The sequence below is a fragment of the Salvelinus fontinalis genome, chromosome 42, assembly GCF_029448725.1.
Source record: "Salvelinus fontinalis isolate EN_2023a chromosome 42, ASM2944872v1, whole genome shotgun sequence".
Lineage (NCBI taxonomy): Eukaryota > Metazoa > Chordata > Actinopteri > Salmoniformes > Salmonidae > Salvelinus > Salvelinus fontinalis.
In genome coordinates this window covers 15258705-15373018 of record NC_074706.1, presented here as the reverse complement: position 1 = coordinate 15373018, position 114314 = coordinate 15258705, and the positions used below count along the sequence as shown (strand labels likewise).

Here is a 114314-nt window from a genome sequence, read left to right as displayed (position 1 = left end):
ACGTTACAGCATTATTCTTTAATGGATGATAAAAAAAAAAATATATATATATATATCCTATTTACATTTTATTCAGACCCTATGGGACTCGAAATTGAGCTCAGGTGCATCCTGTTTCTATTGATCATCCTTGAGATGTTTCTACAAGTTGATTGGAGTCCACCTGTGGTAAATTCAATTGAATGGAAATGATTTGGAAAGGCACACGCCTGTCTATATAAGGTCCCACAGTTGACGGTGCATGTCAGAGCAAAAGGTTGAAGAAATGAGGTCAAAGGAATTGTCCGTAGAGCTGCGAGACAGGATTGTGTCGAGGCACAGATCTGGGGAAGGGTACCAAAACATTTCTGTAGTATTGAAGGTCCCCAAGAACAGAGTGGCCTCCATCATTCTTAAATGGAAGAAGTTTGGAACCACCATGACTCTTCCTAGAGCTGGCAGCCCGGCCAAACTTAGCAATCGGGGGAGAAGGCCTTGGTCAGGGAGGTAACCAAGAACCCGATGGTCGCTCTGACAGAGCTCGACAGTTCCTCTGTGGAGATGGGAGTACCTTCCAGAAGGACAACCATCTCTGCAGCACTCTACCAGATGGAAGTCAGATGGCCAGATGGAAGTCACTCCTCAGTAAAATCACATGACAGCCCACTTGGAGTTTGCCAAAAGGCATCTAAAGGACTCTCAGACCATGAGGAACAAGATTCTCTGGTCTGTTGAAACCAAGATTGAACACTTTGGCTGGATTGCCAAGCGTCACGTCTGGAGGAAACCTGGAACCATCCCTACGGTGAAGCATGTTGGTGGCAGCTTCATGCTGTGGGGATTTATTTCAGTGGCAGGGACTTGGAGACTAGTCAGGATCGACGGAAAGATGAACGGATCGAAATACAGAGAGATCCTTGATGAGAACCTGCTCCAGACCGCTCAGGACCTCCGACTGGGGGTGAAGGTTCACCTTCCAACAGGACAATGACCCTAAGCACACAGTGATAACACTGCATAGCTGTCAGAATGATTCTAACACTGTATAGCTTTCCACGGCAGTGCCTGAATGATTGTAACATTTTATAGCCGTCATCTGCAGTGGCAGAAGTATTCTAACACTGTATAGCTGTCCTCTGCAGTGCCAGAATGATTCTAGTGCTGTATAGCTGTCCTCAGCAGTGCCAGAATGATTCTAGTGCTGTATAGCTGTCCTCAGCAGTGCAAGTGCCGGTGTGACGAGGAGCGGTTGAACACGGAACTGAGCTCGGTGGACGACCGCTACCCGACGTGCAGGGAGGAGATGGGGAACATCGCCGCAGGCGACCTGCTGACCAGGGAACGCCATGCCAGCCCCTTTCTCCACCGCCTGTTTGCAAGCAGAACACTGCAAGATGACCTTGGCGAACCTCACTGACCTCCATGTCACAGCGCTGACCCCCTACACAAACGCATATGATCACATGTTTATGATCACATGGTCCGCTCCTCTCTCTATTCATTCTGCTATGCTCTGACTCCAAGTTCTCTCCTCAAAAGAGGTAATAACAGCTAGACTTGAATCTCCTCCAACCGGCAGGACAGCATCCCGCAGAGGGAGAGCATGTCAGTCAATACAGTCATATAACTTCAATATATCGTAATACCTTTTTCACGTCAACTCAAAATCACAGTTTTTTAGCACAACATGCATACTCACCCAGTTCTTCTGAAATCGTTCTTTCCAGCTCTGACATTTTCCTTCGTAACAGGTATTTCTCTTCAGCCAAGGTGTTAAAACGGGTCTGTAAACTGATCTCTGTCAATATTCAAGGCATTGAAAGAAGTCTCCAGCTAGTCTCTCCTCACGTCGGGGGTTCGTAACTAGTCTGAAGTTATTCTTTCTCTGAAGTATGGTTGGCCGTTAGAAGAGAAAGAGTTCTGGACAGTTGGTTGTAGTCATCGTCATCTGTGATGGAACAGAGAACACGTGTAATTTTACGTTTCTTTACACACACACACACTACCACCTGTGATTGTTGAATACTCAGTCTACAGAGAGACTTACGACTGTGGTCAGCAAGAGGACACAGCAGTCCCGGAGAAACTGAGGCCAGACAGTTCTGATTCACAAGTTTCAGTTCTGCAGGTGTAGAAAAACAAATGTAACATACACCTGACTTGGTACTACTGTGTGTATATCTTAGTCTTTCCAGCGGACCAGTTTCTCTCTCATAAACCAATGCTCTTCTGATACCAAGAGGAACTAATGCTGTGGTCTTCAACCACACACAGACAGTAACTCTGTCCTTCTCGACTACCATTTCCATGAAATAATTTGGTTCCAATTTAAAAGGAATTTGTTTTTAAGAAATTGAGAGAGAAAAAAAAGAGGCCTAGCCCTAAAGAAGATTTATTAACTAAAGTCAGATAATGTAATGATGAGACTTGCTCCCTCCGCTAGAACACTTCCCCTTTGTCTAAGTTACTGACTCAATATCCTGTTATTTAGCAGTAGACCAAACTAATCTGTGAGAGACGAGCAAGACAAATGGTTTAGATTCCTTTGAGAAACAGTGTTGCAACAATGAGCACTGGGAAATAGCGTGACATTGCTCAGCAAGACCTCGCCACAGGCCAATCGCAGCCTCTCAGTTCCATAGTCCTTTGGCTGTACATTTGGGTCACCAACCAATGCTTCCCCACGGCTATTGTGCTCTCTGGTTGTCACACCACCTAAAAGGGAGTTGTACTTTCTAAAAAAGCTGAGACCCAACTCAATTTCTTTGGGCTTTTAACTCTGCACCTTTTGAGTGATTGTTAACCGCTCCAGATTTACAAATCTTACAATAAAATAAGTTGCTTTGAAGAATCGGCAATCTCCTCCTTTTTGGTTAGAGTTTCCACGATAGAGCCAAAATGAATTACTAAGTAGCCTATAATTATCATCCCATCTGACAGAGAAACAAACCAATTGAAGCATGGCACTTGCCTTGTTCGCAATTTACTGCTAGATAATTAGATTAGATCCTGCATGTCACTTCACTACATTAGCTTTCAGATCAGAGTTGCACTTTCATAATACGATGGTTCTTTATAAGAAACTCTATATTATATAAATTCAATCATTACAAATTATGACTACAATCATTACTATTGAGAACTAATGTTATACACTGCTCAAAAAAATAAAGGGAACACTTAAACAACACAATGTAACTCCAAGTCAATCACACTTCTGTGAAATCAAACTGTCCACTTAGGAAGCAACACTGATTGACAATAAATTTCACATGCTGTTGTGCAAATGGAATAGACAACAGGTGGAAATTATAGGCAATTAGCAAGACACCCCCAATAAAGGAGTGGTTCTGCAGGTGTGACCACAGACCACTTCTCAGTTCCTATGCTTCCTGGCTGATGTTTTGGTCACTTTTGAATGCTGGCGGTGCTCTCACCCTAGTGGTAGCATGAAACGGAGTCTACAACCCACACAAGAGGCTCAGGTAGTGCAGCTCATCCAGGATGGCACATCAATGCGAGCTGTGGCAAAAAGGTTTGCTGTGTCTGTCAGCGTAGTGTCCAGAGCATGGAGGCGCTACCAGGAGACAGGCCAGTACATCAGGAGACGTGGAGGAGGCCGTAGGAGGGCAACAACCCAGCAGCAGGACCGCTACCTCCGCCTTTGTGCAAGGAGGAGCACTGCCAGAGCCCTGCAAAATAACCTCCAGCAGGCCACAAATGTGCATGTGTCTGCTCAAACGGTCAGAAACAGACTCCATGAGGGTGGTATGAGGGCCCGACGTCCACAGGTGGGGGTTGTGTTTACAGCCCAACACCGTGCAGGACGTTTGGCATTTGCCAGAGAACACCAAGATTGGCAAAATCGCCACTGGCGCCCTGTGCTCTTCACAGATGAAAGCAGGTTCACACTGAGCACATGTGACAGACGTGACAGAGTCTGGAGACGTTGTGGAGAACGTTCTGCTGCCTGCAACATCCTCCAGCATGACCGGTTTGGCGGTGGGTCAGTCATGGTGTGGGGTGGCATTTCTTTGGGGGGCCGCACAGCCCTCCATGTGCTCGCCAGAGGTAGCCTGACTGCCATTAGGTACCGAGATGAGATCCTCAGACCCCTTGTGAGACCATATGCTGGTGCGGTTGGCCCTGGGTTCCTCCTAATGCAAGACAATGCTAGACCTCATGTGGCTGGAGTGTGTCAGCAGTTCCTGCAAGAGGAAGGCATTGATGCTATGGACTGGCCTGCCCGTTCCCCAGACCTGAATCCAATTGAGCATCTGGGACATCATGTCTCGCTCCATCCACCAACGCCACGTTGCACCACAGACTATCCAGGAGTTGGTGAATGTTTTAGTCCAGGTCTGGGAGGAGATCCCTCAGGAGACCATCCGCCACCTCATCAGGAGCATGCCCAGGCGTTGTAGGGAGGTCATACAGGCAAGTGGAGGCCACACACACTACTGAGCCTCATTTTGACTTGTTTTAAGGACATTACATCAAAGTTGGATCAGCCTGTAGTGTGGTTTTCCACTTTAATTTTGAGTGTGACTCCAAATCCAGACCTCCATGGGTTGATAAATTTGATTTCCATTGATAATTTTTGTGTGATTTTGTTGTCAGCACATTCAACTATGTAAAGAAAAAAGTATTTAATAAGAATATTTCATTCATTCAGATCTAGGATGTGTTATTTTAGTGTTCCCTTTATTTTTTTGAGCAGTGTATATATACAGTGCTATGAAAAAAGTGTTAAACATATCAGAATATATTTTAGATTCTTCAAAATATCCACCCTTTGTCTTGATGACAGCTTTGCACAATCTTGGCATTCTCTCAACCAGCTTCATGAGGTAGTCACCTGGAAAGCATTTCAATTAACTTCTACTTCATCACAATACCGGATCCGGGAGCACCCCCATCAGTAAAAAAGCTGACTAGCATAGCCTAGCATAGCGTCACAAGTAAATACTAGCATCTAAATATCATTAAATCACAAGTCCAAGACACCAGATGAAAGATACACATCTTGTGAATCTAGCCATCATTTCTGATTTTTAAAATGTTTTACAGGGAAGACACAATATGTATTTCTATTAGCTAACCACGATAGCAAAAGACACAACTTTTTTTTCCCACCATTTCTTTCCTGCATAGGTAGCTATCACAATTTCGACCAAATAAAGATATAAATAGTCACTAACCAAGAAACAACTTCATCAGATGACAGTCTGATAACATATTTATTGTATAGCATATGTTTTGTTAGAAAAATGTGCATATTTCAGGTATAAATCATAGTTTTACATTGCAGCCACCATCACAACTCTCACCAAAGCAACTAGAATAACTACAGAGACCAACGTGAATTACCTAAATACTCATCATAAAACATTTATGAAAAATACACAGCGTACAGCAAATGAAAGACAAAGATCTTGTGAATCCAGACAATATTTGTAACGGCTGTCGACGTCGTTCTCCTCCTCAGACGAGGAGGAGCATGGATCGGACCAACACGCAGCGAGGTATGTAGACATGATGATTTTAATAATAATAACGAAGACGAAGATACACTTGAACAAACTACAAAACAACAAACGACGTTAAACAGACCTGAACATGAGAACTTACATAACACGAAGAACGCACGAACAGGACCAGACTAAACAAACGAAACAGTCCCATGTGGTGACGAACACAAACATGGAAGACAATCACCCACCAACAAACAGTGAGAACAGCCTACCTTAATATGGTTCTCAATCAGAGGAAACGTCAAACACCTGCCTCTAATTGAGAACCATATCAGGCAACACATTTAACCCAACATAGAAACACATAACAGAATGCCCACCCCAACTCACGCCCTGACCAACTAAACACATACAAAACAATGGAAAACAGGTCAGGAACGTGACAATATTTCTGATTTTTTAAGTGTTTTACAGCGAAAACACAATATAGCATTATATTAGATTACTACAATAGCCAACCACACAACAGCATTGATTCAAGCCAACATTAGCTATAACGAATAAACCAGCAAAAGATATACATTTTTTCACTAACCTTCTCAAACTTCTTCAGATGACAGTCCTATAACATCATATTACACAATACATATAGAGTTTGTTCGAAAATGTGCATATTTAGCGGCACAAATCGTGGTTATACAATGAGAATAGTAGCCAAGCTGCCAACGCCTACTTGTTCCAGCCTCTAGACTCTGGTGTAGTCTCATAACCTACAGCCAGATCACAGCCTTTCATACAGACCTACTCTACATTGGCATTGTTGCCCTCTATCTCCATATGTCAATAATGATAATAACGGGTACTGTGTGTATAGTCTGTCTCTTTCTTTGTATGCTGTCTGTCTGTGATGCTCTGACTTCAGTCCAAATGGCAATGAGGTGACAAAGGTCAGGTGTTTATGTATTGTATGTGTGTGTAACGTTCGTTGGAAGGATTGGACCAAGGCGCAGCGTGGTTTGGGTTCATCATCTTTTATTAATGTGAACCAGTAACAAAACAAACATACAGCTTTGTAGGGCTAAAGGCTACAATACAAAAACAAGATCCCACAAACAACAGGTGGGAAAAGGCTGCCTAAATATGATCCCCAATCAGAGACAACGATAGACAGCTGCCTCTGATTGGGAACCATACCAGGCCAACATAGAAAAGGAAAAACTAGACTACCCACCCTAGTCACACCCGGACCTGACCAAAATAGAGAAATAAAAAGTTCTAAGGTCAGGGCGTGACAGCGTGTATGTGTGTGCGTGTTAGAGAGGTTTCTGTTCCCTATGGTATTAAGAACAGAAATGTATCACAGAGTTTAAGTAAGGACAAATTATTAAACTTGTCTTCTTTGTATATTATTCTAAATCGTCACATAAAAGATCTGATATCTTATTGATTAAAAAAATATTTAAAAACATAACATTTCACATTTTAGTCATTTGGCCGACAAAAAATAAATAAAACTATTTCATTTACCCCTGAGAAATGATCTATGGACCTCAGGGTTGGGGTCCATTTCAATTTAGTAATTTCTCAAAGCTTTTCCGCTAAGAAAAATGTCCATTTGAATTTCAGTTTACTTCCTGGCCCCAACCCTGATGAACAAACAGCAGCATAAGGGCTACAATGACTACTATCTCTACAACTTCCCTAAAATGGCCAAAACGGTCAAAGTGATGACCAGGGAAACCACTAGGATGACGCTAAAGACTTTGCAGGATCTGGTACACCGTTTTCTCAGCGATAGTCCCGACTGGGACGTGGTCGCGTCCTGCTCCAGGTCCAAAGGGGTGCGGACCAAATTGTCCCAAGTTGTCTGGTCTGGACGAGATGGTTTTGAGGGTTCGGAGTCAAACTCCCACGAGATGACATCCGATTTTTGCTATAAATAAACAACAAGTGTCACGATCGTGTGGAGGATTGACGGACCAAAACGCAGCAGTAGGAAAGTAAGCCATCTCCTTTTATTGATGACGACGGCAAAACGAAAACAAAACACTTACAAAAACTAACAAAACAAACGACCGTGAAGCTAATAACGTAGCGCACATACAGGCTACAAACGTATAACATAGACAATTACCCATATCAAACGAAAGCCTATGGCTACCCTAAATATGGCTCCCAATCAGAGACAACAGAAATCAGCTGTCTCTAATTGGGAACCCATTCAGGCAACCATAGACTCTCCTAGACAACTACACAAACATAGACACAGCTAGACACATACACTCAACACAAACCCATACACTACACCCAACACCCCCTTTACCATATAACCACCCAAAACTGATAAAACACAAACATTCCCCATGTCACACCCTGACCTAACTAAAATAATAAAGAAAACAAAGAATACTAAGGCCAGGGCGTGACAACAAGAGAGATTACAATTTTTGTCTATAATGTAGGGAAAAGGGGATACCTAGTCAGTTGTACATCTGAATGCATTCAACTTAAATGTGTCTTCCACATTTAACCCAACCCCTCTGAATCAGAGAGGTGTGGGGGGGATGCCATAATCAACATCCATGGCATCCAGGGAACAGTGGGTTAACTGCCTGGCTCAGATTGGCAGATTTTTACCTTCTCAGCTCAGGGATTCAATCCAGCAACCTTTCCATTACTGGCCCAACGCTCTAACCACTAGGCTACCTGAAACAACGACAAGACATGTTGGCTCTTTCGTCTTCCTTTCTTCTTTCATTTGTACTCAATATAATCACAGAAAGAAAGGTGACATTCATGTAAATTCATGTTTTTAAACAGATAATATATAATCTATTACAAATAGGCCAAATATTTGTAACATAACTATTTTACTATTTGTAAAATAATACAACTATTTTATTTACTAGGCTATATGACCTAAGCATCCAAAACACTATGGCAAATTACCTATGGACTTAACCAGTCCCGCAACTTTGGTTTTAGAAGTGAGGGGGACATAATTATATATATTTTTTATCCAGTTGGATAAACACTCCTAACAGCCTACCCGACGCTCGGATGTGCCCAGTGAAAGTTGCTCCCCTGGACTTAACCTATAAACGCACAATGGCTAACATCGGACTCCTCTCTCTACAACTTCCCTAATATGCTCAAAATGATAGAAGCGATCACCAGGAAGACCACAAACAAGATGAAGACCTTGAAAGTTTTGAGGAGGCGCTCTCTCACCGTCTGGTCCAGGAATTTCGCAAGCCCCAGCTCAGGATCCTGAATCATCCGTATCAAATACGGATTTACAAGGTGGGTGCGTTCGGTGTCAAACTGCTGGAGGTCATTTTGCAGGGCTCTGGCAGTGCACCTCCTTGCACAAAGGCAGAGGTAGCGGTCCTGCTGCTGGGTTGTTGCCCTCCTACGGCCTCCTCCACGTCTCCTGATGTACTGGCCTGTCTCCTGGTAGCGCCTCCATGCTCTGGACACTACGCTGACAGACACAGCAAACCTTTTTGCCACAGCTCGCATTGATGTGCCATCCTGGATGAACTGCACTACCTGAGCCACTTGTGTGGGTTGTAGACTCCGTCTCATGCTACCACTAGAGTGAGAGCACCGCCAGCATTCAAAAGTGACCAAAACATCAGCCAGGAAGCATAGGAACTGAGAAGTGGTCTGTGGTCACCACCTGCAGAATCACTCCTTTTTTGGGGGTGTCTTGCTAATTGCCTATAATTTCCACCTTTTGTCTATTCCATTTGCACAACAGCATGTGAAATTTATTGTCAATCAGTGTTGCTTCCTAAGTGGACAGTTTGATTTCACAGAAGTGTGATTGACTTGGAGTTACATTGTGTTGTTTAAGTGTTCCCTTTATTTTTTTGAGCAGTGTATATTTATTTGGGGGGGGGGGGCAGCTTGCCTGTTTTGCATGTTATTTTGGTATTAATACATGCCACATATCAGTTTGCAAACAATGTAAAAAAATATATATGTATCATTGAGTTATTAAAGCCACATACAAACAGGCAGCTCCAAAATGCAGGGGTTTCAGCCTAGCTCAGTGCTATCTGTGGTGTTGGGGCAGGCCAGCAGAAAATAGGGGCATTGCACTATGATTAGCTCAGTGTTTTGTCAGTCATGGGACACTAGTTACCCGCCTTTAGTAAGGGGAGACATTAGGAATGTGAACCCTCCGGTGTCCTGCCATATACTTAGATTAGAAGTGCACTTCCAGGAAGGATCAAGGTCATTGGCCACAGAAATTACATTAAATCACGTTATATGTACAGTAGCTTTGATTGGACTGATGATGTCAACATCTTACTTTCACAATCTTAGCTAGCAGTCATCGTCCTGATTCATCAATCAAGTCTACTGGCAAGTCCTTTTTAATCCTTGTCATATGAAGAGAAAATATAGATAAAACTTATCGGTGCTCATCGGCCATTGGACACAAACATTACACAACAATTTGGAAATTGCAAATTCAACAATGAGTTGTTTGGAAGGAATTGGTGACAGTGGCTAACCAGAAGTCAGACTGGGAAAATATGTTTTGAAACGTCATCCAACACAGAAGTGTAAATCTTTTTCTTTGATGACAAAATTTGCCAACAAAGGACTGCTGCGCACAACAAGGTGAGTCCAAAAATGTCTTATATGCTGCTTTTGCAAAAATGATGTATTATGCCAGGGAGATATGGTCAGCCATATCAGCTATGTTTTTTGAAAAGGCAGTAAACAAGGCTGAATGAATTGTTTCGCTGCCAGACAAGGCTCCTCTGATAGCCAGGTGTAGCAGTGGTAAGGATTCCCTCCGTGGTGCTGAAAGGAAAGTTCAGCTGACGGGACAGCTTTCTGTAGGCGCTAACAGTTTGTGGGCACCGCTTGTCGCTGTTATAGTGCAATTAATGTATTGTTTAGCGTTGTGTATTGGCTTTGCAGGCATGCATCTAAAAAAAAATGTGTCTGCTCCACCAAGATTTACATGCATATAGTCATGTTCATAACACACTGTTGCATAGGTAAACCCTACGCACACACAAGCACTGCATAGACATACACAGACACACACACACACACACAGCCTGCCTCTTCACTACTTTTTGAAGATGGGGTGGCTAGTCTGCAACTGTGACAGACTGATTATTCACATAGACTTATGCAATGGACTGATTGTTGCCTAGGTAAGAGGTGAGAGGGAGGGACTACCATGGAAGGGTTCATCAGGCTGAGGAAACCACACTGAAAATTGTCATAAGAACCCTGCTCAGGACTATGTGGGTTTTCATGTCTGCATTAGCTTTACTGTAGAGTACTGTGAGTGCACAATAATGTTTCAGGTCACTTTGAAGGGTTAGGGTTAGATGTATGTCAATGTACCTTGCACCTAGTCACACATAATAATAAATTGCATGCACTTCAACGTTGTGGTAAATCGTGCGTCGCAGTCTCTCCCTGTGTGCGTACTCGTGCACATAGACTTGGCTGCGATCACGCGAACCCCAACGCTGCGTAATTTGCGCGCCGCCTTCCACCAGAGACACTTGGGAGAATTGTACCTTTCACGGACTGAAGATACATGTTCCGTTTTCAGGTGAGCAGTGTTTAGATTACCTCTGGCAATTTCTCTATACATTTTAGCTAGCGTTCCCTCAAGACGAGTTGAAATGTGGCCATTTTCTGGGGGATTTTGCCTTTTACTTATCGACTCCGTTGACAAAATTCCTCCGTGCGGCCTACCAAGCTTTCCCTGGCTAATTGTCCCCGGCACCTTGTCCCCCGCCGTCAACGGCCTGGGTGTCCAGTGAACGGAGTCTGGCTATGGCTATGGGGCTCAACATTTTAGCTTAAAAGGAAAATACTAAAGAACGGATTTTTATTAGGAAATGTTCCAAGTTTGATACTATCAACGTGGATCCCGTGTGATGTAACCTAGCGAGCTAGTTTGCGCAGCTTTCCCCTGCTAACGTTAGCTAGCTTTTCTGGGTCGCTATTTTGTCTAGGAAACATTGTCTTGATAGGTGATAAGATGGCTTGCTAAGTCGCTAGCTAGGTGGGTCATGTTTGACAGTCCATTAAAAGGTTCAGAATTATAATAGCTATGCCAATTTTCTTTGGAATGGAAATACAGTTTATTGTTGACAAGTGAGTGGATTGATAAAGCCAAGGTGACTTGGATCACTCTGCCTGTGAAATGCTGGACTGTTCTTCTCCGAATCATCTTCTCAACTAACGTAAACATTTTCATAGACGTTAATGTCTTAACAGTAACGTTACATCTTTGGGTTAGCTACTTCAAAACTAGCGGCACCAATCAATCTAGCTGCAGAGGTAACTAGCTGGCAGCATTGACCTCCCCCGTCCACGTGGGTTCACGAAATACTCACAATATAATATATACAGGGTTCTAATCATTCGCTATCAAATTGAGGGAAATCTGTCATTTCTTTCCTATTGTACCCAGAGCCTCATTCATCTGCGGATAAAGTCAATATTTTTGCCTGAGGAGCTTGCTAAGATACCTGCCTAGACTATAATTATCTGAAAACGTATTTTTGACATTTGTTGAAAAACAATATTTTGCATGAGGAAAAACAACATTCTAGACTTATTTCTTAAATCTGTACATTTCTTGACCTCATCACATCCCCTCCCTTTAACAACAATCAATATATCTCTTGTTGCTTCTCTTTCTCTCCCATAGCTCCTTTCTGTCATCCTTCCATATCTCTTTCATACCTTATTTCTCTCTCTTATCCCTCACCCGCCTTCCTCTCGCTCATCCCTCCGTCCTTACTCTCTCTCATCCCCCCTCCTTACTCCCTCTCATCTCTCTCTCTGTTCTCTCTCCCTCCAGTCCCTTGATGAAGATTGTACCCTGGAGAAGGAGGAGGGGCTGGTAGAAGAAGAAGATGAGATTGACCAGTTTAATGACGACACCTTCGGAGATGGGGCCATCGGTGAGTCACTTTCACCAACTGGCTGACAGAACACATTAAACTGAATAATATAACAAAATATTAATATTTCATACAACTAAAACAAAATAAAAACTAGCAAAACGGGTCTGAAAACTAACTGAAACTAAACTGAATAAAAAAATAAAATAGACAAATGTAAAAAAAAAAATACAAGACTATAATAACCTTGTGGCATTGGACGTCCCCTTTAGCCTTGTGAGGGAAATGCCCTCTGTATAATCGCAAATACAACTGGCACACTAAACAGTTTTGTAAACATTTGAAGCGTAACTTTCATATGAACATGGGGGAAAAATGTGAAATACAAAAGATGCACTTTCTGTACGCAGTTTAGCAAAGTTGCGCCCAGCTGTGTTTTGAGTAACACCTGCTTCCGACCGGAAATATGGAAATGCAAGCGAAAGATGAGAGGATGTTTGGTACCTCGGCGGCAGGCTGTTTTACAGCCGGATGCAACTTTGCTAAACCGCGTACAGTAAGTGTAGCTTTTGTATTTGAAAGATTATTTCTCGCTTGTACTAAAGTTAAGTTCCAACGGTTTCTAAAACCGTAAGCAAGGATTATGTTAAAACAAAGCGTCAGGATTGTAGTTCACATGGAGCATCTGAGAACCCTCCCCCTTTCAACCAATCGATAAAATCAACTATGTGTAGGCTACTGAGCTTGTCTGATGCTTTGAGCACACTGTGATTAAATAATTTAGACACGCAAATGAAGAGAACCTGTTCCCGACTCTCTCCCCCTCCCGCTGCGTCTGGCCTTCGCGGATTCTGCTGTTACGCTCCTAATAGGCTACACCAGGCATCGGCAGCCTATTCCATTTGGAGTGCCAATTTATTTTACCATTTCAACTGATCTGCATGCCAGTTATGATTTTTATACGCACATTTTCGTGGAACAGTTTAATTTATGATAGTCTTCATATCTCAAAGTCATTGTGGTTAATCAAAATTCTAAAAGTGGGCCTCCCGGGTGGCGCAGTGGTCTAGGGCACTGCATCGCAGTGCTAACTGCGCCACCAGAGTCTCTGGGTTCGCCCCCAGGCTCTGTCGCAGCCGACCGGGAGGTCTGTGGGGCGACGCACAATTGGGCTAGCGTCGTCCGGGTTAGGGAGGGTTTGGCCGGTAGGGATTCCCTTGTCTCATCGCGCTCCAGCGACTCCTGTGGCGGGCTGGGCGCAGTGCGCGCTAACCAAGGGGGCCAGGTGCACGGTGTTTCCTCCGACACATTGGTGCGGCTGGCTTCCGGGTTGGAGGCGCGCTGTGTTAAAGAAGCAGTGCGGCTTGGTTGGGTTGTGCCTCGGAGGACGCATGGCTTTCGACCTTCGTCTCTCCCGAGCCCGTACGGGAGTTGTAGCGATGAGACAAGATAGTAATTACTAGCGATTGGATACCACGAAAATTGGGGAGAAAAGGGGATAAAATTAAAAAAAAAAAAAAAAAAGTAAAATAATAAAAAATAAAAAAAATTCTAAAAGTAACTTCCATTGCCAACTATCTAAAAATAGCCATGTGACCACTCCTACAATGAGAATGGTAAAAGACTGTAATAATAATGTATTGAGTGCATTAACATAAATTACCGTAACCAAACAAACATTGTAGATTACAATTATGGGAATTAATGGAAAATCTACAACTGGTGCTACTGGTGTGCCATCCCCTTGGCATCCGCAATACGTTAGTCCACTGAGAAAGGTGTGAATCAGACAGGAGTCTCGTGCCATAAAAAATTATATGCAGTACCAGTCAAAAGTTTGGACACACCAACTCATTCAAGGGTTTTTCTTTTCTTTTTTCTTTTTTTACATTGTAGAATAATAGTGAATACATCAAAACTATGACATAACAGATGTTAAAATGGCGCCGACAGATAGGGCTGCCGTGCTTCTAGTTCTTAGGAAACTTTGCAGTATTTCGTTTTTTGTGTGTTTTTTCTTACATTATTAGCCCAGAAGTTTTTTGTGTTATTACATACAGCCGGGAAGAACTTTTGGATATCAGTGCGGCGGTAACTCACCAGCATTACGACCAGGAATATGACTTTCTAGAATCGGATCCTTTGTTCACACCCCCAAGGGCAATTGAAATGATTCCAGAGGCTGACCCAAAACACCGCCTGCGGAGGAGAGGTACTCGGAGTGGACTTCTAGTCCGGCTCAGGAGGCGTGCACACCGACCAGCTCTTCCAAATATATTACTCACTAATGTTCAGTCTCTGGATAATGAAGTTGACGAGCTCAGGGCGAGGATTTCCTTCCAGAGAGACATCAAGGATTGTAACATACTCTGTTTCACGGAAACATGGCTCTCTCGGGATATTCTGTCTGAGTCCGTACAGCCAGTTGGGTTGTCAGTTCATCGTGCAGACAGGAATAAATATTGCTCCGGGAAGAAGGCCGGGTTTGTATGTTTCATGATTAACTATACAGGAACTCAAGTCCTTTTGTTCTCTCGACCTAGAATACCTCACAATCAAATGCTGACTGCTAAGGACTATTCAACCCTGGTCTCGAATATTACTGCACAGCCCCCAAAAATAAAAAATGCCTGATTGACATAAAATTGGACCAACCCGCGGCACTATAGATGCAAAATTTGTTTTCCAAGCTGTCGCTACCATAGCATCCGTCAGCAGTTAATACATTTACATTTCCACGCTTGCGAGACCTGTAACAGAATATTCTTTGTACCAGTGGTATTTTTTTTTCTACGTTCTTTTTCTATCAAGTTATGTTTTTAATGCGTGCGGGACCAAGCAGCAAGAAACCAAAAGTCTACCACTTTCACAGTGAGTGGGAGGAAGATTATTTTTTCACCACAACAAATTCAAAATGTGTGTGTCTGATCTGCCATTCAAACGTAGCTCTTGCTAAGAGGGGAATGTCGAGGCATTTCGAAACTGTTCACAAGAAATATGAAAGTGACTTTCCGGTGTTAGGTTCTTATTTTTCAGAGTAAATAATCCACAGACACTAGAGGAGCTTTAACCAAGTTTAATTCTTCCCAAAGGTTCTGTACAGCTGTAATCAGACAGCAAAACATTTCTCACATCACAGTTATATACATCCTACTTAAGACACTACCTCGCTCCAATCTTTAGTTTATGCCCAAGAGAAAGAAGGTAACCAGATAGCAACCCTGATTACTCCCTTAAGGGGAACTGACCTCACCCCTCACCTCCTGACCTCAACCCCTACTTCACCTAATCCACAGATATCCATCTGTCTTCCCTATATCAACACATCGCTCTCCTCTCCCTCCATCAAACACATTCCAAAGCCTTCTGGCTTTTTACAGAAAACCCTTAACTTCTGACACTAAACCCATTCTCTTCCATTCTTCCTATTAAATAAATGAGAGAAGAAGCCTTGAATATCTCAATGTTCAAAGTTTAGACGATTCCAACACCAGCTTAAAGTTAACTACGTAAGAGAAGTAAAAGAGTTGAGGTCTCAACTAGCTGCCCAACAATCGATCTTTACAAGGCCCAGCTCAAAATCAAAGGCAGCCCCAATTGCATCATTCCGGGACAAGAAACTGTTCCAGGATGGAGAAATTGTAAAAGAGGCCCTTTTTAGAAGCAGCAGAATCATTGTTTGATTTTAAAAAATAAATCAGAAATCATTTCCGCTACTACGGATGTTCAGCTATCCAGAAATACTGTTACGCGGCGCTATGAAATGATGGATGAGGATTTGAGGGAGGATCTTAATAAAAAAGGCAAATGAGTGCGTGTTATTTTCCCTTCAATTTGACGAGTCGACAGACGTGACCGACACATCTCAGTTGTGCATTTTCATCAGAATGGTGTTTGACGACTGCCAAAGAGGAACTGCTCAAAATCGTATCGTTGAAAGGAAAAACTTGAGGGGGGGGGATTTTTTTATTGGCATTCAAGGACTATTAATAGCACTCAGTTACCCATTTACAAACTTGTGTCCATAACTACAGATGGAGCACAAGCCATGACTGGCCGCGTCAATGGGTTTTATTGCCCTTTGCCCTAAGGTGGTTTAGTAGAGAGAAAGTCCTGCAGAGATTAAGGGATCTGTTATTTGTGATCAAGGAGTTTCTGTCCTCAAAAGATGCCGAATATGAGCAGTTGGATGACAGTATGGCTGTTGGATTTAGCTTTTTTGACCGACGTAACTGTTTGGCAGAATGAGCTCAATTTAGGGCTGCAAGGAGAAGACAAAAAAATTGTTGAAATGATTAGTTCTGTGACGGCTTCTAAACAAAACCTGTGGCAATGTTTGTGCTTTCCGTTTGGTGTTGATGTTGACGAAATTGCAACAAATTGCATCATTGTTTCACATGGAGACATTTGCCTTCGAGTGAAATTTTGACTCTGCAAAGCGACCTCCAAATCAGGGGATCACTTTTGGAACCTTATCGTGGAGGAAAAATATCCAACATTTTTGGCATCGACCTACCTTTGCGAGTCAGACATGTTCAGACATGAAGATCATCAAGTCAAAATATCGGTCCACTCTAACAGATGATCACCTGGACACCTGCTTGAGGCTAGCAATCAGTAGCTACAGTGGTTTCTCCACTAAAAGTTTTGTGATTATGCAACGAACTTAGAGGTAATTTGTGGTTTAGTACGGTAGCCTGTGTCACCACTTCATTGCTCCAGACCACCACAAGGGGGAGTTAGAGCACTGAACATGCTTTTGGGTCCTACTGTGTCTCTGACAATGAATGGGCGACATAAACCTAAATAGAAACTGATAATTGTGCACAACTTCAGTATTACTTACTATTACTTACTGTTGTTACACTAAGGTTTTTATTTTAAGATTATTTTGCTCTTACTGTAGTACTGTATGCCACTCCCGACTGGTAACATTGTACAGTGCCTGAGTGGTGCAACAGTCAAAGGCACTGCATAGCAGTGCAAGCTGTGTTGCTACAGATGCCGGTTCAATACCCGTGCTGGCCTTGACTGGGAGACCCATGAGATGACAGTAGGTTATTGGTTTTTCCCTCTAAAAACAGAAATAATTCTAAATAATAAACTGGATTTTTTAAAATTTACAATTAGTAACAATGTCTCACCCCATGTTCAAGAATGGCCTTTTTCTCACTCACTTTACGTTATTTGAAAACTATATCTCCAAAATGTTATTTTTTTAACAAAGCTATTCTTATTTATTATTAATTTAGAATGATATAAAAGCCCCTTGGATATTCTCACAGATATATTATTAACCCTGTTATTAGCAGGACAATATACAGTTGAAGTCGGACGTTTACACTCACTTAGGTTGAAATCATTAACTAATTTTTCAACCATTCCACAAATTTCTTGTTAACAAACTATAGTTTTGACCAGTCGGTTAGGACATCTACTTTGTGCATGACACAAGTAATTTTTCAAACAATTGATTACAAACAGATTATTTAACTTATAATTCACTGTATCACAATTCCTGTGGGTCAGAAGTTTACATACACTGAGTTGACTGTGCCTTTAAACAGCTTGGCAAACTCCAGAAAAGGATGTCATGTCTTTAGAAGCTTCTGATAGGCTAATTGACATAATTTGAGTCAATTGGAGGTGTACCTGTGGATGTATTTCAAGGCCTACCTTCAAACTCAGTGCCTCTTTGCTTGACATCATGGGAAAATCTAAAGAAATCAGCCAGGACCTCAGAAAAATAATTGTAGACCTTCACAAGTCTGGTTCATTCTTGGGAGCAATTTCCAAACGCCTGAAGGTACCACATTCATCTGTACAAACAATAGTACACAAGTATTAACACCATGTGACCACGCAGCCGTCATACCGCTCAGGAAGGAGACGCGTTCTGTCTCTTAGAGATGAACGTACTTTGGTGCGAAAAGTGCAAATCAATCCCAGAACAACAGCAAAGGACCTTGTGGAGATGCTGGAGGAAACTGGTACCAAAGTATCTATATCCACAGTAAAATGAGTCCTATATCGAGATAACCTGAAAGGCCGCTCAGCAAGGAAGCAGCCACTGCTCCAAAACCACCATAAAAAAGCCAGACAATGGTTTGCAACTGCACATGGGGACAAAGATCGTACTTTTTGGAGATATGGCCTCTGGTCTGATGAAACAAAAAGAGAACTGTTTGGCCATTATGACCATTGTTATGTTTGGAGGGAAAAGGGGGAGGCTTGCAAGCTGAAGAACACCATCCCAACCGTGAAGCACGGGGGTGGCAGCATCATGTTGTGGGGGTGCTTTGCAGCATGAGGGACTGGTGCACTTTACAAAATAGATGGCATCATGAGGATGGGATATTATGTGGATATATGGAAGCAACATCTCAAGACATCCGTCAGGAAGTTAAAGCTTGGTCGCAAATGGGTCTTCCAAATGGACAATGACCACAAGCATACTTCCAAAGTTGTAGCAAAATGGCTTAAGGACAAAGTCAAAGTATTGAAGTGGCCATCTCAAAGCCCTGAGCTCAATCCTATAGAAACTTTGTGGGCAGAACTGAAAAAGCGTGTGCGAGAAAGGAGGCCTACAAACCCGACTCAGTTACACCAGCTCTGTCAGGAGGAATGGGCCAAAATTCACCCAACTTATTGTAGGAAGCTTGTGGAAGGCTACCCAAAACATTTGACCCAAGTTGAACAATTTAAAGGCAATGCTACCAAATACTAATTGAGTGTATGTAAACTTCTGACCCACTGGGAATGTGATGAAAGAAATCAAAGCTGAAATAAATCATTCTCTCTACTATTATTCTGACATTTCACATTCTTAAAATAAATTGGGGATCCTAACGGACCTAAGAGAGGGATTTTTTTTTTAAACTGAGTTTAAATGTAGTTGGCTAAGGTATATGTAAACTTCCGACTTCAACTGCAAATTGGTCATTACTCCCGAGTGGCGCACAATGGGATTGCCTTGTTGTTCTCCAGCTGTATCCTCAACGCGAGCGAGGTTCGAGGGGAGGGGGCAAAGCATTTCGCTGCACAAGACGGACCCCACCCCTCCACACTGGGTAGCACAGAGCAACACATTTTAGGGGCATTGCATGGTGCTGACGTTCCTGCTGTTCTGTTCTTAGTGCCAGTCTGCACGTTCAAACTAAAACAATGTAACTAAGAATGGCATCTTAATGCTTTCGTTAATAAAATAATGATAAAAAGTACTCTTTCAAAATGCCAATGTTTATTTAGTTATGGATCCATAATGAATTACTATGGGAATAAATCACTGTATTACAGAAATATTGGAACAAAGTTGTCTAGTGAAGGTTAACAAATTGTTGCTTACTGGAAAATACTCTTTCAAACAGTCACGTTGTACAATGCCATTATGACTATTAGCAGGTAGCTGGGCAATAGACTTGCCTAGGTGGGTGGAGGGAGAATTCTATCGTCAAATGTATTTCTTAGTTAGGTTGGCTGTATCACAACCGGCTGTGATTTGGTTGCAACTTCAGTTTAATCCTCAAGAAAAAGTAGACCGCGTTAGGAAGAGGGTCTGAACACCCCTCGTCTAACCTATTCTACTATAGTTAACATTGCTCCCCCAAATATTTATTTATTCTTAGTTCCTTTACTTTAGATTTGTGTGTGTTGTGAAATTGTTAGATATTACTTGTTAGATATTACTGCACTGTGGGAGCTAGAAACACACGCATTTCGCTACACCCACAATAACATCTGCTAAACACGTGTATTTGATTTATGGAATTATGTAGTAACCAAAAAAGTGTTCAACAAATAAAAATATATTTGAGTTTCTTCAAAGTAGCCACCCTTTGCCTTGATGACAGCTTTGCACACTCTAAGCATTCTCTCAACCAGCTTCTTGAGGTACTCACCTGGAATGCATTTCAATTAACAGGTGTGCCTTGTTAAAAGTAAATTTGTGAAATTTCTTTCCTCAATGCGTTTGAGCCAATCAGTTATGTTGTGACAAGGTAGGGGGGTATACAGAGAGAGCCCTATTTGGTAAAATACCAAGTCCATATTATGGCAAGAACAGCTCAAATAAGCAAAGAGAAAGGACAGTCCATCATTACTTTAAGATATGAAGGACAGTCAATCTGGAAAATGTCTAAAAGCATCCAGCGCTATGATGAAACTGGCGCTCATGAGGACCACCACAGGAAAGGAAGACGCAGAGTTACTTTTGCTGCAGAGCATAATGTTATTAGATTTAACAGCCTTAGACAGCCTTAGAAATTGCATAAATGATTCAGAGTTGAAGTAACAGACACATCACAACATCGTGAATCAGGCCTTCATGGCCGAATTGCTGCAAAGAAACCACTACTAAAGACATCAATAAGAAGAGGAGACTTGCTTGGGCCAAGAAACACGAGTAATGGACATTAGACCGGTGGATCCTTTGGTCTGATGTCCAAATTTGAGATTTTTGGTTCCTTCCGCCGTGTCTTTGTGAGATGCAGATCAGGTGAATGGATGATCTCTGCATGTGTGCTTCCCACTGTGAAGCATGGAGGAGGAGATGTGATGGTGCTTTGCTGGTGACACCGTCTGTGATTTATTTATAATTAAAAGGCTCATTTAACCAGCATGGCTACCACAGCATTCTGCAGTGATACGCCATCCCATCTGGTCTGTGCTTTAGTGGGACGTTCATTTGTTTTTCAACAGGACAATGACCCAACACACTTCCAGGCTGTGTAAGGGCTATTTGGCCAAGGAGGAGAGTGATGAACTGCTGCATCAGATGACCTGGCCTCCACAATCACCAGACCTCAACCCAATTGAGATGGTTTGGAATGAGTTGGACCGCAGAGTGAAGGAAAAGCAGCCAACAAGTGCTCAGCATATGTGAGAACTCCTTCAAGACTGTTGGAAAAGCATTCCAGGTGAAGCTGGTTGAGAGAATGCCGGGAGTGTGCAAAGCTGTCATCAAGGCAAAGGGTGGCTACTTTGAAGAATCTCAAATATAAACATGTTTTGTTTAACCGTTATTTTTGGTTACAACATGATTCCTTGTGTTATTTCGTAGTTTTGATGTCTTTACTATTCTACAATGTAGAAAATAGTAAAGGGGGAAACCCTTGAATGAGTAGGTGTCAACCTTTGACTGGTACTGTATATTTTAGACTGCTCGACTAAAACAAATCTTGGTTGGCCAACGGCCTATCGACCAAAAAGTAGACTAAATGGGGTCAGCCCTACTGTTTTGAGACTGTCAGAAGGCACATGGTTAGCTTCGCTATAGCATGGCGTTTGGTGGCATACTAAGAGCATGAAAGACTGAGCCAACCACAAACTCTTCTTGTTCTGAATGATAAAGGCACAGAAGGCGATACCATCGACTGAAACACCTCCGCAACGTGTTATATTCTCGCCAGCAGAAGCAAACTCCTTTGTCGGCGACTCTTTCGTCCGCGCCCATGTGTGCGCGATTGGCACTTAACGGCTGCTGGATGTTTTCATATGTTTCTGTGCGTCAGATTGGACACCTAGTCCACTGCGCAATTGTGTAGGCTATTGCGCAACACCCAACATGATTTTCCTTTCCATTATTCATGCCGTTTAGAATGACAACAAATTAGTCATCTAGTGGGCTTTAAAAAATATATATATCTGGTAATCAGGTCATGAAATGTCAGGACAAAGTTTTTGTCTTTGATTTATTGTTAGACCTAATGTGTATCTCCTTTTAATGTCAATTCATAAATGGTGGGCAATCGAATTGTGAATGTGACTTGATTCAATTTGAATAATGTGAATAACCTGATGGTGAGAGCCCAGTAACAAATTGACTGTTGTAGTCCCCTTAAACATCGGCTGTAACATTGTCTCTAAAATCACCATGTCTCCATTTCTACAGTTATGCCAGTATTTTGAAAAATTGAAACGTCCAAATGTCGGCCTTTTACCAGAATTTTTTCCCCTGCATGAACTGTTGTATTTTCATAACTGATTTTTCAAAATATGCTATGTTTTAGCCTATATATATATATATATATATATATATATATATATATATATATATATATATATATATATATATATATATATATAATATTCTGCCCATATGAACACTTATTTTAGACCATATAAAGTACAGCTATACATGATTTGAATGAAAAGTAGCAAACGGATGCATAGTTTCACATTTTCTTTCTCATCTTCTCAGGAACAGGCAATAGGCTACAGCACACGGCGTAGTACATTCCACGAAAGCATCATTTACACTATGCAAATCTGCAGTGCACACACTATATCCAACATGTATATCCAAGCCTTTTGTGCATACAATACATGCAGGGATATGCAAGTCTGTTTCTGCTTTAGCTAGCTTCAATGCTGTGGTCATGGTAAAATCTCTGTCGTGCCAAATTTGCCAACGACAAAGGAATTGCCTAAAGCAGAAACGCACCGGCACCCTAGGTTAGTTCTAAATATCGTCCTTTACTTCACCGCTAACGTTACCATTCACAGTTAAAATCACCCATTTGTCAGTCATTATTTATTACTTGGATGGATGACACCTGCGATAATGGAATGACTTATTACCTCCTACAGACGATGACTGGCAGGAGGAGCACAAGCGCCTAGCCGAGCTCGAAGAACAAAAGAACAACGGACTCGGAGGTTTAGGACTAGGGGCACTAGGGATGGGGGGAATGGGAGGAGATAACGCCTCCACTGTTCACCTTCCTCCTCCCGCCAGTCGTGTCCCCCACCCGTCTTCCCTCCCCCCACCACATCACTCCCTCTCTTCGATGCCCCCTCCGGACCTGGAGGAGAGGGGGGGAGGCGACCTAGCCGAGTCCCTAGCCATGTTGATTCTCGGGGCGGACCCGGCCATCGCCAGTGTGGGTGGTCCAGCCGGGCCTGGTGACCGGTCCACTGGTCTCCCTCCTCCCCCTTCCATTCCCCAGCAGCACCACCACCCCTCCCAGCTCCCTCCCCACCACCCGCTGACCTCGTCTGGGCTACCCCCCGGCCCACTGCACCCCTCCCTGCTTAGCTACCAGCAGCATCAGCACCTCATACGCCGAGGGGCGGCCCCCATGCCACAGGTGAGACAATCTAGTATACTCTACTGTAGTAACGCTGCAGATCATTGTATCTTGTGCAGTGGTTCTCAAACCTCTCCTGGGTACTCCCAGCCATTCCATGTATTTGATTTATGCCAGTGTTAGGCATACCTGACTCAACTTGTCAACCAAATAGCAAACTCTTGACTAGGTGAATAAGGTGAGCTGGTTCAGAGCTACAACATCATTTTGAAATGTCTGGGGGTCCCCAAGGAGAGGTTTGGGAACCACTGATCTAGTATTCTGTAGCTCTATATGCTGCAGAACTACGTTATAGGGTTTGGAGAAGGAACAGCTCGTTCAATGAGGGGCGGCTATGCATCACTAGGGGAGCGGTGCCTTCTGACACACTTTCTCTTTCTCTGCCTCTCTCTTTCAGATGAACTCACACAATATCTGGGAGAACAACTTGGGATTCGGGCCTGTGAGCATCACCCCTGGACTACTCACTCAAATGGAGGTAAGACACCTGCCTGTTTTGAAACAGGCTGTAACAGGGATGTACTTCCTGAATTTGTCAAGTAAGAACACTGTTTTTCGGTTACGAACTGTTTAGCTACGTTGTGCCTTGCTGAATGTGGCCCTGTACTTTACATGAAAAACAACATAGCTGGCACATTTGCCCTCTGAATGACTTACCAGATCTTGTTTAAACCAATTCTATTGATTGTAGACTTTGATTCAAAAGTTAAACTCGCTCTTCTTCCCCATCTTTCCAGGACAGTCCACTTATGTCTATCATCAAAGAAGTGGGGCTGCCCAATCGGCCTCCGCCAATGATGAGCGAGGATGGGCGGGACTTGTCGGAAAGGGCCCCCCCGCCTCGCTCGTCCTCTCCTGTGATTGGTAGCCCACCAGTGAGGGCTGTGCCTATCGGGACTCCGCCCAAGCAGCCGATGAGTCATGCAATGAATCATCAGCAGCAGGTCAGTGGGAGAATTATGCCCTTTCTCCCTCTTTTTAGTAATCATTATGGACTGTTACCTCATCTTCTCTCTGTATGCAAAATACTCCCAGTTATATTTGAAATAGTTATTTGTGTAATTTTGGCTATTTCTTGTGAACTGTGTATGCCCTTCTCAGTGTAGTTTTGTTTAACATGGCATTATTCTGCAGAAATAACTACTGTTCATAGTTATTAGACCAGTGGTCTCAAACTTCCAGTTCACGGGCCACATCTGGCCCCCGAGTTACACTATGGTGGCCCACGGGCCTGGAGTTTGAAACCACTGTATTAGACTATTAGTAAGTGCTTGGTGTTATCCTCCTGTTTTTGCATCTACTCTCTTCCTATCTGTTGCAAAGCTGGAGTTAACCCTCTCTCTGTGTACAGTTATAGGCTAATTAGTTGTATTGAAACGCTCTCCCTCTCTCTCCTGTGTGTGTGTTGCAGATCCACCACCCCACCGCCGTTCATGTGCGAGCCCCGGTCCAACACCAACACCGCTACCCCCCTTCCTTCCCCGAGCGCATCTCTCCCAACACCCTCTTAAACATCGCTGTGAGTCCTACCTCTCCGGCCTTCCCTTACTTTATTAGGTGGGGCATGTGAAGTTGTGGAATGTTAAGTGTTTTATTTTGGTTGTCTGTTGTGATGTTTTTGACCAATTGTTGAATGAGTGTTTCAACAATTACTCGGTTACTTCCGTGAGGGTGGAAATATAAATTAGTCCATAGCAGCTAGCTTGGTTTTGGCTCAATAGCTTGGCTCATAGATGGACTCTCTAGCTCACTGCAGATTCAGGTTCCAGGTCAGTTTTGGTTCTGAGTTGGGTTCTCTCTCTCTGTTAGAACTCTCCTCTGTGTCGTCCTCCGTTCCCGGCCGGCATGGGCCCCGTTCTGTCCCAGATCCAACGCGCCCAGATGCTCAACTCTCAGGTGAGACTTAACCAGTGGCAACCTGTCATTCAGGTCAGGTGGGGCAGAGTTTAGCATGTTATTTTGGCATTAATATGTGTCACATATCAGTTTGCAAACTATGTAAAAAAAAAAAAGTCATTGAGTTAATAAAGCAGCATACAAACATGGTCTCTTTTTTGCTTTCTTGAGTAAGGCAACTCCAAAATGGAGGTGTTTCAGCCTAGCTCAGTGCTTGCGGCGCAGCCAGTGGAAAATACGGAGCGTAGGGGTTGGTAATGTTCTCTCTAGTTGCGCTGTGATTGGCTCAGTGTTCTGTCACTCATGGGGACACATTGGCACCGCAAAATCTATGGGTAGAGCTTGAAAATTCAAGGCGCTTGGGTGCTGCCATAGAGTTACATTAGAAGTGCCGATCCAAGGTCATTGGCCACAGATAAAATTGTCAAATCACATATCTACAGTAGCTTTGATTGGACTGATCGTGTCAACAACATACTTTCAAAATCTTAGCTAGCAAGCTAGCAGTCATCATGGATCAAGTCGACAATCTACTGTCAAATCCTTTTCAAGCCTTGTCATATGAAGGGTAATTATAGATAAAACGTATCGGTGCTCAACGGCCATTGGACATAAACATTACACAACAAGTTGGAAATCGCAAATTCAACAATGAGTGGTTTGTAAGGAATCTGTGGCTAACGGCAAGCATTGCAAATCAATCATTAGCCTGCTATTCACTGGAGTGGATGTCTGGGTTTAAGGGTCTCTCTTCCAACCTTCAAAGGATAAACGTTCAACATTGGCCATGCTGTCAATTCAACATGACTTCTGCCGCTTTCAAAATAACTGGAAACTCGGAACTGGGACATCTCAGACTTCAGTGAGTTAATGACAACTGGGAACTCTGGGGAAAAAACGAGCTCTGACTGGGGAAAATACATTTTGAACGGTCATCCAACTCGGAATTCCAAGTCGGGAACTCGGGCCTCTTTCTAGAGCTCCGACCTGAAGATCACTAACGTCATGATTCAACCTTGTTTTTTCCCGAGTTCCCAGTTGTCTCGAAAGCACCATGAATCCGGAGAATGCCAGACTTTGATGACAAAATTTGCCCACCAAGGACTGCCGCGCCACCTTCCAGTTCAAGTGAGCACAGAAAAACAAGGTGAGTCCAAAAATGTATGCTGCTGCATAAATTATATAATATGCCAGGGATATATGTATACTGTAGTTAAGAATGTAATACTAAGTGTATGTTAGTAGCCCATTTGCCTCACCCTAATAATTTAGCCTCCTGTTCTGACTTGGTGCTGCACATGTAGCCCTGAGCCTGTTTCAGAGAAATTTCATTGAATATTGTAAATGCTTTTGTTGTCTGCTTCTATGCCTCCTTTATCCTGTGCTTCTGACTTGGTGTACAGGGAGAATATTGTAAGAACGGCCCATGTTCTGAATTCTGTTGCTATACGTTTCTGAACAAATGGTTGTAATCGACTATGTCCGTCCTAGCTCGCTTATTTGTATTAATCAAAATTACGGATTGCCTCTTATTCGCTCGTCGTACAAACTGTGGCATAAGGGGACATCTCAATCTTCATTAGAAACCACATTTTGTTTAAGCAATTCAGCCATCTGAGCTATGTTTTTTTTTATTTTTTAAAGGAAATAAATGAGACTGAAGGAACTGTTACGCTGCGAGACAAGGCTCCGCTGATAGCCAGGTGTAGCAGTTATAAAGCTGTCCCAACACCTTACATAGGTTCTAACAGTTTGTGAGCGCCGTCTGTCAATGTTATAGTTCATTGAATGTGTTGTGTAGTGGCTTTGCTGGTATGCATCTAACAACATTTTTGGGCGTTTGACCCACCAAGATGTACACGCTAGAAATCGTCACTGCCCTCAACACCTGGACTAAACACTCACCTGTGTTCTCATCTGTACACCTGAATGCACTCGTCTTGAGCCGTCTCACAAGTTTGGCCACCTGGGGTGTATTCATTCGTAAGTGCACACCGTACCAAAAAGTGTTGCAATGTATTGGCTAATGAAGGAAACTCTGGGTAGTGTACTATGCTTTGTGTGTATGTGGGGTGGTGGTGAGAGATATCCGATTGGCTTGTTGCGCTCTGTTTCATCTGAAATTTGGCCCAAATATGTTCTATCCCGTTAGATCAGGCCACTGTAAAATGTAATTTTGGTGGTTTTATGCTTCTGTAACACTTTTGTTTTGTCTTAATGTTTCATCATTTATTTATTTTATATTGCTGTTAACTTTTGATGTGCTTTTTGCTGTTATTTTTTTTCATGTAATATTTCTGCTTATAATATTATATTATTTCTTGTAAAAAATAAAAAAAAATAAACATATTGTTTAAAAAAATGTTATAATAAGGTAATTTAGTCCCTCCATTTCAGACCTTTTGCTTCCGATTGGTGCGTAGGGAATACACCGCATGCTCACTCCCTATGAACAAAAATGATTCACATGTACAACATATCTATGATCGTCTATACATACTGTTATGTGAAATGGGTGTTTGCATAAACACACGAGAGGAACATTTTGTCTGAAGAGATCCTTGAATTGTACATACCTCTCACTTTATCTTGGTTCGTGCAAGTGACTGTGACCACCACCTCAGACCAACGCCCAGAACGTTGCTCTGGGATCCTTTTCAGTTTCAAGGTCCTAACTTTGAGAGAAGCCTCGTCAGTCACATGCAGGAACCAACGTTAATAATGAGTCATGTAAATCATGCTTATATAACTTCTTTGTGGAGCATTGTATAAGGACTGAAAGGGAACCTGCTTTTTGGAATTTTCATCAAGCTTGGATTGAGTTTGAACTTCTCTGGATGTGATAATAAAAATTGATTCATTTACATTGAGTTTGAGTCCTTAAATTTCCACGACACACATTCAATGCCAGCCTCCCTCTAAAATATATCTATTTTTTTCTTTCCTTCTCTCTCAGGTTGCTGGCTTCCCCAGGGGCTGTCAGGGTCCCCCGTTGCTGCCTGGTGGCGGAGGCTTCAGGCCCTTCTTCGGCCAGCCCCCTCCCCACAGGATGGGTCCCCACTCCGGCGGGCCCCCTCCCAACCACGTCCCCTGTCCCATCATCCGGCACAACACCACGCACCTGCACCCCCAGCACCGCCGCATGCTCACCCAGAGGATGCAGAGTAGAGGAGGGTATGTAGACTGAAGTGTGTGTGTGTGTGTATTAAAAATTTGAGTTGTTCCAGCATCCGCATGTCACAGAGCTGTTGCCATAAACTGCCGCACGAATATCCTTGAATTGCTAATGCTTTATGTTCAGCTAACCTGCAGCTGTGAAGCCTCTTTCTCACTTTGCCTCCCCTATCGTCTTTCTCCCCAGTGAGCGTGGCGGGCGTGTGGGGGACTGGCGGAGCAGGGACCCCTACAGTAACTTGATGACCCAGAGGGAGAAGGAGTGGGTGGCCAAGATCCAGATGATGCAGCTGCAGAGCACTGATCCCTACCTGGACGACTACTACTACCAGGTCAGTACAGCCAAGTCAATGGAAAAAGCCACGGCCCTGTTCATTAGGTACCAAACGGAACAAAATGGACTGAAATAGGGAGTGAGTAGTTGGTCCTATAAGAAACGCCTTTTTTTTGTTTTCTGGTGCAAAATCTTTTAAAACGTTTTTTTTCTTCTGCGTGCCCTAATGAACATTACCTTGGGTTGTATTCACTAGGTGCAAAGGAACCAATGCCTGGTACACCAGGTAGTGTGCCAAATGCTATTTAACTGAGCAAGAAAATGGATTGAAATGGGGAATGGCTACCTGGACTTGGTCCAATTAACGCTTGTCATTTTCCGCTGCAAAATGTTTTCCTACGGTGTTCCCTAATAAACATGACCCAGGTCAGTGCCGGAGGGCGTGACGTTCTGAACAAGGCAGATAGACATGTCCGTTATAAACCTGACGCAACCTCTTGCAGAGATGCATGTCGGCTTTACAGTCTCTTTCTATCTGATCGTTCCATCACCTTCTGTCCTACTGACCAACCTAGAATGAGATTAAATAGAAATGTAATTTATTGAGCTGACACGGGTCCTTACATTGTGTTTCTATCTGATCGTTACCAGGCTAGACGGACCAATCCTGAATGGGATAAAGAGGGAAGCATGTCATAAACAAGATCATAATGTACACCAGGGAAACAACTGTTCCAGTACTGTCATTCAGATCCTTTATTAGTTCCACTTGGCGTTCTACCTCAATCTAATCCCTGTTCGCCTGCTTCTAGGGACCGATATCCTTTGACCTTTGTTGTCAGACCACCTTTTAATTGAATGTTAATAAATAGATGTACTATACTCCTGATACATTTTCATATGATTAGGAAACTTTTTTTCAGTAGTTGTCCCTGTTTATGGTGGATTAAATGCAGAAATATGTAACTAAATGGATGCCAATTTTGTGTTGCCTGGCAGAATTACTTTGAGAAGATGGAGAAGAGGCAGGAGCGAGACAGAGACGGCGTGAGGAAGGAGCACACCACCAAACTCATCACCCCCCAGGTGGCCAAGCTGGAACACACCTACAGACCAGGTAATGCATGGATGATACATGATGAAATCCAGACCTGAGTTCAAATAGTGTTGGCACACTACCTGGGTTTGCACTTTGGGGACTATTGCGTTGGTTCCTAAATAGGCCGGGTTTGCACTTTTGGTACTTTTTTTTAAACCTTTATTTAACTAGGCAAGTCAGTTAAGAACAAATTCTTATTTTCAATGACGGCCTAGTGGGTTAACTGCCTTTTGGGCAGTTAACTGCCTCTTGGGCAGTTAACTGCCTCAGGGGCAGAACCACAGATTTGTTCCTTGTCAGCTCGGTGATTTAAACTTGCAACCTTTCGGTTACTAGCCCAACGCTCTAACCACTAGGCTACCCTGCCGCCCCTATTTCGTTGGTTCCTTTGCACCAGGCAAGCTCAATCAAGTATTTAAAAGAGAACTAATACTATTTTAAACAATATCTGATTAAATAATCATCACATCACCTTTGTGTGTTTTTGAGGATGTCTCTGAGACATGCGTGTGTATCGTCCCCCCCTCCCTCCCCCTTCCCCCACAGTGCAGTTTGCAGGCTCGCTGGGTAAGCTGACTGTGTCCAGCGTCAACAACCCCAGGAAGATGATCGACACGGTGGTGACTAGTCGCACTGACGACGAGGTACGTACTACACACACACCACAATCTCTCCAGACTCCCGTGTCTCACGAGTTCTGCCATTCTATCTCCTGCTGTTTTTGTCTCTGACGTATGTTCCCCGTTCCTTATCACGCTCTGTTCTCATTATATTGCTTTTGTCTCGCTACTCCAGATGTTACTGTCAGTTGTTTGGTCTATCCTTCCTGCATTGATATGGAGACAGGACAACATTACTTATTTTCAGGAACTTGTTTGTTCCTTTTTTCTCGGCTCTGTTATTTACTTAATAAATAATCAAAATGTGCACTTATAAATCATAACAATTTTATTTGAAATACAGCTGTAGACAGAAGTCAAAGATCAAACATACAACTCATGTCTCTCCTGAGTTCTGCAAAATAGGAAAAGTCCAAGTTGCTTTTAATATGCGAGTGCTCAGACAGAAAATCACTTCGGCCCGCAGCTCAAAAAAAGCCTCCGTAGTATTCTCCCTCTGGGTAGCCAATGGATGTCGGTGTGAAGCAGTAGCTGCTGGTACTCAGTCTCACTGTCATCACAGAGTCTTTCTAAAAACGTCAACTCCGGACTCATTCTCTTGCTGGCCAATGCCTCCATGTGAAGTCCATTCAACGTCCGGGTTTACTTTATGTGGGCAATTGATCCTTTCATTCTCCCAGTCATTGATGCCGCACCATCCGTGCACACAAGAACACAGGATTTCCAATCCAGATTGTGTTCTGAGGATTGTGTTCTCCCGGTTAAGCTTCTCACAGGACCGAATGTGCTCATTCGTTTCCTAAATGTCTCAGTATCGCACAAATGCAATCAACTCTGTTTAAAAACTGACATCCGTCCGTTCGTCCAACTGCAGCTCAAATGAACAGGAATTGAACTTTCCCACCACTTGATCAATAATATCAACGCCCATGTCGCCGATTGTACAGCACAGCGTGTTATTTGACAATGGTACGGTCTTCAGTGCATCAGCGGCTGCCTTTATCAGTCATAGTTTCAGTGAGGATAACAGCAGCAGGCAAAATTAACTCCTCAGCTATAGTGAATGGCTTTTTTGACTTGGCCACAAGTAGCGACATAGCGTATGAAGCCTCCAATGCTTTGGTTGACACTAGTCACTTTCTTTAATTTCTCTTGACTTCCCTTAAATTCTGACTGCTTTTCATGGTAAACTCTGTGGTCTTAGCCACACAGGAAAGAGGCTTGGTGGTGTTGTAAATGGGTTCGTTTCATGCTATTATTTGAGAGCTCGTCGCCGCAGAGAAAACAGGAGGTGAAACTGAAGAGGACATACTGTTAATGAAATGAAACTTTGATCTTTTTCTTTTTTCCCACGGGTTCACTTGAGCTGGCGCTACTGCTGCTAGAAAAAGTGTATTTCAGCCATTGATCCATAGCTAGTTTCTACTCAAAGCTAGCTGTTAGCTGAAATGGGGAGCCACTAGTGTGGAGCAGAGGGTCACGTGCACTTGGGCGTGAGCAGAGGATAAACAGGCGGGCAGAGGCCAGGGAGACTGAGCAATGCACACCGAAACTAAAGTTTTTTTTAAAAGTAGTCCCATAAATATAAAATAAACTGGAGATTTCACCCCAGTGACCTCAGTAAATGTTTTCCTGTCTATTAAGATTGAAATATATATATATATATATATATATATTCGGCAATAATTTGTTTTGGCACATTTTGGAATAATGTCCCACGTAACCCTGGGGACTGCCCACCTTACCCCCCCGGTTGGGAAACACTGCGGTGGTACGGTATTCTGCTCCTCTAACCGCTCCCTCTGTCCCACGCAGGAGAAGAGGGAGAAACAGGTGTGGAATAAGAGACGGCAGATCCTCTACACTGTGGAGAAGGTAAAGAGGAGGAAGGGGGAGGGTTACTTGTCTCTACAGCTCTGTGGTTGCATTCATTTGGATTACCTTGATTTTTTATTTATTTTTACTTCCTCTGCCTGTTTTGAACTCTGCAGTGCTCTCACTCTTAACATGTGTTATATCTGTATAAACTCCATTATCTCTTTGTAACCATCTTGTGTTAGTTACTGCTAGCTAGCTACGCAAGAAGGTACCATGTGCCTAAACGTTGGTGATGCCTATTAAATTATTGGGAGCATATATATTGTGCAATATGTTTATTCATTTATTCTATTTTTTCGCATTTGTAACAATTTACTACTACCTACTCATTATCTATGAAGCTCTGCACTATTGCCACGCATCCCCCGAAAACACTCTTGAGAGCTTGGCCCTCAGGGAACCTTAACACGATCTCCCTCCCCCTCTCTCCATCAGATGTACAGTCTGCTGCTGGAGGTGCAGGACTTTGAGAAGCGCTTCATGCAAACGCCGGAGGAGCAGAGAGAGGCCCTGCTGGAGCAGCACAAAACCCACACGCTGCAGCTCTACGCCTCCCTGAAGGAGAAGGAGTGGGACGACAGGTGAGATGAGAGATGGATAGGGGGAGGAGGGAGAGGACAAGACCCACACTACAGCGCCCTCGAGGGGAAGGAGTGGGACGACAGGTGAGATGGAGGGATGAAGAGGAGAGGGTGGGGTACGTGAGGGAGAGGACAAGACCCACACTCTACAGCTCCCTCAAAGGGAAGGAGTGGGACGACAAGGTGCGCAAGGTCCAACAATAACTTTGTCACTGACCCAGTCGGCCAAAAATCTGTTGACCCCGGACTTGGGGTAGTTAAAATGCATTAAGATCATGCAAGGCCTATAGGTTGGTTGGCATGCTTTCTCTCTATATTCAGCTACTAATAGGCTACATATTGTAATTATGGCTTGAAAAAGCTGTGTAATATAATTTAGGCAATGTAAGTCATTACATTGTATTAGTTGCAATAATTGTTGTTTCTTTAAAGTATGTCATTTTGAGAGAATATTTTGATGTACATTTCAAAATAGGACGCTTCCCCTTTTTAAGAATGAGTCCCAGAAAATGGATATCTGGCTTCAGTAGGCCGGTCAAGATGAATGCTAGGTGTGTTTTTATAGCTTTCTTTCTGAAGCCCATCAACCGTAGCAAGCAGTAGGTTCACTATTGAAGGTTTACTTTTGTAAATCACTTCCCTTCAAATAAATAAGCGTGGTTTGACGAGCGCTTCTTTTTTGCACACAGCCCACGTGTGCTGTGTGACGGCATCGACTCCTATTCTGCTCAAGCAGTTGTGACTTGCGGGGGTGGGGTGGTCCTTGAATGAACTGGCAATCATTTTGCGTGTGGTTTTCAATGGTAGACTGCGACTGAGCATGTGAACGTTGACCTGGAACGCAGAAATGCGCAGAGGAGTTGACGGGATCCACTGGGCCGACACATGTATTTACTGGCAGCGGGCCGTCGTTAACGTCGGGTGAGGAAGGAAGGATGGAGGGAGAGGAGGGGAACATGAGTCCCTGAATTCCAAATGGACTCCGAGCTCCTCCTCCCTAGACACTTGTGTAGATCTGAAGGGTTGTGATCGGTGGAAGAAATATGGTGGAAATGACTATTGCTTATACCGATCCAATCCTTTCAGATCGACTTGAGTGCCTAGGGTGAAGGGGCTAGGGAACGATTTGGAATTAGGGGGAGGGAGGAGAGGAAGGGGTGAACATGACCTCCCCATACCCTGCAGCTTCACCGCTCCCTCAGCCAACCGGCAGTCACTAATGTTCGATGTTAAGTTTCAAGTAGTCACCCCCCCCCCCCCCAGCGCTATTTGGCGGAAACCCTAATTGTCCCGAAAAGCTTTGCTTCCCCCGTCACTAATATTCCCAACAGACTCACTCGCCTCTTCTCCTCCATCTGTCCCCACATCCTGCAGGGTGAGTGACGAGCAGTGCCTGTTGATCATGTCGGTGCGTAAGGGAAAGCGCCTCATCTCCAGGCTCATCCCTTTCCTGCCTCCGCTGCAGGCCGCCACCGTTGTCATGGGGATTGCCCGGAACCTGCCCGCCCTGGCCAAGAAAGACAAACAGGACCAGGTATAGATAGAGGCACACATACACACACAGTTGGTTAGCGTCAGGTCTTTATTGCAAAAAACAACGTTCTCTATGAGATACTCAAGCACACACACACACAGAGACGCACGCACTCACACATGCATACATACTCACCTACATAGATGTATTTAATGCTCATAAGTGGTCTATAATTGCTCTTCCCCTCTCCCCCAGGTGCTGTGCTGGTTGGTGGAGCCCATTGCCGTGGTGATCTCATCCCTATCTAGCGCCTCCCTCACAGATTTGCTGCAGGAGCTGCAAGGCAACGAGGGTCAACTGTCCAGAGTGTTACAAAATAAGGTACCTGCACTGACCCACTGTACAACCTGCCTGCTGTTAGAATGATGCAAAATAGTGCACCTTATTTTTCTCTGTCCAGCCGTGAAAATGGTTCATGTTCAATGACGATAAATAAGGCCGTTATGAAGTCAGTGCACTCACTTTTCCTGTCCCCGTCTCTCCTTTTCTACCATCTCGTTCCTTTTCTCTCCATCCTCCCAGTTTGGTGTGACACTGCTTTACCTGATCCTGAGTGAAGGCGAGAGAATGCAGAGCTCTAACCCCACCTGTCAACTCATGGATGACAATCGATGGTGAGCACAGCCCGCCCTTTTACTAGTCAGAAACCGGTGTGTGTTTTGTGATTGGCAACATTTAGAATGGCTGTTAGATTTTTACATTCATCAATATTAGCTAGTATTGTTCCATCAGAAGCTAAAAAAAATAAGGTACCAGTAATGGCTAGTGATGCATGGTCAATGTCTCCACCTAGCGGCAGGTTTGGGAAACACACACAGCAACTACAAACCTATACATCTTTTTTTGATGTTGATAAGACTGTTTGTTTATTGTGGTCTTAACTCTCCACCTTGTCTGTGTCCTTTCGCTTCTTGCTTTCCCTCCCTCTCTTTGCTCTCTCAGGACAGAGTTGGTGTTCTCTGTGACCAGGGAGCTGCTCAACGTGCCCTCCTCGTCCCTGTCCCCTCCTCTCTTCACCCCTCCCAACCTGCTCTCTCTCTTCTCGCGCTACGTAGACCGACAGAGGCTGGAGCTGCTGCAGGAGAAGTTACAGTGAGTACAGTCTCTCGCGTCCTGAAGTGTGCTGTTCCTACCTCCCCTTCAATGATTTGAAAAGCATGGATGGTAAACAAGTTCACATCCACAATGCCTTGGCGCTTTTTGAGTACTTTGTGTTAAGGTGCTGAGGGTTGTGAGTTCGCATCCCAGTCGGAGGGTGGAATTTCCAATTTGTCACACACTTCAGGGTGACTGAGGGCGGCAGTTAGCCTAGTGGTTAAGAGCGTTGGGCCAGTAACCTAAAGGTACCTGGTTCGAATCCCTGAGCCGACTAGGGGTAAAATCTGTTGACGTGCCCTCGCAAGTTAAAGCGCTTGGGATAAGAGTGTCTTCTAAATTACTCAAATGTAGAATGGGAGGAATTGGATTTAGTACACACACGTTCTTCTTTGACCATCGGACATTTACTTTGGACCATCTGTTTACTGCTTTCTCACAATAAACCCTCCTTCCTTTTCTCTGTCTTAGGATCTCCGCATTGTCGAGGTAGAAGTGACGACAGACATCAAGAGAACCCCAGTTGAAGCGTGTGTGCGCAGAAGAGTAGGATGTCTACTAGGGTTGATAATGATTTTAATCCAGCAGAATCTCTTGTCATTTTTTTTTCTTTGTGTCCTTTAGGTGTGTATGGGGATGTGCGTGAGTGAGCGATGAAACTGAGAGAAAATAACATCAGCTTTTTTTTTTTATTCTTAACGTTGATGCCTGTGATAAAACATCAAATTAAAAGTATTTCTATTGTATACAACTGTTTGTTTCACTCTTCGTCTCATTTGTTGAAGACTAGCAACCAACGCCAGGGTCGTGGGTTCGATTCCCGCAAAGGCCACACGAAAATGTATGCACTCACTCTGCTGTAAATAGCTTTAAATAGAAGGGTATGCTGAATTTCATCGTGTTAGAATCATTCATTTATCATTCAATAACCTTGCCTGTCACGTGTCAAAATTGTGTTGCAGGATTCCCATAAATAGCAATACTGTTGCATCAGAGAAGCTGGAAATGAGATTACCCATAGACCCCTTTCTGTGTTTGCAAACATTGCCGCACTAGGGTGAGGAGTTGCAAGTTGGTGGCAGAACATGGGAGTTCTCATAGAACTGCAGAAAAAAAAGCCTACATTTACATGTTACTTATGAGTGCATTTCACATGACTTTTGCATTGTAATTGGATTTTAAGGCATGTATGAACGTCCTGTTTAATATGCATTACACTTCAACCAGTAAAATGCCTGATCGCTGACCCTACCATCCGGCTGCTGAACAGGATAGGTACATTTTCCCTATATCCATGTAGTACATGAGGACACAGTGCGATGCACAGTGCTTGCTTTGTAAGTAAGCTAGGTGTGAATCTATCTTGTGATTAAACAGACTTATTGTAGGTTATTTTAAAGATCATGGACTATTTCCCTGTTTTATATTAGGATACTTTTTTATTAGATTTAAATAATGTTTTCGTATCTCAGTATCTTTAGAGTATCCTGTGAGGCAGATCAAAGTGCCCTATGGTCAGGAGAGCAGCTTGAAGGTTTTGGGGGAAACATTCCCCCAGATGAATCCAAATGTAGAATCCTTTAAGACAGACAGGAGGAGGAGGCTCGTTCCCTCCAAAAAAAGGATTGTTGTCAATGGAGGACAGATGGTTATGGTTTAATTGGTGGCTCAACAATTTGTCCAAGAGAGCATGCAGATGGCCTTGGAGCAGGAGGTCAACCCTGTCATAAATCTGTGAAGTACTTGTCATTACCTCCTCTAACACAAGTATTTTTAATCAGTCCACACCCCTAAATCAATACACGTCACTATATTGTCCGTAACACCTATTTTAAATATACATACTGTCTCGAAACCATAACAGGTTAAAAAATGGTCTCAACTCTCTTGGGCTGCTCGAAGCATTGTGGAACCACCCGGACAGCTTCCGAGCACTTTTTGTGGGGACCTGCGGGACCTGTTTTAAAGTAACCTATTCCATACCTGGCGGCAACCGGCGGTGTGTGGAGAACAACACCATCTGCCACTGGTTCAACTGGCTGGCTGAGGTGCAAGGTAAAATGGTCAATTGTTCAAGTTTATCGGTAACTGCATATTATTCCATTTTGTGATTTTTAAATGTTTTACTGTGTACTCCTCAGATGGAGAATGTCCTCTAACAGTGGCGATGGTGTTGGAGTTTGCAACTGGGGCAACGGTGGTGCCACCCCTTGGGTTTGAGGACACCCCGACCATCGAATTCCTCCACACAGCGCGAGGGCGTCTCGCTGGGGAGCAGAAGAAAAAGTACCCAGAGGCAAACACGTGTGCTGTGACACTAAGACTCCCTCTTCATAGCACCCACAATGCCTTTAGGGAATTCATGACCTCCGGTATTGTGAATTCCCCCACATTTCGGTGTTGCATAAAAACATGTTTACGATACATAATTGTATCTGGTAGCACATTTAAGCATTTATCTACTTACATCTGTGTTTGTACGGTGCATTCGGAACGTATTCAGACCCCTTGACTTTTTCCACATTTTATTACAGCCTTATTCAACAAAGGATACAAAAAAAAATTCCCCTCATCTACACACAATACCCCATAATGACAAAGCAGAAACAAGTTGACATTTTTGCAAATGGAAATAAAAAAGTAAATATTACATGTATGACCCTTTACTCAGTACTTTGCTGAAGCACCGTTGGCAGCGATTACACCATAGAGTCTTCTTGGGTATGAAGCTACATTTTATTTTATACATTTTAGTATAAGGCTCTAATGTAACAAAATGTGGAAAAAGTCAAGGGGGTCTGAATACTTTCCAAATGCACTGTATTTCCATATTGGCTGTTATTGTTCACTTAATGATCATTAATAATAAATTACACCGTCCATATTGTTTGTCTTGGTGTTTTTAAGGTTTAGTTTTTTTTAGAAACACTTTACTGACACTTCACTAATAACCAATATCCTTTGCTGATATTGACTGAAGTACTGCTGCCATATTGCAGCCAACTCATCCAAATCTGATAATTTGATGTCCTACATTAAGAACAAATGAAGTTCAACCATTATCATTTATTTAGAACTACATGAAATAAGGCTTCCCATCCACTGCATTAAGTGACATCTCCACTTCTGGGAACTGCACCTTCGTAGTGACTTATCGAATTTCAAATGCATTGATCTAAGAACTAGATCCATTAGTCCTAGGCTCTCCAGCCTTGTTCCTGGAGAGCTACCCTCCTGTAGGTTTTCAATCCAACCTCAGTTGTAACTAAACTCACAGTACCTGACTCTCTCCAAATATAACCAAACAGAATCGTACTGGAATGGGAAAGTACTTAACTTTTGTTAAGGCCACCCGTGTCTTAAACTCTGGTCCCCATCCGTTTAGAGTTGAAGATGTCTATCGTACCTTTCTAGAGACCAAATCATGCAGTGTGTGAAAGAGCGGGAATGTTAGTATTATGAAAATGAACTGATTCAAAGGAACGAGTGGCGCTGAAGATATAGTGTAAATCCCTCATCCCAGTAGGGGAGTATCAGGGGTGTAGTAAGTCAGGTTGGAGTAGGAACGAGTGGCGCTGAAGATATAGCGTCCAATCCCTCATCCCAGTAGGGGAGTATCAGGGGTGTAGTAAGTCAGGTTGGAGTAGGAACGAGTGGCGCTGAAGATATAGCGTCCAATCCCTCATCCCAGTAGGGGAGTATCAGGGGTGTAGTAAGTCAGGTTGAAGTAGGAACGAGTGGCGCTGAAGATATAGCGTCCAATCCCTCATCCCAGTAGGGGAGTATCAGGGGTGTAGTAAGTCAGGTTGAAGTAGGAACGAGTGGCGCTGAAGATATAGCGTCCAATCCCTCATCCCAGTAGGGGAGTATCAGGGGTGTATGTAGTAAGTCAGGTTGGAGTAGGAACGAGTGGCGCTGAAGATATAGTGTCCAATCCCTCATCCCAGTAGGGGAGTATCAGGGGTGTATGTAGTAAGTCAGGTTGGAGTAGGAACGAGTGGCGCTGAAGATATAGTGTCCAATCCCTCATCCCAGTAGGGGAGTATCAGGGGTGTAGTAAGTCAGGTTGAAGTAGGAACGAGTGGCGCTGAAGATATAGCGTCCAATCCTTCATCCCAGTAGGGGAGTATCAGGGGTGTATGTAGTAAGTCAGGTTGGAGTAGGAACGAGTGGCGCTGAAGATATAGTGTCCAATCCTTCATCCCAGTAGGGGAGTATCAGGGGTGTAGTAAGTCAGGTTGAAGTAGGAACGAGTGGTGCTGAAGATATAGCGTCCAATCCTTCATCCCAGTAGGGGAGTATCAGGGGTGTAGTAAGTCAGGTTGAAGTAGGAACGAGTGGCGCTGAAGATATAGCGTCCAATCCTTCATCCCAGTAGGGGAGTATCAGGGGTGTAGTAAGTCAGGTTGGAGTAGGAACGAGTGGCGCTGAAGATATAGCGTCCAATCCTTCATCCCAGTAGGGGAGTATCAGGGGTGTAGTAAGTCAGGTTGGAGTAGGAACGAGTGGCGCTGAAGATATAGCGTCCAATCCCTCATCCCAGTAGGGGAGTATCAGGGGTGTATGTAGTAAGTCAGGTTGGAGTAGGAACGAGTGGCGCTGAAGATATAGTGTCCAATCCCTCATCCCAGTAGGGGAGTATCAGGGGTGTAGTAAGTCAGGTTGAAGTAGGAACGAGTGGCGCTGAAGATATAGCGTCCAATCCCTCATCCCAGTAGGGGAGTATCAGGGGTGTATGTAGTAAGTCAGGTTGGAGTAGGAACGAGTGGCGCTGAAGATATAGTGTCCAATCCCTCATCCCAGTAGGGGAGTATCAGGGGTGTAGTAAGTCAGGTTGAAGTAGGAACGAGTGGCGCTGAAGATATAGTGTCCAATCCCTCATCCCAGTAGGGGAGTATCAGGGGTGTATGTAGTAAGTCAGGTTGGAGTAGGAACGAGTGGCGCTGAAGATATAACTGCCATAACCCTCTGTAGATTGTCAACTCCCAGGCTGCCTCTGGGGTCTTCCAATGGAATTATTGTCCGCAACAGTTCCATCTGTGTGTGATGATGGTGAACTGGATTTGTGGCACAATCACCCCTTCCGACCAATAAAGAGCTGCAGCGCCAGTGGTTGGGGGAGCTGAGGTGGTGGTTGGAGGAGCTGAGGTGGTGGTTGGAGGAGCTGATGGTGGCTGAATTTGGGGCAAACAAATCCCTTACTGCTGTCAGATTGGCCCTCTGCATTGCCAGGGAACCCGAGACGAACAACTGCAGAGGTGACTGCCGTTGTTCAGCCCACGGTGGTTCCACTGACTGGCAAACACAGCAAGATCTCTGGTCACCCGTGGCAGGAACACAAAGTGCAGTACCCACAGGTGCACCTCATTGTTGATGTCGATGATGTCTGCTCCGTCTCCAAGAAGGTGAACAGGTCATGGTAAACGTTGGAGACTCCATGCCAGACGTCCCCCCACAGCCGCTCTATCCTCTGGTTGTGAGTGCTCCTTCCTCTGAGGGCACTTCCCCTCTCACCACCCCTGAACTGCTCCATGAAGGCACAGATGCGGTTGTTTTCACCACCCGGTCACATCTCACCCAGGATGGCACTCCGTAGCTGGTGATGGCTGCTTCGAATGACATCCATGACTGTGGCGGTCCTGTTGTTGTCAGAGGCCTTCAGACACACAACAGGTCTAACCATCCACAGCACCATGGATAACAATCCTACACCTAAAAAACAAGATGCGTTTGTTTTACAAAAACTTTGTTTTCTCTTATGGTGACGCCATTCTGTTTTTATTGATATCAGCTCTTTGATCCTCTCATCCAGCTGAGCGTCTGACAACAGTGAGTAGGACCTGAAAAGCTGAAAATGACTAAATACAAAAATAACACAACAAGATACATCAATCAGGAATGTGATCAAATCTAGAGGGGATGTAGAGATCTCCCTCTTGTGTTACAATTGCTTTATTCTTGACCACAGAGTGCCACACATTGAGAGCATCTGCCATTTGTCTGATGGTCATATGAATATCTGAGGAACTCAAGCTGCTCCTTGGTGATGTGATACCGCCTTTCCTCCAAAGGCGCTTGATAGGATACTGAAATAAAAAATACAATAGATAATTAATTACAAAATGCACTCCTAAAAACTTTTTGCAGCTGTTACGCCACACACTCTCAACACCTACGTTAGATAGCTAACATTACGTTAACGTTACCTGGCTATTGATGGTTGAAGTCCATCTCTTCTGTCTGTGAGCAGCAGTCTGGTGCAAATCAGAGATGGTAGATTTACAATTTTCGAGAAATTGGGCAGCCATTGTTAACTAGCTAGCTAATTTTACCTCGGGGAGAACAGAAGTTCAGTGAACGTCTTTCATCAGTACCTGAGACTTGGGCGGAGTACAAACGACCTTTATGCAAATGTTATCATCAATGACAAAATCTATGACTCAGAGCATACGTATCGGTGAATCGTTGTGACATATGAAATAGAGTGAGAGTGTAATCAATGTGTATTAACTACGTACAAAGTGTTACATTATAATGTGACGTGGAGTGATATTCAGGTCCAGACTGGTAAAGAATCTTATTTGACGTGTCAAATAGTGTTATTTGACGCCTCAAATCGTGTTATTTGACGTGTATCTTTTTGACACTAAAGACCCAAACGGCGTTGACGACACGTCAGTGTGTCTTGTACTGAAAAGCCTATGTCAGCCCGGGAAATTGACCTCCCTAGCCTTCTCATCTGAAAGAACGAACTCTTTACAAAATCACCATGCCGTTCATTGATTTAGAAAGCAATTTACCCGAGAGTACGTTTTCTGAGGATTTCTTGAAAAAGCTGTGCTCCAAAACAGCTGCTGTTCTAGGGAAACCCGAAGAGAGAATGATGTTGGTGGTGAAACCTGGACTGCCAATGCTCATGGGTGGAACTTGGGCTCCTTGAGTGATACTGTCCGTGTCCGCCATCGGTGTCACCGACACTGCCGAGAAGAACAAGGAACACAGTGCCAATATCTTCCCTTTCCTTACAGGAGAACTTGGACTTACTGAAGACCGGGTCGTGATCAGGTTCTACCCACTGGAGCCACATCAGGTTGGAAAGAAAGGAACTGTTATGAGTTACCTGAAGGAGGAACTTTCTGCACCAGAATGACTTCACACATCTGTTCCACAACAGATACCATCGGAGAACAAACCCTGGCAGTGGATTTCTACCACTCAATTGGACATGACATATCATATGACAAAGACCTGTACTGAATTTTATCACTATGGTATTTGACCCCATGAAACTATGCCCTGGAAACTCATTCATTTATATTACATCTGCGATTAGTAAACCAGAACCACACATTTGACAAGCTAGATGATATAAGAATATGTTCCTGTTTGATTAGAGGAAATGTAAACCAATGGACCTTTATTCAAAGCTATTGCTATGTCATTTCACCTATTCATTTCATATGTGTTATGTGCTATGTGTTAGTAAGAACCACAATGACTAGCATAGATGTAGACTAGTATTAACAGTCAATCTTTAAGTACGTACTGTGCAATGGAACTCAGGTAAATGTCAATGTACGGCAGCTGTGAAACACCATCCTATGCATTTGTTGAGAGTATAGAAGTAGATAAGGACATAACATGGTGTTGCATTGGACTAACATGCACTCTGTATTTGTGAAGGACTGTGCTTAGTAAATTGACATACAATGTATTCCTTTTGAATTTCAGTCCTTTTTAATATATAATTATCAAGTAAATGTTGTGAAGGCTTTGCTGTACAATTAGTCATACTAGAAATAAAAGTACATCAATTCTAAAAATATATATTTTTTAAAAGCCTATGTCAGCCCATAAAGTACATGGGCAATGTCTCCACCTATTGGAATGTTTTGGAAATGCACAGATTAGCCCCACATCTAGAAACAGCCTTGAAAGTGATATTCCAATCAAATCCAGTCAAACTCTTGTTCTGTATTTATTATTGACTATTGCATAATTACAGCTTGGCGGTCTATAAAACTGATAAACACAAGAAACGGACCTTCTGAATACAACGAATTAGTGTAAACACAAGAACGCAATTTAGGCGTGGTCTTCAAAATTCTCGTTTAGCCACCTAGCTAGCTAATGAAACGTAGTTTATGACCAGCAATATTTAGCAGGTTAAAAAAAAAAAGCATCGCCCGAACAGGGACTTGAACCCTGGACCCTCAGATTAAAAGTCTGATGCTCTACCGACTGAGCTATCCGGGCTCTGGCTTCAGCAGGTCATGTATGGTATTTCAACAAATTTCTAAGACTCTGTTCCAACCTCATTTCCACATTTCTAGTTGCGATAACCAATCATATCGCCGTCTGCAACCAAGACGTAACCAAGAATTGTACTCGCCAACCAATCCGAGACGCCAGTGCAACCAAGAGATAACCGAGAATTGACCAATGAGAAAAGAGCTATGGCGGGACCTTTAAACTCTAGAAGAGGACCATGGAAAAATATATTTCCTGGTAATTTTGTTCGCGAATTATCTTTATTTTCTGAAGTAACGTTAGCTACAATGTTTTGTTGTCTGCTGTTTTCATTGATCACCATCATCGATCGGAATATCTAGCAGGTAAGATCAGTGCATTAGGCTACAGTAATATGCTAGCACGGTTCGGTTAACAATATTTAGTGTAGCTACAGTAACGTTATCTAACGCGTTAGTAAACTGGTGTTTTGACACTGAACAGGTTATCAAAGTGACGTTTTTGTCTTTGGGTGAGCTGACATGACAAGGGCTATGTTGAGAGGTAGCCTGCAAGTAAGCATTCCATTGCACTGTTTACACCCCGCTGTATTTTGTATACATGATTAATACAATTGGATTTGATTTTTGACAGTAAGGATGCTTGCCATTTCAGGAGAAAATAAAGGCTAAATGCAGCAGCCGTGTTGGGATTCGATACAGGGTCGGCATCGACGAGTATGTTGGTTCCTGGTAGAAATGCCCCCATTCTTTAATTCCTGGTATTCGCTTGTTTCACTAAAAAGCATGTGATTCTTGCTCTATTGACAATGCGAAAGAGCGGTCCCTTTATGTTCAATTCACTGCACAACGCGTCCGTGGCAAGAAAACGATAAACTAAAGCGGTTTCACATCTCAGCCAGCAGCCCACAGCAAATGTTTTGTTACTCAATGCATATTACCGCAATATTATTAGGGCTAATGTATATTATACGTTGTTCACTTACAATGTACACGACATCTATACTTATCTTCTTTCACATATGACGTGACCATTGTGACGTATTTAGTAACCTGTGTACACAGAAAAGCTAGATCAAATGCGTAATGACTACACAAGGTTTTACGGGACGCCGCAACGTTATATCGGCTAGTGCGAAACCTATCAACAGGTGGCTCCGTGGCGCAATGGATAGCGCATTGGACTTCTAGTCAAGCACTTGAGGAGTGATTCAAAGGTTGTGGGTTCGAGTCCCACCGGAGTCGCATCTTTTGCGCAATCCAGTAATGGGATGCAGTATAACGTCAAACATAAAACCACGCTATTTTTCGTAATAAGCAACCGGTCTTTATACTCCCCAAGGCTTATCAAACATAATTTTCATTTCTATGCGTTTCTCACGTCAAGTTGTTTACTTGATCGAACAATTTTTAATGGCAAATATCTAAATAACATTACAATAATAGTTATTTCAGTCCATTATAATCCAGATAACAAATTACTTTGAAGGGTTTAAATGTGTTTGTCACGTCAATATCCAAGGTAGGCCTATTTCAATTCATGGGAATTAATGACAAACACTACTGGGGACATTTTTCCTTTGAGTACACTGCTTTAAACCTCCGTGACAGGAGAGCACCACCCGGTAAGGTGGACTCATAATTTTAAGGAAAGGGTTAAACTAATGTAGCTAGAATGCTATAGTAGTGCGTTATCAACAGTGCAAGCTAACATAACATTATAAACAGTATAAACCCATACATAGGCAAGAATAAGTTAGAACGTTAGCATTCCTGTTAGCATGCGGCTAATTACACTAGCATGCTAATATAAACTAGGTTATGGGGGCCGCCATCTAGGAATGGTAACATGACGATATTAACCACTGGAAGCATCATTTTAGGCCTATAGGTTTAAATGGCAAGCAGTAGTCATTCAAAAAGTGTACAAAGCAGGTGATGTAACATGGCATATTACATACAGGTGAAATACTAACCAAGTTATACTGGATAACAGTTAGGTATAGTTGGCTAGTGACAATGTAATAAAGGGATTGTTACATAGTGAAAAGGAATACACAATATGTAGGCCTTTACAACATTAAATAATAGTCACTCTGGCTCCACAAAGTCCACTTACATGGGCAAACAGGTGAAAGTCCTTGGATCAAATCAAAGTTTATTTGTCACGTGCGCCGAATACAACAGGTACAACCTTACAGTGAAATGCTTACTTACAGGCTCTAACCAAGTGCAAAAAAGGTGTTCGGTGAACAATAGGTAAGTAAAGAAATAAAACAACAGTAAAAAGACAGGCTATATACAGTAGCGAGGCTATAAAAGTAGCGAGGCTACATACAAACACCGGTTAGTCAGGCTGATTGAGGTAGTATTTACATGTAGATATGGTTAAAGTGAACAGAAATCCTGAGGTGAAGGACACAGCACAGAGATACAGCATCTACTCTCTCTGTGTAGCTGGTGGAGACAGGTCAAAGTAGCCTAAACGGGTCTTAACCAGGTAATTGCCTGCAGCTGATTGGCTAAATATGTCTGGTGATTAGAATAATAGTTGCCCAGCAACATGTCAACCAATCAGAGGTCAGTTGACCAAGGTCAGGGAGATGAGAGTTCAATAGCTAGACATCTTGGCGCCAGAAACGTCTATGTTTTAGTGGAGCCCCACTCCTGTGCTGTGAGAAACTATTATGTGTATGATGCGCATGTGGAGGACTTTGTTTAGCGTCATGTCATTTTATCAGTGCTATATAGAATCCATCCTATCTTTTTAATATTTTGAGGTGGTTTGGTGCTCTATGGAACACTAGTCAGATTGATAAGGGTAATACAAATCTGTGGGAATTCGAGAAAGTCAGGTACCCCTCAATGACATCTATACAAAACAAGTGATGAAGAAGGTGGAACAAATAGCCTTGGACACACACTCCCGCATTGTGGCCCTTTGTTCCGCTTACCACAACCAAGTAATCATGTCCCGCATTTAATCAACAAATTCGAACGCATTTATTTCCACCTGTCTCTTGGAATCACGTTTCGCTTATGACAAGATATATATCATAAGGGTGTGGTAGGCCTACTGGTGATATTAAACACTTATCCAATCATTGTTGAGATCTGATATTCGGCGCAATGCAAAACTAGAGGTTGGCCAATGTCATCGGCCTATCGTCAAACAATGACATTTCTCAAATCCTTTCAGGTTAAATTCCAGCTACATTTAGAGGACAGTTGGGACCAACAAGGCCTACTTTGAAATTAGGTATGCCTAACTTCGTGTTTGAGTTTATTGAAAATGTTCTTGAGAGAATATGTGTGGGCATAGGCAGACGCTGCAATTGGTGGATGCATTTTATGCATATTACACACTGAACAAAAATATAAACGCAACATGTAAAGTGTTGGTCCCATGTTTCATGAGCTGAAATAAAAGATCCCAGAAATATTCCATACACACAAAAAGCTTATTTCTCTCAAATGTTGTGCACACATTTGTTTACATCCCTGTTAGTGAGTATTTCTGATTTTCCAAGATAACCCATCCACCTGACAGGTGTGAAAATATCAAGAAGCTGATTAAACAGCATGATCATTACACAGGTGCACCTTGTGCTGGGGACAATAAAAGGCCACTCTAAAATGTGCAGTTTTGTCACACAACACCAGAGTGCAATTGGCATGCTGACTGCAGGAATGTCCACCAGACCTGTTGCCAGAGAATTGAATGTTAATTTCTCTACCATAAGCCGCCGCCAACGTTGTTTTAGAGAATATGGCAGTAGGTCCAACCGGCCTCACAACCGCAGACCATATGTAACTATGCCAGCCCAGGACCTCCACGTCCGGCTTCTTCACTTCCGGGATGGTCTGAGACCAGCCACCCGGACAGCTGATGAAACTGTGGGTTTGCACAACCGAAGAATTTATGCACAAACTGTAAGAAACCATCTCAGGGAAGGTCATGAGCGTGCTCATCGTCCTCACCAGGGTCTTGACCTGACTGGATTTGAGCGTCGTAATCGACTTCAGTGGGCAAATACTCACCTTCGATGGCCACTGGCACGCTGGAGAAGTGTGCTCTTCAGGAATGAATCCCGGTTTCAACTGTACCAGGCAGATGGCAGACAGCGTGTTTGGCGTTGTGTGGGCGAGCAGTTTACTGATGTCAATGTTGTGAACAGAGTACCCCATGGTGGTGGTGGGGGGGGGGGGTTATGGTGTGGGCAGGCATAAGCTACGGACAATGAGCACAATTACATTTTTATCGATGGTAATTTGAGTGCACAGAGATACCGTGACGAAATCCTGTGGCCCATTACTGTGCCATTCATCCGCTGCCATCACTTCATGTTTCAGCATGATAATGCACGACCCCACGTCATAAGGATCTTTACGCAATTCCTGGAAGCTGAAAACATCTCAGTTCTTCTATGGCAGCATACTCACTAAACATGTCACCACCCATTGAGCATGTTTGGGAGTCTCTGGATTGACTTGTACGACAGCGTGTTCCAGTTCCCGCCAATATCTAGCAATTTCGCACAGCCATTGAAGAGGAGTGGGACAACATTCCACAGGCCACAATCAACAGCCTGATCAACTCTATGCGAAGGAGATGTGTTGTGCTGCATGAGGCAAATGGTGGTCACACCAGATACGGAATGGTTTTCTGATCCACGGCCCTACTTTTGTTTTTAAGGGATCTGTGACCAACAGATGCATATCTGTATTTCCAGTCATGTGAAATCCATAGATTATGGCTTAATGAATTCATTTCAATTGACTGATTTCCTTATATGATCAGTAACTCAGTAAAATCTTTGAAATTGTTGCATGTTGCATTTTATATACTTTTTTTCAGTGTTTCATGAGATTCAGTAGGCTACATCTGTCTGTGCTGCTGTCACATCTGCTCCTGCCACGCCCTCTAGTGCTCATCCGGTGTCTCCTTGACCTGCTGCCACTCCCACAGTGCTCTCTCCCTCCCTCTCTGTGTGTGTGTGTGTGATTGTGTGGGCGGAGACAGGTGTGCTGGAGTCAGAGAAGATCCCCACCAGCTGCAACCTGTTCCATAATCAAGACCTCTACAAATACTCAGTGCTGCCACTTCCACACTGCCAGATCGTAATCTCTGCCCAGTCAGTCCATGTTTCTAGCCGTTTGTTCCCGTTGTGCCTGTTCCCCCTTGCGTGATGCTGTTTTTCTCTCCGCTACAGTTCTGCCCGCTCTGACTGGTCCCTGTCTCCAGTCCGACTTCTCGTCAGTCGTGCTACGCTGTCCTGTAGGGTAAAGTACAGGGTGGTAGCCGGCTAGTGACAGTGTCTAAGGTTCAGGGCAGGGTACCGGGCGGAGGCTAGCTAGTGTTTCATGTTTAACAGTCTGATGGCCTGTAGATAGAAGCTGTTTCTCAGTCTCTTGGTCTCAGCTTTGATGCACGTGTACTGTCTCCACTTGGTCAGTGGTTCCCAACCAAGGGTACTGGGCCTATCCACAGGGGGTACTTGAAGACTCATGAGCTTAGTGGTAAAATGCACATGAGGGGGTACTTCAGGGGTACTCTGGTTAGAACAAAATTCAGTTGGTGGTACAGTAACCGGAAAAAGTTGGGGACCACCGTTCTAGATCCTAGCCGGGTGAACAGGCTGTGGTAGGTAGTAGAGAGAACATTTCCATGTAATAATTTAGCTAAAACAACTACATTAAAATAACTTCCACCGACGAGGATGGGATTCAAACCCAAGTGTACAGAGCACAATGGATTAGCAGTCCATCGCCTTAACCACTCGGCCACCTCGTCACGTCAGGTGTTCATTAGGTTGTTTTTTGTTGGTGGGGTTTTTTGCTCCAAGGGGTAAAAGATCACTTAAAATTAGGTACATGTTGAGGGTTTGATCGAGACTTTGAGAAATAATTTAGCCACACATTCACATTTTAACAGTTAAACCAATATTTTTATATATATATATATATATATTTTTTTTTTAAGTACTTTTTTATTAGGGAGTAGATCAGCTTTAATATTGCAGATAGATTGTAGCTTCCATCAATGCAGTTGTCTGCTCACTTCCAATCCCCCATATCTTTTTTTGCAAATATATATATATATATATATATATATATATATATATATATATATATATATATATATATATATATATATATACAGTGAAAGTCGGAAGTTTACACTTAGGTTGGAGTCATTAAAACTCGTTTTTCAACACCTCCACAAATTACTTGTTAACAAACTATAGTTTTGGATAAGTCGGTTAGGACATCTACTTTGTGCATGACACAAGTAATTTTTTCAACAGTTGTTAACAGACAGATTATTTCACTTATAATTCACTGTATCACAATTCCAGTGGGTCAGAAGTTTACATACACTAAATTGACTGTGCCTTTAAACAGCTTGGTAAATTCCAGAAAATTATGTCATGGCTTTAGAAGCTTCTGATAGGCTAATTGACATCTTTTGAGTCAACTGGAGGTGTACCTGTGGATGTATTTCAAAGCCTACCTTCAAACTCAGTGCCTCTTTGCTTAACATCATGGAAAAATCAAAAGAAATCAGCCAAGACCTCAGAAAAAATAATGTAGACCTCCACAAGTCTGGTTCATCCTTGGGAGCAATTTCCAAACACCTGAAGGTACCACGTTCATCTGTACAAATAATAGCATGCAAGTAAGTCGCTCTGTCTAAGAGCGTCTGCTAAATGACTTAAATGTAATGTAAATGTAAAGTATAAACACCATGGGACCACGCAGCCGTCATACCGCTCAGGAAGGAGACGCGTTCTGTCTCCTAGAGATGAACGTACTTTGGTGCGAAAAGTGCAAATCAATCCCAGAACAACAGCAAAGGACCTTGTGAAGATGCTGGAGGAAACAGGTACAAAGTATCTATATCCACAGTAAAACGAGTTCTATATTGACATAACCTGAAAGGCCGCTCAGCAAGGAAGAAGCCACTGCTCCAAAACCTCCATAAAAAAGCCAGACTATGGTTTGCAACTGCACATGGGGACAAAGATCGTACTTTTTTGAGAAATGTCCTCTGGTCGGATGAATCAACAGTATAACTGTTTGGCCATAATGACCATCATTATATTTGGAGGAAAAAGGGGGGCGCTTGCAAGCTGAAGAACACCGTGCCAACCGTGAAGCACGGGGGTGGCAGCATCATGTTGTGGGGGTGCTTTGCTGCAGGAGGGACTGGTGCACTTCACAAAATAGATGGCTTCATGAGGAACGAGAATTATGTGGATATATTGAAGCAACATCTCAAGACATCAGTCAGGAAATTGAATCTTGGTCGCAAATGGGTCTTCCAAATGGACAATGATCCCAAGCATACTTCCAAAGTTGTGGCAAAATGGCTAAAGGACAACAAAGTCAAGGTATTGGAGTGGCCATCACAAAACCCTGACCTCAATCCTATCGAAAATTTGTGGGCAGAACTGAAAAAGCGTGTGCCAGCAAGGAGGCCTACAAACCTGACTCAGTTGCACCGGCTCTGTCAGGAGGAATGGGCCAAAATTCACCCAATTTATTGTGGAAAGCTTGTAGAAGGCTACCCGAAACGTTTGACCCAAGTTAAACAATTTAAAGGCAATGCTACCAAATACTAATTGAGTGTATGTAAACTTCTGACCCACTGGGAATGTGATAAAAGAAATAAAGGCTGAAATAAATCATTCTCTACTATTATTCTGACATTTCACATTCTTAAAATAAAGTGGTGATCCTAACTTGACCTACAACAGGGAATTTTTACTAGGATTAAATGTTGGGAATTGTGAAAAACTGAGTTTAAATGTATTTGGCTAAGGTGTATGTAAACTTCCAACTTCAACTGTACCTACATACATACATATATACACATCTTAAAAAAATATATATATGTCCTTTATTACCCTCCAACCCTACCACCCCACACCCAATTGGAGCAAACTAGTGAACAACAACGCTTAGGCCTGTATTTCCCAGCTTATACATACTATATACATTAGTATGTATATAGTATGTTAAACCAGTTAAACGAAATGTTAACATTTTAACCCGGACCATTTCTGGACCACATGGGCAAAGTATAGGGGATTTCCTTATCCCTTTATATCCCCATATCCCACATTAACTGGATGTCGAGTCTCTCTCTCTCTCTCTCTCTCACTCTCACTCTCACATCAACACCATTATCCCTAGACCCACTCCAATTTGCATACCACCCAAACAAATCCACAGATGATGCAATCTCTATTGCACTCCACACTGCCCTTTCCCACCTGGACAAAAGGAACACTTACGTGAAAATGCTATTCATTGACTACAGCTCAGAGTTCAACACCATAGTGCCCTCAGCTCATCACTAAGCTAAGGATCCTTGGACTAAACACCTCCCTCTGCAACTGGATCCTGGACTTCCTGACGGGCCGCCCCCAGGTGGTGAGGGTAGGTAGCAACACATCTGCCACGCTGATCCTAAGCACTGGAGCTCCCCAGGGGTGCGTACTCAGTTCCCTCCTGTACTCCCTGTTCACCCACGACTGCATGGCCAGGCATTACTCCAACACCATCATTAAGTTTGCAGACAACACAACAGTGGTAGGCCTGATCACCGACAACGACGAGACAGCCTATAGGGAGGAAGGGTCCTGAGATCCTCAAAAGGTTCTACCGCTGCACCATCGAGAGCATCCTGACTGGTTGCATCCCTGCCTGGTACGGCAATTGCTCAGCCTCTGACCGGAAGGCACTACAGAGGGTAGTGCGTACGGCCCAGTACATCACTGGGGCTAAGCTGCCTGTCATCCAGGACCTCTACACCAGGCTGTGACAGAGGAAGGCCCTAAAAATTGTCAAAGACTCGAGCCACCCCGGTCATAGACTGCTCTCTCTACTACCGCATGGCAAGCATTAGCGGAGTGCCAAGTCTAGGACAAAAAGGCTTCTCAACAGTTTTTACCCCCAAGCCATAAGACTCCTGAACAGGTAATCAAATGGCTATCCAGACTTTCTGCGTTGTGTGCCCCCCCAACCCCTCTTTTTACGCTGCTGCTACTCTCTGTTTATCATATATGCATAGTCACTTTAACTATACATTCATGTACATACTATCTCAATTGGGCCGACCAACCACTGCTCCCGCACATTGGCTAACCGGGCTATCTGCATATGCATAGACACTTTAACCATATCCACATGTACATACTATCTCAATCAGCCTGACTAACCGATGTCTGTATGTAGCCTCGCTACTGTTATAGCCTCGGTACTGTATATAGCCTGTCTTTTAACTGTTGTTTTATTTCTTTACCTACCTATTGTTCACCTAATAGCTTTTTTGCACTATTGGTTAGAGCCTGTAAATAAGCATTTCACTGTGAGGTCTACACCTGTTGTATTCAGCGCACGTGACAAATTAACTTTGATTTGATTTGATTTGAAAAAAGCTTTCGAGTCAATTTGGCACGAGGGCCTACTATACAATTTGAAGGATAGTGGTGTTTGGGGAAAAACATACGACGTTATAAAATACATGTACACAAACAACAAGTGTGAGGTTAAAATTGGCAAAAAACACATAGATCTCTTTCCACAGGGCCAGGGGGTGAGACAGAGATGCAGCTTAAGCCCCACCCTCTTCTATATATCAACGAATTGGCGAGGGCACTAGAACAGTCTACAGCACCCGGCCTCCCCCTACTAGAATCTGAAGTCAAATGTCTACTGTTTTCTGATAATCTGGTGTTACTGTCCCTTACCAAGGAGGGCATACAGCAGCACCTAGATCTTCTGCACAGATTCTGTCAGATCTGGGCCCTGACAGTAAATCTTAATGGTGTTCCAAAAAAGGTCCAGCTCCCAGCACCATGAATACAAATTCCATCTAGACACCGTTGCCCTAGAGCATACCTCGGCCTAAACATCAGCGCCACAGGTAACTTCCACAAAGCTGTGAACGATCTGAGCGACAAGGTAAAAAGAGCCTTCTATGCCATCAAAAGGAACATAGAATTCGACATACCAATTAGGATCTGGCTAAAAATACTTAAATCAGTTATAGAACCCATTGCCCTTTATGGTTGTGAGGTCTGGGGTCTGCTCCCCAACCAAGAATTCACAAAATGGGACAAACACCAAATTGAGAATCTGCATGCAGAATTCTGCAAAAATATCCTCAGTGTACAACGAAAAACACCAAATAATAATCCAGAAAAGAGACTTCCACCTAAAAGGAAGCAATTCCCAAACCTTCCAAAAAACAGCAAACTAGAATGCTATTTGGCCCTAAACAGAGAGTACACCGTGTCAGAATACCTGACCACCACGACTGACCCAAAATTAAGAAAATCTTTGACTATGTACACAAAATGAGGTGGAAACTGATCTGCACTTCCTAACCTCCTGCCAAATGTTTGACCATATTAGAGACACATATTTCCCTCAAATTACACAGACCCACAAAGAATTCTAAAACAAATCTAATTTTGATAAACTCCCATATCTATTGGGTGAAATACCACAGTGTGCAATCACAGCAGCAAGATTCGTGACCTGGTGCCACTAGAAAAGGTCAACCAGTGCGCCACCAGAGTCTCTGGGTTCGCGCAGAGGCTCTGTCGCAGCCGGCCGCGACCGGGAGGTCCGTGGGGCGACGCACAATTGGCATAGCGTCGTCCGGGGTAGGGAGGGTTTGGCCGGTAGGGATATCCTTGTCTCATCGCGCTCCAGCGACTCCTGTGGCGGGCCGGGCGCAGTGCGCGCCAACCAAGGGGGGCCAGGTACACGGTGTTTCCTCCGACACATTGGTGCGGCTGGCTTCCGGGTTGGAGGCGCGCTGTGTTAAGAAGCAGTACGGCTGGTTGGGTTGTGCTTCGGAGGACGCATGGCTTTCGACCTTCGTCTCTCCCGTGCCCGTACGGGAGTTGTAGCGATGAGACAAGGTAGTAATTACTAGCGATTGGATACCACGAAAATTGGGGAGAAAATGGGATAAAATTTAGAAAAAGAAAAAGAAAAAAAAAAAAAGAAAAGAAAAGGTCAACCAGTGAAGAACAAACACCATTATAAATACAACCTATATTTATGTTTATTTATTTTCCCTTTTGTACTTGAACTGTTTGCACATTATTACAACCCTATATATAGACACAATATGACATCTGAAATGTCTTTATTCTTTTGGAACCTTTGTAAGTGTAAATGTTTACAGTTAATTTGTTATTGTTTATTATCTATTTCACTTGCTTTGGCAATGTAAACATATGTTTCCCATGCCAATAAATCCCTTAAATTGAAATTGAATTGATTGGTCCTTGCAATACCGGTTCCTTGGGACGTCCCTACCGCATTGAAGTTGAAATAAAAAATGGTTCTGTTTAGGTACCGTTATGATTGGGATAACGGTAGGGGTTAATTTGAGAGTTTAAGGTAGGGACGTCCCAAGGATCTCGGATAACACTAACCCCAAATGATTGGCCAGAACAGAAAAGGACTTGCCCCTGTATTAACCACGTGATATTGAGACAGACGTTCCAAAGTTAAAAACAGACTTTGTTTATTTTCTAGGTTGCTGCGGAAAGGTCCACGGATTATTTTTCTCTTTGCGCATCGGTTTTTTTCCGTGCTCTTTTTTAGATTTATTCTGAAAGTAGTAGTAGATATATATTCATTTCATTAAAAAAAAGTGTGAATTTATTTGACTTTAATTTTGCTACGGCATTTCAAATTTGTTGGATATTATAGCTGACGTTATATAGCACGAGCAAGCAAGCTGCTTGAGGGTGAGGATTAAACGTATTTACAATTTTTGCCATGCATGTGCATAACATCAATGTTTACTTTAGATGCACATTTTGTTTGTTTGTTCACGCTGTTTTGCACGTTTCTGCTATTTGTTTTCGTGACAGGCCAAACGGTGTGGATTGCTATCAAACGGTAAACAACCAGTTCAAGTGAGCGCCATGGCGACCGAAGTGGAGACATGGACCACCGTTCAAAAGCACGATGGTGAGTAATTTGAATAGCATATGCACGAATGCATGCTTATTTCAAGGCAGTAAATCGGTTTTCGATTAAACGACGAAAACATGTTTGCTCACTTCGCCTATTGTCTCAAAGGGTTGGGCTGCAGTTCCAGCCACACTCCACCATGTGCTCTAATGCTCGAGCACTTGCATTAGAGCGAACCAGTTAGCAATGTAGCTGGATAGCTAGCAAGTTAATTCGACAGCCAACTCACAAATTGCTGGACGACATATTTGACTATGCAGTGTTTTTTTTTTTTGTGGACCATTGTCTCGCTGGGCACATGTGAAGACGCACACTAATATTTAACCCATTCGAGACTTGTTTTGCATTAACGTACCTTCCTCTTTGGCGAAAGGCTAACGTATCTGGCTAGCCATTTAGATAGCAATATGTAATCAACATACTGTAGTATACCGTTGTTGCGCAGTCAACCACTAACAGTTATACACTGTCCTGTCATCTTTCAATTACGGACATTTGCCTACACATTTAGTTGTATTAAAGGGTGTTTTCTGATTTAATGTTACTGCTTTGAAGAACACATTTCCTTTACCTCTAGTCTGGAATGTCCACAAACAGTCATGCAACATTGCTTTCATTCATGGCCAATGCTATCGTGTTTTTATTCATAATCTCGGTAATTTGACTAAACGTTTTATACCCCGACAAACATCTTTGTTTGCATAAACATTGCGGTCGAACGACGAACTGAATGTATGTTGTCAAACAACACCACGCCCCCTTACCAGACGTGCAATCCGTTGCGTGCAATACCATTTTTATTGGGCTACATGAAAAATACTGCAACGAACATCAATTAACTTTTATCCATATTGGTTAAATACAACGTGTGTCATATTGCCCATCATTCATAATGCCAACGTTGAATGACACGGATTCGTAAAGGAGCTCAAATCATCCTCTCGCATTGACATTAATTTCCCCACTGAGCAAAATGGTCGCATGACGTCTTGCATTGGCTGAAGACACACTGTTACATGTGGCTATGGACTTCTACATAATAAATGTTTTTCTCCAGCAGAACTCGAGATTAGTAGACACATGCACAACCCTGTGTAACCGATGACTGACCACTCATGCGGAGTTGATAACCAGTGGGAATTTACCACCATAGAGTTCGAGGACTCTCTAGATGGATAAAACACGTTTTGTCATGGAAGCTGACATTGAGGGCTTTACCATTTTTTTTTTAAAGTAGTCAACTGGGTGGGACTTCCTATGGGTGAAGCAAGGATCACATGATTCCATCTGGGTCATCAGGAGGGATCCGCCAATATCAAATACAATGTTATGTCACATGCACCAAATAGTTGTATACCTTACAGTGAAATGCTTACTTACGAGCCCCTAACCAACAATGCAGTTTAAAAAAAAATATGAATAAGAATAGATTAAACTTGTGAGGCAAATATTCCATAACTGCAGGTGGCAGTAAATTGCCATCCTTGGCTCTATACCTGGTCAAACAACACACTCTGAATGGCAGTATGCACCCTTTCAGTTTGTTTGCCAACTCGTAGTATTAGAAAAATGTACTACTTCAAAATGGAGATGGCCTCAATCGCGCTGCCTGTGTGCTCACAGATGCCATAATGAGACATATACCAAGATGATTTCTTTATCATTCTCTATGTTTACCACATACGACTGGGAAAATATACTTGAACATCCCACCAGCTGGTAGAGACTAGTTGGGAAACTAGTCGATCATCCTTGAGCGCCAAGTGGGAGGTGGAAATGTTCCATTTTGAAGTCGAAAATACCAGTTGGATGCATTCTCGTGCTTTGAACTCATTTGAGAAACACCCAATTAGCTAATGGCCAACAAGCTGTGTCAACCATAAACTAAAAGTACAGCTATCAGGCTTGTTAACAAATTATAGTGTTCAAAACCCATATGAATAGATTGCTTTAAAAATAATGTTTTGAGTTGCTTTTATCGAGAATTTCCGTAGTGGTTTACGTCAGAAGTCACCATGTGGGAGCGGCGCTAGACGAGTTAACCACAAGGAAGTACAAGTTGAAGGGCCGTTCAAATAGTTTTTTCCCCCAGTTGTATGTGGTAAACAGTCTGATAGATATCATCTTTATATGTCCCAATATGGCGTCTGTGAGCGCAAGGGCACTGCCAGTAACGCAATCTCAATTTTGAAGTAGTATAATTTCTTATCTGCTGCTTCTGAGTTGGCAAAAAAAACTGAAAGGGTGCGTTGCCTTTATATCTGTTCAAACAAGGTTAGCAATTTACTGCCACCTAAAGTTTTTTTGGAATGTGTATAATTCATTGGCTGATGACCTGGATGGAATCATGTGATCCTTCACCCACTTTAAAATGGTGGAAGCCCTCAAGGGCAATGTCCATGTCAAATTTGGTTTTATCTGTCTAGAGTTGTATCTATGGTGGGAAATTCCCACTTGGTTACTAACGCAGCATCAAGGTCTTACAAGATTAGTGACGTGGGCATGTATAGCTCGCTATATAGACCAATTGAAATACTTGACGTAATGCATGTGCTTAATGTGAAATGGATGATAGATTTATATTTATATGGATTTATAGTATAAAGATTACTATGGTTTGGAGATCAGGTTGCAATTGTCTCATTTACAGTTTCTACTTGGAAGGATTAAAATAAAATGACTACAATTCACAGTGAAAATATTTACTAATAAACATTAACTCCAACAAGTGTTCAGCGGAATTAAACCCAGGGTTTCATCCTTGTGTCACGTGTGTGAAAATACTTACGTTATTGCCAAGTACATACATTGGAATGTCCCCCCCAAAAAAGTAGTGTTGGGAAATTAGTGCTTTAAGGCCGGTTAGATTATTTTTTTTCAATAATAAAATCATTATGAAATGTCAATTAAAAAAAATGGAATTACTGTGAAATAATACAATATTTCAGTTGTGTATATATTACTTACTTTTTTAAATACTTGTTATTTTTCTTATTCCTAAAAGTAATCTCATCTCTTCTCAGGCAGTAGCAACCAAACAGCCAGACAACGTTCTCTGTGCTCCCCATACTGTACTGTCTTTAGTCCTTCTATTTGGCTAGGACTGCTGTAGAGCTGTCTGGCAATCATTTTACTAGTTCTTCAAAGTAGATTGGGCATACTTTTAGGAGTTGTCTTTTTCCCCTCTCTTGATTGCGGTGATCTTCTCTCATGTGGTTTGTGTGTATCTAACATAGCAGATGTAAAAGTGTACCCAAATCTAACTGCCTGTAGCTCAGGACCTGAAGCAAGGATATGCATATTCTTGATACCATTTGAAAGGAAACACTTTGAAGTTTGTGGAAATGTGAAATGAATGTAAGAGAATAACACATTAGACCTGGTAAAAGATAATACAAACCAAAAAACATGTTTCCAAAATATTTTTTCCCATCTTTGAAATGCAAGAGAAAAGCCATAATATAATATTGCAGTTTAGGTGCAATTTAGATTTTGGTCACTAGATGACAGCAGTGTCACCTTTATTTAATCTTTATTTAACTAGGCAAGTCAGTTAAGAACACATTCTTATTTTCAATGACGGCCTAGGAACGGTGGGTTAACTGCCTCGTTCAGGGGCAGAACGACAGATTCTTACCTTGTCAGCTCGGGGGATTCAATCTTGCAACCTTACAGTTAACTAGTCCAACGCTCTAACCTCCTGATTACATTGCACTACTCCACGAGGAGCCTGCCTGTTACGCGAATGCAGTAGAAGCCAAGGTAAGTTGCTAACTAGCATTAAACTTATCTTATAAAAAACAATCATAATCACTAGTTATAACTACACATGGTTGATGATATTTCTAGTTTATCTAGCGTGTCCTGCGTTGCATATAATCGATGTGGTGCGTATCGTTGCTCCAATGTGTACCTAACCATAAACATCAATGCCTTTCTTAGAATCAATACACAGAAGTATATATTTTTAAACCTGCAGGCAATATTTACCAGGTGAAATTGTCACTTCTCTTGCGTTCTTTGCACGCAGAGTCAGTGTATATGCAACAGTTTGGGCTGCCTAATTTGCCAGAATTTTATGTAAGTATGACATAACATTGAAGGTTGTGCAATGTAACCGGAATATTTAGACTTATGGATGCCACCCGTTAGATAAAATACGTAACGGTTCCGTATTTCACTGAAAGAATAAACGTCTTGTTTTCGAGATGATAGTTTCCGTATTCGACCATATTAATGAAAACTACAACTCCCTTCAGCCCAGCGTCTCACATGCAGTACCAGTCAAAAGTTTGGACAAACCTACTCATTCCATAATAATAATGAAGACATCAAAACTATATTAAATAACACATTTAGAATCATGTGTTAAACAAATCAAAATATATTTGATATTCTTCAAAGTAGCCCCCCTAGATATGTAAGGCAAGGAATGTGCACTTTAATGGTTTACTCCATGCTTGAGTCATAGTTGTTTCCCACACTGGCGAATACATCTGCACATATGGGCTGTTGCTCTTTTTATATGAACTCTGTTGGCCCTAGTCTACTCGGAAGGCCTGTTGCGCTTGATTAAATAGCTCAGCTGCTGTGGTGGTGGTGGTGGTGGTGGTGGTGGTGGTGGTAACACTCCCTGTCAAAGACGCCTTTGTGTGTGGGTTGGAGGAGAAACCCTCCCACAAACAGGCCTATGTGCTTCTATTGAGTTCAACACAACTGTCAGTTTAATCATTTCACCCCTGAAATGCTGCATTGTCCACACCACTGGTGACATGTCTTGCATAGGCATACATATAGCCTAGCAGCAGCTGGAACAAATTGCATTTGAATTATTTGTTGTCTACTTGTTTGTGAGTTGACATTCTGATTTATACCTGCTTTGGCATGTCTTTTAAAAAATGTGATTATCTGATGCAAGTGTAGCATGTAACCCATCTTTTGAATGGAGCATCAACTTGCCTATAGAGTATTTACTTGATAGGCTGCAGTGTTTATTTTAGCTGCGTTGTAGGGTACTTCCTGTCCAGAACATTTTATATAGATAGTCGACCATAGGTAAATATAGGCTGATAAGTAGAGTATAATGGAGTGTGCACTACACTGAAATGTCAAGCCGGATTTGTTTATGGCCTACTGACTACACATAATGTAAGTAAAAAAAAATTTTTTTTTTTTTTAAGGTCCCCTCGGCCGATTTTAATTTCAAATAAGGACCGACAAACAAACCCAGCTGGGAACAGATATATGGCCAATACGAAATGGCACCCTATTCCCTATCACCCTATGCTATTTGGGATGTAGCTCATTGGCTCTTAGTGCAAACAATTATTTACTTAAAACAAGGACATGTCAATTAAGGGAGGCCAAAAACAACACTTTTAAAACGCCTAATTCAATAATAGACCTAATGGGAAATCGTCCAATATCTTCCCAGTTAAGCTTATTCTTCCCAGTCAGCGCTGTAGCTAAGTCGTCTTTCTGTCCGCCCCTTAGTGACAGTTAACCCCCCCCAGGATAAAACCACCAACCAACCACACCCCTCTCTCTCCCTCCTTAACCCAACTGTAACAACACACCAAAAAAGTCTGATTGTCCCGGATTAAGCCCCATAGTGCTTGTTCGTGTTCAGCAGGGCACATTGTATAAAGACATGTAGCAACAGAAAACAATTTGTCTTGTAGGTCCAGGTAGTAGCACCTCCCCTTTACACCCTGTTTGGAGACAAATTCTCCACACCGAACACAGCCTTGTCAGACAGCAGTTTGGGACTGCATTTCAACATGTGAAGGCCCCCTCCCTTGCCTTAGCTTTAGGGTTGTAAAACTTTGGTAGCTTAACCAAAATGCCCAGGTTTTCTATAAATCCTGGTTGGAGGATTCCTGGATTTCTTCCCTATTCCTTTCTGATTATGTTAATCTTCCAACCAGGATTTTGGGGAATTTCAAGAAAGTTTACAGAATTTTTAAAAACCTACTTTGCGTCCATTACCCCACTGACGCTAATCTGTTTGGCTGTGAGTGACCTTACTGAACTGCCACCTCACACCAACCAGCCATTAGAACTGTGGAACTGGGTCAATTCTCCCAGCTCTCTGAAAACTTTGCTCCACTGACCCCCAGGGCCGAACCTCTCTCCACTTCCAAGCCAGTGCCAGGCCTAAACAGTGTACACACACACTAGGGATGTGACACATGAAGAACAATTTTGCTTAACATTTAAACTGGCAATTTTATACCTTTTTTCCCCCAATTTAAAATGCTAAGAATGTAATTTTTTTTATTCCACGCCAATTCACAATGCAGAATAATGGTTCTATTACATATGCATGACCACTAAGGCCGGGAATGGAAGTTATCTACCTCAGTCAAATACCCTTGAATGCACCTCAGCTACTACGTGTTTGTTTGTCTGCAAGGGCACTCTACGGCTTTTTAAATGACGACACGAAACCTTCACTGGAGATGGTTTCGAAGCACCACTGAACGGGCATTTTACTTATCTGTAAAGGAATGTCGCTTCTGAAGCGGGACGAACACGTCCATCACTAGGCGACCAGAACTGTCAATCAAATAATCTTGAGCTGCCTGCGCACAGCTAGACTGCTGCCTGCTCGCTAAAAACACTTTCCTAAAAAAGTACTTTTAAAGTTAAATACTGTGAGTTACCAAGTAATTTAGTAGAAAGAGAACCTTTTCCGTTAGGAATCGACTCATAAAGCCCTATTTGAACAAGATAATTACATTACCTGAGCTCCCCCAGTAAAACTTATGTGCACGAGCACAAATCACCACATCTGTAATTTTAGTCCTGTCCGATTCTGCTATGTCAGTAATTTTTACTTGGCAGGAAGGTTATCCCAGTCCTAAAAACCTACTGTTTTTCGGGCAAACTCCCAGGTCCTCTGATGGTACTTATCATGTGCGAATCGTCAACCCTGTGTATCGAGGGATATTATAGTTAAACAGATGCTGCACCCAGTTTGGGTAAGAACACGGGAACAAATTGATGCTTAAAACAAATTGCTATGCACGTAGCCTACAGATAAATTATCCCTTTTGTCAAATATGGTATTTCCTAGTGCCATACTTATCTTTTAAAAGATTAAGTGGATGATATCGTACCAATAAATTGCCAAATACGCCAGGTTAAAGTTCATGGTTCTTATTGATATGCATTGTGACTTTTTCTGAACTGAAGGCCATTAGGCCAATATTAGGCTATCCCTAGAAATGTGGACATCCCTGCTGTTATTGTGAAGTGGAAACGTCTAGGAGCAACAACGGCTCAGCCGCAAAGTGGTAGGCCAAACAAGCTCACAGAACTGGAACGCATAGTGCATTAACATCGTCTGTCCTCAATTGCAACACTCACCACCGAGTTCCTAACTGCCTCTTGAAGCAAAGTTTGGACAAGAACTGTTTGTCTGGAGTGATGAATCATGCTTCACCATCTGACAGTCCGACGGCCGACTCTGGGTTTGCCGGATGCCAGGAGAATGCTACCTGCTCGAATGCATAGTGCCAACTGTAAAGTTGGGTGGAGGAGGAATAATGGTCTGCGACTGTTTTTTATTGTTTGGGCTAGGCCCCTTAGTTCCAGTGACGGGAAATCTGAACGCTACAATATACAATGGCATTCTGTGCTTCTAACTTTGTGGCAACAGTTTGGTGAAGGCCCTTTCCTGTTTCAGCATGACAATGCCCCCGTATACAAAGTGACGTTCATACAGAAATGGTTTGTCAAGATCGGTGTGGAAGAACTTGACTGGCCTGCAGAGCCCTGACCTCCACTTCATTGAACACCCGGATGAATAAGGAAACGCTGACTGGGAGCCAGGCCTAGTCGCCCAACATCAGTGCCCAACCTAACTAATGTTCGTGGCTGAATGGAAGCAAGTCTCCGCAGCAATGTGCCAACATCTCGTGGAAAGCCTTGACAGAAGCGTGGAGGCTGTATAGCAGCAAAGAGGGGACCAACTCCATCTCAATGCCCAAGATTTTGGACTGAGATGTTTGATGAACAGGGGTCCATATACTTTAGGCCATGTAGTGTATCTTCCTGCCTGAAAGAGATTCCAGGCTTCCATCATAATGGTCAATTGAATGTTTGGTAAAACTAATCCCGTCGGACCTGCTCGGTTAATAACTACATAACTGACGTTCTTAGTTCCCCTACTTCCGTGAAACAAACACGCACATCTTTCATAGCGCACTAGAGAGGGACTGAAAGAGGGGAGGGGCACAGTATAGGCAGGTCTGCCACCAGACAAACTGAATCGGAACCGTGTACTAGGCCCATCTCTCAGCCATCAAAAAGCTGTATCTCACAATGGGATGCTTTATTTTCTTGCTTGCAATGTCTCGCAACGTCAGAAAAGCAGGGCCTATCGTCAATGAAATGGCTAGGATAAATCACATTTTATGAACAGGCATAGACTTTACAGTGAAATGCTTACTTACTTACAAGCCCTTAACCAACAATGCCGTTTTAAGAGAAATGTAACAAATAAAAGTAACATAATTAAAGAGCAACAGGAAAAGAACAATAGCGACGCTAAATACAGGGGGTACTGGTACAGAGTCAATGTGCGGGGGCACTGGTTCGTCGAGATAATATATACACTACCGTTCAAAAGTTTGGGGTCACCTAGAAATGTCCTTGTTTTTTTAAATAAAAGCACTTTTTTTTTTTTTTTTTTTTTTTGGTCCATCAAATTGATCCGAAATACAATGTACACATGAATGTTGTAAATGACTATTGTAGGTGTAAACGGCAGATTTTTTTTATTTTTATAAAACATTTAATGGAATATCTACATAGGCGCGTACTGAGGCCCATGATCAGCAACCATCACTCCTGTGTTCCAATGGCACGTTGTTAGCTAATCCAAGTTTATCATTGAGTATTGGAGCATCAGCATTTGTGTGTTCGTATACAGGCTCAAAATGGCTAGAAACAAAGCACTTTCTTCTGAAACTCGTCAGTCTATTCTTGTTCTGAGAAATGAAGGTTATTCCATGCGAGAAATTGCCAAGAAACTGAAGATCTCGTACAACGCTGTGTACTACTCCCTTCACAGAACAGCGCAAACTGGCTCTAACCAGAAAGAGTAGAGGCCCCGGTGCACAACTGAGCAAGAGGACAAGTACATTAGCGTGTCTAGTTTGAGAAACGGATGCCTCACAAGTCCTCAACTGGCAGCTGCATTAAATAGTACCCGCAAAACACCAGTCTCAACGTCAACAGTGAAGAGGCGACTCCAGGATGCTGGCCTTCTAGGCGGAGTTGCAAAGAAAAGCCATATCTCTCTCCGGTGTCTGTTCTTTTGCCCATCTTAATCTTTTATTTTTATTGTCCAGTCTGAGATATGGCTTTTTCTTTTCAACTCTGCCCAGAAGGCCAGCATCCCAGAGTCGCCTCCTCACTGTTGACACTGGTGGTTTGCGGGTAGACGCCTTCTGGTAGTGTCTGAAGGTCACAACACTCGAAACCGGTTTTAAGACACACACACACACACACACACACACACACACACACGTCTCCTGAAGAGGAGACCTTACAGTTTATCATAATTGATTAACCCTTTAAAAGGTATAAGGCCTTCGTTTAACTTTCAGGTAGAATCTGTTAAGAAGCCTCTTGAACCTAGACTTCGTGCTCTGGTACCGCTTGCTGTGCAGTAGCAGAGGGAACAGTCTGACTAGGATGGCTGGAGTCTTTGACAAATTTTAGGGGCTTCCTCTGACACCACCTGGTATAGAGGTCCTGGATGGCAGGAAGCTTGGCCCCGGTGATGTACTGGACCGTACGCACGACCCTCTGTCGTGCCTTGCGCTCGGAGGCCGAGCAGTTGCCATACCAGGCAGTGATGCAACCAGGCAGTGATGCTCTCGATGGTGCAGCTGTATAACTTTTTGAGGATCTGAGTACCCATGCCAAATCTTTTCAGTCTCCCTAGGGGGAATAGGCTTTGTCGTGCCCTCTTCACGACTGTCTTAGTGGGTTTGGACTAGGGATGCACCGATATGACATTTTTGCAGGATATTTTCCTTGCCAAAAACCCAACACGATACCGATATATATTTTTAAAAATGCGGCATTTTTAGCATTCTAGTACAGTTAAATAGTTGAAACCGTGTCATTTTCAGTCAGGAACAGATTATTTAATAACTTGTAAATGACAAATCAATGAATATTCATGACACAAATATTTTAGCTGCCCGGCATTACAAAGATGGGTAAGTTGCTGGTGGCTCTTCTTACTATCCAATCTTGACTGTGTGGAGAAACTAAAAAATGCTTTGAAATAAATATTTGTTTAAACTAAAATGCAGTTAATCATTTAAACTATAACTGCTTGAAAAAAATGGCTGTCACTAGGCCATGTCATAAACTGCTGTAAATGGCACAACTTAAACTTTTCAAATTTGCTCAACTGACTTGACTAGTAAAATGCGAGCGCATTTAAAAAAATAAAATTAACAAGAATAAAACTGCTTTGTTTGAAATTAAAATCTTGACCTATACCAGCCATGAATAAACAGAAAAGCCATTGGGCTTAGTGTATTTCCCCCCCCCCCCCCCCCCCCCCCGACTCTTCATGGCTGGGTTACAGTATGACTGCCCATTTTAAACATTTGTGGAAGGTTTTCCTTCACAAAGAGGACCTGCTAGGCTTTGTCACGAGAGTATGTTTCTTTTTTTCGTCTACAATGTGTGAAGCTGCACTGAAAAGGTGTGCACTGTCCACACTAGTACAGGGATTTCCAAGATACTTGCGCGCTTTAGCTAGGATGGGGAAACGGTGTTTGTTACTTCTCCAGTATCCGAGTGCATCTTTGTTCCTGGGAATGGTAGGTTCTGTCCGGTATGCTCGTCTCTACAAATAATGGAGGGGGGTATAGTACATTTAATACAACATATTGCATTATTCTTGTATTCCAAAGGATCATTAGGCATAGATCAACATTGGCAAATGTTGGCCGATGTAGTAACAGAAAATGAAAATACTTATCTCTCTTTCTCCCACACACACCACACTGACCAAAAAGTTATTTTGTTTGCATTTATGTATGTCCCCATTACCAGTAAAACATAATCAAAACATATTTACTTCACTCACTTGCAGTTTTGTTGTTAAATTGTTCAGTTTCATTCCTAACCAGGATTTCATCATGCATATCAGCAGTAAAGTATCAGCTCTCTCTCCGTGGCCTCTTCTGTCGTGGGTCCTCTTCCTTGGTGCACACTGTCACTGTGTCCGTTCCCATATTGCCCAGCTGTGTCTAACATTTCACGTAAACCCTGTTTCTTGTCTGCATCGAAGTAGTGGTCCTTGTACCTAGCATCAAGCATGGTGGCGACACTGTAAAGAGGCCTCTTAGAGAATGCCACCGAATCGCTTGTTCACAGCCTCTAGTAGAGTATTTTTGTACGTTTTTAACCCTACGGTCTGTCTGCAGTTTTGAGCAGGTGTTTCAATGCCATGACAGAGGGTATCACGTCTGCTGCAGACGCAATTGATGAGCTTTTTTCTCGAGTCAGTTTTGACTGGAACTGGAACTGGACTGGAACTGTGTTCATGTTTTCAATGAGAGTCCACTGTTTTGTACTAATTGTTGCAGGTAATTCATAGTCGGCTGCGTACAAGCCAAGCACTCGTTTTCGTTCCATCAGGCTCTCCATGAAAAAAGTACTGTTCCATCTGTTGGAAATGTCTTGCTTAAGCCTTTTTTGTTTTCACTCCAAGCTGCTCCTGTATTGCTTGTAGGTGACTGTCTGCTAGCTGTGAGTGTTTAAAATGACCCACTATCTTCCTACTTGCTGACACTGTGTCGGATATGCTGCGTTGGGCCAAAACACCTTTGTTCACAGCCAGTTGCAGCGTGTGTGCCATGCATGGCAAACTGGCGACTCTGAATTCTTCCAAAGCCTTTGTCATGTTAGTGGTTCTTCCTTAAAGTTTTCAGCTTTTGCTGCGAACGTTAGTGGTAGATGGTGGCATTCTGTCATTGCACCACACTATCACAAGGGGAAGATCAGCGTTCTATCGGTAGTCTAAACTGTGGCACAAATTGACTATAAATTAATGGCGGTGTTTTCAGTCTGTCTTTAACTTGGTCAAAACATTTATTTATTAATCTGCTCATGTTGTTCAATTATTTTCCGTTCCTCCTGAAAGCCCTAGTATTTAAAACAGTCTGTCGCCCACACGCGCTTTAAAATTTGTACAATAAAGCATATTGAAGATAGAAGCTGCCCCGTAATGAGTTCCAAGAGCCGATCTGTTACCAACTATTATTATTGATATTGTTTTTAAACTTTATTACATATTGGATCACAAAAGATTACTTGTACATTACCATGTAGTTCTTCAACCATCAGTAAGTCGATGGCTTGAGTAGTCTCGCTGGAAATGGAATACAATGTAAAAATGTGCAGCATGCAATAAAGACCAGCTGTCAATTTTATTTAAGCATTATTTTTAGCATCATTAGGCCTACTTTACAATATTGCAGCCTACTATACCTGTTCATTTTCCTGGGCTTTCGCGTTCGGCGTAACTCAAGCGAATAGCACTGTCTGAGACCATAATCCCCAAGTCTATCAGTATTTAACCGTCATGGCTCATTTCTCTTCTCTGTGCTGGAGTTCTTTTAAAACTTCTTAAGGCTAGGCGTCCCGCAATAGCGGGACAACTTCCGGTGAAACTGGAGGGTGTGCAATTCAAATAAATAACCATTAAAAATTATGGATATTAAACATTTATGTACATACAAGTGTCTTCTATCAGTTAAAAGCTTAAATTATTGTTAATCTACCTGCACTGTCCGATTTTTACAGTAGGCTTTACAGCGAAAACATGCCATGCTATTGTTTGAGGACGGCTCCCCACATCAAAATATTTTTCCCCCGGCACAGGTTTCATAAATTTAACAAATAGCGATTAAATTTTCACTATCTTTTTGAAAATCTTCCTTTTGATTTTGTCATCCAAAGGGTCCCAGCTACAACATGTAGTGTCGTTTTGTTAGATAAAATCCTTCTTTATATCCCAAAAGTTCTGTTTAGTTGGCACCATCGATTTGAGTAATCCGCTCGTAACATGCAGAGAAAGGAATCCAAAAAGCTCCCGCTGAACTTTGTTAAAACAAGTCAAAATACATTTCTACTTAATCCTCAGATACCCTAAAATGTAATTAAACTATAATATTTCATACGGAAAGAAGTATGTTCAATAGGAAAATTATATTAGCAGGTGCTTGTCCTCTACATGACGTGCGCGTACACTGATTTCTAAGTCTGTGTCCCTGTATCAAAACTCAGTCTTCCTTGTTTGGGAAGAAACAAGCCTGAAACCTTGAACAAAGACTACTGACATCCAGTGGAAGCCATAGGAATTGCATACTGGGAGCTAGATTACATTTTTTACCTATACGTTCCATTTGGAAGAGCATGGACTCTCAAAGAAATAATTTCCGGTTGGTTTTTCTTTGGATTTTCTCCTACCATATCTATTGTGTTATAGTCTCCTATATTATTTTTAACACATTGAAGTAGAAATGTTTTCTTTCCATTGGTACCAATTATATGCATATCCTGGCTTCAGGGCCTGTGCAACAGTCAGTTTACTTTGGGAAATGGAGAAAAAAGACCCTATCCTGAAGAAGTTTTAAGAATACAAAAGAAGCTATGCACCCTTGATGGGCTATTAGGACAATAGACTCTTACTGAGTTCACCAAATGCATTGTTTTCTAACCTTATCTGGATGGCTCATAACGAATTACTACGGGAATAAATATCACTGAATGACAGAAATATTGGATCAAAGTAGGCTAATGAAGGCAACATTGTTGCTTACTGGAACACCCAAAGTCATCAAATTGTTACAATAGGATTTGAAGCAATAGCCTACCTGTGTGTGGTCAACTTTTTCAGCACCGTTTCACGCTGCTCTGAGACAAGCATGGGGACTGGTCTTGATAAATCAATGAGATTTTTATTTTCACTGAATCTCCGTTTGGGTATTGGTTAGCCTACAATTAATGTTAGGATTATTTTGCTCTTCACTTGCAGTCACTTAGTAGCCTACTCCCGACCGGTCACGTTGTACAGCGCCATATTTTCCTAACACCCTAATATTAATAAAATTAAGCCACATTTCTTAATCAATCCCATATACTATGTTCTTACAAAAAAGGTTTTAAATTCTCTATTACAGACCATATTAAAAACAGTCAAACACTTCTTAAAGATGCCCACTGGTGGTAAAACTAGCATTAATGGTAACAATGACTGACACTTAAATGACGTGCCATAGAATTCTGCGGCAGCCCGCAAGCTGTGCTGCAGTACAACACAACTTTTAAAGGAAGAAAAACTGTACGTGCATTATCATGTAACACAGCATGTACTTTGTTCTTGGGGATTTTCCATATTTCAAATGTCATTGAAATGGCAGCAGCGGTATGAGAACCAGCACATTCTTGTGCATGCAACTCACTTCGCTGTCACTCAACATACTCATGGGGCTGACATCGCTGGTCCAAATGTCAGTCGTGAAGCTAATATCAGTGACGCCCATAGCAAGTAGTTCATGGATGTGCGTTTCAACAATGCAGTGTAACTCTGGTAGGGCAACATCTGAAAAATAGCGCACTTAGTAGTGTGTACCGGTGCTCAATCACCCACGACAGAGAACGGTTGATTAGCAAGGGCATTGAATTCCATTATCTTGGCTTTAATGGATTTTGCCTTGGAGTTGTCTCGTTGAAATTTTCTTCCTCTTTCAAATGACTGCTGGACTTGAACTTGTTTAGTTGTTGGTAGTGTGTGGTTAGTTTTTCTGCTTTTGTTCTAAGTAGTCGCTGAATGTCTGGACGTGATGCACTTTCGAATGAGTAATTAGGTTTGTGGTATTGAAAGATTTCACTTTCTCCCCCCTGGAAATAATAGTAGCACAAACGTGGCGTATGGCCTCATTAGGTTAGGAATCTTTCGTGGAGTCATTACGCCATCTACCTACGTTATACAGGTATGCACGTCAGCTATGCACAGGTATGCACGGCCAGGTCTCTGACCTCCCTTACGGTCCCCTAACTTGTATAAACGTTCACACGGAATACCTTTACACATCTAGAGGGAGTTGATCTTACCCATGTAGGCCTACATGCTACTAACACAGGAATACAAAGAGTTGTTTTTGACAGCAAAGTTCCCTGCTGACCTGGATCAAGCCCAAAGCTTTTAGGAGGATCTGCTGCCTGAGTTTCAGACTGGGGGGGTAGCCTATGGCCTAGTAATCTTTTTGTCTGAGTATTGGTGTCTGTATTAAATAAAGAGCGCAGAAGGGATGTGTCACTCATCGCCATGCGGAAACTGTGCCACTTGCAATTTTTTTGAATGCGATTTGTGGATTTGAATCCACAAATCACAATAGTCGCCAGATTCAAACATTTCAAAGGACATATCTGGACACTTATGGATACAGATCGCGCTTTCCATACAACTAGGCTGCCTATGGTAGACACACACTTGTAAAGAAAACACTGAAGTAGAAAAACTAGTTTCTAGCACTTTCAGTTCCATATACAGTCCGTGACGACCTACATGGCCTCAGGCTACAGATCATTGCAATACAAATGTCAAAAGGCATGTGGCCAGTACTAGCTACTCAGAGGTATAACGTTACGTTTGCTTGTTAGGTAGCACATTTTTAGTTTTCTGTGGTTTGCAATGCTTGACTTGGCAGAACCCTAGTTTCCTCTCTCGGCTCTCCTCTCTTTTTCTTCCTGTTTCCAATTGGCCAGGCCTGTTTTTGGCTGGTTGACATTGGTCTTCCCCTAATTTACTGCTCTGGCATGTGCCTATTTTGAAGGGAGTTAGAGGACGGCGAGAGACTTGGTCAGTTGTTTACAGTTTTGCAGGCCCAGAGAGTGTTTCTGACCGACGGTAGGCCGGCCCACGCTTGTTTAGAATCCGATAGCGAGGACTCTGCTGCACAGTATGCACATACACTGGAATTCTGTTAGACCTTTTTACACCCCGTAGGAATCTTGTTCACTTGATCCATGTACAAAACGTCTCACTGACTGCTAGCTCGTTTGAATAATTAACGTACTTGTGGGGGGGCCTGGCTCATCTAGCCCTTCTAGGAGAGCAGGCACACAGGCGTTATCCCAAAGTGCACTACTTTGAAACCGGGCCCACTGAGCTTAGAACTAGTGCAACATCTAGGGAACAGGGTGCCATTTTAGATGCAGGCACACACAGCACTCATGGCCAGTAAAAGTAGTTTGGCTGATGCTAGCTCCACTCCAGTCACCAGACAATGCTGGATCTGCTCTGTGGTTGGGCCACCCTCCTCGTCCCTGTGATCTATAGGGTCGTGTCTCCTCTTAGGGCTCGGCGGTGGGTTTTGTAGGAGGGCTCTGGGGTATTCATTACACCCCGAGAAGCTCCTCTTGAGGGGTCATTTGACTGGCTGTGGGCTAGCACTGCCATATGTAGTCAGACCCACGCTGAGTGGTAGTGTCGAGATGCACACTAGAAGGATAGGGGAAAAGCGCTCACGTCAGCATTTTTATCCCCCCAATGTGCCCTTTACTTGCCCCCAACACTACTAGGGCTCTACTTCAACTCCGTTTGTTGTGGTTCCCACAAGACGCTTACTGTACACTGGGACCTGTCCTTTTTCCCTGGCTCCATACACACGAGGGAGCAGAAGGGAGTTTACAGTTTTTGCTAATCCTCTAACAGTCTTAACTAGCTATTGCACCTGTGGGCTGAATGGCTGGTGAGTGCAGGAGTGTGTGTGTGTTTGCCTGTCAATGTGTGGCTTGTGTTGTGTGATCAGTCTCCATAATACATTGGGATTAGTGTGTTGCCCTGGTGTTGTAAGGGCAGAGGCCTTTAAGTCTTCTGTGTGCACACGCTACTGTGTGCCTGCTAAACAGTTGTGCGTCAACACTTTTAACATATGGAAGTGGGCCAACTATGCTTGGGTTAGTCCTGGTAGTAAGACGATGTGACTTCAGAATGTGACCAGCATAAAGTGCATTATCTCGTTCTCCTGGTCTGTTATTGTAGCTCAAAGGTGTTTTTAGACTTAGGTGTAGACCATTAGGCACGTTATGGTTCGCATATGTTGTCGGTGTGGACTTGCCTCTGTAAATCACCTTATTAAGCTATGTAGTGTGAGCAGCCAAGAGGGCTTCTAACAGCTGCTCACATCCCACACCGCCTGAGCATGCTCTGCTGTTTGAGCTGACATGTTGATGGTAGAACTGGAGGGATTGAAGCGCTATCATTGACGAAACCATTGGGTAGTCATTATCACTAGACTGCAACCCCCCCCCCCCCCCCCCCCCCCCAAAAATGGCTTTATCGTAAAATAGGGCGGAGGCTTGACACTGTTGACAGAGAAAGGTATAGGCCTAGTCTAAAGCTGGACTATTTATTTACAACTTTTTATGATTCGGGCTTTATGGGCCTAAGCAGTTTGGTTAGTGAAACTCTTAAACTCTGTAGGGCCCTATACGATCGTAAAGTTGATGTAAACATTGCATCATTTTCTTAAAGCGGCAATCAGCAGTTTAAACAATAACAAAGATCTCCCTGCCTCTGACTAAAGGCAGAGGGATGGGTCTGGAGAAATGGAACCACTCTCAAATGTATAGACTGGGCTATCGGTGCAAGGATTCGTTTTTAATCGTGTTTTGAGGCGATGCAATGTTTGTTTATGGACATCGGAGTAAAACAAGCATATGTTTTGGATTCTGATGGGATAGGGCAGTTCAACTAAGCTCATGAGACATTTATAGGTTATATTTGTCACGAATCAATGGTTACACGTAATTAATTTAGAAGTCACAAAATTGATGGACTTCAGATGGCACCTTTTTTTTTCTTTTTTTCTCTTTTTTATAAGCTACAGTACAGGACACAAATATAGACAAGGGCACATTTTGCCATGGCAGAACAGTGTCTGATGTGAAGCACTTTGGTTGTTGGTTTTAAAGGTGCAATATGCACAAATCGCTCCGCCATTTCCATTCATGGGCAGTGTACCGGTGTATTTCGAAATGACCACGACGATACAGTTTAAACAAACTATTGTTTGAAGTTCAATAAATGATCATATTTGTCGCTACTTTTTAAACACCTGCAGTCAACTAGGAGATAAGATCGAGTTCTTCATTTCACCTGTCACATTATTTTACATGAAGCTTACTGTAGTTCCCCAGAACAGTTGAGCTAGTCACGTGTTAGTTTGCAAATAGCACAATGGGAGAAAGCGGGAGCAGATGAGTCCAGCGGTGTATTGACGGGTGGGCCAGTAATCAGTCACTTCTTTAAATCCCTGAGCCGACTAGGTGAAAAATCTGATGTGCCCTTGAGCAAGGAACTTTATTTGCTCCTGTAAGTCGCTCTGGATAAGAGCATCTGCTAAATGGCTAATATGTACATTTTACCGAGTTATGAGGAAATCAGTCAACTGAAATAAATTCATTGGGCCCTAATCTATGGATTTCACTTGACTTGGAATACAGATATGCATCTGTTGGTCACAGGTATCTTTAAAAAAAATGGGCCTAATGATCTCGTCACGGTATTTTTGAGTATTCAAATTGCCAATTGATAAAATGCTGTTGGCCGTAGCTCACGCCTGCCAATACCATAACCTCACCTCCTCGACTCCATGGGGCTCTCTGTTCACAATGCTGACATCAGGAAACCGCTCGCCCACACGACGCCATACACATGGTCTGCGGTTGTAAGGTCGTTGGAGGCGGCTTGTGATAGAGAAATTCGCTCTTACCTAAGGCGCTCTTACCTAAGTTTAGTACCATGTGAGCCTGTGTCTACAGGCCAGTTTTGGCATGATAATTGGCTAACCATTAAACTAGATGTTCATGTGACCATTAAATGAAAGAGATTAGCTTAGTTAACAGTTCGACTGCATACAAGTGATATCTGCAAATTTTTTATAGATGTTGTAGACATTATTTCAAGGATAACAGCTGTCCTGTCCATAAAAAGCCACCAGTCTCAATTTACACTAGACATTGTCCATGGTGCCAAAATAATAACAAATTCTCTCATACCTGCAAGTCAATCTTAGTTATGTTATCAGTAAGGGAAATTAGTGTCTTTGAACATCCTCCAAGCCCTTGGAAAGTTTAGCATATTTTCCTTCATTTACTGGCTCTCTGTAATCCTTTAATTATTATAATCTCATGACTGTGACTGGACACACTTCTCATACTTGGGGATTCTGATTGTGTAATTTGTAGTAGAAGTGCTGGCAGTTGACATGTTTCCACAGACCGCAAACTTTTGAATATCCATCCCCATCCCCAATATCCATATCCATCATTGAATATCCATAACTTGCAACTTAACAATGTAGGATACACAAACAAATGCATACCTCGTGTTGTCAAAGGTGCAGTCTTTGTCTCCCCTGTGGCCACTGGAAGAACTGCAAACATTGTTTAATAAAAATTTAAAACTATGCAGACATGTATTTAAGCCAACCAGGGTGCGGTCCTGCTGGTTCAATGTTATTAATATTTACATGAAATTGATTAAACTCACACTGCCTGTCCTTGTATCCAATCGCAGGGGTGTTATCCTTTGACGACGATGTGGATATGGACCATCCCTATTGCGAAGAGGACGAGGCGGCACTCGAGGCGGAGGTGAACGGCAACTGGACGCCACAGGAGAAGGCGCTCCACGAGGCGCGGCTCAAGGCCAAGGCCAAGCGGCGTGTGCGCAAATCGTCATCCCGCAGCGAGTCGCTCTCAGAGTCGCTGTCGGGTGAACTGGCCGACGGCGACTCCCACAGCCCCAAGGGCAAAGTGCCCGCCCCCAACGACCGCAAGTCCAGGACAGGCAAGGGCCGGGGCCTGCCTAAGAAAGGTCTGTGCTATGCTAATAATGGTTGAGATAGATGGAAGTCATCTACTCTGTTAGCGCTGGTGGTCTAGTACCAGTTTGTCTGGGGCCATAAGTTTTTGTTTAGGATTGAAGTCTGGTAAACTGATCATAGAGCAGTGCTTATGGCTGAGGTAATCTCCCTGGGTTCACAAAACCATCTATTCTAAACGTGTCTCTTGTGCTAACTGACTAGCTCTGATGTTGATGTGGTCTTTACACGACAGGTGGCGCAGGGGGTAAAGGTGTATGGGGAGCAGCAGGTATGGTGTACGAGGTAGAGGAACCAGATGTCAAGGACCCCAACTACGACGAGATTGCACAGGTAAGAGGGGGCACGGGCGAGGTATGCGTGTGTAAAAAAAAAAAAAAAAAAAAAAAAAACACCAGCTCTCTCCTACCCCAACCTATACAATAGAGCCTCTGCACGCACCCCTCTCTTCTCATGTACACCAGTGTCCCCACAATCCATGTCCCAAATTGTTACTACAAAGACAACAGTTGAGTAGATGAGGGGGCCAGGGCTGGGTTCTTTCTGTAGTTGTTTTGCGCTGAGCTCTGTTTTTGGACTAGCTTTGTTCAGAAGTGGCCAATCGTCACAAAGCCCGTGTTGGATCATACCACTTTATGGGTTGTGGAAAATAAACATGCTTATGGTGATTGGTGGTGAATGCAGGGGCCACATGTTCCCAGACAAGCAGATATTGTCCATACAAAGTCCACAACTGGGTCATGCTCATCAGGAGACATTTTGTAACTGAAAACTAAAACCAGCGTTTTTTTTATTGGACAGATGATACCTCCCCATTATCTCTCCGTTTCAGACTGTTTTCTTCCTTTGTGCCGACTGAACACAACCCTGTTGTCAACACCCATCGCCATAATTATGACTCACTTAATGAGTCGTACATCCTCTTGTATCTTTTTGAATGGGATCAGAATAGACCATTTATTTGTGTTCTTTTCTGGGTGAAATATCTTCCATTTAAATCATGAAGGTAGGCTTGTTCTGTCATTGGCCTTTTATGACAGTCAATTCTTATATTCCACCATACACCTTAGGAATGATTTATGATGGCGATGGTTTATTTTTATTTATATATTTTTTTACTTTAAACCACAGTATCAGTTAAACGTGGATGTCGAAGGCGTTGTTTGCTATTCTGTGTAGCGAGAAAGTGCCTCCAAGACTCTTCCTCGAGAGAGAAACCTAAAAGAAACAGTACTGGGGCAGTAGTGCCGTGGCAGCAGGTAACTAGGATAGAGTTGGCGACACTGGAGAGCAGCCCTACTGACCTCTAAAAGCATATAGCCCGATCGGCCTGGCCCTGGTCAAAAATAGTGCACTATATAGGGAATAGGGTGCCATTTGGGATGTCCCATGCTCTTGAGACACACATGCCTGTCTCCAGTATATCCCGGTAGTGGTGTGTCTGGGTTCCTTACTAGCAAGGTAGTGGTAAGGGTCACATGGGTCCTGTTTCAAAACTTGAAAGTATGCATCCATCCATCCTCCCTTCCTGGAAGTAATCACTCATCAATCATGACTGGGTCTGTGAAAGTGTAATGGTGTAATCAAGTGAGATCAATGGTTACTTTAAGGAAGGGAGTTGCTGGACAATACCAGAACAGGGCATTGGTGTCGTCTGAGAACATTTTTGGTTGTTCTTAAAGGTCAAGCATACTTCTGAAACCTGGAGGGAAAACCGGAAAGGGAGTCAAGTGCGTTGGGTAATTGCTGAAACCCCGACTGTATATGTCGGCAGCACTTGGCACAGAACTGCTATCATGCTGTTACATTTGCCATATCCCGGCCATTCAGCGTAAATATGATGGCAGTTATTGACCCCTGCTCTATACCTTAAAGGCCCAGTGCGGTCAAATGTGATTTTCCTGTGTTTTATACACATTTCCTCAATAGTTTGGAATAATACTGTGAAATTGCAAAAAAAATATTATCCCCTTTTTTAGCAAAAAAAAAATAGTTTGTAAAGACAGGCAGAAATGTCTGTCTGTTTTGGTGGTAGTTTTGGCCTTCCATGGTGATATCACTATGCTGTAAATTAGTTAATAGACCAATAAGAAAGGGTTCCAAATCTAATTTTCCATTTTCCCCCCTCCACTCAAACCACTCCGACAGACCTAGCAAAACTCTTGCTTGAGAAATTGCTCTTTGCTAAGAAGCTATTTATTTTTGACAATTAAACTCCCACAGTAAGGTACTTAATTGCTACCCATAAATTATTTGATTTTGCGATTAAAAATGGCTGCATTGGACTTTTAACAAATGCACCAGTAGCATTTCAGATTACAGCCTAATGAGCGGGCCGGCCGTGTTGATGTTATTAGATTGCTATTCCTGACCTATAATGTCTGTGGTTTCATTTTAAAGGGAGACACCGTGTATGCCACTGTTGTTCCAGAGCTGGACGAGAGGGAACTGGAGAAGACCGTCAACCCCATCGTACAGGAGTACTTTGAGCACGGGGACACAAAAGAAGTCCAGGTATGTGTTTGATGTTGCACTAAAGAGAGGAAGAGGTTGGATGGAGGATTGGTTATTTGAGAAGGTCTTTAGATGGCAGTGCATCTATTTTCTTTTACTGTTTTGCCTCAAAACCATGCAGGGTCCCGACATATCATTTTACTTCACGTTAACTGCCTTTGTGTGCGTGTTTCTCTGTGTACACCCTACCCCCTCTTCCACTCCCAGATGCTGCTGAGGGAGCTGAACCTGGGCCACCACAAGTACGAGTTCTCCAGCCTGGCTGTGTCCCTGTCTTTGGAGGGCAAGGCCAGCCACCGGGAGCTCACCTCCAGGCTGCTCCGTGACCTGGTCGGCAAGGAGCTCTCGGAGTCCGACATGTCCCGCGCCTTCGACAAGATCCTCAAAGAGCTGCCCGACCTTATGCTGGACACACCAGAGGCTCCACAGGTACTGGATGGGGGAAGGACTTGTTAGAAAAATACACAAATGGCACCTTATTCCCTATTTAATACACTACTTTTGACAAGGGACAATGGATCTCTGGTCTGAAGTAGTGCACTATATAAGGAATAAATAGGGTGCCATTTTTGTATGCAATCATTGTACATTTTTCTTTCAGACAAATTATAATTTGTCATGCTGCTTTAAACCCAACCCTCTTTTTAATTTAAAGAGTAACCGATCATCTACTCTTAGTTTTTACCTCTTTAACTCTCTCCAACTCTACAGATGCTGGGACAGTTTATTGCCCGTGCCATCGCGGACCACGCTCTACCTATGGCATTCCTGGACCGCTACAAAGGCAAGGTGGACTGCGACCACGCTAGGTGAGCAGGGGATAGGATAATAAAAAAAGATGGGCATTGATTGGTGGAGGGGTGATTTTAAATTCAAACAACTTCTTCAGTCCTTAGAATACTATTTAGGGCTAAGGCAGTGCTTCAGACAAACAACAGACTGGCACAGACAATAAATGGACAGCAACATTAGAGACACTGATATGAATCATGTGCAAACGGCAGGGAGAATTAGTTAATGTTGGTCATTTAGGGTGAGGAGAAATCAGATGAAGTTGCCCCTGTCAGCTTTGCGCACAATCAGTATTCTCTAAGGATTAAGGAAGAAACTGATCTTAGATCTGTTGCCAACAAGGAACATGGTGGAGAAGCCCACTTCACATCAAAGCAGCCTGAAGTGGTTACATATCTGTTACTGATGTTGTCAGTTAATTGCTTATAAACCGCCTGATGAGGGGCCAGGGTAAATGTTTACATCTTCTCACCATGGAAGCGTAGTCATTCTCCAAGCAACTGAATGATCCCCCTCCAGAACTGATGATGACCCTGATTTGGTTTCACCTAATGTTTGGAATCTCCAATTTTCTGTTAAAGATGTAATACTCCAACCCGAGAATATGAATTCCAATGCAAATTATACTGTTATATTTATTCTGAGTTGGTGAAGGTACATTTTGTAGTTAACCTGCTGATTCCTGACATTTCCTTTTAAAAAAAATTTAAATTTATATATACCCTGTTTTACTAGGCATTCAGAAAGCCATTTTGTTGTGAATTCATGTGACCATGTTCAATATCTAGCTGTGACTTGACGCATTCCCCTTTTTCTCATTGCATCTCTCTGTGGTTGTGGTCATGGTTGCGATCATGACTGTTGCGGTTATTCCCTTCCCCACAGAGCCGCGTTGGACCGCGCGGCGGTGCTCCTCTCCATGAAGAGGGAGATGGTGCGGCTAGACAACGTGTGGGGTGTGGGCGGCGGCCTCAGACCTGTCAAACACCTCGTCAAAGAGGTAAGGGGCAGTCTCTGCCAAGTAGGCGGGACCTGGCGCCCCGCCCGCCAATCATCACATGCCAGTGTTGTATCATTGTGTGACTCATCAAAACATTCCAGTTAGACAAGCAACCGCCCATTCCGGATGTTCTCTCTCTGCATGCATGAAATGTGATGCCTTGTTGGAAGTGACAGGAGACACCTAATGAGAATCAAATATGGATAAATGGCAACAGACCTGGGTTCTGTAAATATTATTTGAACTCAGGTCTGACTGGCAATTCAACAAAACCTATATTCAGCTAACGCCCATCTATCAGGGCTAGAAACGTGCAAAACCAATCAAAGGAGAGCTTTGTTATATTTCTCTGCAGCCTTCCATTGTGGGTCAACTGTATTTACACACAGTGGAGATTACCTCTTTGCCCCCCCCCCCCCCCCCCCCCCCCCACACCTGAACCCAGACTCTCAGCGCAGAGAGATGGGCACTGTCTGGTTGTTTCCCAAAATGGCACCCTATAAAGTAGTGCACTAAATAGGGAATCGGGTGCCATTTGAGACATAACCTGCCTGTCTGGTGGTGTGGATCTGTACTCGTGTGTTATGTAAACACAACAAGGTGGAGAGAGAACTTCATGCTGGGAAAAGAGTCGTGGGGATCCCTGTCAGGCCGGTGTCAGCACAACGCTGTCCCTCAGAGCTTGGCCCTGACTGCAAAGCCTGGAACAAAGAGGCCGATGCTCACACTTACAGGGACACATGCGTGCATGTATGTACGTAAACAGAAGCTCAGGGACTCACACATACACCTGAGTGCAGGTTTTCAAGTCAGGAGAGGGGTGTGTGTGTGCGCATTTGTATATTCTAGTGGTCAAGAGTCTGCTACTTGAACTAAATGGATAATTTGGCACCCTCGTGTGTGAATGTGCACGGTTGCACACATGCTTGTGACGATGTAGCAGAGCAAGAGTATTGTGTAATCCACCGTACGTTAGTCTCTGTAGCCTGCAGACTCCAGACCGGGTTTGATTTCCTGCCCGTCCTTGTTGGGCCTCAGGCCCTGATCGAGTGGGGCTACGGAGTACACACACAGCCTGCCAGAACAGGAGCTCCTAGGGCGTGTCCCAAATGGCACCTTATCGCCTGTATACTGCACTACTTATGACCAGAGCTCAATGGGTCCTGGTCAAAAGTAGTGCACTACATAGGGTCATTAGGGAAACAGATTTTGCCGCCTCTGGTTTTGATCAAATCACTCTGCCAGAGACTACATTGAAGTCAGAGTATGGGAGTTAAGAGCAATTTGAATAGCAGTATTCCCCCTAGGGCGTTTTCACATATGCGTTTGGTACTGTGGTGAGGTTCCCTGGAGTGTTCTTTCACAAGACCTGGAAATAACCGTTTCAGGGTGTGATTTGACAACATGCTCCAAGAACCGGCTCATACAGGGATATGCGTGTAAGAGTCAGACAAGTGCCCTTATTCCCCTGCTGTTACTTTTGTATAGTGCTTTTGGCTGGGCATAGTTATCAGAATTGAGTACAGGGGTGTGTGTGTGCACAGTATTGTCGTAAACAAAGCTGCCGGTGACTACTGCACAAACATTAAGCTAGGGTTGATTGTATACTGTACCTTCGCACACACAAACCGAATAGGACTGATAAGTCCGTGCGGTGAGTGATTAGGAGACTAGTGGAGTCCTCCAGAGCATCTTGTTTTTGTCCCAAATGGCACCCTATTTCCTCAATAGTGCACTACTTTTAAACAGAACCCATAAGTAGTGCACTTTAAAAGGAATAGGATCAGGGTGCCATTTGGGACACAGCCCGTCTGTCTCGCTTCTCTTAATCTGGGCTTTAGGAAGGCTGCCTAGTATCCCCCCCTAACCACTTAAACACTGTCTGCCAGAGGACTGGATTGGTATGGTTTGGCAGTACCGTGCTCAGGGGTGAAGCCTTGGCCACGCTAGGGTCATCACACACTCGTCAGCGAGATCGCACGCCCCCCCCCCCCCCCCCAACGGCAGCAACCGCTGGAACCCTGCCCCCATTTCACTGCTTCACCATGGAGACGGGTAGTCGGCAGTGTGCCTGCTCCAGCTGAGGGATGTTTGGGGGGGTGCTAGGGGTTCTCTCCTGCCAGCACATTCCATAGGAGATAGTTTACAGCTGGGGCCGCAGAAACAGAACCAGCGTCAGCAATACGGCTGTCCCCGACAACAACAAAAAAACTGGCCGAGTCTGGTCGAAAGAACAATCTATTGGTTAAAATGTATTTTTTCATATATAGACACATCCTGTGTTTTAATCAAATGTACTACATGCACTGAGCTTGTCTGATGCTTTAAGTGCACTGTTTTGATAAAATAACACACAGATAACTAGAGGGAGTCTGACCACAAGGGATTTGATTGTGCCGGGCTCAGACTTGCTGCACAAAAAAAGAGAGGGAAAAAGACTGACCCATTGTCTCTCTCACTCCTCCACACCACAGAACATCAAGTGTTTATCGCACTGTCCATGTTGCTGAACCGGCAAAATAATTACAGCCATTTCTGACAAAGGTTCTGTTGCCGAAATCATTTGTTTACGCTATTTATTCAAGGGTCGTTTTGTTATTTTACTAAAATGCTTGATTGCATTTCAAATCATGAATCAAATGCATTTATGAAGCCCTTTTTACATCAGCCGATGTCAAAGTGCTTATACAGCAACCCAGACTAAAACCCCAAACATCAAACAATGCTTCTACACCTGCATTGCTTGCTGTTTGGGGATATAGGCTGGGTTTCTGTACAGCACTTAGTGACATCAGCTGATATAAGAAGGGCTTTATAAATACATTCGATGTAGAAGCATGGGGGCTAGGAAAAACTCCCTAGAAAGGCAGGAACCCAGGAAGAAACCTAGAGGAACCCGGCTCTGAGGGGTGGTCAGGCATCTTCTGGCGGTATCCCGGGTAGAGATTATAAGAGTGCATGGCCATTAAGGCCTTCGAGATGTTCATAGATGACCAGCAGGGGTCTAATAATAATAATCACAGGGGTTGTAGAGGGTGCAACAGGTCAGTACCTCAGGGCTAAATGTCAGTTGGCTTTTCATAACCGAGCATTGAGGTCTAGACAGCAGGAAGGGGAGAGTTGAAAACAGCAGGTCCGGGACAAGGTAGCACGTCCGGTGAACTGGTCAGGGTTCCATAGCCGCAGGCAGACCAGTTGAAACTGGAGCAGCAGCACAACCAGGTGGACTGGGGACAGCCAGGAGTCATCAGGCCAGGTAGTCCTGAGGCATGGTCCTAGAGCTCAGGTCCGGGATGGGTGGGAGAGAGCGAATTAGAGGAAGCATACTTCAATTCACACAGGACACCAGATGAGACCGGAGAATTACACCAGATAAAACACTGACCATAGCAGCATAGATACTGGAGGCTGCATAGATAACCCCGGACAGGGCCAACCAGGCAGGATATCACCCCACCCACTATACACAGCCCCCACACCACTAGAGGGATATCAGACAACCAATGTGCTACCCTGAGACAAGGCTGACAATAGCCGACGAAGAGCTCCTCCACCGCACGACCCCAAGGAGGTGCAAAACTGGACACGAAGATCATGTCATTGACTCAACCCACTCAAGTGAAGCACCCCTCCTAGGGACGGCATGGAAGAGCACTAGTAAGCCAGTGACCCAGCCCCCGTAATAGGGTCCGGTGAAGAGGGGGGGAGCCGTCCAGGCAGAGACAGCAAAGGCGGTTCGTCGCTCCAGTGCCTTTCCGTTCACCTTTGCACTCCTGGGCCAGACAACACTCAATCATAGGACCTACTGAAGAGATGTCTTCAGTAATGACTTAAAGGTCGAGACCGAGTCTGCGTCTTTCACATGAGTAGACAGACCATTCCATAAAAATGGAAAGCCCTGCCTCCAGTTGTTTGCTTAGAAATTCTAGGTACAATAAGGAGGCCTGCGTCTTGTGACTGTAGTCTACGTGTAGGTATGTAAGGCAGTGACCTCTATCCAACGCAGGAGAAAATATATAACATAATATTCGTGTTGCACCATTGTCCTTATGTATTATAATCATATACAATTTCAGTAGCACGTGTCGGTTGGACTGTGCCATCCCCACTGCCTCCACAATAGATTAGTCTACTCAAACAGGCGAGAATCAGACAGGTGTCTTTTCCCCCCCTTTTTTTTGTTGCTATATGCTCAACTAAAGAAATGTTGGTCGACCAACAGCCTATCGCCCCCCCCCCCCAAAAAAAAATGTACTAAATGGGGTAAGCCCGAGTCACCAAGGGTTTGCGGAATTGCAGTTGCACTCACGGCTCATAACTGAACAGAAACATGAGGGTTGAGTACTACACACACAAAGCAGACGTTGTTTGAGCAAATAGTCAATCACGATGCGCAATGACCAATTTGTCCAGCCAGTGATCGCTTGGGAGTCCCCGATTTCATGACTTCCTGTATTAAACAGGAAAAATCTTGCACTACCAAGGTACAATAAGGAGGCCTGCGTCTTGTGACTAGTCTACGTGTAGGTATGTAAGGCAGTGACCTCTATCCAACGCAGGAGAAAATATATAACATAATATTCGTATTGCGCCATTGTCCTTATGTATTATAATATTATAACCTTATGTATTATAATCATATACAATTTCAGCTCCCAGCTGTGCCCTGGACACCATCTGTGAATTGATCGCTCCCCATCTAGCTTCAGAGTTTGTTCTGTTAGGTGACCTAAACTGGGATATGCTTAACACCCCGGCAGTCCTACAATCTAAGCTTGATGCCCTCAATCTCACACAAATCATCAAGGAACCCACCAGGTACAACCCTAAATCCGTAAACATGGGCACCCTAATAGACATTATCCTGACCAACTTGCCCTCCAAATACACCTCTGCTGTCTTCAATCAAGATCTCAGCGATCACTGCCTCATTGCCTGTATCCGCCACGGGTCCGCGGTCAAACGACCACCCCTCATCACTGTCAAACGCTCCCTAAAACACTTCTGCGAGCAGGCCTTTCTAATCCACCTGGCCCGGATACCCTGGAAGGATATTGACCTCATCCCGTCAGTTGAGGATGCCTGGTCATTCTTTAAAAGTTACTTCCTCACCATATTAGACAAGCATGCTCCGTTCAAAAAATGCAGAACCAAGAACAGATATAGCCCTTGGTTCACTCCAGACCTGACTGCCCTCGACCAGCACAAAAACATCCTGTGGCGAACTGCAATAGCATCGAAGAGCCCCCGCGATATGCAACTGTTCAGGGAAGTCAGGAACCAATACACGCAGTCAGTCAGGAAAGCAAAGGCCAGCTTTTTCAAGTAGAAATTTGCATCCTGTAGCTCTAACTCCAAAAAGTTCTGGGATACTGTAAAGTCCATGGAAAACAAGAGCACCTCCTCCCAGCTGCCCACTGCACTGAGGCTAGGTAACACGGTCACCACTGATAAGTCCGTGATAATCGAAAACTTCAACAAACATTTCTCAATGGCTGGCCATGCCTTCCTCCTGGCGACTCCAACCTTGGCCAACAGCCCCCCCCCTGCTGCTACTCGCCCAAGCCTCCCCAGCTTCTCCTTTACCCATATCCAGATAGCAGATGTTCTGAAAGAGCTGGAAAACCTGGACCCATACAAATCAGCTGGGCTTGACAATCTGGACCCCCTATTTCTGAAACTGTCCGCCGCCATTGTCGCACCCCCTATTACCAGCCTGTTCAACCTCTCCTTCGTATCATCTGAGATCCCCAAGGATTGGAAAGCTGCCGCGGTCATCCCCCTCTTCAAAGGGGGAGACACCCTGGACCCAAACTGTTACAGACCTATATCCATCCTGCCCTGCCTATCTAAGGTCTTCGAAAGCCAAGTCAACAAACAGATCACTGACCATCTCGAATCCCACCGTACCTTCTCCGCTGTGCAATCCGGTTTCCGAGCCGGTCACGGGTGCACCTCAGCCACGCTCAAGGTACTAAATGATATCATAACCGCCATCGATAAAAGACATTACTGTGCAGCCGTCTTCATCGACCTGGCCAAGGCTTTCGACTCTGTCAATCACCATATTCTTATCGGCAGACTCAATAGCCTCGGTTTTTCTAATGACTGCCTTGCCTGGTTCACCAACTACTTTGCAGACAGAGTTCAGTGTGTCAAATCGGAGGGCATGTTGTCCGGTCCTCTGGCAGTCTCTATGGGGGTACCACAGGGTTCAATTCTCGGGCCGACTCTTTTCTCTGTATACATCAATGATGTTGCTCTTGCTGCGGGCGATTCCCTGATCCACCTCTACGCAGACGACACCATTCTGTATACTTCCGGCCCTTCCTTGGACACTGTGCTATCTAACCTCCAAACGAGCTTCAATGCCATACAACACTCCTTCCGTGGCCTCCAACTGCTCTTAAACGCTAGTAAAACCAAATGCATGCTTTTCAACCGTTCGCTGCCTGCACCCGCACACCCGACTAGCATCACCACCCTGGACGGTTCCGACCTAGAATATGTGGACATCTATAAGTACCTAGGTGTCTGGCTAGACTGCAAACTCTCCTTCCAGACTCATATCAAACATCTCCAATCCAAAATCAAATCTAGAGTCGGCTTTCTATTCCGCAACAAAGCCTCCTTCACTCACGCCGCCAAACTTACCCTAGTAAAACTGACTATCCTACCGATCCTCGACTTCGGCGATGTCATCTACAAAATAGCTTCCAATACTCTACTCAGCAAACTGGATGCAGTCTATCACAGTGCCATCCGTTTTGTTACTAAAGCACCCTATACGACCCACCACTGCGACCTGTATGCCCTAGTCGGCTGGCCCTCGCTACATGTTCGTCGTCAGACCCACTGGCTCCAGGTCATCTACAAGGCTATGCTAGGTAAAGTGCCGCCTTATCTCAGTTAACTGGTGACGATGGCTACACCCACCCGTAGCACGCGCTCCAGCAGGTGTATCTCACTGATCATCCCTAAAGCCAAAACCTCATTTGGACGCCTTTCCTTCCAGTCCTCTGCTGCCTGCGACTGGAACGAATTGCAAAAATCCCTGAAGTTGGAGACTTTTATCTCCCTCAACAACTTTAAAAATCTGCTATCCGAGCAGCTAACCGATCGCTGCAGCTGTACATAGTCCATCTGTAAACTACCCACCCAATTTACCTACCTCACCCCCCATACTGCTTTTATTTATTTACTTTTCTGCTCTTTTGCACACCAGTATCTCTTCTTGCACATGATCATCTGATGATTTATCACTCCAGTGTTAATCTGCTAAATTGTAATTATTCGATTTATTGCCTACCTCATGCCTTTTGCACACATTGTATATAGATTCTCTTTTTTTCTACCATGTTATTGACTTGTTTATTGTTTACTCCATGTGTAACTCTGTGTTGTCTGTTCACACTGCTATGCTTTATCTTGGCCAGGTCGCAGTTGCAAATGAGAACTTGTTCTCAACTAGCCTACCTGGTTAAATAAAGGTGAAATAAAAAAATAAAAAACGAGGTCCGGTAGTCACTGCTGAGAAATGTCTGAAACTATAGATAAGATGCATCTTTTATCTATTAGACATAGGCTTTAGCTCAGTGGGATAAGTCCAGAGAACCAGGTTTGAAACCTTATCGGTCAAATCTGTATTGGGCAGTGTTTTATCCATGGGTGGTGAATGATGGTTGGTATGATGGAGAGATTGATTGATTCATACTTTATCGATATGTGTTTCAGATGAACTTGCTGCTGAAGGAGTACCTTGTATCGGGAGAGGTGAAGGAGGCGGAACGTTGTCTGCGTGACCTAGAAGTACCTCACTTCCACCACGAGCTTGTCTATGAGGTAAAAAATGCTAAAAGCGCTTTGTGTCCTGTTTAGAAGGACGCACCGTATCAAAATGTTTTGCAACAAAAAGCAAAACTATTTTATTGGACAACTACATGGAGTTTCTCCATACTGAACATGGCCTTTGTTGTCAGCACATACGGATATTGATAGCTGATCAGTGATGGCTCTATTGTACTTTCAATAGTTATATAGCCAGTTGGCGACATATGGCTTAATCTTACTGGCCTTTTCAGTATTGATAAGACTATAGTGTTGGTGTGTTTACTGTCATTTAATGTGAAGACTGTTATATTTATCAAATCAATTCTCTGTGTAATTATTCCACGATTTAAATGAATCACGGAACAGTATTTCACTAGGAAGTTTGGGCACCATGGGAAAGTTGTTTTAGAGTTTCAATTTCCCGACTATAAAACTTCAGATATTTTCTTGTCGATTTAGTCTTCTATTAATGTATTGTTACCTCAAGTCTCATTCTTGAATGTCACAAACCCTAACATGAATCAGCAATTTACAAATTGGCTTAATTATTTATTTACTAACTAATCAATCACAGAATTACGTAAACACACAATTAGTTATACATTGATTACTGACATGATACACTGAAAAGTCCCTAGTGGGCTAAGCCTATATGCCGGCTTGGTAGACAAAGGAAAGGGGTGTGGCCAGCTCAAGAGCGGGAAACTCAGTGGACCCCATACATACGCTCTACTCCTGGGAATGCTTATACTTTGAACAACTGCTCATTTTAAAATTGCAATTTACAAATTTACGCGTGCATGCCTTTGTTGTCCCCCTCTGCGATCGCCGGTCCGTCTGCTGGATAGATTGTCAACAAAGTCTCTGTTTTGTCCACCAGAGATCAGTCTTTTGGAGTTGTAGCTTGTTATAATGGATATGTCAGAGTACTGTTCGACCGGTTGCGTTTACCAGACTAAAGTACTTAAACAGCTGCAGCCTGAATAATTGTTCTTTTAGATTGAAATGGCTAAGAAATCTAGAATGTGGGAATGCTCTCCACTTTCTTTGGTCTTGTCCTTCGGTAGAGTTGAAGTCTGAACCACCTAGCGTGTTTTGGTCTCGAGTAGTAGCCATTTCAACGTGGGGACACTGTCCCGGCATTATCTTGACTATATTTCAATCGCCAACTATTTCAACATGTAGCGACAGCTCTGTGTTTTCTGATCTAATGTACGTTTTTGTCGGAAGTCCTTTAGAAGCACTTGCCTTGGAAGAGCGATTCCATGATGTTTGGGTATAATGTCTGTTCTCATGGGGGCGTGGCCACTGACTAGTTAAAACCTTAATTGTTTTCATATCTCGTTTAGAAGGCTAAAATCGCATTACATCTTCTATTTTCATATTTTATACAACATTCAGATGCAAACCCCATAATTGTAAAGTGTACACAACCAAAAAGACAGTAACGTGTGTTTCCTGTCCTTCATGAGATCACCAAATCAAACAAACTTGACATGACTGTCCCTTAAGTGTCCACCGACCATTTCAAGTAGTTTGAATACAAAAATATTGTTACATTATTCAACCCTTTGAAGGTTACCGTACTGCAAAGTATTTCTCTGTGGTAACAAAGGGATTCTCAACCTTAATTCTGGCAGAGGGGGATAGAGATTTAGGTATTTATGACCGTCATAAACCTGTGGTGGGAGGGAGAGAGAGGGGCCTATGATCCTCACCCAAAACCATAGGTTTGACTTACCACAAACTTTTGAATTGTAATGTCACTTCCTTGTTTTTGAAAGAAAAGCTATTTTTTTGTCCATTTAAAATAACATCAAATTAGTCTGAAATGCAGTGTAGACATTGTTAATGTTGTAAATGACTATTGTAGTTGGAAACTGATAAAAAAAAAAAATTAAATGATAGAATCTCTACATAGGTGTACAGAGGCCCATGATCAGCAACCATCACACCGGTGTTCCAATGGCACGTTGTGTTAGCTAATCCAAGTTTATCAATTTAAAAGGCTAATTGATCATTAGAAAACCCTTTTGCAATTATGTTAGCACAGCTGAAAACTATAAAACTGGCCTTCTTTAGACTAGTTGAGTATCTGGAGCATCGGCATTTGTGGAGTCGATTACAGGCTCAAAAGGGCCAGAAACAAAGGACTTTCTTCTGAAATTTGTCACTCTATTCTTGTATGGAGAAACGAAGGCTATTCTATGTGAGAATTTGCCAAGAAACTAAAGATCTCGTACAACGCTGTGTACTACTCCCCTCACAGAGCAGCGCAAACAGGCTCTAACCAGAATAGAAAGAGGAGTGGGAGGCCCCGGTGCACAACTGAGCAAGAGGACAAGTACATTCAAGTGTCTAGTTTGAGAAACAGACAACTCGCAAGTCCTCAACTGGCAGCTTCATTAAATAGTACCCGCAAAACACCAGTCTCAACGTCAACAGTGAAGAGGCGACTCCGGGATGCTGGCCTTCTAGGCAGAGTTGCGAAGAAAAAGACATCAGACTGGCTAATAAGAAGAAAAGATTAAGATGGACAAAAGAACACACACTGGACAGAGGAACTCTGCCCAGAAGGCCAGTATCCCGGAGTCGCCTCTTCACTGTTGACGTTGAGACTGGTGTTTTGCGGGTACTATTTAATGAAGCTGCCAGTTGAGGACTTGCGAGTTGTCTGTTTCTCAAACTAGACACTTGAATGTACTTGTCCTCTTGCTCAGTTGTGCACCGGGGCCTCCCATTCTTTCTATTCTGGTTAGAGACAGTTTGTGCTGTTCTGAGAAGGGAGTAGTACACAGTGTTGTACGAGGTCTTACGTTTCTTAGCAAATTCTCGCATGGAATAGCCTTCGTTTCTCAGAGCAAGAATAATGACGAGTTTCGGAAGAAAGTTGTATGTTTCTGGCCGATCTGTGCTTGTAATCGAACCCACAAATGCGGATGCTCCAGATACTGAACTAGTCTAAAGACCAGTTTTATTGCTTCTTTTAATCAATTTTCAGATGTGCTAACCTAATTGCACAAGGGTTTTCTAATGATCAATTAGTCTTTTTAAAATGATAAACCTGGATTAGCTAACACAACACATTGGAACACAGGAGTGATGGTTGCTGATAATGGGCCTCTGTACCCCGATGTAGATATTCCATAAAAAAATCTGCCATTCCAGCTACAATAGTCATTTACAACATTAACAATGTCTACACTGTATTTCGGATCAATTTGATGGTATTTTAATGGACATTGTGCTTTTCTATCAAAAACAAGGTCATTTCTAAGTGACCACAAACTTTTGAACGGTAGTGTATGTTACCTAAATGTTTATGGTCCATGCTGCTGTGAAGATAGTTTGATGTATTGTTTTTGTCTGACATGTTATCTTGCAAATCATTACCAAACATTATTCCACCAACATCCTCGATACTAATTAAATGCAAATGTAATCAGTTACTCAAAATATTTCATGCCAAATACATTCACTGTGGTGAGAATTAAAGCAATGCTGCCCCAATGTGGTTAAATATGGGATTGCAACCTCTCTGAAAATATTTTACTAGTCTGAAAATAGCAAAATTACCAGCCCCTTTTATTGTGTCAAATAAGTCTTCCTCCACTCTTCAGTCTCATCTTGGTCAAGCAGCCGTTGCACATAATGGAATATTTAAGACACTGTGTACATGACATAACCGGTGTTCCAAATGGCACCTTATTCCCTTTAGTGCGCTGGACAAAGGTAGTGCACTATATAGGGAATAGGGTGCCATTTGGGACGGTACTTTTACAATCATTTTGTACATGAACATCCTGTTCATAGACATTAGCATGAAGTCCAATGCATTTTCTTCTCCTTCTCTCCTGGTTGGTCACCAGGCTGTTGTCATGGTGCTGGAGTCCAAGGGGGACACGGCCGTCAAGATGATGTGTAAGCTCCTCCAGGCCTTCTGGAAGATTGGCCTCGTCACAGTGGACCAGATGAACCGGGTACGTCCCCTTACGCACCAGAAAGTAGCACCAAATTCACTGGTAGCACCAGCACAAAAAATACCTCTAAACTTCTAAAAACTATTTCCAGTGATATGACTGCAGGTTTTTCTTTTCCAGCACTACAATTAACATAGCTTGACTCGAATGTTAAACGAGTATTAATTGTCAACGTCAGACCTTGTGGATTTAAACCCGTCTGTAGACCCATCTAACTACTCAGTCAAGGCATATTTTCTGCTGCTGATATAGTTACAGTATTTGGCCATATTCTCTCTAGCTATAGCCACAGTATATATTGTGATATTCTCTCGAGTCACTGTCAAGGCATATTCATTTGTTACCTGACAAGCTCAAGTGACAGAATTGAATCGTCTCTTCTATTGTCTTATGATTGAAAGTATTCTTTGGCTGTATGATTTGCTTACTCTGACAACTTGTAACAACCAGGGCTTCCAGCGTGTGTACGACGAGCTGCCAGAGATCAACCTGGACGTGCCCCACGCCCACTCCATCATGGAGTCCTTTACGGACCTCTGCTACCAGGAGTCTGTTATCACCAAACAGTTGAGAGACTCCTGTCCCTCCAGGTCAGTCCCAGTGTTGAGTGGTGCAAACTCTCATTTTGTCTCTTGGGTATAGTCAGTTCCTGATTCTGCGATCGCATTTTATTTTTTACAAAAATCCACAATTCTCTGGATATTATGCGAGGGCTTGCAAATTTGACCAGTCACTGCACTATCTCTGCATGAAACTAAAAACATTAACCCATCACCACAATACAAAAATAGGGCTTGTGATGTCAACCAATCAATGCACATTTACTGCATAATGATTAAATCAAGCCACACGTCAACAAACCTTTAACCTCTTCAGTGCATTTTCTTCACAAATTGGACAACATTATTGCATTTTGTCATACAAAAGGTTGGAATTGCTGCTTCAAAATAAAGCATGTTTAACTGCAAATATCACAATCTCTGCCAAATCCTGGAGGGGCTGTCCAGTAAAGTCAGTATGTTTTTGCTAAAACTAGACTAATCAGAGTATGCATACTTAATGTGTTTACATTAATAATGCCGTAGTCTGAGTAATATCAAGTAATTAGTGTACATGTAAACACACTCAATATGAGTATATTAATTACTTTATGAATAGCTTTTCACTAGGCCCCGAGTGTTTTGCATTGTAAGGCTGAGGACTCATATCCTCAACTCATTGGTAGCCTATGAAGTACTGAATCGCCTGTTCTGTCTGTCCATCAGGGGGCGGAAGCGGTTTGTGAGTGAGGGAGACGGGGGCCTGATCAAGAACTAGTGTGGAGGAGGGGGGTGCTCGGCGTCCCTCTGCCCATCAAGCCGCAGGCCTGAGGCTGGGCAGGCTCGCGGTCAGAGTCCCCTGATTTATCTCCGGCCCTTTGTTATCACCACCCACTCACTCACCCACACACCAACGCTGACATCAGGTGAAGGAGGACCGAGGAGATGGGCAATCTTTTACTTTTTTTAAACTTTTTTTTCTCCTGTCATTTTTGTATTTTTTTTTTTAATTCCGGGGTTGGTGATCATTCTTTTCAGTCTGTTCTTTGAGTCTGAGTCAAGGCCCTGGATAAAGGGGGGTCAAATGGAGTCACTTAAGCTGGGGTTAAGGGTCAATGGGAAGTGGAAAAGGGATTATGTCTTGTGCTGGGCACGGGTTATTTTGGCTTTTTTTTTTTGCTACACCGGTGACTGTCTTTCTCTAATTTTCTTTTCGCTTTGCATGTATAACGCTCATAAAAAGAAGTAAAAATACAAAGCACTTGTCAAAAAAAGACAACTCGTCATCAGCATACTGCATCGCAAGCTCTTATGAACTGAATCGCTCTTTGGAATGACATGGACCTCTGCATTTGTTTAGCCAAAGGCTTCTGTAATTACACAAAGACAAAGTTATATGGTTCTTAATTTTTTATTTTTTATTATTTTTTATTTTGCTCTGTCAGTTGGGTTATTTATCTGTCCACTCCACAGGCAGGGTGGTTCAACTGTTCCTAGGCAGGGTTCTTAAACTGTCATAAGCACAGCAGCAGTCACAAAAGCCTGTCAGGTTTATAACTAGAGCCCAGATCAGGGCCTTCCTTCCCCTTAGTGGAAGGCCTCTCCCTTCTAGTACACTGTAATCGAGTGTCAGAATGGGAGGGTTAGTATCTCTCTAAATATACAGTGCAAATACGCAGGGTCTCTAGAACCACTCTTCCGTTCGCTGAGCTGTTGACAAACTGGAACACCTTTCAGGCTTTTGTGTTGGTATTGTGATGTTTCATTCTCATATACTCCAACTGTTACATGTCATCTAGTGGAATCTGTTTTAGGCAAACCTGGGTTTAAAAAGTAGGTTTATCAAATACTTTGTGCTTGATTAGACTTGTCTGGCACAATGAAACGAATGAATTTTGTCTCCCTACCTTTCAGGCACTCCAGGCAGGCTACATCAAATGCTCAATTAGTAATTGAAAATACATTTGAACCCAGGTCTGGCCCTAAGAGAGCGCAAAGGAAACAAGTCTTATCGCTGATCTAGGGTCTCGTATGAGAATGCAATGGATTTTTCCTGCCTTTGTTGACCAATATGTAAAGTAATAAGCTCAATCGTAATGTGAGAGTTCAGGATGGGGGAAACATTGATTGATAATAAAAAAAAAGCAACAACTAGTGAGGTTGAGTGTGTCATCACCCCTGTTTTGTTTACATAAACTGGTTTGGGAATGGCTTTAAGGAGCTAGAAGTGAGTGGTCATCGCCACCTAGGGCTGAGAGGAGGAGGCGTCTGACGTCAGCGTTTATTCCTAGTCATCAGCTCGGAACCACTTGTTCCTGATTGCCATTCTCCATTTCACTTATTTTAACAGCGTTTATGTTTTGAAAAGTTCATAGCTGATACATTTAGGAAAATCCAGTTTTGTTACATATACAATCACATCAACTACAGTTTACGGATTTCAATGCATCGCAAAAAGAAAACATGGGTTTTTACACACAAGCCTCACAGAGCCATCTTTGTATTACTGTGTATTGCTATAAAACACTTTAAAAGGTTAAACTGTTTCCAACTCCCTTCCTCATGCAGTTCATTATACAATAATTTCAATAAAATTCCATATTTCTCTTCAGTGTAATATTCTTTGGGGACATTTTTGTATAACCAGTTCCTGTTACATGCTATTGCTAGGCATATGACAATCAAATTAATGCTTGTTCCATACTGGATAGAAAATTGATGGACTTGAATGATAAACAATGATCAACACTATAATGCATTGCACAACCTGGCCCAATTCGAATACATGAAGTTGGACTTAATATCTGCATATTCTGGTTTAGTGAACACATTTAGGATGGCATAGTCCCAAATGTCATAGTCAACTACTGATGCAATGGTTCAGGACTGTGTACAGCATGTCCAAAAGTATATATTTTTCAGCCTGTTCCTTACAGAATAGAATGGTGTGCATGGATTAAATGTTGTGGCCTCTGGCCAGATAACTCAAGCTGTGGTGTAATCAGAGTTGCGACGTTCCGTTTTGCAACAAACGACTTTAAAGTCGAGTAATGCAGGTAGGTGTTACGTTTTCTTCCGTGTAAGAAACATTTTGCAACAGAATGGGCGTAATGAATAGGCCCCTGGCGTGGGCAGTCAGCACTGTGTACACGTCAGTGTTTTACGAGAGCGAGGGGATCAAGAACTAGCGCGAATTATGTGCAGCTGATATTCTGTCCATTTGAAATGTGAGTTTTACATTTACTGTCCATATTACATATAGTACATTTCTCGGTGATTTTTGTGCTGTATTATTGGCAGAAAAGCTTGTTTAAAAATTATGCAAACTCGTGCTAAAGCAGGTCTGCCCGATAGCTTAGTGACAGCCACCGATTTGCTAATCATTCATTAGCCAGATAGCTTTAGCCGAAAGGCTTAAATGTATGCTTTGCCTAGCGCAGTAACTACATTTTTTTTAAATAATGTAATAGTTTTAAAGGGTATTTATTTATGCAACTTTGCAGGTTAATAATTTCCATAGTCGACGAGGCAACATTACATTTGCTAGCTAGGTAGCAAACTACTAGCTAGTTCTGTAGTTGCAAGCAATGTTACCTCCTAGCAGTGGCAGGTGCATTATAATTAGCCAGGCTAAAAGCTGAAGATGAGGTCGAGGCTAACTGTTTTTAGAAACGCTAGTATTTACACACTGGCGTAGTTGGCAATTAGCTTACAAAATAACTGAATAGTCCGCCGGAAACCAGAAGTGAACAAAATTATATTTCAATTTACTCTGTAGATTGACTGTAGGCTTTGTCCTTATGCAGGCGGAATTCCAGAAGAAAAAAATCTAATGAAATGTATAAATAAACAGAATTCCCAAACGTAGATCTGTTGTAGACCCATGCAGTTTCTCAGCGAGATTTGCCTGACAACTCAAACTGAATTATTCTGCTAGTTCTTGGTGAAGTTAAAATAAGGGGTGTTGTACAAAGCAAGTCATCAGCAATTGGAGTATCAAAGCCAATTTAATCATTTCAAAATGCTGCTTTACCCACGTGTCTCTGGCCCAACCCATCGGTTTCTGTGACCAATTAGAACGGTTAGAATGTTTGCTTTCTGGAAGTCATTGGGGAGCTACTCAGATCCAGATTTATTGCTGAGCAGAAGCTAAAGGCTTCCGCATGCTTTGGTTCGGCTGGCACCTAGACAAGTTTCCGAAGGAGTGTGCTCGCATACTCTCTTTAAAGACCTTCACTTGAACAACAAGAAAATATAATCAAGTTTTATTGGTCACATACACATGGTTAGCAGATGTTAATGCAAGTGTAGTGAAATTGTGCTTCTAGTTCCGACCGTGCAGTAATATCTAACAAGTAAACTAACAATTTAACAACAACTACCTTATACACACAAGTGTAAAGGAATGATTAAGAATATGTACATATATATGGATGAGTGATGGCCATGCAGCATAGGCAAGATGCAGTAGATGGTATTAAGTACAGTATATACATATATGAGTAATGTAGGGTATGTAAACATTATATGAAGTGTCATTGTTTAAAGTGACTAGTGATAATTTATTACATCCAATTTTTTATTATTAAAGTGGCTAGAGATTTGAGTCAGTATGTTGGCAGCAGCCACTCAATGTTAGTGATTGCTGTTTAACAGTCTGATGGCCTTGAGATAAGCTGTTTTTCAGTCTCTTGGTCCCCGTTTTGATGCACCTGTACTGACCTTGCCTTCTGGATGACAGCGGGGAGAACAGGCAGTGGCTCGGGTGGTTGTTGTCCTTGATGATCTTTTTGGTCTTCCTGTGACATCGGGTGGTGTAGGTGTCCTGGAGGGCAAGTAGTTTGTCCCTGGTGATGCGTTGTGCAGACCTCACTACCCTCAGGAGAGCCTTACGGTTGTGGGCGGAGCAGTTGCCATACCAGGCGGTGATACAGCCTGACAGGATTCTCTCGATTGTGCATCTGTAAAAGTTTGTGAGGGTTCTGGGTGACAAGCCAAATTTCTTCAGCATCCTGAGGTTAAAGAGGCACTGTTGTGCCTTCTTCATCACGCTGTCTGTGTCTCTCCATTTCAGTTTGTCTGTGATGTGTATACCAAGGAACTTAACTTCCACCTTTTCCACTACTGTCCTGTCGATGTGGGTAGGGGGGTGCTCCCTCTGCTGTTTCCTGAAGTCCACGATCATCTCCTTTGTTTTGTTGACGTTGAGTGTGAGGTTATTTTCCTGACACCACACTCCGAGGGCCCTCCTCCCTGTAGGCCGTCTCGTCGTTGTTTTTAATCAAGCCTACCACTGTAGTGTTGTCTGCAAACTTGATGATTGAGTTGGAGGCGTGCATGGCCACGCAGTCATGGGTGAAAAGGGAGTACAGGAGAGTAGAGGTCGACCGATTAATCGGAACGGCCGATTTAATTGGGGCCGATTTAAAAGTTTTCATAACAATCTTTAATTTTGGATGCCGATTTTATTTTTTATTTTTATTTTTTATTTTATTTTCACCTTTATTTAACTAGGCATGTCGATTAAGAACACATTCTTATTTTCAATGACGGCCTAGGAATGGTGGGTTAACTGCCTTGTTCAGGTGCAGAACGACAGATTTTTACCTTGTCAGCTCGAAGGATTCAATCTTGCAAACTCACAGTTAACTAGTCCAACGCTCTAACCACCTGCCTCTCAAGGAGCCTGCCTGTTACGTGAATGCAGTACGAAGCCACGGTAAGTTGCTAGCTAGCATTAAACTTATCTTATAAAAAACAATCAATCAATCATAATCATTAGTTATAACTACACATGGTTGATGATATTACTAGTTTATCTAGCGTGTCCTGCGTTGCATATAATCGATGCAGTGCGCATCGATGCGCATTGATTATTATTTAAACCTGCATATTTAGCTAAAAGAAATCCAGGTTAGCAGGCAATATTAACCAGGTGAAATTGTGTCACTTCTCTTGCGTTCGTTGCACGCAGAGTCAGAGTATATGCAACAGTTTGGGCCGCCTGGCTCATTGCGAACTAATTTGCCCAAATTTTACGTAATTATGACATAACATTGAAGGTTGTGCAATGTAACAGGAATATTTAGACTTATGGATGCCACCTGTTAGATAAAATGCGGCACGGTTCCGTATTTCACTGAACGAATAAACGTTTTGTTTTCAAGATGATAGTTTCCGGATTCGACCATATTAATGATCTTAGGCTCGTATTTCTGTGTGTTATTATGTTATAATTAAGTCTATGATTTGATAGAGCAGTCTGACTGCGCGATGGTAGGCACCAGCAGGCTCGTAAGCATTCATTCAAACAGTACTTTTGTGCGTTATGCCAGCAGCTCTTCGCAATGCGTCAAGCATTGCGCTGTTTATTACTTCAAGCCTATCAACTCCCGAGATTAGGCTGGTGTAACCGATGTGAAATGGCTAGCTAGTTAGCGGGGTGCCCACTAATAGCGTTTCAAACGTCACTCGCTCTGAGACTTGGAGTAGTTGTTCCCCTTGCTCTGCATGGTTAACGCTGCTTCAAGGGTGGCTGTTGTCGATGTGTTCCTGGTTCAAGCCCAGGTAGCGGCGAGGAGAGGGATGGAAGCTATACTGTTACACTGGCAGTACTAAAGTGCCTATAAGAACATCCAATAGTCAAAGGTATATGAAATACAAATTGTATAGAGAGAAATAGTCCTATAATTCCTATAACTACAACCTAAAACTTCTTAACTGGGAATATTGAAGACTCATGTTAAAAGGAACCACCAGCTTTCATATATTCTCATGTTCTGAGCAAGGAACTTAAACGTTAGCTTTCTTACATGGCACATATTGTACTTTTACTTTCTTCTCCAACACTTTGTTTTTGTATTATTTAAACCAAAATAAACATGTTTCATTATTTATTTGAGGCTAAATTGATTTTATTGATATTAAGTTAAAATAAGTGTTCATTAAGTATTGTTGTAATTGTCATTATTATAAATAAATTCAAAAAAATCGGCCGATTAATCGGTAACGTTTTTTTGTCCTCCAATAATCGGTATCGGCGTTGAAAAATCATAATCGGTCGACCTCTACAGGAGAGGGCTGAGAACAAACCCTTGTGGGGCCCCAGTGTTGAGGATCAGCGGGGTGGAGATGTTGTTTCCTACCCTCACCACCTGGGGGTGGCCCGTCAAAATCCAGGACCCAGTTGCAAAGGGCGATCCCGACGAGTTGACGAGTTTGGAGACGAGTTTGGAGGGTACTATGGTGTTAAATGCTGAGCTGTAATCGATGAACAGCATTCTTATATAGGTATTCCTCTTGTCCAGATGGGTTAGGGCAGTGTGATTGCGTTGTCTGTAGACCTATTGGGGCGGTAAACAAATTGGAGTGGGTCTAGGGTGTCAGGTAGGGTGGAGGTGATATGATCCTTGACTAGTCTCTCAAAGCCCTTCATGATGACGGAAGTGAGTGCTACGGGGCGATAGTCGTTTAGCTCAGTTACCTTAGCTTTCTTGGGAACGGGAACAATGGTGGCTCTCTTAAAGCATGTGGGAACAGCGGACTGGGATAGGGATTGATTGAATATGTCTGTGAACACACCAGCCAGCTGGTCTGCGCATGCTCTGAGGACACGCTAGGGATGTCATCTGGGCCGGCAGCCTTGCGAGGGTTAACACGTTTAAATGTTTTACTCACGTTGGCCGCGGTGAAGGAGAGCCGGCAGGTTTTGGTAGCGGTCTGTGTCAGTGGCACTGTATTGTCCTCAAAGAGAGCAAAGAAGTTGAGTTTATCTGGGAGCAAGACGTCGGTGTCCGCAACCGTGCTGGTTTTCTTTTTGTAATCCGTGATTGACTTTTGACCCTGCCACATACGTCTCATGCCTGAGCCGTGGAATTGCGACTCTACTTTGTCTCTATACTGATGCTTAGCTTGTTTGATTGCCTTGCGGAGGGAATAGCTACACTGTTTGTATTCGGTTATGTTTCCGTTCGCCTTGCCGTGATTAAAAGCAGTGGTTCGCGCTTTCAGTTTTGCGCAAATGCTGCCATCAATCCACAGTTTCTGGTTAGGGAAGGTTTTAATAGTCACTGTGGGTACAATGTCACCGATGCACTTGCTAATAAACTCACTCACCGAATCAGTGTATACATCAATGTCGTTGTCTGAGGCTATCCGGAACATATCCCAGTCCATGTGATCGAAGCAATCTTGAAGCGTGGAATCAGATTGCTCGGACCAGCATTGAACAGACCTGAGCACGGGCCTTTCCTGTTTTAGTTTCTGTCTATAAGCTGGGAGCAACAAAATGGAGTCATGGTCAGATTTGCCGAAAGGAGGGTGAGGGAGGGCTTTGTGTGCGTCGTGGAAGTTAGAGTAGCAATGATCCAGAATGCTGCCAGCCCGGGATTCTGGATCGATATGCTGATCAAATTTAGGGAGCTTTGTTTTCAGATTAGCTTTGTTAAAATCCCCAGCTATAATAAATGCAGCCTCAGAATATGTGATTTCCAGTTTACATAGAGTCCAATGAAGTTCTTTCAGGGCGGTCGAGGTGTCTGCTTGGGGGGGATATACACGGATGTGATTATAATCTAAGAGAATTCTCTTGGGAGATAATGTGGTCGGCATTTGATTGTAAGGAATTCTAGGTCAGGTGAACAACAGGACTTGAGTTCCTGTATGTTGTTATGATCACACCACGACTTGTTAATCATAAGGCATACACCTCCGCCCTTCTTCTTACCAGAGAGATGTTTGTTTCTGTCGGCACGATGCGTGAAGAAACCGGGTGGCTGTACCGACTGATAAGGTATCCCGAGTGAGCCATGATTCTGTGAAACAGAATGTTACCATCTCTGATGTCTCTCTGGAATGCAACACTTGCTCGAATTTTGTCTACCTTGTCAAGAGACTAGACATTGGCAAGTAGTATACTTGTGAGCGATGTGCCCGTCTACGGAGCCTGACCAGAAGACCGCTCTGTCTGCCCAATGAGCGACGAAGGGGCCTAGACTTCGGCTACCGAAATTAGGCTTGTCTTGAGAAAAAATGTGATGTGCACAAACAGCCGAAAACCAACAAAAACGTCAATGTTCTCATATAATACAGTGCCTTGAGAAAGTATTCATGCCCCTTGACTCCCGAGTGGCGCAGCAGTCTAAGGCCCTGCGTCTCAGTGCAAGAGGAATCACTACAGTCCCTGGTTCGAATCCAGGCTGTATCACATCCGGCCGTGATTGGGAGATCCAAAGGGCGGCGCACAATTGGCATAGCGTTGTCTGGGTTTGGCCGGGGTAGGCCGTCATTGTAAATAAGAATTTGTTCTTAACTGACTTGCCTAGTTAAGTAAATAAAAATGTAAATCCACATTTTGCTGTGCTGTAGCCTAAATTCAACATGGATTAAATAGATTGTTTTTCTCACCCATCTACACACAAAACCCCTTGACATAGTAAAAACATGTTTTCATGTATCTCATCTACAGAAGTATTCACACCCCTAAGTCAATACTTTGTAGAAGCACCTTTGGCGGTGAATACAGCTGTGAGTCTTTCTGGGTAAGTCTCTAAGAGCTTTTCACACCTGGATTGTGCAACATTTGCCGATGATTTTGCGTTTTTGTTTCATCTGACTGCCAATTCCTGATCTTCTGAGAACATCATTTGAGGAGTCACCTGAAGCGTGAGAGGAATGGGAGCTACAGGTATACAACAGTGCTGCCACAGTAGTGAGGACAACTGGCTACTGTTCTGAACTTTGTGTGGTGAGCTTTCTGACGCCCAGAGCTGCAGAGGCATCACAAGTGGGTGCTACAGAGTGGAAGAGGAGAAGTCCAGTGGCTATAAGACTCAGGCTGGTTCCCAGAGTTACCCTCTACAAGATCATCAGCAGACTCCATCATCTACCATCCTTTGGCTCCCTCTGCTCAAGCCATGAACCTCTCCATCTTCGGAGGATGCAGCTTCCAAAGACTTGGCCTCTATTGGTTGACCTGTCATGATATATTGCTATTTTGTTTTTTCCACTTGAAGCGCTTTGAGATTCTATGAAAAGCGCTTTAGAAATGTTATATATTATTATTCAAAATTCTTCAAGCTTTGTCAAATTGGTTGTTGATCATTGCTAGACAACCATTTTCAGCTCTTGCCATATTTTCAAGTAGATTTAAGTCAAAACTCTAACTCTGCCACTGTCTTCTTGGTAAGCAACACTAGAGTAGATTTGGCCTTGTCTTTTAGGTTATTGTCCTACAGAAAGGTGAATTAATCTCCCAGTGTCTGGTGGAAAGCAGACTGAACCAGGTTTTTGCCTGTGCTTAGCTCCATTCCATTAATTTTTTTATCCTGAAAAACGCCCCAGTCCTTAATGATGACAAGCACACCCACAACATTATGCAGCCACCACTATGCTTGAAAATATGAGGGGTGTACTCAGTAATGTGTTGTATTGAAATTGCCCCTAACAAGACAAAAAGTGAATTGCTTTGCCACATTTCTTTTGCTGTATTACTTTAGTGCCTTGTTGCAAACAGGATGCATGTTTTGGAATATTTTTTATTCTGTACAGGCTTCCTTTTTGCTATGTCAATTAGGTAAGTATTGTGGAGTAACTACAATGTTGTTGATCCATCCTCAGTTTTCTCCTATCACAGCCATTAAACTCTGTAACTGTTTTTTAAAGTCACCATTGGCCCATGGCAAAATCCCTAAGCGGTTGTGTTCCTCTCATGCAACTGAGTTAGGAAGGACGCCTGTATCTTTGTAGTGACTGGGTGTATTGATTCATCATCCAAATTGTAATTAATAACTTTACCATGCTCAAAGAGATATTCAATGTCTGTTTTTTTTAATCCATCTACCAATAGGTGCCCTTCTTTGTGAGGCATTGGAAAACCTCCCTGGTCTTTGTGGTTGAATTTGAAATTAAATTCCTGCGGAATATTCATTTTTTCTCAAGCTAATTCCAAGCAACGCTAGTGTGTAAATGATAGCGTTGCTAAATGCAGTTAAGGTCTAGGCCAGGGATGGACAACTTTGATGGGGGTGTGGCCCACACAAAAACGGAATTCATCATGAAGGACCGCAGTGGGTCTGCGTACCCACATCCATTGGTCCGCCAGTTGCCCATCCCTGGTCTAGGCTAATGTTTATATGGTAATGACTTTGTCCCTGTTATTCTATAAACTAAGAGCACTGGCATGCCATTCTTTTTAGGTAACCAAATATGATAACGTACTGGGTAGAACTTATACACGGCTATGAAAATAGTGTGGACATGTTCATATTACCTATAAACGTGGAGAGCATTCCTTTCCCCGTATCCTCTCCTCGCTACCCTCTTTGTTGAGAAGGATGTGAGGAATTGGAGAGAAATGTGAGATTCACCCACAGTATCCTTCTCTTCCTCCTCAGCTGGAAGGATGGGCAGGCAGAGGAAGAGAGTGGTGTCCGGCGAGGCTGACCCCCCTCTCACAAGGAAAGACGAGAAACCTGCCACCCTACAACGCAAGGAGAAGAAAAAAAAGCTCGACATCGGCAAAATCTTTATCAATATCTCCATCGGACTCTGCATCTTCAGCCTTACCTGGTTCTGCTATGCCCTTTACATGCGTTCCTCACTGGCCAAACGGGTGGTAACTCTCCACCACTCGCCGCCCGTCCTCGATGCCAACAGCACCAGTGCTGAGGTGTCCCCTAAGAGGTTTTGGGGCTCCTACCGGCCCCAGGTCTACTTTGGGATGAAAACTAGGAGCCCCAGATCTGTTGTCACAGGTACAAGACTGTCGTTTCTCTACATTCACACTTAAATATTTGCTAATAATATTGACAGTACTATTGACTAAAGTGTCAGCTGGAAATAACTGTGTATGCTATGTGGCAAGCGGTACTAACCTGTTTGCGAAACACCAGAGGAACACAATGGAAATAAGTTGTATCACTTATTGTGTTATCCTCATATTATATGTGGTTTATATCAGGATTTATGTTAGGACTCTACCGTTACTCCTTAAGGTCCAAGGATCTTATGTTATTTTCAGAGGTAGACTGGCTCTGGCAGCCAAAACTCTTATCTAAACGGGAATTGATTCTTAGTTGCGATATGGTTCTAGAAAAAAAAATATTTAACCTTTTATTGAACTCGGCAAGTCAGTTAAGAACATATTCTTATTTACAATGACGGCCTAGGAACAGTGGGTTAACTGCCTTGTTTAGTGGCCGAACGACAGATTTTTATCTTGTCAGCTCGGGGGTTTGGTCTAGCAACCTTTCAGTTGCTGAAACATAAAGCCCTTTACTTTCATCTCAACATGTTTCTGGTGGCCTTCCATTACACACAGGTGTTCAGAGCATGCTAGATAGCTAGTTAGCACAGGTGGTCCCTCTGTCTTCCGTAAACCCTCGCTGTAACATGGCGATATGGCCGTTTGGAAGACTAAACCGAGACCTATATTTTTATTTTCCAATTGGTAATTCAAACGAGCTTCCTATTCGCCATTCAAGTGCACAGACAACTTGGCTGGCTTCAGCGCGTCAGATTGACATAGGCTAGTGATTTTGTTTTTCGTTACTCGTCTTGTTGGCTGAGGAAAAGTAAATGTGGACCGTTCTTCTTCAAATTGTTCATCAGAATTCGGTAGGAAGGACACGCTATTGCGTCCTCGAATTGCATGTTTTGTTGAAATGAATTACCATAAAGTAAATGCCATTTCTTTCATTCTGAGCACTGTGGGTGGACGCTCTAATCAGGTTACGCACCCAATGCATATGGATCCGGTACATTTCTTAAATGTCCCGTGAATTCAATGTCCAGCGCCACATTTTTCTAATGGAAACCCTGGATTATATATATAATCCATGTACATGTTTAACATGTAATATTTTGGGGAATGATTTAAATAAATAAATTCTGTGTTTCCATTTCTCTACATCCCAGGGATGATGTGGATGCGCCAGTTCTCTGAGGTGGATGTGAACCTCAGGCACACATGCGAGCAGGGCGACCGGCTGCAGGGCTACGGCTGGCTGATGCATGATGGCCTCAGCTTTGGTGTGCAGGAGATCCATGACAGCGACTTTACGCTCACCACGGAGTTCGTCAAGCGGATGGGCGGTGAGCACGGAGGGGACTGGACCTGGAGGATCACAGCCAAGCAGCATGTGAGTGTGGTGGGATACATTCACACACCTTTAAACCCACCTGGCAATTAACCAGGCATATTTTGTTCCGATTATTTGTCTTACATTGAAAGACATTTGAGTTTTGAAACTATTCATATTGTCTCCTGGTATTGATATTATTTTTTTAAATTAGAATGCTACTGAGCAGAGTTTTTCTCTCCCATTTCACTAGGTTTCAAAACGTTTTCTCCTTCTTACTGAACATGACCCAGTTCTTCCTTCCCCCAGAGTTCGGCTCCGCACGCGCCGATCATCTCCCTGATGTTCTATGCTGCTGCCGACACCCAGGGTTCCCTGGAGGCCCACGTGGAGGAGAGGAACCGTCTGGGTTCCATCACTGGGTTCTCAGAGGAGCTGGGGAACTTCAAGATCACCTTCCGCAAGCCTGTTGCCGGGGAGTCCTCCAGTGCCAAATATGCCAGGTAGGTACTCTCCCAAACTGCTAACGTTAGCATTTTCGTACCCAAAACCAATAGAATTTTGCAAACAGTGGACAAATGTGCCACAATAGTCCCTATTAACTAATATTTAAATAATACCAAGCAATACTAAATATCTGAAGAATATGTTCTAAGTGAAAAAACTAGAAATGGCACAAGATCAATCTTTTTCAATAAAATCAGTGAGCCTGTCAAGAGAGAAACATGATAGGTGACAGAAATCATGTAGTATGAAACAAAGCATTGCATATTAATGAAGGCACAACTGCTACAGCAATGCATTGAGAAACAAAGCAGAGATGGGACATGTCCTCAGTGTCTGCGGTGAAGATGGCCAGCCAAACTGCTGTTCTGGCTCTGATATATAGGTTATGTTCAACCTTTTGAGGGACAAAACAGAGAGACATTGCTCTGTTCCAGTGGTGAGGACAAGGTCAATAGAGACTCCAATGCATAGATATTGAAGGGACAGCAAGGTTTCATGAGGAGGTTGCACAATCAAGCCATAACGCAGGCCAGAAAAGAGCATTGAATAGGGTTAGGGTTAGGTGTGTCTGCCATTTAGACCATAAAGAACTAAAAAGGAGCATTGTTTTCATTCAACATAACACATCGGTCAGTATGCGGTACTCTTTATCCCTGACCCTTGGCTGAAATGGTATGAAATCACAGATGTAGGTTTAAGGTCATGCCACTTTCCAGGAGGCCACTGCACTCTGAAGGGTATAAAACCCTATGGTGATGGCAGGTCAAGGGTATTGGTGCCTTGCTCCAATTCTGAGAGGAAGCTTTGGCAAGATGAGAACATGAGAGATTCCCTCTACCTTCAGGGTGGTTCACCTTCGTCTTCTCTCCTCCTTTCCTCAGCTACAACTACCTCCAGACCTTGTCGCCAGGCTTGGAGAGGCTGACGGACATCGTGAGGAACAGCTTGAACCGCAGATTCGTCTACAGCCCCCCCTCTGGCGAGAAGAGGCAGTACATCGCGGTGGATACATACAAGCCCCCGCACCAGCCGAAACCAGCCGACCCCAGAAAGGAGAGCGACTTTGTCCTGCACCAGGTCACCGTCCAGATGCCCTTCCAGATTGAGGTCCTGTTCGAGTCTGGTAGCTTCCGCAATCGTCCCAACCAGCTGTCAGCGGCGGCCATGACGGAGGAGCTGGAGGAGAGGAAGGCGGCGTTCGATGCCAAGTTCGAGAAGACGTTCGGTCTCCAGGCCAAAGGCTTGGGCCATGCCCAGGTGAAGTTCAGCAAGGCGGCGTTGAGCAACATGCTGGGTGGGATGGGTTACTTCTATGGCCAGTCGGTGGTCCAGTCGGTGTACAACGAGTACCCGCTGCTCTACCCTGAGGGTGCCCTGTACACCGCTGTGCCCTCACGCTCCTTTTTCCCCCGAGGGTTCCTGTGGGACGAAGGCTTCCACCAGCTGCTGCTCAGCAAGTGGGACCCGCAGGTGACGCGGGAGGCCACGGCCCACTGGTTGGACCTGGTCAATATGGAGGGATGGATTCCCCGGGAGCAGATCCTGGGCGATGAGGCACGCAGCAAGGTCCCTGCCGAGTTTGTGGTGCAGCGCAATGAAAACGCCAACCCACCCACCCTCTTCTTGGCCCTGCAGAAGCTGGTGGAGCAGCTCCAGGCCAATCCGGACGCAGAGTCCTCACGGCCCACCCTGCCCTTCCTCCGCAGGCTCTACCCCCGGCTCCAGACATGGTTTGAGTGGTACAACACCACCCAGACAGGCCCGCTGCCCAACTCCTACCGCTGGCGGGGCCGCGACAAGGACACTAACCTCTTTCTCAATCCCAAGACGCTGACGTCCGGCCTGGATGACTATCCGCGGGCCTCGCACCCATCAGCCGAGGAGCGCCATGTGGACCTGCACTGCTGGATGGCCCTGGCGTCGGGCACCATGGCCAGCGTGGCCCGGCTGCTGGGAGAGCCCCACCAGGAGTACGAGCGCACCCACCAGACGCTCAGCGACAACGCACTGCTGGACGAGCTGCACTGGTCAGACCAGCTTCGCTCCTTCAGCGACTATGGAAACCACACGCAGGCGGTGTCGCTGCAGCAGGAGAAGGTGTACGTCCCCCCGGGGCAGCCGAGGCACCAGTTTCCCGTGGCGCGCCTGGTGCGCTCGGTGCGCCGGGCCCCCAAGTTGCAGTTCGTCAATGCTTTGGGTTACATCAGCCTATTCCCCTTCCTGCTATACGTCCTGACGCCCGACTCGCCCAAGCTTGAGCACATCTTCAGAGACATGAGGGACGCGGACAAGCTGTGGACGCCCTACGGCCTTCGCTCTCTGTCCAGGGCCGACCCGCTCTACATGAAGCGCAACACTGAGCATGACGCCCCCTACTGGCGGGGCCCCATATGGATCAACATCAACTACCTGGCCGTCAGGGCCCTGCACCACTATGGCAACACTGAGGGGCCATATCAGGAGAAGGCAGCCGCCCTCTACCAGGAACTCAGAACTAATATCATGAACAATGTTTACAGACAGTATGTAGAGACTGGGTATATCTGGGAACAGTACAATGACAGCACGGGCAGTGGGCAAGGGAGTCACCCCTTCACTGGCTGGTCGGCACTAACTGTTTTGATAATGGCTGAGCAGTATTGACACTGATGCAAAAAATCTCATCTCGCTTTTTTTGTAAGATGTTCTCAAAATAATTGCCATTTTTACTCCATCTGTCTCCTTAACGTCAACAGATGTTAAGTCTATGGGCCAACTCCAATGTTCCAATTCTTCCCCTTTGGCTGTCTCAGTGAGTGTTTGTACAAAGCCCATACCCCAAAGAATGGATGAAAGGTTATTTTTGAATAGCCCATATACTTATCAATGAACTCCCCAAGTGCCGCCTGACTGAGTTCTCTGTCTGTTTGATGGCAGAAACCTTTTAAGAACTATAGTAACAATACTAGTACTAAAGAATAGTCTTGACATAAATCATTCATACAGTATCATATCAAGACTACCGTACTATAGGAAGTAATGCACTTTTTCAAAGTCGATCATTCAAACTTTTTTTTGTCTCTGGAGATGCATTTTCTGTTGAGCAAAGTAATACCTATAATTGGTGGACCTATTGAGAAATAGTATATTCCGTCTTAACAAATATTTGAACCCTAGGTTCATTTTGTTTCTGGTTGCTTTGTCCCCTCATACAATCTCATTTAAGCCCGTATAAAATTAAGAAATAAGTTTTGTTTTCCCCAAATGTTTTGCTGCAAATAAACGGTTTCCTGTTCATTTTATCAATGCAAAACAAGACACGGATGTATCTCCACCGGTAGCAGATATCCTTCACGGCACGGAATAACATGAGTAACTTCCTTGCGTTGGTTTGTTACATCTTCCGTGAAAAGAACAATAAATATGTCAACGCCTTGTGTGTCGTGTCGATGACCTGTGCTGATTAATTTCTTTCTGTGGGAAGGATGTATTTATCGCCTTTTAGGAAGACACTTATTTGCTCAATATGTGGTGTTGTTACTCTAGCCTCTGGTTTTGGTAACCAATCATGAAACGATAGAAATTCAATGAAAGTATATATTTTTTGTGTAGTTTATAGCAGTGCTTATTAAGATGTATTAAACTACAGCTGATAATGTACACTTCTGATAGGAGTGACCCTCCAGATCAGTAACCGGTGACTGGGTCAATTTGTCTTGCTTTGATTGCTTGCATCCTCTCTCCTAGCCTCCTTCTCAACCATATTGGACGAGATGGTCCATGGACCCTTCCCTGGGAGCTCCTCCTTCGATGGGTTTTAAGAAAGGCGAGGAGAAATGATGCGAGGAATCGAGGAAAGATGAATTGAGAAAGAGCCACTGTCAGAGCCTGATCCCGGTCCTTTGTCAGACTGCGACACACGAAGGACAGCCGCTGACGTCAATCCGCCGAGAGTCATTGTTTCTGCGGCGCCCGGTTACCATGGCGAGGCGTCGTTGTGAAGGGGCCCAATGCTGAATTGGATAAAATGGAGAGGCTCGGAGTGCATCGCCGGTGTCAACTTCTTTTCAAGTGTGGACATGCAGAGAGTGGAGACACATACGAACAAGACAAGAGCGTAGTGTTCAGTCTCTAGATCTTTTATTAATACAGCAGTGTGTACAGGGCCTGGCTCCTGAATGCACTGATGTTGGTTTGCAGCTTCCGCGTGACCCTGGGACAGAAATCTTTCTGGCTTTCATGTTATCACAGCCTTTTGAATAGATGTGTAGTTCAATGTCGGTCTTGTCGCAGTCAGGTTTTCAGTTCTATAAATAGGCCTATGCTCAGGAGGAAGCAGCACTGGCCTGTAGCAGGTTAGAGAATGAATGTAAAAGGTGAAAAACCTAGCAATGCAACATTCAGTATTTCTCTTTAAACTATCATCACCCACATAAAGCAGACATCTTTTATGTCTTGATGTAATTTGCATCACTTTTGGGAAGTAGGCTACTGGAAGTGTTTTATTAAAAACATAAGCACAACTGCCCTTGTCTTTATTTCACATTCTGCCAATGGTGAATTGTCCTTTTTATTGATCTACAGAGAGACATTCATCGTTCATCGTCGTTAGCCCACAACAATTCCAATGTAGAATAGGGTTGCAAAATTCCTGTAACATTCCCCAGATTTTCCAGCCTCCTGAAATCTTCCAAATGTAATTTCTAATCTAGAAACCCTGGGAATTTTAGCAACCAACAGTTGAGTGTGGGAGTGATAGCTCACTCTTGTCTAGTAGGGAGATGTTTATTTTTACCTTTATTGAACAAGGCAAGTCAGTTAAGAACAAATTCTTATTTTCAATGACGGCCTAGGAACAGTTTGTTAACTGCCTTGTTCAGGGACAGAACGACAGATTTAACCTTGTCAGTTAAGGGATTCGATCTTGCAACCTAGGCTACCTGTCGCTCTGCTGTGTCAGAGGCTCCACAGGAGAGGCAGAGGGTTTAGCACGGTGGTGTTCAGACTTTGTCAGCTGAGCACAGTGGTAACCCAACTTTTTTTTCTGGGGACACCATTTTTTTCCCCAAGAATTTGTTGCCACCTCACCCCACCCCAAATGACACGTCCTTAAATTGGCTAAATTTAGATTTTTACATCAACAAATAACCTTCAATTCATTGCATTTTCATCTCTTATCAAAGTGAAAAGAAACGAATAAGTACATTTACTCAATAACATTGTATCTTTCGAATGATCTTTCTGAAAAACAGATCTATATTGTCCCATACAATAATCTGTACTCTTAATTATTGTATATATATTTGTATTACATTTTGGTGAAACCACTGCAGTTCCCACGTGATCCCGACTTTAAATACCACTGGTTTAGCTCTGTACTGCTGGGTCATGTGCGTGGGTAATATATTGTTGCCTTAGAATTTGACCCTTTGACCAGATAATGCAAATCTGGTCATCATGGGCCTTGGGCCTGAGTAAGTGACACATATGGTAGAACCATAAACACACACCACGCTCTCTCTTTCTCTCTCTCTCTCACTCACACACACACTGAGGAAATGTATTCCACATTTCCATATCCCCTCAAAGCAATGGCAGTCAGTCAGAAAACAAATGCATTAATTCCTTTGAAGAGAGCGACCCATCAGTGTGACTAAAGCATTCAGAGTATTCACCCTGTTCATAAGACCTCTTTTTTCACACTGATATGGGATAATAGCCAAATGGCATCGGAGCTCACTAATGTGGCTGCATAATAAACAGATGAGTCAGGCCCGTGGTATCGGCCTATTCATTGGTGTGTTTTCTCTGTATGGATTTACAGCCAAACAATATGTGAGCGTCCTCTAGAGAATTTGTGACTGCCCAATACCCTGTTAGAAGGACACAATGTATTGGGCAAAATCTCACATTTCAATTATTGTACAGTTTGCCTTTAAAAAAGCTAATTACATATGAGGAGCATCATTAAAGTAATGCTGGTTGGAGATAGAAATGAATAACCCCTCTTTCCGCACAGCTATCTAGGATGCAATGACTAGAAAGTTATGCTAGAGGGAGCTGATTAATAACCAAGTGTGTTTCTTTATTCCAAATAGACCGTTATCCCCTACATCCTACCCCTTAGGACTTCCTGTAGACATGGAAGGCTTGAATAAAATGTAAGCAATATGGTAAATAGCTTTACCTTAACCTCTGATAGGTTGGGTGGAGTTTTGCTTATCCAATCCTTTCAGATCTACAGGAGTGTCTACTGTAGGATAAGGGGTCCATTTGGAATTTAACATTGTACAGCTGGTAGATTTGTACATAGGGGTGTTAAGGATATGTTTGGGGTTAAAGGTTAGAGTTAAGTTAATGGGGCTGAGGGTATGGTCACATTTGACTGTTTTCCCTTACCTTTTGCCCTTTGTCATTTTTTTCTTTTTTTGTGTGTAATGAGTATTGTGACACATTTTTTTTGTTGTAAAATAAACTGTAAATAAATGTTGATTTTATTTGGTTAGGCAAATGATTAAGTCTGACCGACGTCAGGCGACATACAAAATCAAGCACCATTCCAATTAATCAAGCTTTTCTGGCGTTGAAGAAAAGCTATTTTTGAATTCAGTTTGTCTATCGCTTTACACTTACAATTGAGAAGTGCAGTGCATTAGAGCCATATAAATGGGTAATTATGTTAATAGTTTAATTTGTGTAAGATGTGGTGGTGGTCATTAAGAGTATCTCTAGGCAGTTGCGTAGATCCTAGTGCGTTGTTTCACATTGGCTCGTACGTTAGAGCCAAAGGAGAACGTTCTCATGGATATCAGGGGAGACTTGTAAGGGCTTTGTCCTGGGGTGATATGATAATGTGGGAGGAATCACCTAACTCGCCGCTGCCTCTGGCTTTGTCTATGAGCTCACGCTATGACGTTTATGTTTTGTTTGTGTGTGTGAGACTGTGTGTGGATTCCACATCCCACCCCGTGGCTAAGCTGGCCCCTCTGAGCTCGGCTAATGTATTTCTCTCACTCCCAATTCTCAAACACTCGTTAACGCATCACCCGGTGATGTAAATGCTGATGTTGACGCCAAGCGGCGGGCGGACATTCTGGTGGCGCCTCGCCGCTGACATCAATGCCTCTCCCAGGGGAGCATGGGATATCGATAGACGCAAGAGTAGAGCGTTGTTTGTGTGTGTGTCCGTCCGTCAGCAAAACAAAACAACATCCTCTTCCTGCGTAGTACCCCCTCTCCTCCCCTCACCTGTTAGGCCTATTATCATCACCACCAACAACAACACTTTCTTATCCTTCAACGTAGAGCTCCCCTGGTATGCCACCACAGTCACTCCCTTCCTTCCCTCTCTCCAGGACTGGCTCTCGCCTCTCTCCGTGGCCCTCTCCCCTCCCTCATGCCCAGCACCTCTGCCCCTTTCAGAAACCAGCGGTGCATTCCAGCAACCAGAAGCACTCAGCAGCAGCCGCTCCACCCAGTAGCTCTACAGTACCAACACTGCCCTCTGTGCTGGTTATGTAAAGCCTGGCCGCTATAAATAGTGGTCGCCCAGGATCTTTTGTCTTTACCTGCTCTTCGCTCTTAGCCCAACAGTTTTATTTCTGGAGTGAAGCTGTGGAAGGCTAGTGCCATGCCGAGCGGCCGTAACCATAGTTACTTTTGTTAGCCGACCAAGGCTTAGCTTTCTCTCAGTCTTGTTGCCTCAGAACAGCTGCAAGTTATTTGTTTGAATTCAGTATTCTCTCTTGCTACCTATTGCTCTATCTAGCTATCGCTCTTTCTCTGTCTCTCTCATGATTGGGCATCAGAAAGGTGATTGAATCACCATTTGTGCTATCAGATATCCTTTATTTAGAGCGTGAACTGTCATCATAACCCATTTTCCCTGTTGCACATTGTCGATGAATCAAATAAGCAAGCCCGCTTCAAACTTTACAGTCAATATATGCTTGTAGAATATCTCACAAATGGCAGTCGAAGGCAGTCACCAATATGAAGAATGTTGGTCCCTATTGATTTTGAATAGTACAGCTGGTTTTTAAGTGGGGTCTAGATTTTGTGTGGCTTTGTGTCTTGCAGAGAAAATCATACAGCTTTCCTAAGCTCTGTTTTAACTGTATAATCATCACCCTACTCTACATCTGATTTTCACTGTTCAAGGCCCTCTGTCGCTTACATCACAACGACAGCTTAGCACTTCAGGTTCTATTTCACCCTAAGTAACTTCCAACCAAGCTAAGTATTGCCCCGACCCTCAACATCGACCACAAAGGGTATCATTTCACTGTTATAATTTCACTCTGCGTTCCATT

At 43.4% G+C, this 114314-nt stretch overlaps 3 protein-coding genes and 2 non-coding genes across 7 annotated transcripts; 4 read left to right on the top strand and 1 right to left on the bottom strand.

Annotated features, from left to right (window-relative positions):
- The first annotated feature begins 10933 nt into the window (after positions 1-10933).
- Positions 10934-36341, top strand: LOC129841019 (protein PAT1 homolog 1-like). The gene is made up of 18 exons (XM_055909125.1): positions 10934-11046; positions 12310-12412; positions 22940-23439; positions 23837-23917; positions 24177-24383; positions 24851-24958; positions 25249-25335; positions 28292-28509; positions 28697-28841; positions 29783-29900; positions 30429-30526; positions 32318-32377; positions 32816-32961; positions 34336-34495; positions 34691-34816; positions 35018-35109; positions 35438-35587; positions 36062-36341. The coding sequence occupies exons 1-18, from the start codon at positions 11032-11034 to the stop codon at positions 36081-36083; spliced, it is 2436 nt and encodes an 811-aa protein (XP_055765100.1). The 5' UTR covers positions 10934-11031; the 3' UTR covers positions 36084-36341.
- Positions 36342-43773: 7432 nt separating this feature from the next.
- trnak-uuu (transfer RNA lysine (anticodon UUU)) lies at positions 43774-43846 on the bottom strand. The gene has a single exon. It is a non-coding gene; the product is annotated as a tRNA-Lys (tRNA).
- A 218-nt stretch (positions 43847-44064) lies between these two features.
- Positions 44065-95044, top strand: LOC129841533 (programmed cell death protein 4-like). 2 transcript variants are annotated; one of them, XM_055909841.1, is made up of 12 exons: positions 44065-44205; positions 55746-55845; positions 75476-75775; positions 76018-76115; positions 78183-78296; positions 78504-78725; positions 79008-79105; positions 79974-80088; positions 87823-87930; positions 91788-91898; positions 92349-92488; positions 93164-95044. In XM_055909841.1, the coding sequence occupies exons 2-12, from the start codon at positions 55800-55802 to the stop codon at positions 93213-93215; spliced, it is 1404 nt and encodes a 467-aa protein (XP_055765816.1). In that variant the 5' UTR covers positions 44065-44205; positions 55746-55799; the 3' UTR covers positions 93216-95044. The 2 variants fall into 2 exon arrangements, with proteins under 2 accessions (XP_055765816.1, XP_055765815.1); XM_055909840.1 differs by lacking the exon at positions 44065-44205 and adding an exon at positions 55358-55619.
- Positions 44993-45084, top strand: trnar-ucu (transfer RNA arginine (anticodon UCU)). The gene is given in 2 exon segments: positions 44993-45029; positions 45049-45084. It is a non-coding gene; the product is annotated as a tRNA-Arg (tRNA).
- Positions 95045-95137: 93 nt separating the features above from the next.
- LOC129841532 (mannosyl-oligosaccharide glucosidase-like) lies at positions 95138-109441 on the top strand. 2 transcript variants are annotated; one of them, XM_055909837.1, is made up of 5 exons: positions 95138-95664; positions 103831-104190; positions 105353-105576; positions 105826-106019; positions 106905-109441. In XM_055909837.1, the coding sequence occupies exons 2-5, from the start codon at positions 103839-103841 to the stop codon at positions 108664-108666; spliced, it is 2532 nt and encodes an 843-aa protein (XP_055765812.1). In that variant the 5' UTR covers positions 95138-95664; positions 103831-103838; the 3' UTR covers positions 108667-109441. The 2 variants fall into 2 exon arrangements, with proteins under 2 accessions (XP_055765812.1, XP_055765814.1); XM_055909839.1 differs by lacking the exon at positions 103831-104190.
- The last annotated feature ends 4873 nt before the right edge of the window (positions 109442-114314 follow it).

Coding starts and splice junctions, on each gene's coding strand:
- LOC129841019 (XM_055909125.1), top strand. Junction 23,918..24,176: donor GACTACTCACTCAAATGGAG/GTAAGACACCTG, acceptor CCATCTTTCCAG/GACAGTCCACTTATGTCTAT. Junction 24,384..24,850: donor CAATGAATCATCAGCAGCAG/GTCAGTGGGAGA, acceptor TGTGTGTTGCAG/ATCCACCACCCCACCGCCGT.
- LOC129841533 (XM_055909841.1), top strand. CDS start 55,800: ATGGCGACCGAAGTGGAGACATGGACCACCGTTCAAAAGCACGATG. Junction 75,776..76,017: donor CCGGGGCCTGCCTAAGAAAG/GTCTGTGCTATG, acceptor TTTACACGACAG/GTGGCGCAGGGGGTAAAGGT. Junction 87,931..91,787: donor ACCACGAGCTTGTCTATGAG/GTAAAAAATGCT, acceptor GTTGGTCACCAG/GCTGTTGTCATGGTGCTGGA.
- LOC129841532 (XM_055909837.1), top strand. CDS start 103,839: ATGGGCAGGCAGAGGAAGAGAGTGGTGTCCGGCGAGGCTGACCCCCCT. Junction 104,191..105,352: donor CCCCAGATCTGTTGTCACAG/GTACAAGACTGT, acceptor TCTACATCCCAG/GGATGATGTGGATGCGCCAG. Junction 105,577..105,825: donor GGATCACAGCCAAGCAGCAT/GTGAGTGTGGTG, acceptor TCCTTCCCCCAG/AGTTCGGCTCCGCACGCGCC.